General features: G+C 56.6%; 4 protein-coding genes across 10 annotated transcripts; 2 read left to right on the top strand and 2 right to left on the bottom strand.

Annotated features, from left to right (window-relative positions):
* The first annotated feature begins 9331 nt into the window (after positions 1–9331).
* Positions 9332–15546, top strand: SPHK1 (sphingosine kinase 1). 2 transcript variants are annotated; one of them, XM_060645308.3, is made up of 6 exons: positions 9332–9356; positions 13026–13229; positions 13601–13753; positions 13840–13934; positions 14016–14131; positions 14440–15546. In XM_060645308.3, the coding sequence occupies exons 2-6, from the start codon at positions 13220–13222 to the stop codon at positions 15227–15229; spliced, it is 1164 nt and encodes a 387-aa protein (XP_060501291.1). In that variant the 5' UTR covers positions 9332–9356; positions 13026–13219; the 3' UTR covers positions 15230–15546. The 2 variants fall into 2 exon arrangements, with proteins under 2 accessions (XP_060501291.1, XP_060501290.1); XM_060645307.3 differs by lacking the exon at positions 9332–9356 and adding an exon at positions 11258–11412.
* A 925-nt stretch (positions 15547–16471) lies between these two features.
* Positions 16472–74009, bottom strand: UBE2O (ubiquitin conjugating enzyme E2 O). Its single transcript, XM_078438116.2, has 18 exons — positions 73527–74009; positions 30656–30715; positions 30442–30552; positions 28284–28381; positions 27908–27971; positions 27095–27238; positions 26559–26668; positions 26279–26429; positions 25560–26032; positions 25028–25182; positions 24643–24755; positions 24422–24550; positions 23713–23802; positions 21931–22627; positions 21525–21661; positions 19121–19324; positions 18941–18998; positions 16472–18795 (listed from the first exon to the last, which is right to left on the bottom strand). The coding sequence occupies exons 1-18, from the start codon at positions 73947–73949 to the stop codon at positions 18125–18127; spliced, it is 3888 nt and encodes a 1295-aa protein (XP_078294242.1). The 5' UTR covers positions 73950–74009; the 3' UTR covers positions 16472–18124.
* Positions 74010–89144: 15135 nt separating this feature from the next.
* On the top strand, positions 89145–91531 carry AANAT (aralkylamine N-acetyltransferase). The gene is made up of 4 exons (XM_060645304.3): positions 89145–89232; positions 90037–90273; positions 90545–90699; positions 90925–91531. The coding sequence occupies exons 2-4, from the start codon at positions 90111–90113 to the stop codon at positions 91228–91230; spliced, it is 624 nt and encodes a 207-aa protein (XP_060501287.3). The 5' UTR covers positions 89145–89232; positions 90037–90110; the 3' UTR covers positions 91231–91531.
* A 485-nt stretch (positions 91532–92016) lies between these two features.
* RHBDF2 (rhomboid 5 homolog 2) lies at positions 92017–118094 on the bottom strand. Of its 6 annotated transcripts, XM_060645299.3 has the most exons (20): positions 117132–117216; positions 112369–112426; positions 104736–104932; positions 101445–101610; positions 100573–100700; positions 99838–100033; positions 99546–99749; positions 98601–98729; positions 98125–98243; positions 97763–97957; positions 96444–96555; positions 96166–96240; positions 95822–95983; positions 95425–95534; positions 95206–95269; positions 95022–95116; positions 94676–94751; positions 94422–94522; positions 94067–94220; positions 92017–93359 (listed from the first exon to the last, which is right to left on the bottom strand). In XM_060645299.3, exons 4-20 carry the CDS (start codon positions 101586–101588, stop codon positions 92940–92942), a joined length of 2484 nt encoding a protein of 827 aa, XP_060501282.2. In that variant the 5' UTR covers positions 101589–101610; positions 104736–104932; positions 112369–112426; positions 117132–117216; the 3' UTR covers positions 92017–92939. The 6 variants fall into 6 exon arrangements, with proteins under 6 accessions (XP_060501282.2, XP_060501285.2, XP_060501281.2 ...); XM_060645302.3 differs by lacking the exons at positions 112369–112426; positions 117132–117216 and adding an exon at positions 117972–118094; XM_060645298.3 differs by lacking the exon at positions 112369–112426 and having other exon boundaries at positions 117132–117254.
* Positions 118095–123389: the final 5295 nt, after the last annotated feature.

Below are 123389 nucleotides of genomic sequence, written 5' to 3' on the forward strand. Positions count from 1 at the left end.
CTGCCATGTCACATGGAGAGGCCACAGGGAGTTGCTCTGGCTGACAGCCCCAGCTGAACTCTTCGATGACAGCCAGCCACAACTGTCACCACACGAGAGAGCCATCTCAGACGTTTAGCCCAATGACCCGGTAACCACATGAGTCCCCAAGTGAGAACCACCCATCTGAGCCTAGTCAACCCAGGGTGAAGCCAATAAATGATTGCTTCGAGCCACTAAGTTTTTGGGTGATTTATTACTCAGACACAGATAAGCGGAACACTTCCCTAGGGAGTACTTTCAGACACATATGTTCCTTTCTTGGATGAAAAATTAATTCTTTCTAGTAATTGCCCAGGAGCGGTTCGCACAAGTGGGATATCGGGGCTGATGGAAAGATGTAAGTCAAACACCAACACAAGCCCAAGTTCCAGCTTATGTATAGTACCAGCTCATAAGCCAGGTAACCTCTGATGTAAGAGCATTTCATCGACTCCCTTCCCTTCCCCACCCGACGATTTCTTCTTCCTTTCCATTCCTCCATAAATTTCAAACCGCCGTCCCCAGTCATGATAGAAACATAGTCAGGTGCTTGGAAATCTGATTCTGGAAAGAACGGCGTGGCACGGTGGAGGGGGCTGGACACTTCAAGGCTCACATCTGAGGCTTAGCCACCAGGGTGAAGTCTTTAAAGTCTTCATAAAGGGAAGGTAATCTTTCATTTACACACAAGGGAAAACAGAATCCCCTGGTAATTAAATACTAATTAGACATTAAGAAAGTTGTATTACGATTCAACAGGGAAATAAGACTTAACTGAGCTTTTTTTTAAGTTTTTTTTTTTTTTTTAACGTTTACTTATTCTTGGGAGAGAGAGAGAGAGAGACAGAGCACAAGCGGGGGAGGGGCAGAGCAGACACAGAATCCGAAGCAGGTTCCAGGCTCTGAGCTGTCAGCACGGAGCCCGACGCGGTGTTCGAACTCACAACCTGTGAGATCGTGACCCGAGCCGAAGTCGGACATTAACTGAATGAGCCCCCCAGGCGCCACGACTTAACCTAGCTTTTTAAATTCCCCAATGCTCCTTTTTGATCCCACCTAGCCGGATTGACTGTTAATAGCTGCCGAGACCCCTGTCCCCTCTACTTGGAGCCTGGCTGGCGGCCAGCTTTGTCACCCTTCCCACGTTCCCACGCTGGTGTCTGAGGGGATGTAGGGAGATTGTGATAAGATGCGTCATTTCTCCACTACGCCTGGTCCATTTCCAAACATGAAATAGTCACTGGGACCATGACAGTTCACGATGCCCTTCAAGAAGTTTTCTGTGGCATTTACAGAAATCTGTGCGTTCTTTGAGCTTGGCCACCTGCTTGGAAAACACGCTAGAGATCCCCCCACACGCCCACTTTCTTTTTAAGTTTCTTTATTTTGAGAGAGAGCACACGTGTGTGAGCACAAGGAAACTCGAGCAGGGGAGGGGCGCAGAGAGAGAGAGAGAGAGAGAGAGGGAGAGAGAGAGAGAGAGAATCCCAAGCAGGCTCCGCACCATCGGCGTGGAGGCGGGCGCAGGGCTCGAACCCACGGATTCATGAAATCATGACCTGAGCTGAACTCAGAGTCGGACACTCAATCAACCGAGCCATCCAGGCTCCCCAAGATTCGCTAAGTCGGCAGCTTCCAAATTTGTCTGCGCGCTAGATCTCCAGGGCGTTCCAACGTGCTGCCTCCTTTGGGAGCTACAGTGCTAAGTGACCCTGGAATTAGAAGGGGCCATCAGCAGATCCTGTGGCTATTGTCTGTGGCCTCCTCTCTGCTTCCTACTAGGGATATCCTCAGGCCGGGGCTCCTGGGTGGCTCAGTCGGTCGGGACCCCGCCTTTTGGTAATGGCTCAGGTCAGGATCTCACGGTTGGGTTCATGGGATCGAGCCCTATGTCGGGCTCTACGCTGACAGCTCAGAGCCCGTTTCGGATCCTCTGTCCCCCTCTCTCCCTGCCTCTCCTCCGCTCACACTCTGTCTGTCTTTCTCGCTCTCTCAAAGATAAGTAAACATTCAAAAAAAATTTTTTTTAAGAAATGGACATTTTGTGCATCACAAAAGAATGATCCTGAGAGAGGCACTGCCCTTTCCTTCAAGTTCCTTATTTGGAAAAAGAAATTGAGGTGAAACGCACAGGACACAAAATGGACAGCTCAGTGGCATCTCGTGCATTCAGTATTGTGCAAACACCGCCTCTGTCTCGTTCCAAAACATCTTCGTCACCCCCAAAATAAAACCCACGTCCAGTAAGCAACTACTCCCACGCCCCTCTTATCCCAGCCACTAATCTTCTTATCTTGATTGACTTGCTCATTCTGTACACTCCAAACAAATGGAATCACACAACAGGTGGCCTCTTATTTATTATTTCTTTTACTGTTTATTTATTTTTGAGAGAGAGAGACAGACAGAGTGCCAGCGGGGGAGGAACAGAGAGAGAAGGAGACACAGAATCCGAGGCGGGTTCCACACCCCGAGCCGTCAAGCACAGAGCCCGACGCGGGGCTCGAACCCACAGACCGTGAGATCATGACCCGAACTGAAGTCGGACACCCAACCGACTACACAACAGGTGGCCTTTCACACCTAGCTTTTTTCCACAGAACATCCTGGAGACTCGGCCACGTTCGGGCACGTGTCAGCACTTGCTTCCTTTTCGCGGCCAAATAACCACTCCACGATATGGATTTGCTGCTTCTGTCTATTCATGCGTCCACTGACGGACATTTGGGCTGTTTCCGCCTTTGGTTGTTGTGACTAGAGCTGCCGTGAGCATTGCTGCCGAAGTTTTGTGCGGACACGTTTTCGTTTCTCGCGGGTGCACGTAGACCCAGGAGTGCAACTGTTAGGTCACATGTTCAACGTTCCGAGGAACCTCATTTTAAAAGCTATTTCTCTCAAAGGCTGATGGGTAATCCTAGCTTCCTTTCCCACTTTGGTTAGGGCCACGTTTCCACGGTTGACCTGCTAGGCTTTGCTGAGTGCTCTCAACATGGGGGTCTTGGTCTAGAATGGCAGTTTCCAGATGTTTCTCTCAGGGTCTTCAGCATTGCAGAAACGCCCACGACTGGGGGCACCTGGGTGGCTCGGTCTGCTGAGTGTCTGACTCCGGGTGTTGGCTCAGGTCATGAGCTCACAGTTCGGGAGTTCGAGCCCCGAGTTAGGCTCTGTGCTGGCGGTGGGGATCCTGCTTGGGATTCTCTCTCCCCCTCTCTCTCCGCCCCTTCCCTGCTTGCACTCCCTCTGTCTGTCTCAAAATAAATAAGTAAACTTAAAAAAAAGAAAAGAAGAGCCTGGGACTGCAGGGACGTGGCCCTCGGTGTCCTGAGGTTTGCTGTGGCTCCCAGCTCCCGCTCAGCCTTGTCCCGGCCAGTGTGGCTCCCACAACGCTAAGGGCTGCAAATCAGAGTTAAGAGATCCAGCCCCTGAGGATTCAACGGGCTTCTCCCGTTGGGAATATCACTCGTGCCTGCCAGAGCTGAAGGAGGCGGACCCCGTCCCACGCTAATCATATTTTGCAGACATTGGGTGTTTTCCCTCCTCAAGGGCTCAAAGGTGTCCATCTGAGAACCGAGTAGTCACAGACACTTGTCACATGGTGCCTGGAACTCTGCCTAAAACGGTAGGATCTATGTGCTTGCTTGCAAATGCCCAGTTCTGATGCTATGGACTTTCCTAGGCCATCCGAGTCAGGAAGACTCAGATATCGTTTTAACTCTGCCTCGGAGCCAACTGGCCGGCTCTCCCGGGACCCGTCGGCCTGCTGTGCCCTGCCCGGAGGAGGTGGGGTGTGGGACCGCGCCCTTTCGGGCCCCCCGGCACCCCCTGGCACCGAGATGTGGCTCTCTCTCCTGGCCTCTCTGCTGCAATTGCCGAGGGGGATGCGGTGGGGAGAGGTCAGTCCGCAAGCATTTCTTGAGGACTTCCGTGGGGAGGACCACAAGGACTGCAGTTCTAGGAAGGAGACGAGAAGGAAAAAGATGTGTTTTCCAGCCACCTAGTACACAGGAGCACTCTCCAGGCCCATTCCGTTTTTGGCTTAAAAAAATTTTTTTTAATGTTTATTTTTGAGAGAGAGAGAGAGGGAGAGAGAGAAAGAAACAGAGCGTGAGCAGGGGAGGGGCAGAGAGAGAGAGCGCCGCGGAATCTGAAGCAGGCTCCAGGCTCTGAGCCGGCAGCACAGAGTTCTACTTGGGGCTTGAACCCATGAACTGTAAGATCGTGACCTGAGCCGAAGTCCCACGCTTAACTGACTGAGCCACCCAGGTGCCCCCCCCCCCAATTTTTGCTTTTAAAAAACAAATTCAGGGGTGGCTGAGTCTGGGTGGCTCAGTCAGTTGAACGTCAGACTCTTTGATTTCAGCTCGGGCCGTGATCCCAGGGTCGTGGGATTGAACCCTGCGTCGGGCTCAGAGCTGAGCGTGAAGCCTGTTTAAGATTTTCTGTCTCGGGGGGCCTGGGTGGCTCAGTAGGTTGGGCTTCCGACTTCAGCTCAGGTCATGATCTCGCAGTCCGTGAGTTTGAGCCCCGCGTCGGGCTCTGTGCTGACAGCTCAGAGCCTGGAGCCAGCTTCTGATTCTGTCTGTCTCCCTCTCTCTCTGCCCCTCCCCTGCTCACATTCTGTCTCTCTCTCTTGAAAATAAACATTAAAAATTAAAAAAAAAAGACTTTTTCTCTCTCTTTCTCTGTCCCTCTCCCCACATTCCCCTGAGTGTGCACATGTGCGCATTCTCTCTTTAAAACACACACACACACACACACACACACACACACACAAGTTCACTAGTCTGTAAGCTTTGCCAGGTAATCACTTGTTTCCCCATTTCCTTTTTGAAAGTGAGTTTCAGAGAAGGCTGCTAGGATCATCTGACGGTGCCTTGAAGGAGAAATGACATCTTAACTCATTCTCAAGATGCTAGTCACGTGGCCGCGGCCAGGACTTCAGAGAACAAGGACCTGCTTTTGGAAATGGCTCTCCTGTCGGATCAGCACATCACTCCCCTTGATGCCCAAAGGCTTCGGGGAACACGTGTGCAATTAGGTTACAGTGTCCCTTGCCCCCAGCCCCCCTCCCCGGCCCCAGCTGTCCAGCCCATGCTGTATAATCATGGCTTAAATTACCGGGGCTGTGTCTGGAAAGAATCGAAGGGTTTGACCTTCAAGAGGCAAGCCTCCAGGGAAGAGGAATTTCTATTTTCAGGATGTGGATAATGAGCATCAGGGGTAGGCAAGCCCCGCTCCAGGATCCGTGTCTTTGTGCAGCCGGGCAGAGTAGGGCGCCCATGCCCCTCTTTTGCCCCCAAGCTACCACCCCCCACAGATGGCATCTATGGAGGAAGCCTGAGCAGCCGCAGGGTTCGGATGAAGGAGAAGGACGCATGTCCCAGGTGGCCACCAGGGGTCAGTGGGGTGCCGGGAGCGGGCGTTCCCAGAGGCAGGGCAAGCTTCTCTGGGTCCCGGTGACAAGGGACTTCACCTCCCCGGCAGCAGGCAGGCAGGGTCCACGTCAGGTTGGAGGGAAGGCACCGGACCGCTGGTGCCAATGCACCGCCCACCTCGGCCGGGTCCGGCCCACTCTGTTTGCTTTGGGAACGTCCCAAGGATGCATCTTAGCTTTTGAAAGAGGTGAGAGTGGAAAACATTGCACAACATCAAGCCCCCGGAAAATTGTGTACACACCCATCCCCTTGGCTTGGATCCTGCTTGTCCTGCTGTCCTGCTCCCCAACTTCAGAGCGCCAGGCCTCTCTTCCTGACTCCCAGAAGTTTCCCTTTGGGGAACTGCCGCGGGCGGCCTGACGTGGCTTTCCTTCCCTTGGATCAAGGCTCCTACCAGTTGCCCCCGGTCTCCGAACCAGTATAAATGAGCAAGTAGGCACAGTTGGGTGGGGTGGAGGGCCGGCTGCAGCCTCAGGAAGGGACAATCACGGCAAGCATCCAGGATGTGGGGTTGGCCACTGGCAAGCAGGCCAGAGGCTGCTTTGGGCCCAAACCGGAGCTGATGTCAGCCAGAGCCTCTGGAATGTTCCTAGCCACGATTTTCTGTGTGGCAGAGGCACACAGAGGGGCAGAGGCAGCAGGGCTGTTAGATCACATGATAGGGGCCGAGAGGACCACACGCTTCCTTTTGGTACCCGGGGGGCCCATGGCAAACCTTTCTGGCAAAGCCGAGTGGAGAACTCTGCCAGGCTGAAAAGGGATGGGCTGTTCTGCTTCCCGTCCCTTCCTCAGGTGAAAAGTTGGGGTTTTGGAATCCGGGAATTACTATGTGTAGCCAAGATGCCAATTTTTCTCTTGGGTAATTTTCAAAATTGGAAACCGGTATTCTTTGCAGGGAAGTCGACAGAATCACGTGTGGATACCAGCAAAAGTGTTTTCACCCCCACACGATAGACACTTATTTGGGGGAAAACAACCTCCTGGTGTGTGTTCACTTGGGGGTGCTGGGGGCGGGTGTCGGAAAGTTCTTCAGCCAAGACGCAGTTCCCAGTCTTTCCCTAACTCCTCCGTGGTTGGCAGGATAACTGCCCCCCAAATGTCCAGGTCATAATCCCGGACGCGGGCGAACACGTTACCTTATATGGCAAAAGGGCTTTGGAAGAAGCTTAGGAAGCCTTAAATTAAGGCCCTTGAATGGTGAGACTATCCTGGGTTATAGGGGCGGGGCCGATGTAATCGCCGGGTTCCTTTGAGGAAGAAGGAGGTAGGAAGGTCAGAGACGTGACAATAGAAATAAAGGTCAGACGAAGATCTGAAGTCCTGTGCGACTGGCTTCGGAAGGAAGAGAGGGTCTGAGCAGAGCAATGCACATGGCCTCCAGAAGCTGGAACAGGCGAGGCAGGGCAGCCTCGCTGATCCATCTGAAACTTCTGACCTCTGGAGCTGGAAGACAGTAAATCTGGGCAGCAACAGGAACCTAATACGCTGACACGAAACTCAGCTTTGTTCTTCCAAGGGCCGGGGAAACAAACCCATCTTCTTAGGAAGCCAGAGACGCCATAAGTCAAGGTGTAAAGTAAGATCTGAAAGTCGAGGGAACAGTGTGCAAGCCTGGGCGTGCAAGGAAGTGTGGCAGACATCAACAACCCCTCCCAACGGATCGCACCCTGACAACGCCGGGAGAAGGGTGGTTCCGTTTTCCAGACGCCCGCTTTCCTCCAACACGCACGTGGACGCACATTATCTCCCTTTTTCAGGACACCTAGTATTTGTCCATTGAGGAAAAAAATGTTTTTTAAGTTTATTTATCTTGACAGAGACAGAGACCGCGTGGGGGGTGGGGAGGGGCAGAGAGCGAGGGAGGGAGAGAATCCCAGTCTCCAGGCTATCAGCGCAGAGCCCAATGTGGGGCTTGAACTCACGAAACTGTGAGATCATGACCTGAGCCGAAACCAAGAGTCAGATGGTTAACCGACTGAGCCACCCAGGCGCTCCTAGTATCTGTACATTTTTATTTTTATTTATTTTATTTATTATTTTTTTTTACATTTATTTATTTTTTGAGACAGAGCACAAGTGGGGGAGGGGCAGAGAGAGAAGAAGACACAGAATCCAAAGCAGGCTCCAGGCTCTGAGCTGTCAGCACAGAGCCCGATGCAGGGCTTGAACCCACAAACCGTGAGATCATGACCTAAGCCGGTCAGACGCTTAACTGACTGAGCCACCCAGGCGCCCCTATCTGTACATTTTTTAGAAAGTGTTTATTTATCTTTGAGAGAGAGAGTGTGAGCGAGAGAGGGGCAGAGAGAGAGAGGATCTGAAACCGGCTCTGTGCTGACGGCAGAGAGCCCGAGGTGGAGCTTGAAACTCACAAACCCTGAGATCGTGACCTGAGCTGAAGTCTGACACGCAACCTACGGAGCCACCCAGGCGCCCATTGTATTTGTACATTGTTTTGATCGAAAATGTGATACGCTAGGGGCGCCTGGGTGGCGCAGTCGGTTAAGCGTCCGACTTCAGCCAGGTCACGATCTCATGGTCTGTGAGTTTGAGCCCCGCGTCAGGCTCTGGGCTGATGGCTCAGAGCCTGGAGCCTGTTTCCGATTCTGTGTCTCCCTCTCTCTCTGCCCCTCCCCCGTTCATGCTCTGTCTCTCTCTGTCCCAAAAATAAATAAAAAACGTTGAAAAAAAAAATTAAAAGAAAAAAAAAAAAAAAAGAAAATGTGATAGGCTAAAAAAGCGATACGTTAATTCACACTAGAGTTCTAATAACTCATTGGTTTTTCCCGCCCACAGTAATTTGCATTTGAAAAAGAACAAGCCCACAGAACAGAATACAGACCCCAAAGAACAAATCCAGGGGCGCCTGGGTGGCTCAGTGGGTTATGCGTCAGACTTTGACTCAGATCATGATCTCACAGTTTGTGAGTTTGAGCCCCACGTCCGGCTCAATGCTGTCAGAGCACAGCCCACTTTGGATCCTCTGTCCCCCCCCCTCTCTCTCTGCACCCTCCCCCCTCAACATACTGGTCTCAGACTCGGGACCTCTGGGTCGGTGAAACAGTAGATTTCTGGGAATTCACCCAGTTTGTGGTACTTTGTGACAACGACCCCACGAAACTAGAATTGTCTTCAGACGTTGGGCAGACATTCGAAAGGAGTGGAGTGGGCGTGGCCTGCAGGCCTCCACACTGAGGGCGTTCCAGAAGCTAATCACCCTGTCAGGGAGCTAGAATCAGCAGGCCAGCAGGTGAGGGGTGGAAGGCAGACCCCAGAGGAGACAGGTGTCCCCAGCCTTAGCAAGGAAACCCACGAGGACAAGGAGGCTGCCCGAAGGATAGAGCTAAGCTGATCCCAACCACGGCAGAAACAGAAACTCTGAACACTCCCTGCGAGCAGCCAAGAATCCCGTGTGACCAGTCCGCCCTCCCGGATCTCCACAGGCGGCACACCCCACGACCCACAACACCCGGCACGGTCACGAGCATCTAGGAAACTCTCAGAACGGAAAGCCACATCTGGGACTGTCCTAGAACACAAGTCTTAAGGGGAGTTTGTAGAGTTGCACACCTCCCCTTCCCTGCCCTTGCGGCCTCTCAGGCGGAAAGGACTCAAGGTCAAGGGAGGCCTCGAGGCTCTGCAATTCAACTTGGGAGCTGCAATGTCCCAGGGAGGATGGAGGGATGGTGGGGATCCTAGCCTAATAAAAGCAAGTCATGTGCCATCTGGCGGCCTTGGCCCCACGTTTCCTGAGAGCTGGAGCTGGGCCCAGTGAATGCCTGCTTTCTTTCTCTGAAGCAGAAGAGAGGCTCTCAGGAGTGTCTCCCTGGGGAGGCTGCCTGGGGGAGGAAGAGGTGGCTGGGAGAGATGGAAAGGCGGTCTCTCTGACCTGTGAGACAGGTATTGCCTTCAAGCCGAGCTACCCGGTGGCCATCTGGTCAGATCAAGCCTGGTGGGCCTTGCTGGGCACGGGGGCTGGTTGCTAGGACTAGGCTTGGGGGAGGAAGCCTGGAGAGGGCTTCAAGACGTTTTCTTTCTCTGGTTTTCTTTCCCATTGGGGCAGGCCACCTACCGGGTCAATCGATAGGATACTCAAACTTTATCAGCAAGAGGCCTGTCTTCCCGGCCGGGAGGCAGGACTCCTGGATTTACTTCTCCGCTCTGTTGGGAATTGGTTTGACAGCTAGGGCAAGACCCTTCACCTCTCTGGGTTTGGGTGCCCCCGATTGTCAAAGGGCCACAAGCATCTTGTGCTTGCCCAATCCTGTCTCTTGGGCCAGGGCTGCTGATGGGTGAGTTTCTGCATCAGATAAGGTTCTTTAGAGAGAGGCTGGGGAGAGGCGGCCTGGGAGCCGGGAGGTGACTGACAAGAATGAGGGGGGTTACAGCGGGGGCCGTGGAGGTGAGGGGGGCAGGAGAAGAGGCGCCAGGGAGGACAGAGGAGCCATTGTGCAGACTGGAACCCGGGCCAGAGGGCTTTGCCCTTCACCTCCCTCCCACTGGGCCCCCGGAGGCCGGATGAAGAGCCCAAAAGGCTGCCCCGCCTCCCCTCGCCCGCAAGGTTTCTGGTCAACCCCGCCTCCACCCGACTCCCTGCGACTCCGGCGGGGATCCAGCCTGGGGCGCCTGGAGGAAGCGCGGGACCCTGTAGCAGGCGAGCTTTCTCACCATGGACTCATGCACAGCCACATCTTCCCTTCCCTGTGCCTCAGTTTCCCACCAGACTCCAAGGTTTAAAGCAGCGGCTCTTCAGGCCTGATGGGGGAAGGGGGAGGCTGGCCTGGCCTTCTCCGTAGCCACCTCCCTCCAAGGCCGAGATCTCAGGGGGAAAAAAGCGCGTCCCGCTTTTTCGAAAGCGCCTAATCCAGACTTAGACCCTAGCCTGCGCCGGAGGGGAAGAGCGGGGACGGAAGGGCGGGAAGGGGAGGAGGGGAGGAGGGGAGCAGGGGGGAGGAGCGGGTGGGCTGGATCAGGTCCTCAGGCTCCCGCACTGAGCCTCCTCCTCCGCCGCCGCCGCTCGCGTCCCCGCGTCGCGTGACCGCGGCACTGCGGCTGCAGCGCTGCCCTTCCCGTGCCGGTTTCCTGCGGAGTGGGGGTGGCGGGCCCGGAGGTTCAAGACCAGACCGCGGCCGCGGCGCTGCGAGAGGGTGATGGCGCTCCAGCTCCCTCCCCACGTTCTTAGTTTTACGGAGTTTCTCGACCCTCGAGCGCATCGCTGAGTCACTTTCTCGGAACGCGCTCGGGACGCTCGGGACCCAGCCAGGGCCGCCCGGGGGCCGCGCAAGGCGGAAGCGCGCACCGCTGCGACGCGCGCCGAGCCGCGGGTCCCCGGGCCCGCGCCTCCCTCCTAGCCGGCGACCGCGGGCTCCGCCCCCCGCCCCCCCCCCCAGGTGCCGGGAAACCGGGGCCCGCTGCCTGCGTTCCCCGGAAGAGACCCCGCGGAGGCGTGCCCGAGTTGCGACTTTCGGGGGCGTTGAGAAGTGCCAGGTGTGCGTGGGCCGCGTGGCTGCGGGTGCGGGCGCGCGAGCCCGCAGCAGCCTGGGCCCGGACCACCTCCGCCCGCTACAGGCGTTAGGCCTTTCCTAACTTTGGCCTCACCTGGTCAGGGCACCTAGTCGGCTTTGACCCCTTCCTCCTCCGGGTCTCCGCAGATAACCCCCCCGGGGACTCAACTCGAGTTGGTCGCGGACACGTTCAGGTCAGACACTTTCTCCTGATATGTATGTGTATCTCTCACGCACGCACTGACACGCGCTCCCCGCTCTGCCTCCGTCGAAGTGAAGGTTCCCCCGGCGCGCTTGCATCTTCCCACTGAGCCAGGGGAGGCGGCGGGGGACACTCCGCCGCGGTTTGGCTCTCCGATCCCGACGGGGACCCCTAGACCTTGTTCACACCTCACGGCGGGTGAGGGGCGTGGGACTGGATCGCCTGCTGCGGGACAGCTTCTCTCGCCCCGGTGAGCCTCGATGGTTTCCTCTGGGGGAAAAGATCCAAATTTTAAGGTTCTTGACAAGGCCCCCTCCTCCGGACAGCAGCCACCCCACCCCCCCACCCCCATCCCCACCCCGGCGGGTCCCCTGTCCCCTCCCCCCGCCCCCCGACGGCGCGCCTGACTGCCGTGGGCTCGGTGGCTGCGCGACTGGGCTGCCGCGCCGGGAAGCCAAAAATAATCCCCCGGGGGAGAACGGGCGCGGCAGCAGAGACGCCCCGGCACAGAGGAGGGGTACCCGGTGGGGTCTGGGCCTCGAATTCCGGGGGGCTGCGGTGGGGCGCACGAAGGGGGAAGATCCCGGGGTGGGAGGTCGCAGCGCCCAGGGGCAGCCGAGGGTCTGCCCGGAGCCCCACAGGGGCGGCTCGGACTTCGGGCGGCGCGGCGAGTTCGCGCGGGGCCCGCGCTGCGCGTTCACCCTTGCGCGTCCGGGACTCTGAGCTCGCGGCCGCCGCTCGTGGCCGGACCCCGGGCTCTGCGCCTCGCCGACTCCAGCCGGGCCGCGGCGCCGCCTTCTCGCCGGTCGCCCAGTCTGAGCGGCGGACGCGCGCGCGCGCGCGCGCGGCCGGGCCCCGAGATCCGGCCAAGCGTCAGCGCGGGGCCGAGCCGCGGGGGCCGACAGTGCGGGAGGCCGGGGGCGGGCAGGCCCTGGCCGCGCCAGGCGCCGGTTCCACCCCCGGGAGCGCGGGGGAGCGCGGGGTGTGGCCAGGCCGGGCGCAGAGGCACAGCGCCCTCCCAGCGCGGCGGCGCCTGGCGGCGAAGTTGAGCTAAAAGTTTGAGGCCAGAGGCGGCGGGGCCCGCGGAGTCCGCGTTAGTCCGGCGCTCCGGTCGTCGCTCAGACGTGAGGCTGAGCCCGGGACGGGCCGAGTTCCGCCCTCGGCCACTGTAGGGAACGGAGGTGGCTCCTCCCCAGCAAACCGGACCGACTGGGTAGGGCCGCCCGCCCTGCCTTCTCGCCGCTCGTGGCTCCTGGGCGCCCACTCGGCGCTCGGCTGAGGGAGGCGACGGCCGGCCGCGGGGCTCGGGCTCGGCCCTCGCGCAACCCCGGCGCGGCTCCCACGAGCAAGGCGCGCGTCCGGGCAGCGTCGCGGGGCCCCGGGAGGCGCGCGCGGCGACCCCCGCCGCTCTGGAGCTCGCGGTTGTGGCCCCGGCCCGCCGGGGGTGGCTCGGGGCGGCGATCGCTCGCGCCCAACTTCGCGCCCCGCGATGCCCGCTCTCGTTCTGGGATTTTTACGCAACCGGACTCCCCTCCCTCTGGCAGTCCCCGGGGGGTGAGGAGCTGGTGCGACCGACAGAGCCACGGGGCTGTGCCTCATCGTCGGGCCGGAACCCGAGGCCCCCAGGGAGGAGAGTCCCCAGGAAGAGAGACCCTTCGCCTCTGAGAGTGGAGGGGGGGGGGGGGCTCAGTTCTAGGACGGGGGCGCCCTTGGTGGCGCCAGACCTCGGCTCTTTGGACCTCTCGGAGGACTAGGCGATGCCAGAGAGCGCGGCTCCCCGCGCGCGGCCCGAGGATCTAGCTGGGCGCTGCCCATCTCTGGGGGCCGCCCGGGACTCCGCCAGCGCTGTCTCCTCTCCCTCAGATCCCGCAGCCACAGGGGATGACGCCGGTACCTCCGCGGCCCCGACTCCGGGCGGGAAGGGCGAGCCCCTCAGCCCGCACCGCGTCGCCCGCCTGGGCGGCACCGATAAGGAGCTGAAGGCAGGAGCCGCCGCCGCGGGCAGCCCCCCAACGGCGCTGGGGGCGCCCTGGCAGCTGGAGCCGCGGGACGAGGTTATGGATCCAGGTTTGTGGGGTCCCGGGGGGGGGGGGGAGGGGCTGAGGGTGGGTGGCCCTTCCGCCCTTGCCAGGAAGAATGGCCGGAGTCAGCTGGGCAAAAAAAAGAAGGGGCTGGCTGGGGGACAGTCGAAACACTTTTCCCGACGAGGCCAGAAGCTGGCCGGGTGTGAGCCAAGAGCCGGGGTGGCAAGGGCACGGTGCTCCCTCCCGCTCCCGGAGCTCCCCCCTGGAAGGCCGCTGCCTCTGGCGGGGATCTGTTGGATCAGTTACCGGGGGAGTTCATCAGGCCCCACGTTTCCACCCCGAGTACCCCTTTTGTGATCCGCGGCCCCCTAGTGGCCGCTTGGGGACGCGGTCTTTTGGGGTTTGTTTTTACAGCGGGCGGCGGCGGGAGCCTGCTGCCCGAGCGGTGCCGCGTGCTGGTCCTGCTAAACCCGCGCGGAGGCAAGGGCAAGGCGCTGCAGCTCTTCTGGAGCCACGTGCAGCCCCTGCTGGCCCAGGCCGGCATCTCCTTCACGCTGATGCTCACTGGTGAGTGCCTCCCCGAGGGGTGGCAGGGAGCAATCCCGGCCACTGTCCCCCATACATACCCTCGGGGCCACCCCCTCTCTCCACAGAGCGTCGGAACCACGCTCGGGAGCTGGTGCAGGGGTTGGAGCTGGGGCGCTGGGACGCGCTGGTGGTCATGTCTGGAGACGGGCTGATGTTCGAGGTGAGGCCCGCCCCAAGAGACTGGGTGTGGGTGGTGGGGGGCGGGGTGCCCCCCAGGCTGAGGCCACCCGTGCTCCAACAGGTGGTGAACGGGCTCATGGAGCGGCCCGACTGGGAGACTGCCATCCGGAAGCCCCTGTGTAGCCTCCCAGCTGGCTCCGGCAACGCACTGGCAGCTTCTTTGAACCATTATGCCGGGTGAGAGCCCAGGGTCCGAGGGGGCCTCAGTTTCTCCTCCATGCCACCCTCCTGCCAGGTTTTCTTTTCTAAGTCCCCGTATCCCAGGGTAACTTCTGTTCCCTCTTCTCGGGAGCCTCCACGCTGTGTTCCGGGGCCCTCTCTCGGTCACTCCAGCTGGCTGCCTCCACCTGCCCCCTCTGTCATTCCTACCGACTAACTCCCTAGGGACCCGGTGTTGCTTTGCCTGCCTCGAGTCCCCAGGCGGCGGAAGGGGAGGATGCGCGAGGGCTCCGGCCTCACTCCCTCCGACCTCTCGCCCCCCGCAGCTACGAGCAGGTGACTAACGAGGACCTCTTGACCAACTGCACCCTGCTGCTGTGCCGCCGGCTGCTGGAGCCCATGAACCTCCTGTCACTGCAGACCGCCTCGGGCCTGCGCCTCTTCTCCGTGCTTAGCCTGTCTTGGGGCTTCATCGCTGATGTGGATCTGGAGAGCGAGAAGTTTCGGCGCCTCGGGGAGCTCCGCTTCACTCTGGGCACCTTCCTGCGCCTGGCGGCGCTGCGCGTGTACCGGGGCCGACTGGCCTACCTCCCCGCAGGAAGGGGGGTCCCCGGGGTGCCCGCCTCCCCTGCAGTGGGCCGGCAGGACCAGCAGGGCCCCACGGACGCGCACCTCGTACCCCTGGAGGAGCCGGTGCCCGCGCACTGGACGGTGGTGCCGGAGCAGGACTTCGTGCTGGTGCTGGCGTTGCTGCACTCGCACCTGGGCAGCGAGATGTTCGCCGCCCCGATGGGCCGCTCTGCCGCCGGCACCATGCACCTGTTCTACGTGCGGGCGGGTGTGTCTCGGGCCACGCTGCTGCGCCTCTTCCTGGCCATGGAGAAGGGGAGGCACTTGGAGCAGGCCTGTCCCTACTTGGTGTACGCCCCCGTGGTCGCCTTCCGCCTGGAGCCCAAGGATGGGAAGGGTGTGTTTGCCGCCGACGGGGAGTTGTTGGTCAGCGAGGCTGTGCAGGGCCAGGTGCACGCGAACTGCATCTGGATGGTCAGTGGCTGCGCGGAGCCCCCACCCGGCCAGAAGCCTGGGCGGGGATCCCCTCCAGAAAAGCCCTTATGACTCCACGGGCCTTGTCGTGCCTTAGCCTGCTTGGTCTACTCCGAGCTCAGGATCCTCTCCCCTTCCCCCAGGACCGGAGGGCCTGTCCCCAGCTCGTGTGGTGGTGGGGAGGAGGAAGCGGACCCCTGGAGAAGGTGGGAAGGCGGAGGACTTGCTTTGGGAGGCCGGGCTCTGCCTCCCAAAGGCCAGAATGAGGCTCTGGGCCAGGAGCCCAGCCGGTTGCCCCCCCCGCCCCTGTTTATGGGAGCCAGTCCCGTTTTGTCCTGGGAGCCCCACCCCATGAACCAAAACACGAATAAAGCGACCCTCCCAGCCTACTGGTGTTATTCCAGGTGTTGGGGGAGGGAGTGGGGTCTAGAACTTAACGTTCGCGATGCCCAGTGGTGCCTCCTGGATTGGACACGGCAGGATACTGACCCCTGCTAATAGTCATTTTGGTGGTGGGCACGGGACCAGGGCTAGTCCGGGTTTTCCTTTTTTTCTTTTTTTGCGGAGGTTAGGGCCCTGCCCCAATGATCATCCGGCCTTTGGCCTGGGAGAAGCCAGGGAGCTCAGCCAACTGCCTAACCCCGTATGGAAGACAGACACTCAGATCTAGTGTCTTACCCAGGGCCACACAGCCAGTCAGTCTCCGCAAAAAGGGAAAACGTCTCCGATTTCGGGGGCATTAGGGAAATTGGCCACAAAGTCAAAATGGGAGGTAGTTACTCCCTTTGGAAAGGAGTCTTATCCCTCCAGTGAGGGCTCTAGGGCTCCCCCAGCCTCCTCCACCTCCTCTACCCTACCCTACCCCTATCCCACCATGGGCAGGAGTTAAAAGGAAACAGCAGGAGGGGCACATACCAGGCCCCCAAGCTGGTCACCGTTTTGGCGTAAAGCCCAGGCCAGGTGCTCGGATGTCCACTCCCCCAGCATCTGGAAGGAGTTGACCTGGCCGGGCCGGTCAATTACGGGCCCCCGGGACCCCAGCCGCTGCTGGCAGACATTGCCCAACACTGGCCCTTGAAGAATGGGACTCGAGCCCTGCCCACGAACAACAGCACTGACCCGCTGAACTGGATCCCGGGCTCCCGGCCCCCGGACGCCAGCGAGTCCTAGGACTGGACGCGCAGAAGGCGCGGAAGCAGAGCGGGTGGGTGCAAGGTGCCGCTGCCGTGAACCTTCCTGGCAACCGGTCTTGCCTTCCCCTGGGGAGGTGTGCGTGAGGTGCCCCAGAGGGGAAGAAAGGCGACAGAGCCCAGATGAATGGCAGAGGCAGGTTTAATGGTGCCACCTTGTCTTTTTTGTACATTGTAATGAGCCAAACGAAAAAAATGCAAGTAAAAAAAAAGTTTAATCACACAGCACTTTATACAGATATCGTAAGCAGTAGGCATTCACATCTCCACATGAACAACGCACCGGGAAGCACAGCCCCACCACTCTAGATGTTTCTCAAACAAGATACCGACTCAGGGCTCCAAGTGCCGCGGCCCGGCTCCGTCCTTCCCCGCGGCCGCTGCCCGCCGGGTGGTTACGGCACAGCACAGGTGTGGAGCCAGCGGAAGGCGGACAAGACGCATCATGCTTTGGCTTCTTTTTTTTTTTTGTCTTTTTTTTTCTAATAAGAGTTAATATCTTTGCTTTTGAGATTTATTTTCTTTCAACCTTAAATATTACATACATACACCAAAAATTACATAGCTGCAATGTGCTCAACAGCATCCTCTTAACCTGGAGCTTCACATTATCAAAAGCTTAGAAAACTTGTAAACCTCTGGGCCTGTCTCTGCGAGGGAGGAGAACCCCTGTCGGCCACCTCTCTCTCCCCAGATTGAGCCTGCAGAGTTTGTAAGCAACAGGAGGCCTCATCCTCAACCGAGAAAGAAAGAAAGAGAGAGAGAGAGAGAGAGAGAGAGAGAGAGAGCCGGTTCCTTCTATGTCACCTCCCAGGGTTAGCATGTGATGGTGGGAGGGGCAGAGTCTGCGGGAGGGGCCCCGGCACCTGCCCCGGCCTGGTCTGTGCCGCTGCCCTGCCTCCTAGGGCCCCCGGGGCGGGACGGGGCAGGGAGCAGACCGGCTTCGGCCCAAGCGGTGAGGCCGGCATGCCAGCACTGCGGAGCCCCCAGCCACCTGGGACGCAAGAGCAAGGCACCTACAGCTGTCTTCTTTTCCAGCAGCAACCTGGTCCTCATTCCATGTTATGCGCAAGGGCCACCACCACCTCTCCCGGGTGTCACCCTGAACCCGGCCTGGTCCCAACCTCTCTGAGAGAGCAAGTTCAACAGCCTGAGGGTTATCCTGTGAAAGGTCCAGAGCAGAGCCAGGAGTCGGCGACGGCAGCCACAACTCCCCAGCTGGGGGTGGAGGGGGGTGGGGTGGGGGGGCGGAGACAAGGGAGGATCCGGTGGCGGTGGCAGCGGGAGGACCCAGGAACGGGGACGCTGTGGGGCACCGAAGAGGTTGAAAGGGACGAGGGGGGAAACGCTGGAGCAACCCACACTTCATGCAAGGCACACCCACTCGTCCTGCGGCTGAGCTGCACGGCTCGTGGGGCAGAGCGAGCCCCCGAGCCAGGCCCTAGGAAGACCCCACCTCCGCCTTGAGACGGGGACGGCGAGGGAGCAAGTGCCGGGACGCCCTGCCTGGGTGACAAGTGGAAAATCAGCAACAGGTTTCAGATTCTCTTTGCCACAGGGCACCGGCCTGTTGGAAGATTGCTTCGGAAAAGAAACGGCAGCATCTCGTGAAACTTCTTGCACTTCAGCATCAAACTCACCTCGGGGAGAGGGCAGCGAGGGGCTTTCGCGTTGGGGACAGAGGAGAAAACGGGAAGATGGAAGGTTCCGGGGGAGGGAGCGAGCGGGCAGCGGCTGGCCTCTCCCCACGCGACGCTTCTTCCTCGAGGGCCGGCGGCTACTGGTCCCCCGCGCTCTCAGGCATGCCCGCCTCTAGCAGAGCGGCCCGGAACTGCGCCAGGACGCCCCGGATGCTCTTGATGAAACCCTTAGAGAGTGGGAAGAGAGGGAAGCCGATGTCAGGGTAGCCGCTCTTCTCGGGCAAGAAGCTCCGGTAGCTCTTCCTCCGCTTCTTTGGTCTGACACTGGGGGGCACCGGGGCGTCGGGCGCTGCCTCCGCAGTCTGGTCTGTGCGGTCCCTGCTGGCCGAGGCCGGGCCCTGGGCGCCGCCCTCCGAGTCTGAGCCCTGGGAGGCCTCTCCGGGGAACAGCCCTCCGTCCTCAGCTTCCTCTCGGCCGTGGTCCGAGAGCTCGGCCGCGGCGGGTGGCTCCGGGGAGCCGCCGTCCTTGGGGATCCCGTTGGGCAGCGCCTGGGCCCTCTCCGGCAGGGCGCGGGTTTCCAGCCAGGACTCGATGCGGTTCACCAGCCGCCAGCCACCGGTGCTGAAGTGCTGCCGGATCTCCTGCTCGAAGACCTCGGGCGGCCGCCGCACCAACTGGGTCATGGACTGCACCACGCGGATGAGCGCCATCTCGTTGTAGCAGCGACTGTTCTCGTACCCCTCCTGCAGGCCCCGGTCGCTGTCGAAGCCCGCCTCGTTGTAGTACGGTTCGTTCACCAGGATTAGACCTGGGGGTGGGAAGCCCGTCAGGGCCGGCCCGAGAACTCCAGGGCCGGCCAGAGCTACAGGCGGGACGGGGAGGACACGGAGGCCAGCGGCACCGCGCCCTCCAGCGGCTCTCCCCACCGGCGCCCCGCACCCTGCCCGCCGTACCTTGGATGGAGATGAGCACCTGGAGGAGGCTGGATTTGCTCGTCCACCTCTCTGTGCCCTGGAATGCACACGCGCACAGCCTCGTCAGCTCCGGCCCCGACACCCCGCCCTCCCCCCGCACCCCCCCCCCCCCCCCGCCGCCCTCCCCCGTCCCCACCCGGCTCCTGGCACCGTAGTCACCTTTCCGATCCAGGTGCCCAGGAGGCTGACGCACACCTTCCCGTTGTCATACAGGTTGGGGTTCAGGCGGCCACTGCACTGGGAGAGGTAGCAGAAGTGGGGGGGCACGGCTGGGTAGATGTTGGGGAGCTGGATGTCAAACAAGTAGAGGCCGTCCTCGTAGGGGGTGCGAGTGGGGCCCTTGATCAGGGCTGAGAAGAGGTCCTAGAGGGAGGGAGGAAGGGCTGAGGTCGGGGGGTGGGGGGCCTGCAGCGCAGGTGCCCGCGTGGCTCCAGACTCTACCGGCTACGGAGAAGCTAAACGTAAATACCTCTGTGCAGAGCCACGCGGCGTCTTTTAACTCCAGGCGTAAATAGAATTATCCGAAGTTGTGTTTATTTTACCAGGCTTTTTTTTTCCATTAAGTCATTACTTCTATTTTAAAAAATTTTTTTATTAAAAGAAATTTTTTTAATGTTTATTTTTGAGAGAGAGAGAGAGAAAGAGAGAGAGAGAGAGAGAGAGAGAGAGATGGTGCCTGAGCAGGGGCGGGGGCAGAGAGAGAGGGGGAGACACAGAATCCGAAGCAGGCTCCAGGCTCTGAGCTGTCAGCAAAGAACCTGATGCGGGGCTCAAACTCACGAACCGCGAGATCATGACCTGAGCCGAAGTCGGACGCTTAAGCAACTGAGCCACCCAGGTGTCCCTTATTTTTAAAAATTGTTTTAAATGGATGCTTTTCTTTCTGCCTTTTAAAAAGTTTTTTTTATTTATCTATTTTGAGAGAGAGCATGAACGAAGGAGGGGCAGAGGGGGAGGGATGGAGGGATGGAGGAATGGGGATGGGGAGGGGGAGAGGGAGAGACGGGGGGGGGGGGGGGGGAGAGAGAGAGAGAGAGACAGAGAAAGAAAGAGGGAATCCCAAGCAGGCTCTGTGTTGTCAGCGAACAGCCCGACGGGGCTGGCTCGATCTCACCACTGTGAGATCACGCCCCGAGTCAAAACCAAGAGTCAGACACTTGACCGACTGAGTCACCCAGGGGTCCTTCATTACTTTTATTTTTACTCTTTAAAACACCTGCCCTGACCTCCACCCCCATGAAGACCAACAATAATCACAACCAGTTAGAAAATGAAAGGACATCCTAGGGCGGCAAGGCTCTACCTGCTTTTGGGAACCGGAGGGATAGGGGATCTGGAATTCCAGCAGAAACGGTGGCAGAGCGCCAGAGACTCAGGTCACTAAGTCACCGGGCAGACGCCCCACAGATGCTCAAGATCTGTGCGCATGCCGGCGGAGGGGCGGCATCGGCAGCCAGACCCGCGCTCGGAACACGGGGTGACGGAAGGGCGAGGGCGGAGTGCCGACTGGACCGACAGCACCCTCTCCCGCGCTTTCCCACGCGGCCGCCCTGTGGGCCTCAAGAGAAGGCACGACTTCCCCGTCCCTCCGAGTGAGGCTTGGAAAACATGCTAGTCCCTTCTGTCAGCACAGCTGAGACCAGCCGGGAATTTCGCAAGTTTTACTAAAATCCAAGAACCAGCCAAAGTGTCGTTAAGAACCCGGAGCAGCACCGACCCTGTGGAGACCCCAGCCCCGCTCTGTGGTTTCCGGCCTGCGGCAAGAAGGTCTGAACAGTGCCTCTCTTCTGTCCTGGGGCCCCTTTCACCAGGGCTGGGCTGGGGCCCGGGTCAGAGTAGGGTTCAGCGTTGGGTTCAGCGTTTCGCACGAGGCCCAGCACACAGCAGGCGCCTGGTAAGCGTGCTGGATAAATGAGGGGCCAGGCGGACCGGGCCGGCCTGCGCCTGGAACGAGGAGGTGCTCACACGGCCTCTGGTGGCAGGACTCAACCCTGGGCCTGAGCCACGAAGACAGGAGTGGAAAACGCAATGCGGCATGGCCGCGTGACGGGACGCTATTCTGTAGCTAAAAAAGAACGAACTGGATCGACATCCATCAACATGGGGGGTGGGTCTAAAAAACTACCCGATTGAGTGAAACAAGCAACCCGCAGGTGACATGTACGAGGACGGGCTGTTCACGTAAAACAAATCACACGGAGTGTCTACGGGGACACATGAGAAGGTAAAGACATGAAAAGAGGGTCTCCTATAAGGAGACCCACAAAACTCAGTCGTGACTCCCAGGGGCGGGCTGAGGATTGCTCAAAGGCAACTTTCGCCTTTTCCACAACGTTGTAATATTTCAAGAGAACAGGACTCAGGTAAAGCTCTGTGCTTCAAAACTGACTTTTAACAGGAGGGAGAAAGGGAGGAGCCATGCGATCCGGACACACGTGCGGGGGTCCTGCCCCGTGAGGGGTGCGGACGGCCTCCCAGGTGCTGCCGGGTCCCGCGGCCCCCCGGGTACCAAGCACCCACACGAGCACGTCTGCAGCTGCCAGGCCCACGCCGGGCTACTTGCCATTCTGTCCTCGAAGGTCTTGACCATGATGCCGTCAGGCAGCGAGGTAGCCAGCAACGCCATCTCCTTCCGTACCGTGCTGAAGAACTTCTTGGCTTCCGGAGGCTGGAACTCAATTTTCTTAAAAGAGTGATTTGCTACAAGGCAAGAAAGAGCGGTCAATCGCTACCGGCAAGCCCCTGAGAGCTCTATCTGGAAACACAGCTGCCGCCCTTGGGAAGCCCGGCCCCGAGGGAGCGGCCGGCTGCTGGGTGTGCGCCCCGGACGGGGGGATAACCCCACGCGCTTCGCACCCGCCAGCCTGGCATCGGCACCAGTGACCACACCGGGGACGTGGCCTCCTCCCCTCAGGCGGCAGCTGGCCACCCGGCCTCCAGATCCGGCAAGAAAAACAAGGTGAACTCACAGGGTGCGAACTCCAGCACTGAGAAGACCTCGCCCTTAGCGCTGGTGAAGGTGACTCCGGGCTTGCCGCCGCACTGCTGACAGAGCACCGGGGTCTCGCTGGGCCACTCGGCCTTCACGGGTGACTGCCCCTCCGGCTTCTCCTCCTTGCGCTCCGTGTCTGGCATCGCCTCCATCTTCTCCTCCTCTGCGATGGCCACGTTGTCCAGGGTCTTCTTGAGATTTTCCTGCAGTTTCTTGATGTCATCCAGAAACTTCTTCTCCCGAGTCGGTTTCTCCGGCTCCACTGTGGGGGAGGTGGGCGAGCCTGTCAGGAGCTGCTCCACAGTCATGTTCTTGAGGCTCTCCAGGATCTTGATGGCCTCTTTCAGCTCCCGGAAGCTCTTCGGGGGCCCGTCTTTGCCGGCCTTCTCCATCAGCCCAGCCACGGGGGCAGCCATGGCCACGGCCCCCTGAATGGCGGCCGTGGCAGCCTCTTCGCTGATCACTACCCCCTTGTCCTCCTCGGGGGCCGCCGGCTGCTCAGTGGGCGGGATGGGGGGCTCCTCTATCTTGGGGTGCTCGTCCTCCACCAGCCCGTTGTCCGTCTCCCAGCTATCACTGTCGTCCTCCCACTCATCCGAGGACGCCCCGCTGGTGCTGCCTTCCACCGAGTCATAGTCCGACTCCTCAATCTCAGACTCGATGTTGTACAAGTGCTTGGGGGGGGGGGGGGGGGAGGGCGCGAAGACAGGCAATTCAGAGAGGCTCTGCTGGGCGCTCCGGGGCCCTCACTCTGGGGCCCGTCCCGACCCTCAGAGCGGACGGTGACTGGGTGCGTCGAGGCCTCGGCAGGCCCCTTCCACCCGTTCCCCCTCTCCTGTTCTCAACTCTGCAGTTGGGTCTCTCTGCACTAGCTGGTCCCCGGGTCTCTAGAAGGCGCCTCTGCCTGCCCCACACCTACTGCGGGGGGGAGGGGGGGCGGAGCGGAGCTCAAAACCCCAACCAACAGCCAAAGGCTGTTCCAGCCTCCCCTGCCCCTGTGTGCACCCCTTGGCCACCATTTGACCTTGATGGCAAATCCGGCCCCTCCCCTAGAGGATTCAGGTCAGCCACCTCCGTGGGGCTGCACGGGTAGCTGAGAACGTGCAATGGCGGGGGGGAGGTTCAGCAGAGCTGGCCTGTGTCACATCCTGTTCCCGTACCCTGGAATGGCCGCCCGGACGAGGGGGTGAGTGAGTCACTCCCTCCCCTACCCCGTGAAGGTGCCAGGAGAGGGGAGCTGGGGCGTGCAGATCAGCTCACACAAGGGGGGAGGGAAACGGTACTGAGAATAGCTTTGCTGCTCAGAGCCCACCAGCAGGGGCTGGGACTGGGGGCCAGCTCTTCTCCTTTCTCTTGCTGACGTGTGAAGAGTTTTCCTAGGACTGTTGGTGGGAAAGGCTCTATCTCCTATAGGAAGTAACCTGTGTTTCTCAGCACAGTGAGATGGGGACACAGGCAGATCTGGAAAGCTTGTGAAGATCTGCACACACCTGGCAACCTGGGGAACCTTCCAGGTGGGACAAGACTACGGGCCAGCTGTGGGCTGCCCCTCTGTTCTCCGGACTGCCCACACCACAGTTTTACGTGGGATAGCTCCTTCCTCTCAGGCGCTCTCTGAGACCCAAACGCCCCAAAGAAGAGACCCTCACCGGGAAGACCCGAGAGCCTGTCTCCCTGTTCCATGAGCAGCGACAGGAGACGAGCCACGGCTCCCAGCCCAGCTGCCACGGTGACGGTCTGGGCCTCAGCAGGGGCTTACCTGGGGCAGAATGATGGTCTTTGAGTTGTCAGCCCACACCACCTCCACCTTGCTGCTGACGTCCACACGGGCCACCTGGCCAACTGATGGCTGCAGGGCAACGGGACAGGGTCAAGGGAGCATCTCTCTGAAGGGTGAGGGCCAGATCATCTCCAAAAGGGAGCTCCGGCAATGGGTGACAAGGGCGAGGCCCTGAGAAGGGACACGGGTGCCAGCCCGAGGCCGCACACGGTGAGCAGCTCAAGCGTGGGGCCCTCTGGCTCCGGCACCGGCAGCCAGACACCAAGCCCCTGTTAACTCCCTTCCCGCTCAGCATTCCGCCCTCCCTGGGCTTCCTGACCTTCTCGGGACGGGGTTCCTGCCCTTCCTCGGCTCGACCCCACCTGATGTTCCCACCTGCTCGCCAAGGCACGGCTTGGACGCCCCCTCCCCCAGCCTCTCCGGTGCCCCCACGGCACTCAGGACCAGGAGTCGGACTTCCCCGCTAAACAGAACCACTGGGGCTCGGGGAGCAGCTGCGTGCAGTCTGATCCCGACAGGCAGGCAAATCCTTGTGGAGGCGCACGCGAGGGCACGCGGAGCCCGGAGGAGACCTGCAGGTCTGGTCTCCTGGAGCCACCCGGTGGCAACTCCGGGGATCGCAGATGCTGCCTGGGGCGGGGAGCCGGCATGGAGGCCATGAACTGGGGTGGGGGCGGGGCGGGCAGACCTCATCCTCCCTGTGAGGAGCTCCATCCTCAGTATTGCCGATGCGGATGACAATGTCCGTGGTGCGGAACCGGAAGTCAGGGTGGTCAGCAATGTCGTAGACGCTCACGTCCTCCTCTTCTCCAATCAGCTGGAGCACGGGATGGGTTGTCATGAGCCCACGGGCCTTACGGCCAGCCCACCAGAGCCCACCCTGAAGGAAGACGCGGGGGCTGCGCGTACCTCCACGTCATCACCACTGGGCCGCAGCTTGAACCACTTCACCATGCAGGTGCGGCCCACGTGGTCCCCAGACTGCACCACGCCGTAGACGGCGGGGTCTGGACAGGTCTGGACTGGGAAACCGGAGGAGGGAACGTGACTGAGGGCTAAGGAGCCCTGCCGCGCACCCCCCCCCCCCCCCCCCCCCCGCCGCCACTACATCGCAGGGCACAGGGCACAGGACCCGTGGCCTCTGCCAGGCTGGCAGAGGCCAGAGAAGGCTGCCCCAGTCCTTGAAGAAGTTCTTCAAAGGGGGCGTCTCCTCCCTGAGCCCGAGACCTCCGGCCCCTCCCTCCCAAGCGCTGCCCGGGCCCTCGGCTGGGCGGCCTTCTGGGGCCGGCACTACCTCGCTTGTCCACCACAAAGTCTCCGGGGCAGAATTCGTTGTTGTCCAGGTGGTGCACGGGAAAGAGGTCGTTGGAGCGGATGTTGCACTCCACGGAGCCGTCTTGCCACATCACGTCTGCCGAGGTCATGGTGGTCACCACCTCCACCGCCACCCTGCAGGCGCGGTGCATCCGGTCGGCCGGGCCGCACGCAACAGGCAAGGAAAGAAGGAGGAAAGACAGGTCCGTGAATGCTCCCCCGCACGTCCCGTGCCCCGGGACCTCCTCTGAGGCCTCGTTTGGGAGAGCCCGGTGAACGCGGTCCCGGAGGCCAGGCTCGGGGCCCACACGGTGCCTCCACGCCACCTGCCGGCCCCACTCCCAGAGCTCTCCTCTCCACGCAGGCCAAGGCCAGGCACCTACGCGGCCTCAGCTGGGCCCCCCCCCCGAGCCCGCGTGGGGCTCGCAGACTGTGCTCGCGTGTGCGGGAGCCACACGGACAGCCTCGGGCCGGACACTCAGCCAGGAGGGAGAGGGCGCCTCTGGGTTTACCTGTCCCCCGGCTTAAAGTCACGAGTGATTTTATTCTTCTTCCGCTTGTGTTTCCGCTTCAAGTTCTTGATAGACAAGGGGATGCTCTTTTTTCTACTTGTGCCGCTGCCACTCTGGGAGGAGGTGGTGGAGCTGGCAGAGGAGGTCACCGAGCTGGTGTCATCCGTGTCATCGGCGGCCTCGTCGTCCGCGTCCTGCTCTGCCGAGTGCAGCCTGTCGTCGCCACCTTCCTTCAGCAGGAAGGGGGGCAGCTGCTCCCCCGCGTCCTGGGCCTCCTCTGGGCCCTCATCCTGCATCTCCACCGGGCTGGCGGCCCCATCGGGCGTCTCCTCGGGGCTGACGGACCCCGTTTCGCTCTTGGCTTTGGCCGCTCCTTTCTTTCCCGGGTCCTCCATGGAATGGTCTCGGGAGCACTGCGTGTCCGGGGAGCAGGACATGATCCTCACGACCTGCTTCTTCAACAGGCGCTTCACCTATGAGGGCGGAGCAGGAGGCACGGGGGCTGTGGAGCAGCAGGGCGCCCCTGGCCCCACCCTGGGCATGTGGGACACCCAGGCAGCTTGGGGGGAGGGGGGCAGCGATACACATCGAGGTGGCCTGCAAGGTGATCGGGGCTGCCCCCCAAGGCCTAAAGCACAGACCGTCCTTCCCGGCCGTGGAAATAGCTCACGGCCGGCCGGTTCCTCAAACGCCCACCTATCCCAACCCCAAGGACGTACCTTCTTGGCCATAGAGCCCTCCCCCTGGGCGCAGTGTTTTTCTGGACATTCACAGGCAATCTTGGCCGGCTCTACCTTGGCTGGGAAGACATACAGACAGCGCTCCCCAAGCTGCCGCTGAGCATGGTCAAAGCATCCGAGACGCTTCACCCTGGGAGGGAGAGAAGCGAGGGCTGGACCAACGGTGATCTCGGCCCCCCCACGGCTCTCACTTGGGTCCAGAGACACGAGCAGGGCACGCTACCGGGGTCGCTGGAGTGGGCATGCTGGAGCCACTCACCTGCCTAGGTTTTCCTGGGTAATGACAGAGGGCGGGGGGCTGACGCTGTCCGTGCCCCCTGGACAGAAACTCTTGGTAATCCATGTGACTTTTAGCTCTACGACCTGCACCTGGGGATGGCGGGTGGGACAGGGCCTTAGTCGGCAGCTTGACGGCTTTCTCAGTTAAGCAGCTGCCCGGAGCCCACCTGACCTCCGGAGCAGGAAGCCAGACGGATCTTCCCGGCCTATGACCAAGTAGGACACCCCCAGAGCAGGCCCCGCCTGTAACAACTACAGCCTCACCCCACGGATCCCCACCCTGTCAGGGCCCGGCGGGTCCACCACTCACCGCTGTGCCACCTTGCTGGGTCAGGCTGGGGGACACCTGCCTAGCAGTTACCCCAAGACCACGCCCTGGCTTCCCTCTATCCTTAAAGCCCTTTCAGATCAAGAGGGCTAAGGGGCCTCTTGGTCCTCCGAGCAGACAGCAAGGGAGTGGTAAGAGCTCGGCACCAGGGCGCAGAGGCTGAGGCCCCGGCCCCACCCCAGCCTTACCTCTTCCACCACCACACGGAACTTGCTCTTCGTGCTGAGCACGGGCTTGACCCCAGACAGCCACTGGGCGCTAGAGAAGATCTTGGCGGGGCCGATGAGCACCTGGCCCGGGTAGAAGCCATAGGAGTCATCAAAGAAGAGACCCTGCAGGATGTGGGGCCAGAGAGAAAGTCCTTATGAGTGGCACCTGCCCAGGGGACAGTGCTCTCTGCATCTACGCCTGCCTCACCTCACACCTGCATGCTCCCCAGCCCTCTAAGCTAAGACAGACCCTAGGGCTCCGGAGCAGCACGCATCACATCTAAAATGCACATAAATCACCCAGGGAGCTCACTAGAATGTACACCTGACTCATTCCAACAAGCTCTCAGGCCAGGTCAGTGTTGTCGGTCAAGGGTGACACTTCGAGGGCTCTAGAGGGCAGGAGTCCCCACACCGGCCTGATCATGCGCCCTTCCCATACTTACTTATAAACATATACTATCGTTCTAAAATATCCGACTGTAACAACACAGCGTACTACTCTAATACTGAAGAGTGGCTATTTGTTAAAGAAAACATACAGTTAACAAAAGGCAAAGAGAAGTTCTAATACTTTCTGTCCAGGTCTAGACTTCTAGACTTTTGGTACGCACCCACCCCCTTTCTAGGAAACCACTCTGCCTAGAAGCAGCGTCTGCTCAGCCCGGGCCAGCTCGCAGCTCTCTGCTAAGAAGTCCTTCTTCCTGTGCGGCCCCGAGGGCAGAGGAACAAGAGACTCTGTCCCCTCCAAGCCCGCCCCCGGAGAAGCCTGCCTGGGTGGAGCAAACGTACAGAGTCGCTGACGTGGGGACAGACGTCATAGAGCTTGGCGCCATCTTCTGTGTTCATGGAGCACCTGAAACGGCGAACACGGGTTTGGTCTCCACCAGGGCACAATGACGGTCACACCGGCCCAAGTGGTTCCCCCGACACAAACAAGGCCCCGACCCCTGAGTACTGACTACCATTAAAAATTATCGAAAATAAAGCACCAACCCCTAACAGATGCTCTAAATTAGGCCAGGGCGACAGGAGACCAGCCCAGGGGCGGGCCCCCAGAGCCAGCAGCGCGCGTCACCGCAGCCCCACGAGAAGACACCCTCGGCCCTCCCCGGCCCGCGGGTGGCCCCTGCGGAGCGTGGCCCCGTATCACGGGTGAGCCGTGTACCTGGCACCGTTGGACAGCTTCAGGATGATCTGGTTCTTTAAGTCGTAGACCTTCCCCAGCCAGCAGTCATAGGCAATGTAGTCCCCGTACATGAAGGGCTGTGGACCGGGCCGCGGTGTGAGAGGCAGCGGGAGGCACTGGTGTGCAGCCCACCAGCTCCTCTTTGCCGGGAGACGGAGGAGGAGGGATCCGAGGAGCTCGCTGCCTGAGCCGCCCCCCCCCCCCCGAGTTCTACGTTGCACCCCGGCTCCCCCTCCCAGGTCGGAGGAGGGGGTGGCGGGGGGCGGGGGGGGGTCTGCCTGGCGGCAACGAGAGACCTGCGCCGAGGCCACGGAGCCTCCGAGGACACAGGGCTCCGGGGCAGGAGTGGGCTGTGGAGGTGGCAGGTGGAGGGTGGTTACGTGGACAAGTAAGCGATACGTAAGCAAGTGTCTCCCTGCTGGGAAAGGTTCTCACTCACACAGAAAAGGGGAAAGGAAAGAACGAACCTGAGCTGCTCAAACGGAACTAGAAGTATTGAGACAAAATCACATATTTTCATGTGTGCGTAGAAGAGGTGCTGACAAATTCAGACGTGCCTCCGGGTACACACACAGGCATCTCCTGGTGTGGTCCTGAGAGGCCCTGCTGGCGATCCGTATGCCCTACACACAGCCAGATTTCTGTTTAAAATGCCATTCCCCTCTGAAAGGAACCAAGGCTCTTGGGAGAAATGGCTGATTCCAGGGCCGGATCAGAAGAGGTAGAGAGTAAGAAGGTGCTTAAAACAAAACAAAACAAAAACCAAAAACAAGACCCGGGATGGGAAAGTGTCGAAAGGACACAGATATCAGCTTGAAGGGGCGCTTACTGGCCAAATCTGCAATAATTTAAGCAACAAAACACTGGCAGTGATGGACTGCAACCAACCGAACAGAAGGGGACCTCGGAGTCCGTACCGACGTAAAAAGAATTAAACGAACGAGGCTGAAAGTGAAGCTCTTCCGTACAGAATGCCAACTAATAAAAAGGACGAGAAGCCACCGTGCCATCAAATCACCACTCGGCAAGCATTAGAGGGCTAGCCGGCTCAGGTGGGAATTGCTAACGGAGGCTAAGGCTGGCGGATCGGGGTCTCAGCAATTATGGACACAACCCCGGAGCACCTCCCCGCAAAGCTGGCCGGCTCGGGTGGGAAGTGCTAACCGAGGCTGGGGCTGGTGGGCCAGGGTTTCAAAAGTAACAGGTTATTGACGCAACCCTGAGGCATCTCTCCCCAGAGCAGAATCCCTTGCAAAGGTGGTGTAAATGGTGACCTTGCGGAGAGGCTGGGCAGACACCAATACTGCCGGGATCACGACGACCACCCCTACTGTGGCCGCCGGATGTCACGGGCCAGGAAGAGCCCTGGGTGTTGCTGGGGCGGTCCTGACAAGGATGCGGGGTCTGAGTCTGGTCAGGAGGCCGATGACACGGCTCCGCGCTCAGGTCAGCCACTGGAAGGTACCAGGGCGTGGACAACAAAGACTGGGGAGCAGTTCCAGATGAGGAATCAAAGAGCTGACAACCGAATGCAAAGTGTGCTTCTGAATGGAGTCCCGGATCGGAGGGGAAAGGCCGTTGGAACAGCCGGATGGGGTCTCTGGGTCGGACAGATGCGTGCTAGTGCCACCTTCCTGAACGGGGGGCTGAAAGACGGGTTCCGGGTTTGGGGAAGTACGCACCGTAGTGCTTCAGGCCCGTGGGGCGCTGTGTCTGTAGCTTGCTCTCCAGCGTGTCAGAGAAAAGACTAGGGAGACAGAAGGAAATGTGGGGAAGGGAGGAGGAAGGTGATGGGGCAAACGGAGGGAAAGGTTGACCGCCAAGGAGCCCAGTGACACAGGGGGCATGGGAACGTACAGCTTTCCCTAAGTTTGAAATCACTTAAAAAAGAAACTAAGGAAGAAATTTGTTTTTTCAAAACAGTGTTAAAGAAGAAAGGGAGCGAGGGAAGGAAGACCCCACCAGCAATGCGTGCCGGAGGCACAGGGAGGTGTCCCGACCTCACGTCTGCACGGCTTCCTCACAAGGAGCGCCACTCAGGCGAGCCCGCCCCGGGAAGGTGCCCGGAAGGTGCGGTGCGCGTGGGGACAACCGGACAGACAGCAGAGGGCGGTCACCGGCGGGCGGGGCCGCTCACCCAGATGTGCTGCAGGTCCTTGCTGTTGACGGGGTAGATGATGCAGTTGGTGCCGATGAGCTTGACGGCACAGTCGATGCTGACGTCGATCACGGTGCCGCACTGGCTGTCCTGGGGAGGAGAAGGCATCCAGGCCCGAGCAGGCGCACGGCACCGGCCGCCAGGGCAGACCCGGCCCAGACACTCCCCAGGCAACCCCCGCGCCAACACTCACGGTGGATCGCATGTGCCGGACCACGTCCCGGGGCACCACAGAGCGGTCCTCTAGCTTCAGCTGAGAAAGAGAACACGGTGTGACAGAATGGCCTCTGATGTCATCACGGGGTGCGTTCCCCCCCAACTTCTGACTACGCTGTGACACACAGACAGCCAAGCACACAAACCCCAAGTGCCGAGCACGGCTTTGGCCAGCGCCACACACCCTCTAACGGCAGCCGGACTGACAGACAGAACTCCAGGCGCTACCTCCCGGAGCTCCAAAGGCAAACAGTATGGTGACCGAAGGTCGTTTCGATCATACCGAGAAGCGTGCCTAAACGACAGATCACATAAGGCCTCCTTCAAATGACAGGTTCAACAGCCCGTCACACAGCAAGACCGCTTTGCTAGGAGTGACATCCTTTTCCTACTTTCTGCGAGTGCCTGCCTGCGCCCCCACTGAGCGCTGAGTTACAGGGGGTGGAGGAGCGGCGTGACACCGGGCCACGTGGGTCACCCTGACGCCCGCTATCGCCTGACACGACCTCGTAATCTGGGCTATCCTTTCCGACCAGCCGCAGCCTGCTCCTTATCTACTGCTCCGCAGAGCCGAGCACAGCACCGCGGGGGAGCCCTCGCGACGGCCGGCTCTGGAGCCCCGCCAACTGCTCGGCGAGCACCGGACCCATCCCTTCACAGCCAGCCAGGCACAGCCTCCTCTGAGCGGACAGCCAGGGCCCCTCGAGGGCTGACCCCCGCCTCTGCCAGGCACGGGATCCCCCTCCAACGGCCCGGCCGCAAGACGGTGGTCGGGGACGCCCCTCGGGAATGCTTCACTGAGTCACGGTACCGGGCGAGTTTCTGACCGCCCACCTCCTTTGGACGGGCACCTCCGAGACCCCAAACCACAGGGGTGCGAGAGCTATTCTCTCAAACAACACCCAACCTCAGACTCCTCAGGCTCACTCCCCCAGTGCAAGGCCCAGGGCAGGGAAAGGTGAACTCCACGGAAGGAGAACTGAGACACCGGCTCAAGGTCACCGAAATTTTGGCAACGATGGCTGACACAAACCCTGCTATCAGTAGGATGATGTGATTTACAAAAAAGTAAAGGAGGAAGCGACGGGCCCCATTATCGACAAGCGATGGAGATTCTCCTACCTGGGAATATAAGCCCATGATCCAGCTAAGAGTAAGCCCGGGGGTTAAAATCAGGGGTCCCTGAGCCAGACACTTACACGTGCCAGCTCTGAAACCTCAGGAAAGTCACTTATGTTCACACGTGAGAGCAGCCGTCTGGGAGTGGTGGAGGGGATCACAAAGGCAATGAAAGCACAGACGGTCACAGGGCACCGGGCACACAGTAAGTGCTCAGCTAATGCCAGATCTGCTGTCTCCCAGGGCACAGGCTGAAGGCCCTCTGAGGTCAGGCCCTTCTTCCCTCTGCTCAAAGACCCCAGGAGGCTGTGAGGGGCCACAAGGAGCTCTGCTCAGGGTCTGCCGTGATGATGGTGCCACTTTTCTAACTCAAAGAACTTCTTATCCTGTAACCCTCTGTGCCCAGAGCTCTGGTCTGGGTCATGGTATTTTCGGTGCTGTCCCACCCTATCTCAAACCTCTGCTCCCATTTTAGACTTCAAAAGCCACAATTGCAGGTCTTCCCAAGTTGCCATAGAAACCAAAGTTACAGTGCCAGGAAATCCAATGGGAGAGGGGCTGCGCTGTGTGGGACACAGGGGTGCTACCCTTGGTGTGAGCCCTGGCCGTGGGCACAGGCCGCCTTATCTGCCCGGGGATCCCTGAGGAGAGCCAGCCCCAAGTTGAGTCTGCAGATCACGTCCCCACCGAGGGGTCTGTGTCGGGCCCGACAGAGCTTCAGGGAAGGGACGGGCACAGGCCCAGCTCCCGAATCAGTGTAGTCTGTGATGGCACGCCGCCCGGCCTCGCGGCACCCTGGCCCGAGGGACGCTGCTCCTGAGGGTGGGTGGGTGGGACCGAGGCGACCGTTCCGAGGCCAGAGCGGGAACGGCACGTGGGTGAAGGCTGGCGTCACTGCAAGGCCAGAGGCGGGCTTCCTCCACCCTGCCTTCGTGAGCCCGCGCGGAAGGCGGCAGGGCAGCAGTTCACGGTGTTCTTGGGAGAGGGGAGCTGGGGAGCAAACACCGGCCTCCGGGTATGGCTCTGCCGACCTCCCCACCTGGTCCTCAGGCCCTTCTAACCCTCTGTGACAAGGAGTGACATTTCTCCAAAGCCCTGACAACGCGGGGAGGGGAGCGGAGTGGGAACGGCAGGGAGCAGAAAGGGGTGTGGCGGCCACGGGTCTGGCTACACAGCCTTCCCTCGGGAATTCCAGACGGTGAGAGAAGGGCGTCTGGAAGGGCTTAGATCAACCTGCAAGGTTCTCGCTGATCTTTCACAACCTTCCTCCCCAGCTCCCTACGTCCCACCCACACGGGGCACCGCCTGTGTCCACACAAGCCAGTCCTCCCCCTCCTAGGCGCCTCTGCACCGCACAGGTCCTTCCAAACGCTCTCCTTTCCTCGCCCCACTCCCGTCACGTGCTACCTGCATCGCGAAGGCTCTCCACAGCCCCACTCTGGGAGGCACCTCAGTGCTCCCGGGGGCTCGGGAGCTCTGGAGTCCTCTGCCCACGGCACCGCCCAAGTGCGACAAGCAGCTTCCTCGGTGCTTTGTGTGTTGTAACCTGTGAGGTCCTCCAGGGAGCTCCGAAGCACACTACTCCGGCCATTCCCATGTTACAGAGAAGTAAACGGAGACAGAAAGAAAACACAGCTCCACGGAGGTGGACCTTGACTTGAACTCAATCTGGCTCCAGGGGCCATTCTCTTAACCGCACAAAAAGCCCAACCCTCCCTGGAGCCGCAAAAATGAGAAGCGAGTAAAACGCGTTCCTGGAAGGTCCATCACAGTGGAAGACAGCGGATCAGCGCTGTATTCATTCCTGGGCCGGGGATGCAGAGATCGGGCACCCAGACGGCGGGCACTGGAGGCCAGCACTAGAGGGCGCTGTGCCCGCTCTAGGAAAATGCCGGGCTCTGGAGCTGAACCAGCCGCGAGGCAAAACCTACCAGTGATTTTCTGGTAGGTACACCCTGACTGCAGTTGCCGAAAACTCGTTACCGGAGTGGGATCTGAGGTGGGGGATGGACAGGTCTCTAAACTGCTGAACAACCTCTGAGGAGGGGACTATCAACATTTTTTGAGAGTGCAGCTGCCAGAGGCTTCCGAACAGGGGGGAGAAAAAAGATACCACACCAAAATGCTGACCTGTCTCCGAATGAGAAGGGACTGTGGATGGCTTTTAAAGGGAGCGTGCATTACTTCAGACGATTTTGGGACACGACTGTGGGACGTCGTTTGCTCCCCCCGCCTGCTCTGGAAACAGCGACGCTGGCGCTGCCCTGCGGGAGGAGAGCCAGGCCTCACAGAGGAGGTGACTCATCTGAACAATGATGACTGAGCACCGGCCATGGGCCAGGCGCTGGGGAGACAAGTGCCTGCTCTCACAAAGCTTAAGCTCTAGCGCAAGGAGGAGACGCACGCGTGTGAGTGCACACACGGGTCAGGCGGTGCTAAGTTCCATACAGAAAAAAAAAAGGCAACTCAGGGGCAGGGGTGAGAGACCAGGGAGGGGAGGAAGCAAGAGTGAGTGAGTTATTTTATTTACTTTTTAAAGTAGGCTTCGTGCCCAATGCAGAGCCCAACGTGGGGCTTGAAGTCGCGACCCTGAGATCAAGACCTGAGCTGAGATCAACAGTTAGATGCTTAACCAACTGAGCCACCCAGGCACCCCAGTGAGTGAGTTCTTTTCAAGGCTGGTCAGGAAAGGTCACGCCAAGGTGCCATCTGACCGGAGATCTGAGTACAAGAAGGCGGTGAGCTTTCCAAGCAGAGAGAAAGGCTGCCGCAAAGACCCTGTGGGCCTGCGTGTTCTATGACCAGCAAGGAGGGCAGTAAGCAGATGAGGCTGGCGCATTCAGGCCTTGGACAAAGACCCATTCCATCCAGTGCGGGGCTCGGAGCAGAGCGCGTGCATGACAATAACGTTAAAAGGATCCTCTGGCTGCCGGCTGCAAAGAGGGGTAGGGAGACCAGTTAGCCAAGTGGTTCTCAACTGGGGGCGACTTTGCTCCCCAGAGAACATTTGGAGTGTCTGGAGGCATTTTTCATTTCACTGTCACCACTGGGAAAAGGGGTTTCTGGTACACAGTGGGGAGGGATGCTGCTAAACGTCCAAGGAAGCACAGGACAGCCCCCCACCCTATTGTCCCTGATGCCATGACAAAGAATGCGCTGGCCCAAAGCATCAGCTGCATTGAGGCTGAGAAGCCCTGAGGCTGCCCCCAAAATGGTGGCAGGAGGGAGACAAGAGCACTGGGGGAAAGGATCGCCCTCCATACAGTCTCATCAGAAGGCAGAGCTCACTGGGGCGCCTGGGTGACTCAGTCGGTTAAGCGTCCGACTTCGGCTCAGGTCATGATCTCTCGGTCTGTGAGTTCGAGCCCCGCGTCGGGCTCTGTGCTGACAGCCTGGAGCCTGCTTCGGATTCTGTGTCTCCCTCTCTCTCTGCCCCTCCCCTGCTCGTGCTCTGTCTCAAAAATAAGTAAAAACATTAAAAAAAAAATTTTTTTTTTTTTTTTTAAGAAAGAAGGCAGAGCTCATAGTTGGGGAAGCAACACAGATCACAGGGAAAAGGCAACACGGCAGGGAGGCTAGGCACTTCCATCACCTCCATTTGAGCCCCACGGAGCTCTGCTCTGACCAGGAGGACTACTCTCCTCTCCCTGCCCCCCACCCGAGGTGCACACTGCTTCTGAGCTGGGGTCTCGGGGCCCACCACTGACAACACGACAGAAACACGAGCTGGTCCTGCAATCCTTGGTCTAGACCCTCACTCATAACATTGCTCTTTATTGACCTGGAGGAGCCCAAATTCACGATATCAAACTGTTTCAAGAGTAGAAAAAGGCAAACTGAGGCTGATCAACAGGTTGAAAATGCAAGAAGCTGCTTTCAAGCGGACCGAACGTCACATCCGTAGGACTGGGTGGCCGTAAGGGCTGGCCTGCTCAGTGGAGGCCAAGCACTTGCTCTGGGGAAAAAAAGTGGCTTTGTACCTGGTCAGGAGCCCGAGCACAGGGGCCCCCAGTGTGAGAGGGGAAGCGGCAGAAAGTCCCCAACAAAAGGCAAAGGAGGGGCCTTAAAGGTACCTGAGCATCTGTGTCAGGGCTGGAACCCGCCCACCAGCCACCGCCATCTCCTGTCAGACTCTGGTGAGGGCCACAACACAAGCGAAGTGGGTAGATCTCCTTAAGTACCACCCGAGAAAAACCAACCTGGTCTTTGCTGGGGGGGGGCGGGGGGCAGTGATATTCTCACCACCAGACTCTCAACTTACAACCAGAAAGAGCTTCAAACCCAAAAGGTACGGCATCATGCCAAGCACCCACGGGCACCTAATAAAGTCTCAGATCACAAGGACAAGCTGGCTGCCAGCCCCTCACGGTGCCCTGGTGAGCAAGTGGAAAACCGGGGACAGCCGGCAGCGGGCCCAGCTTGGGTTTATATTCAGAGTGAGGTTTTACTACACTCCCCTCGACTGAGCCAGGCCCGAGACCCCGGGGAGACCGCTCAGGGGCCTCACGGTGCTCAGCAAGGAAACCAGAATCTTCTGAGCTACGCTGCTGCTTTGCCCGGTGAGGGGAGGTGGAGGGCAGCGTGGCCCAGCAGACGCACGTAGGAATCAGGCTGTTTACCTAGGCCAGGACTCAAAGAACAGAGTCCTGAAAGGAATATGAGGTCAGACGAGCACTGGAAATTTCTAAAGGCTTATTACTTCCCAAGGGGTAACAACCCCATACAGCCTGAGCCGAGGCTGAGTCCAAGCCGTACTGGAGAAGGATGAAACAGGTCGACAGGGGCTTCCACTTGTGACGAGGACCCCAGGGCCTCCTAAGCAGACCCCCACCCCTTCAGTGTCACACACACTTTTGATGCTGTCCCCGAGCCTGAAGGGCCTAGCCACACTGCCTGTGGGCCGGGTCCACTGCAAGCACCGCGCCGCACTGGGTGGGGGGGTGGGGGGGGAACCCAGCAGTAGAGGGGGCATGCTGGTGAGTGCACACACATGTGCTCCGCCGGCTTCCATTTGGGGAGGTGAGAACAGAGGAAATCATTCACCAGGAACTTTGCTGACACCTAGGATGGAGGCCATTTAATTTCTTTAGAGCTTCCTGTAAGTTCAGGGCTAGAGAGAACATCCAAATGTACAAGGAGTGAACACTGCCTTTAAAGAATTTACGAGCACCTGGCACGGAGATGGGTGGGGAGGGGGATGGTCCAGTGGCCTTAACCCTTTCCCCTCCCCGAGGTAACTGCAACTGGGTGGCCAGAGAAGCTAATTATGCCAGACTGGGAAGTTTGTCCTGCAGCGAGGACTTCTAGAAAAGTTTTGGAAATCCCAGAATGAATGGAATGCTCTCTAGAGCAGTGTTTTCCAAACTGTGGGCTGTGACCCATTAGTCAGGAAATCAATTTAGGGGCACCTGGGCAGCTCAGCTGGTTGAGCGTCCAACTGTTGGTTTGGCTCAGGTCACGATCTCCCAGTTCGTGAGTTCGAGCCCCAAGGTGGGCTCTGAGCTGACAGAGCGGAGCCTGCTTGGGATTTCCTCTCTCTGCCTCTCCCCCTGCTCAAGCTCTCTCTCAAAATAAATAAACTTTGAAATCATGATGTAAAATTTAATATTCTACAGTGGGTCGCTTTCAAGAAGCTTGAGAGCCCCCACCCTGCCTACCTATCTGCCCGGTGCCTGTGCCCGGCTCTACTGGTTCTCTCTGGCTATGGTTTTGGCCAGTTGCATCCAGGAGAGAGAAACAGCTCATCAGAAGCTGGTCTGGAGCCAAAAACAAGCAAACAAACAAAAAACCCCAGATCTGTATGTTCACACGTAGACACTGTGGGAGTGGGGAACCTCGAACTCTGTGACATTACTTACAAACGTCAGTATGGTGGCTTTCAGAACCGGAAAACCGGAAGTGAGAGGAAATGGCACGTGAGCCCGAATTCCCCATTCACACTGGGTCTGGGGATGTGACTGGTCAGGGATTCTAGCATATGCCAGGGTAAGGCCTTTCTCAGAGCAGGTGACCATCATGTGGCCAGCCCCGGACAACCCAGCAATCAGCAAGCTGCCCACCTGAGGACAGAAGGTTTTACCAGCAAAACACAAATGGCCAGAGGGCCTCCCATGCATGGGGAGGAGAGAACAGCTGGAAATGTCTGGGCAGTATGGAAGAAAAGACAAAGGTCAGTGCCCCTAACCAGAAAATCCTATTAATCGTGGAAATTATTCATCGGAAGTTCTGCTAAAGCCAAAGACTGAGGTCAATTAATTCCATAAGTTTTTAGTGTTTTCTATAGATTCAGAATGAGACAAGAATAAAAATCTGTAGGAATATGCACATACGTTTAGATGGGGAGAAAAAATGAAAATACGTGCAAACATTTATAAACAATACATACACATACACTGCTTAGCTGGGTAGGGAGAAGAAAAACTCCTGTTTCTGGATGGTTGGTGGGAGAAGGTGGGAAGGGCCAGGCTGCACAGGAACTAACCATCAGAGATACAGGCAAGGGATGTCCACCACCTCCTCTGCGTCAGATGAAAACTGGCCAGGCCTCTGTGCTCTCAGCCCCCAGGGGCAGCACTGTCCCCAGGGAGCGCCCTCTTTGATCCCACACCCCAGACACTGCAATCTGGGCTGGGCAATGCGGCATGACTGCATCACTGCCTGGAAAGTGCAGCTGCAGCTCGCCAGCTTGCTGGAATGGCCTGGGAGGCACAGCCTGCCCCAGGGGGCAGAGCAAGGGGACCGAGTCCAACTGCCTGCGAAGTGAGGGGGCAGGACTGGGGAGCTGCGCCCGCGGCAGGCCAGCTGGAGCCTGGGCAGCAGGGCTGGGTCTCTATAGATGCCGTGATGTTTGGGGTGCGGTGCGTGCATTCGGTGGCAAGAGGCCGCAGGGACATAGAACAAAACCGCCCATGACTCCTGGATTTGAAGGGAGGGTACAAACAGGAAGCTTTAGGAGGAAACCTCCCTCCTCAAGGAGCATGACTAAAAGGTAGAAAAGGAAACAGTAAACACGACTTCTTCTTCTGTTCTTGGGGCCAGGCTGCTGTCCTAGGGCTGCTGGGCATCCCTGGGGGTAAGCACGCCGCAGGCCAACTGTCCAGGCGCAGAGAGGGCTCATGGCCTCATCGCTGCCTTCCAGACCTCCACCACCTGATGTCAGGTCGGCTCAGGGAACGACAGACCTTTACTGAGCTGGCACAGTGTAGGGAGGAGTGCCACACGCTCTGCCCCTTGCAGACCTCACAGCCTCTACAAGGGGCTCCACCATTACCGGAGTCCGGGGGGCTTGGAGAGGCAGGTGAGCTGCCCAAGACCGCCCTGGCAAGAGCACTCCAGAGCCGGTTTTGCAAACTTGCCCTTCCTCATCTGGCAAGCGTGACCTACGGCGCAGCCCTCGGGCATGGCGCTGGCCAACGAGAACCGTGCTGACGCGGTGTGGCCCCTGACGGCAGCCCCGCCATCTTCCCAGAGCTTACTGAAATGCAGACTCCCAGGTCCCACCCCAGCTCTGCCGCCTGGGAGTCCACATGTTGACAACATCTCTGCTCTCCGGGTGACCCGTGCGCACGGTACGCCGTCTTCACGTAACAGAGGGTCTCGACAGAGAGGGTATCAGGATAGAGGGAGGGACAGCCCTGTCCCAAGTGCACTGCTCAGTCCAAAGCCCCAGGAGGGTATTCTGAGAATAGGCATTCTGAAAACACTACCCCCAAACCTGGCTATTCTAACTAGCACTTTAAAGGCGACAAGGGAGGAGGAGAAATAGCTCAAAGGGACTGTCTCCGGGTCCAGTGGGGTGGGCCAGGCCCACTCTCCAACCGTAAGGGACCCCACGTGGAAGAAACATACCCTCCCTGGACCCACAACCGACCTCTGCTTGTTTCCCAAACACCTGCGGTTACTACCTCCCGGCAGATGAGTACCCTATATCCTGGGGTACTGCGTGCCACTTGGGCACCAGATGGCCCTGCGGCTGGCACACTAGGGGCTGAGCTTACCTCTGGGTCTGATCGTTAAGTCTCAAAAACCCTGAGTGCCCAGCGCTCGCCCATGGCAACTTGCGGTAGGATGACACGGCTCATTGGGCTGGGACTTAAGATACTTGCAGACGAAACGGCAGAGTCGCTGAGACTGGGGTAAGACAGCAATCGTGCTGTCGCATCGAGGTGGCCTGTCTCCCTACCGCACAACCACCAGGCCCGGCAGAGGCTGGTGCTGCACTGGGGACGTCCTCTCACCTCCCCGGGTGTTAGCCGCCTCATCTGGAACAACAGCCCTGGGCCGGGCAAGCTCCGGGCTCTTCCAGCTTGAGCTCATTCCCTGTAACATCGGGGGGAGGGGGGGGGGGCGGGGGGGGGCAGGGGCAGGTTTCTAGCACCTGCCCGCCGCTGTCACCACGGAGGGGCAGTCTGTTTGGAGCGTGCATCCCTACAGACCTCTCAAGTAGGCAGGCTAAACAGAAAGATGTCCCTGGTCTGCCCGGTCTAAGAAAGCCCCACGCCAGGAGCACCTGGGCCCAGCCTGAAGCAGGCGCCGCCTCTGAGGTACTTACAGAGCCGCTGGAGAAAGCGAACACACACACACACGCGCGCGCGCGCGCGCGCGAGGTAACGTCTACAAAGACTGAAACAAGATGCAACAATTAGCGTAAGGGCACATCTGGATCTAGATATCACTAGGAAAAAACCTTTTACAAACTGAAGGGATTTTAGGTACAACAGGGGAGCTATTTCAAGAAAACCCACAAGAGGGGCGCCTGGGTGGCTCGGTCAGTTAATCGTCCAACTTCAGCTCAGGTCATGATCTCACGGTCCGTGAGTTCGAGCCCCGTGTCGGGCTCTGTGCTAACAGCTCAGAGCCTGGACCCTGTTTCAGATTCTGTGTCTCCCTCTCTCTCTGCTCCTCCCCTGTTCATGCTCTGTCTCTCTCTGTCTCAAAAATAAATAAACGTTAAAAAAAAAAAAAAAAAACCCACAAGAAATCTTATAGTACACAAATAACCATGTTCCCGTTCATAGGGTCAAAATTCTCCCCTCCTTTTAATGAGCGTGGACACACTCACCCACAGGAGATCCGAGCAGGAGTGAATCAGAGAGTGTGGGACAGAGCGCGCTCAGCTGGGTCCGAAGCTACAGTAACACTGGCCGACACTGCTACCCAGGCTCCGGGGCGCAGGAGGTGACAGCACTGCCTGGACCGAGGGGGTCCAGCAAGCAGATCATCTCAGCCCTGGGTGAGGGGTGCTCAGGGGGGAGGGGGAGGAGGTACGTCTAGGTGCCTCACAGACCTCCTTCAACCCCCACCGCCGCCTCAGGGGGAAGGTCTTCTCCCCATGTCGGACAGGAAACGTGCAGGGACAGTCACAGAGCTGCCCCATCCCAGGACCAGAACAGCATCTCCACCCCAGGCTGCTCCAGGGCGCCCCTCCGGGGTCAGGGAAGGGTGAAGGGTGACTAGTGAACAGACACCAGCACACGAGACACAGAACCGCAGCCGTCCAGTGATCTTTTCTGTACAATTAGGCACGGAGCTTCTCTCCTTCTCCTGGGCCCTTCTGGGCTCTTCGCGCAAAGGGCCTCTCAGCCAGAATTCATAGTATCACAAACCTGAGGGGAACGCGTTGCCTGAGAGCAAAAGGGCAAAACCGACTTGCACCCGCTTTTAGACACCGGGCCTTACAATCGGCAGCTGCGAGGTGGTGTTTTGGCTGACCACACGCTACCGTGTTGGTCTTTGAAGGGCCACAGGTGGAAGCCGACAAACGGCCCCATAAAAACGGAGCAGAGGAAGTCTAGATATTTAATTTGGCAAGTGCCAAAATCGCAAGAGATTGTGAGGAAAGACGGAGGCAGCCTCAGTAGGGCTCTTGGGAGGAGGACTAGGTTCTAAGGCGGCTACCCATCAGAATCCTCGCGCTCTTTTAAAACGGACGCCTGGGGGCGCCTGGGTGGCTCAGTCGGTTAAGCGTCCGACTTCGGCTCAGGGCATGATCTCACCGTCTGTGAGTTCAAGCCCCGCGTCGGGCTCTGTGCTGACAGCTCGGAGCCTGGAGCCTGCTTCGGATTCTGTGACTCCCTCTCTCTCTGACCCTCCCCGTTCATGCTCTGTCTCTCTCTGTCTCAAAGATAAATAAACGTCAAAAATAAAATAAAATTAAAAAAAAAAAAGAAAAAAAAGTAAATAAAAATATTTCAGGGCGCCTTGGCGGCTCAGTCGGTTAAGCATCCGACTCTTGAAGTTGGCTCTGGTTGCGATCTCACGGTCGTGAGACGAGGCCCCGCATCCAGCTCTGCACCAAACGCGGAACCTGCTCGGGATTCTCTCTCTGCCCCTCTCTTGCAAGCGTGCTCTCTCTCTCCAACGAGATAAACTTTAAGAAATAAAAAATAACTTTTAAAAATATTTTAAAGATATAAACCTGGAGATCAAGGTACAAAAACAAGGTGACTAAAATAACGAACACGGTGAGACCCAACCGATTACCGCCGCTTGCCTCAGTTTTCCCTGATACGCTCGTGGTTCAGCCTCTGACGAGATACACGGGCACCAGGTCGTCAAAGTGATGTGGCCCCAACTGTGACCTCTTTTCAGGTGGTCCAGACCCTGATCTAGGCCAGTTACCAGACCGACGCCAACAACGAAGCCTGAGGCCCTGCGACCGCTTTTAGTGCGAAACCTCTATTGACCAGCTGCTACCGAGGTGGCAGAGAGCAGATTCCGCCGTCCTCAGATACCTGGGGGACACGGTTTCGCCACCTTAAAGACTTCCAGGCAGAAAGGCAGCTCCTGGGCCCGCACTGTGACCACGAGAGCCCGATTTTTAGAGCTGGGTTTCAGGACGGGTGTGAGCCAGTAAATGAAATGTGGCTCTGCTCACGGGTAAGTGCTCCAAATCTGAGACAGAACTACCCTGGTCTGAAGGGTGTGTCACACTGTCTGGCCCAAATCATCCAAGATGGCCACACTGCATCTTTACAGACGCTCCCGCTCCCTTTCTTCACCTTCCCTCCTGGGAGCCCGCAGAAACATGACATCATCTCCGAGATGACATCATCTTCACTCAGCAAAGAGCTGACACCTCATTTCCACAGTGGCTTGTGACATCCAGCCTCACCTCCACCCACAACACCTGCGTCTCCTTCGGGCCACGCTCCCAAACACTGAGAATCAGCTGCTGATCAATAGCCACTCTCTGCAAAATGCATCCTACCTTCCGTGGCAGACTCAGACTGAAAGGGATCCACTCAGCACCGCTATTTTTAAAAATGCAAATATGGTAGGAAAAGGCAGTAAAAATAACACACCAGGGCCCCGATCCAAGGCAGATTCTTTGCCGAGGGGCCAGGATTTCATTGAAGTAGGGGTGGAGTGTGTGGGGCTCGGGGTGGCTGATCTTCCTATGGAGTTTTGTTTTTTATCACACCTGTGTGCACAGAGCTGCGAAGACCGTACAGACTCCCCCTGCCTCCAACCTCTCCCTGGTGAGCCACCCCACGGCAGGTAAGCTGAACCCATCCCAGAGGGGCGGGCAGGCTTCACGGTCCTTCCCGGAATGACTATGCCAAACACTGACGGTTCTCTGCTTCCCTCAATTCTAAAATGACATCCTTCCAAGACAAACCGAGGTGGGTGTTGCAAACATTCCCCCGCCCCCCAGGGAAGCGGGGGCTTGGTAAAGGCACAGCGAGCCAAGGAGGAGACACACAAGACCCCGGGATGGGAAGCAAGCTGGGGTCCTGCATCATTCAGTGATGGTCCTGACGGCCAGATGGTCCCAAACTGCGGACAGCCTTCCAAATTGGCCGGTCCACACTGCCGATGCTATGGCCACAGAGAGCCCAACAGACAGGCGGATCCCGCTGCTGCGAGTCAGGAGACGTGGCCTCGCCACTGCGGCGCCAACACGATGGCCATGGTGGCTTCCTTTCCCCAGCTCCCCACGTCACTAGAATCAGGTCAGGACAGGAGCAGGTACCCTGCCTCTGAGCAAAGATTTCAAACTAAATGAAACACAAATATTTAGCAGCCCGTTTCTGGGCAGAGTTCATCGTAATTGGCATGGCTGGGAAAGCGGGAAGGACTCCCCAACAGCCACCGGAAAAAGAGGTAAGGAGGAAACACCTAATGGTACTGCAGACGGATCTCTAACAGGCCCTCTGGCCCTCTAACAGGGAATGGGAATAATCACGGCTACGACAAGTGCCCCATGGCCGAACCCAAGTGTCGAGAAGGGCCAGAGACTTGCTGGGGTACGGGTTACAGCTTCTATGGAATAAACCTCTCAGCCTTTCTGGGCTGGCCGTCTTCCCTTAATCCCCGGGTCCTGGGAGCCGGCCAACAGGTTGCTGGAGTGGGAGTCTGAAGAAGAACCAGAAGGCGACACCAGACTGGCATCTCAAGAGTCGTCCTACCTCTAGTAGGTTGCACCCAGAACTTCTCAAGGACCACCGATTCTAAGTGGAGGAAGGCGGGGACAGATAAAGACGTCTCAGGGGCTCGGCTATGGTCCTGCGAGGGCCAACCAAGCCACGTGAGGGCAAAGGCAGGCCGTGGCTATGGTTTTGAGCTCTCTGTGTGTAATAAGCCCTGGAAGGCGCCAGGACACGTGTGGCAAACAGTAAGTAATCAAGAACGATTTCCTTCCCGTGCCCCCTGCCCATGCTCTCCCAACCTTTTCCAAGTTTACTTCACTCATCTGCAATCTGAACTGTCCCGACACGGTAGACGACGTACAGAAACTGTCGAATGAAGTACACGGGGAGAGGTATGACGGAGGTGTCTCACATTAACCCACTTTTGTCAGGCTGTAGCTCCAGTCCTGTCTCTCCTCTATCAAGGGCTGGACAGGGACAGAGCCTGCCCTGTAGAGAAGTCTGGGCTCCTGACCGGTTGCTTCCTTTGACATTTATGATACGCCTCTCCCTTGATCGACTACAGACCGACAAACCATCCATCCACTGATGCAACCAACTAAACACCTACAGGATGCCAGATGCTGTGTCTGATGCTCACGAAACATGGGGAAACGAGACAGACTCAGCCGGGGCAGAGCCAAGAAGGGTGCGGAAGACAGGTAGTTCCGTAAGCAATTACGTGCTGACGAGTGCGGGGCTGGGGGAAAGCATGAGCGGCCACACGAACAACCACGGCTTTGGTTTGTCCAGATGGCCACACTCAGGTCTTTGCTCAGATGTCACCTCCTCAGAAAGGCCTTCTTTGACCGCCCCATCTGGACTCCTCCCTCCTCATTCTCTACATACTCCCACTTTTTCTCCACAGCACCTGCCGTCCCCTGCACCCATCACCGTTTGCCCCATTCGACGTGACTGCCCCCCACGAGGGCAGGCACCACTCACCACCGCATCCCCACCACAGTGCCAGGAACCCTCAGGGTGGAGGAGGATGTGAACATTCGGGCCTGAGAGGGAACCCACTGGGGCAGTCTGCAGCATGGCGTCTACGAAGCCATCTGCATACCGGAGGTACTGCCTACTGTTTGGAAACGCCACTACCTTGAGGAGGCTGGGTTTTCCAAACCGCAAGCCCAGAGTCCATTTCCTGTGACGTCTGCCCTGCCTCCTCTTGGTGGAGGGTGGTGCCGAAAGGCACGTTACCTGTGGTCATAAGCCTGGCCTAGTGGCTCAGCTCCCAACCGCCAACACCAGCAGCCCATGGGTCTAGTGTGACAGTTCTGATGGGTGTCCGCACAAAAGGAACCACTTCACAGGTAACCGCGATCTGAACAAGCAGCACTCGTGCCGAACAGGCCAAGAGCCACATGAAAAGAAGCACCGCCTGGAAGGGTGAGGCCGCCTTACCACTCGGTTCTCAGTCCGCCAGCCTTTCAACAGTATTTTAAACCCAGTTTTGATTATTACACCCACAGGGTGTAGAGAATTTGGAGAGGATTCAGAGCGGCGCTAGAAACAGGATCTGCGAGGAAAGAGGGAAACACACTCTAGGACAGAAACGAGAAGCCCGGGATCGCTTCTGTCTTCGAGTCTGGAACTTCCATGAAAACACTCAGCAACTCCAAATGTCTGTGGAGAACTTGGAGTAGGGATGGCCGGGATGGCCGGGCGGCTCGGTCAGTTAAGCGTCATGATCTCACAGTGTGAGTTCGAGCCCCGCATTGGGCTTTGCACTGACAGTGCCGAGCCCGCTTAGGATTCTCTCTCTCTCTCTCTCTCTCTCTCTCTCTCTCTGGCCCTCCTCCACTCGTGTGCTCTGGCTCACACACACACTCTCTCTCAAGATAAACTTAAAACAAACAAACAAACAAACAAACAAATAAAGTAGGGATGCTTGGGCAAAAGGAAGAAACCAGGGTCAGGTAACTCCCCTCCAGAATGGGCTTCTCCAATGTTTTCCTGGGTCAGACCTAAACTGTCCAACAGGGAAGCCACTGGCCACATTCGGCCACTGAGCATCTGAAACATGACCAAGTCAGAGAGGAGACGTGCGGGAGCACAGACAGGGTGGCGACGATGCAGCGTGAAGAATGCAAATCATTACTCTTGTCACCTCTGTTGCATATGCTGAAATGATATCCTGGATCTACACTGGCTTGAATACAACATTAAATTCACCTGCTCCCCTTTGCTTTTTTTTTTATGTGGCCACTAAAAACAACCTGAAATTACCTATGTGACTTAGATGGCCTTTCCACTGAACAGTGTTGGTTTAAACCAGTAAATCCTTAACAACACCAACAACAGAGTACCAGAGGCATAAAACATAAGACAGTGCCCAGTTGTACTGTCTCGATAGTGCTCCCCAGAGGCAACCACTTTCTACTTTCTTAGAGGTTAGAATATTCAGCCACATGTAGAAACCATATGCTTGCGTCACTGATTCCTAATTTGTTAACAGCAGACGTTACCTACTGTTTCTCCCCTCCCCCTGACAACCCGTCCCGCGAGCCCATCTTCCCAACAGCTCTACCGCTGTGACTGGAACAACTCGATCGTGTTGTAACGGAGCAAACGGAGCTTAGAGTGAACCAAGGGGCACTCCGTGAACACGTACAACCCGTGCGTGCGTCAAACACCTATCCATAACTTTTCCCAACCTGCTCGAACAATTCATCAGGTGTTTTCTAGGTTTTGTGTCTGTCGGAGACTGCCGTTCCACCCTGCCTCTCTTACGTGGACTTCCCTTTGCCGCAGGGCAACAAGGGAGCTCTTGTTTCCCAGACCCCAGGAAACTCCCTCGTTTTGGTGAAGCACACCTTCCTTCAGCTTCCGGGGAAAGGGTTCAAGGGAAGCGTACTATTTTTCCAGTCCTTGCACTCCTGAACAGAATCACCCGCTGGGTCACCTGGATGTGGGATGGGGGATGTGGGATTCCCACAGAACGTCGAGGGCTTTGCTCTACTGTCTCCCACCCGTCATAACCGGCACGCTCGCTCTGTTTATATTCACTGTGATCGTGCGGATCTCTTTCTGTTACCTTCAGGGCCTTCTATCTTCCAGGCTTTTTCTTTGCTCTCCTTTTTTCTAGGAGAACGACCTAGTTTTTAATAACTCCGAGTATCTTTCCTCTATTGGTTGGAAAGCTTTCAGGCCTATTTCTATTTGACGGTTACCCTTACTTAACACGCTGGTTTGTCTACTGGACTCAGGCTGAATCACAGCAAGGCCCTCCTACCCTTCCCAAACGGGTCAAAGGCCTTAGAACGTGTTCATTACAATCGTCCCTCGCTCTCATTTCCGCTGTTTGTCGGGATTTTCCCTTTAAGCTCTCCTCAAATTAGTAATGCTCACTGTTTTGTGTTCCCCGTGTCCTGGCACGCCGTTCCTTGTTGTCTGTCTCCTTTCTCCTGGGCTTCGTTTCCTTCTCCCCGGAGAATGGAGAAGGTCTGTCGGTGAATAAATTCAGTGTTTTCGTGCTGCGAAAATGCCTTTATTTTGTTCTCACTACCGAGTGGTAATGAGGTGGTTACTGAAAACGAAGGTAGCAACCTATTTTCCCTAGCACCCTGAAGAGTCTCTTCCATTGTGGTCTGGCTTCCATGTCACTACCCGGACCCCTGCTGACTTACGCGGTGAACCCTGGGAGTAATCGGGATTTTTTTTTTTCCCCCTCAAGCTTTTTCCCTTTGGGAGCTCCCATCAGGCACAGGCTGGGCGCTCCCGGCCATGCCCCTGGTGTTACTTCTCTCCCTTCCATCCTGTCTCGCTCTCGGCGCCGAATCCCTACTCAACTTCTCCGAGATCTGTTCTCCAGTTCACGTAATTCTCCCTGGGGGTGTATCCACCGGCTATGTAGCACTTCCACTGGGTTTTACATTCCATTAGAATTTTCATTCTGGAGGTTTCTGGGGTTCTTTGAAAACAAAGCCCGTTTAAATGTACTGTCCTAGGCTTTCCTTTGATTTCTTCTCTTTCCTTTAGTTCTTTAGCCCTTCAATCCCTTCAGACATTTATATTATAATCTCTCCTATTACCTGGAATTTTAAAACGCTGGAAGTCCTGTTTGTTCTGACAGCTGATTCTTATCGTTTCTGCATGTTTATCAGTAAACTCCTGGCGTGAGCTCATCATTTTGGTGGAGATGTCAGGGTTCTAGGAGGCCAGCCCTGTGGAAGGGTCATTCAATCCAAGTTATGCTTTTCTTCCTCAAGGGGCTCTGAGGGCATCACCAGCCTGGTGCTGGCGTGGGGATTCCTAAAATAGGAGGCTATTATCAATACAGAAATCAAACGTGGATGTTTCAACTGCTTATAAGAGACCTCCCCCAGCATCTCGGAGTGTGGTGCAGTGATAAAACTTCCCAGCCATTTCTCTAGCCCCATAATGGAGATCTTCTCGAATTCCTTTTATTCCTTTTAGCAGGGAAGAGCCCTTTGAAGGGATCTCGATTTCAACTCTATACATGATCATCGAAATCCAAACTTCTATTACTGTGAGGGCCTGTTTTAAGGTCCAATAAACACCCCCTAAAGATGTCACAATTATCAGTAGGCCTTCTCGGCTCTAGTTTTAAATTCCTTCTCGATTTTGGTTTCTTGTGATCCCCTTTCTTTCTTATAAACTTAGTTACATATTTAAAATCTTCATTATATTCTATATGGCATTTTCTTTTTTTTTTTTTTTAATTTTTTTTTTAACGTTTTATTTATTTTTGAGACAGGGAGAGACAGAGCATGAACAGGGGAGGGTCAGAGAGAGGGAGACACAGAATCTGAAACAGGCTCCAGGCTCTGAACTGTCAGCACAGAGCCTGACGCGGGGCTCGAACTCACGGACCGCGAGATCATGACCGGAGCCGAAGTCGGCCGCTCAACCAACTGAGCCGCCCAGGCGCCCCCTCTATATGGCATTTTCTAAGTGATTGAGTAGGAGTGGTTCTACATTAGCTCAATCTACCATGTTAGACTGGAAATTCACTCCACTGCCTGCTGGCTTCCCACAAGATTGAAGGTTGAAAAACCGGAGCTATCTTCATTCCCAATCTTTTGCATGTAACCTCTTTTCTCTCTTTGGAAGCTTCATCACCACTGTTCTGGAATTACACAATGTGCCGGTCAGAACCTTTTCCATTCACCATCCTTGAACTTTGTGATCATCAATTCTGGAAACATTTCTGATTTCTCTGATACATTTGTGTCCTTAATTTTTCTTTTCTTTATAGATCTCCTAGGTGTTTTCACTCTATTTCCTGGGAGTCTTTGTCAACTCTTTTCTATCCCGATACGTTTTTAACACCAAGAACTCTTTATTGTTCTGAGTTTTATACCATTGTTTTATCTCATCAACAAAACATTGGCTCTTATTTCTGAGAAGACGTTCACTATGTGTTTTGAGGGTTTCTTTTTTCACGTTTATTTTGAGTGGGAGACACACACACACACACACACACACACACACACACACACACAGAGCGGGAGAGAGAGAATCCCAAGCTGAAGAAGGGCTTGATCCCACAAACCTTGAGATCATGACCTGAGCCAAAATCAAGAGTCAGATGCTTAACTGCTGAGCCATCCGGTGCCCTTAGGGTTTCTTCTGATTCACCTCTTGGCTCATTCTAGCTTTACCCTTCATGTTGGAAGCTTTTTGAATATGTTCAGTGACCCCTGGATGTCCATTCCTATTTGAGATGCGGCAACAGGAAATCGTGATGGTGATGGAGCAGTTCTGTATCTTGACTGCTGCGACAATTACATGAAACTACACCTGACAGAACGGCACCGAACTGCACATACATTGTGTACCGGTGTTGATTTCCTGGTTCTGATACCGTCCGTAGTCACGTAAGATGTAGCCATAGGGGGAAATTGGATGAAGGGTCCAGGGGACCTCTCTGTACTATTTTGCAACTTCCTGTGAACCTCTAATTATTTCAAGATAAAAAAAAAAAAAAAAAAAAGTCGAGAGATAAAAAGACGATGGAAGCTTTGCAAACACAAGCAGGGCTCTGGGCTGGTGCGGATCACATTAGCTGGGGTAGAATCCGGCTTCTGCTGAGGGACTGTCAAGCCCCACACACTGCAGGTCTGTCTCTGACGCCATTCTTTTTTTTTCCAGAGAGGAACCCTCCAACCCCACGCCTCGTGCCTGGTTTCGGCACTCGGGGAGCAGGCAGGGAACGCAGCGGAGACGTCCCCTTTTGGTGTACCGACTTCCTGGAATCCCTATTTCATCTCCGTGTTATGCCGCCCTCCGTTACACGGGAGCTGTGTCAATCCACGGTCTCCCCGGTTCGATTTCTCCGGAGCACGAACCTCTGCTCTCGCACGCGGGGTCTGCACGGGCGGAGAGGCGAACCTCTCATCTAATCCCTCCGGCTTTGGGCCCAAACCTCGCTTACGCCTTGGGCAACATCAGGGGCGGCCGATCCCTGAGACTTTCCGCAGCGCTTCTCGGTGTCCATAAGCACCCACATTTCAGTTTCCTCTGCCCTGCCCCGCACGGTCTGGGCTCATCTTCCAGAACTTAAAATCTTTTGTTCTCTGTTCTTGCAGGTTTGCACATTCAAAAACTTCATTTACTGGGGCATCCGGCTGGCTCGGTCAGGGAGCACGGGACTCCTGACTTCGGGTCATGAGTTCGAGTCCCACGGTGGGGGTAGAGATGACTTAGAAAAATAAACTTAAAAAATTCATTTACTGCCATTTCAGAAGGGCTTCTGGAGGAAGTGGAAATAAAAGTTCAGTCTACCGTGTTTACCTAAAGGATGCCAACCACAGATCTCTAACCTCAATTCAGCAAAGTACTTACCTACAACCACGGGACAGATTTGAAGATGGAGAGATGGGAAGAAGTTAGTGAAAACAAGAAATCACAAATTCAAAAATCAGAATGCTTTAGTTTCAACATCCACCCACTTAATTTAGAGACCAGTTCATCATTGAGGGGCTCGCCCAGAACTGCTGTTCTAATATGCGAAATGGTGGCGGCGGGGGAGGCACGACTGTGTCAGAAACTCCCCCAGTAACCTGAGGGGGCACCCATCTGTGCGGACAAATGGCTTGCTTTTTTGTTTTTTTAAATGTTTATTTATTTTGAGAGAGAAAGAGAGAGCGAGCACGCAAGCAGGGGAGGGGCAGAGAGAGGGGAAGAGAGAGAATCCCAAGCAGGCTCCGTACCGTCAGCACAGAGCCCGATGCGGCGGCTCGATCTCCCAAGAACCAAGAAAGAGATCACGACCCGAGCCGAAATCAAGAGTTGGACGCTAACCAACTGAGCCACCCCAGTGCCCGTGGCTTTCTTTCAAACGTTGAAGAAATTTTGAATTCTACGGATTGCAGGGATTCAATCACGACAGTCAGACCTGATCCCAGACAAAGCTGGGCTCTGGGTGGAAGAGACTCACTCTCTGTGTCTTGCGACAGGCATGGGGAACCGACACTTCACATGCTCACGAAGTTAAATTAGATTCTTAAATGCTAAACTAAAAACAATCACCGAGAAAGTCACAAAACATAAATAGCAGCCCGTGTGCCCCGCAGCAGACAGCCACTCTGCGTAAGGATGGGGGATCTGGGAAGCAGCGGGAGCCAAGACGCACTCGGCCAGCCCGGGGCCTCGGTTACCAGGCACCGTTTGTCACACGCCCGGCACCCCCCACGCGCCTCGCGCAGCCAAAGCCTCAAACCTGCCAAACGGCCACAGAAACGCCTCGGTTACCAACACACATGCGTGTCTGGCAACAAGCACTTCATCACCTGCTGCGTAAGACGTATCATAACCCGTACTACAGGGGAGCCGGAGGGGGAAGGAGATGGTACCGTCTCTGCCTCTGAAAAACTTCAATTGCGACTGCAGGCCGTGCCTAATTCGTGCGACTGGTAAACATCTGCAAGCTTGCCCCTGTGTCAAGGAAGCCCTATTTAGCAACCCCTTTCTTATTCTCGGGGGACTGTGGAGCCCCAGATGCCAAACAATTAAAACTCAGTTCAAGAAGATTTAGAATTTAGAGCCCTTTCAGTTCATAAGGATCTCAACTCCTCTAAAGTACATTTAAATAGGAAAGGAAGTTAAATCCGAATGCAGCGCAAGACGCCTGGCAGAGACCCCAGTGACACACACACACAGCGCCTACCGCAGGAAGTGGTCCCCCTGCCAGCCTCTAATGGACAGAGAAGACCCAAAGGCAGGGTCTACTAGGCAAGCCGACAAATGACCCACTTAAAAAGCGCGCAAACGATTCACTGGAAGAGACACTTCTCCAAAGAAGGTTTACAAATGGCTACGAAGCGCGTGAAAAGACGCCCTCAAAGCCGTCAGTCACTGGAGATGCACACCGATCGTGACGCAATAACCACTCCACACCCACGGGGGCGGCTATAATCAGATGGCCAATAACAAGCATTGCTGACGATGTGGAGAAACTGGAACCCTCACGTACTACAGTTGCTCAGAAGGACAAACGCCGAGTCACCGCATGACCCAGCAACCCGCTCCTGGGTATGACACCCCAGAGAACTGAAAATACGTGCCCCACAAAAACGTGTACGTAAACGCTCACAGCGGCATTGTTCAAAATTGCCCCCCAGATGGAGTGTCCATCAACCGATGAACGGACAAAGAAAAGTGACATCCCCATACACCGGACCTGGTCACAGAAGGGGAACGAGGTCCTGATGTGTACTACGACATAAAGGAAACTTGGAAACACGCTCAGTGAAAGAAGCCAGACACAAAAGGCTGCACGGTATGTGTTCTCATAGGACATGTCCAGAAGAGGCAATCCCATAAAGACAAAAACCCAAAGAGACAAACAAAGAAAGGGGTTACCGGGGGCTGAGAAGTATGGGTAGTTCAGGGGGACGGCTTGCTTTCAAGGGTGATGGAAATGAAAATATTCTAATTCTATATAGTGAGGGTGGGTGCACAAAGCTCTGAATATACGGAGAGCCATTTGAATTGGAGAACTTAAAAGGGTGAATTTTATGGCATGTAAATTAGATCTCAAAAAAGCTGGGTTTTCCTTTTCTTTCTTTTCTTTTTTAAAGGCAAGCCTAAGGTTAAGCTGCAAGTAGTGACTTTGCCTGCATCTACGATCTCGAGTAGGAAGTTTCTTGAACACGTCTCCTGAGTCACAGTTAAATCCTCTGTATTCTACATTTTATTTAAGTCAAACACAGAACCCATCAACTAGAACCAAATCACCAGAAAACTAAAACCGGCACTAACACCCTCTACTTCTACTCCTAGAAATTAGATGGGTGTCCTTCTGTGAACTTTTCTTTTCTGAAGTCTCAGGGTCTTTGCCCTTTGGTGGCTTCCGTCATCCTTAACCTGAACCAGTGAGCCTCCTGGGGCCTCAGTTCCCTATGAAATAAAGGGGTCAGATCAAATCCTTCCTTCCGGTACCACTGCTGTGGGCCCAGACATACCCTAAAACCCAGTATACGGCCAACGTCATTCATCCCAGGGGCTCAGGGAAAGACCCGCTGGCACTGGACACCCGATAACCGAAAACTCCCTTGTCCTCTGATGTCACCAGCAAAGGAGAGGCAAGCTTGAGGCACAGGGGGCTACAGGAGAGACAGAGAGGACGGAGACGGCATCACCGTACAGGACACAGTCATCGTCCCGCCATGAGCTGGGTCATCTGACAAGTGCCTCGGTGGAGCTGTGTGCGAGAGACGGGGATTCTGAGCGCTGCCTGGGGTTAATGCCTCACCCTGGGGAAAGGAAAAAGGCCCACTTTATGCGACCACGATCTGCATTTGGGTCGTGGAGGGCCCTCTGAGAGTTCGGCCTCCGCAAACGCCAGCCCACGTCTGAGCCACCCTAGCTCCCCTGGCTTTCTCACCGTCCCCCAGTCCAGCCCTCTGTTCGGGGAACACGTGCCCTGAGCCAAAGGCACAACAGGCTGGCCTACCGGTCCTGCAGAGCTCGGGGACACCCCCGGCCACAAGAAGGGCTTGTTTCTTGGCGACAGAAGAGTACAGTCAGAAAAACGCCTAGTCAACTGACCTGAGTTCTAGTCCCCAGATGCTGCCAGCTAGCTGGGGACCCCCACCTAAGTCACCAAAACCTCTCCCCACCAGCTGGGGAGACAGGCACTACAAGATGGAAGTGTATACCCGCATACCACTTTGGGGGATGACTGTTTGGTAACACGAATCCAAAGTCTTAGCAGTGTACTCCTATCCCTTGACTAGTAATTCTGTTTCAGGAATTTATCCTGAGAAACTGGAAGATTTGTTAAAAAAAAAAAAAAAAAAAAAAAAAAGTATCAAGTGTAAGACATTAGTTCCATCACTGAAAACTGAAAACCTGGAAACGTTTTAGCTGGTCAAAAGCAGACAGGAGTTCAAGAAACTTGGGTTCGTCCACCTGATGGAATTATGGGCGGTCATTAAAAAGCATGCTACCGGGGCGCCTGGGTGGCTCAGTCGGTTAAGCATCCGACTTCAGCTCAGGTCACGATCTCGCGGTCCGTGAGTTCGAGCCCTGCGTCGGGCTCTGGGCTGACGGCTCAGAGCCTGGAGCTTGCTTCTGATTCTGTGTCTCCCTCTCTCTCTCTGCCCCTCCCCCGTTCATGCTCTGTCTGTCTCTGTCTCAAAAAAAAAAAAAAAAAAAAAACGTTAAAAAATAAATAAAATAAAAAGCATGCTACCAAATATCTGTTTTGAAACGGGAAGAAAATGTTATGACACAGAAACACCTCCACCTATGAACATCTAACTTCTAAATACCGTAGGCAGGACCAAAGCCACGTTCCCAAAAAAGAGCGGTCGTAGTTGGCCTTTCTAACACACTTAGCCCGTGTGTGTTTCACGAACGTTACACCTGCAGGGAGCGGAGGCAGTGGCACCGCAAGTGCTGTGCAGGGAAGCCGTTTGGCTGCGGAGGTCCCCAGGGCACAGATGACAAATACGATGAAGAGATGAAGGAGAGAACAGGATGAACAATTCAGGAGTGCCCGGGATGCGCTGATTTACAGCAGGAACGACCCTAAGGGCTGAGCAGGTCTCTGTGAGATGCCAGCAGGGCTGCGTCTTCGCCGGGCAGAGAGACGGCCAGGCCGCAAAGGCCTGAGCGCTGCCTGACATCTACTGCTGGTTCGCAGAAGGCTCAGAGTTAAGACCCTGAAGCCAAAGCAAGGTCAAGCGGCAAACAAGTTCTTGTTACTGGTGTTCTCTGTTCTTAAAATGCAATCTAGGGGAACAAAACGTAAGAGACTCTTAAACACAGAGAACAAACTGAGGGCTGCTGGAGGGGGTGAGGGTGGGGAATGGGCTACATGGGCAAGGGGGCATTAAGGAGGACACTTGTTGGGATGAGCACTGGGTGTCATATGTGGGGCATGGATCACTGGATTCTACTCCTGAAATCATTACTGCGCTATATGCTAACTTGGATGTAATGTTTTAAAAAAATAAATGAAGAAAAAAATGCAATCCAAGGGGTGCCTGGGTGGCTCAGTCAGTTGAGCATCTGACTCTTGATTTCAGCTCAGGTCACGATCTCACCACTTGTGAGTTCAAGCCCCACGTCGGGCTCTGTGCTGATAGCTTGGAACCTGCTTAGGATTCTGTCTTCCTCTCTCTCTGCCCCTCCCCTGCTTGTGCGCGCGCGCTCTCTCTCTCTCTCTCTCTCTCTCTCAAATAAAGATAAACTTAAAAAACAAAATAAAATAAAATGCAATACAAGAATGATTCTTTAGGTTTGAGCCCATGAGATCAGTGTTACATCAAAGTGAGAGAAAATGTCAAGTAGCTCCTGAGGAGTTTCCGGGAACACCTGCACAGGTTGTCAAGAAAGGTTGTCAAGAAAGGGTCACCTGCACAGCAACAGAGCTGATAACGTGCCCCCAGGAAAAACCAACAACTATAAACTCCAGACAAAGAGAATAACCCTACCAATTTTTTTTCAGAGTTGGATCATCAGAGACTGAAAGGGCCCTAAGCCTACTTCCCCTACTTCCCTGACTTCCTCACTCTGCATTCACCTGTCCAGCCGCCACCCTCCTCTCTGGGTACTGCCCATAGTTACGGGTCACTTCCAGACTGCCTCATTTTCAAGGGCATCTTGCTTGACCCCTCTTCTCTGGCATCAAAAGCTGTTAACAAAATTCTTCAGAAAAATAACTCTTAAGGCAGAGCATGAACTGAAGATTAGATCAAGAGAAAGATCAATTAGAAGGTTTTTTCCCAACGTTCAGAAGGCAATTACGCAGGGGCGCCTGGGTGGCTCAGTCAGTTGAGCATCTGACTCTTGGTTTTGGCTCAGGTCATGATCTCAGGGTCGGGGGATAGAGCCCTGAGTTGGGCTCCGTGAACATGGAGCTTGCTTCTTGAGATTCCCTCTCTTCCCCGCCACCCCCACCGCCCCCCCCCCCCCGCTCTGACCCTCCCCCACTCACGCTCATTCACGCTCTCTCTCAAAAAAAAAAAAGAGGGGCGCCTGGGTGGCGCAGTCGGTTAAGCGTCCGACTTCAGCCAGGTCACGATCTCACGGTCCGTGAGTTCGAGCCCCGCGTCGGGCTCTGGGCTGATGGCTCGGAGCCTGGAGCCTGTTTCCGATTCTGTGTCTCCCTCTCTCTCTGTCCCTCCCCCGTTCATGCTCTGTCTCTCTCTGTCCCAAAAATAAAATAAACGTTGAAAAAAAAAAAAAAAAAAAATTTAAAAAAAAAAAAAAAAGCAGCAATTATGCAAAATGCAACATAGTATTGTGAACTGGATCCTGAAACAGAAAAAGGACTGTGGTGGAAAACTAATCCAAATAAAAGTGTACAGTCTAGTTTATAATGGAAAACCAATGTTAATTTCTTACTTTTGACAAATATACTGTGTTACATAGGACGTTAACATTAGAGGGAGCTGCTGCAGGATATACTAGGATCCTCATAAATTGTCTATAAATCTAAAAAGTGTTTATTTAAAAAATGCAATTATGGGGCGCCTGGGTGGCGCAGTCGGTTAAGCGTCCGACTTCAGCCAGGTCACGATCTCGCGGTCCGTGAGTTCGAGCCCCGCGTCAGGCTCTGGGCTGATGGCTCGGAGCCTGGAGCCTGTTTCCGATTCTGTGTCTCCCTCTCTCTCTCTGCCCCTCCCCCGTTCATGCTCTGTCTCTCTCTGTCCCAAAAATAAATAAAAAACGTTGAAAAAAATTTAAAAAAAAAAAAAGCAATTATGGAGGCGCCTGGGTGGCCGGTTGAGCGTCTGACTCTCGATTTCGGTTCAGGTCATGCATGATCTCAAGGTTGGTGGGACCGAGCCCTGAGTCGGACGGCGCAGAGCCTGTTCGGGATTCACTCTCTCCCGCTCTCTGCCCCTCCCCCGCTCACGTGCCTGCTCTCTCAAAATAAATAAACATTTTAAAAAATGCAATTATGAGGGCGTGGAATAGGACAACGATAAGAATCAAAGACAGACAGGACTCAATACGCATTTCCAAGGTAGGGGTCTCTTCACACGGATGATTCCAAGCATCTCCGACACTCAGCTTCCGAAACTCAACCTCCCCCGCGCTTCTGTGTCCACGCTGTTACTGGCGGGACTATCACCTGGGCGCGCACTCCAGAGGCCTGAGTCTCTGCCACGCTTCTTCCCCCGCCTCGCTCCTTGTGTGTCAGGAGACCACATGTCTACAGTGAATGGGTCACCGTTTAATGGGGGCAGAGTCTCAGTCTGGGAAGAGGAAACAGTCCTGGAGATGGGTGGCGGTGATGGCTTCATGACACCGAACTGCACACTTAAAAATGGTACATTCGAGGGGCGCCTGGGTGGCTCAGTGGGTTAAGCGTCCGACTTCGGCTCAGGTCATGATCTCTCAGCTTGTGAGTTCGAGCCCCGCGTCGGGCTCTGTGCTGATGAGCCTGGAGCCTGCTTCAGGTTCTACGTCTCTCTCTCTCTCTGTCCCCCCACTCGTGCGTGCTCTCTCTCTCTCACTCTCTTCTCTCTCAAAAATAAACATGAAAAAAAACTTTAAGAAAATGGTACATTTTATTATGTATATTCTACCACAGCAAAAAGCAAACAGGGGTGCCTGGCTGGCTCAGATGGTTGAGTGTCAGACTCTTGGTTTCAGCCCAGGTCATGATCTTGCACCTTCATGGGTTCAAGCCCCATGATGGGCTCTGTGCTGGCACCGTGGAGCCTGCTCAGGATTCTCTCTCTCTCCCTCTCTGCCCATCCCCCACTGTCTTGGTCTCTCTCAAAATAAATGAATAAACTTATAAAAAAAAAAAAGAGGATAGCCCTTAAAAAAAAAAAGAAAAGAAAAGAAAAGAAAAGAAAAGAAAAGAAAAGAAAGAGAAACGTACATAATGGCTCCCCAACTCCCTTCTGATCATCTGAGACCCTGGGCACGTGGACACCCACTGCTCCAGCCCAGTTGTGTTACACAGGCTTTCCCTGCCACTCCCAAATGCCCTTAATGGCTCGTGCCTGCCACCATCTGAGAAATCTGTCCCTGGGGCGCCTGGGTGGCTCAGTCAGATAAGCATCTGACTCTTGATTTCAGCTCAGGTCACAATCTCATGGTTCATAGGTTCAAGCCCTGAGTTAGGCTCCACAGATCCTCCTTGGGATCCTCTCTCTCAGCCCCTCCCTGCTCACTCGTGCTTGCACTCTCTCTCAAAATAAATAAACTTCAAAAAAAGAAAGAAAGAAAGAGCAACCTTCCCCAACCTCCCTCTACCTCTCTATCCCTACTGCTCTAACTCAAAGTGCCCCGGCTGCTCTCCGATTCAATAGTCCTCATTGTACTTGGGAGTCAGGTCCCAAGGTCAAACTGAGCATCATCGAAATTATCCTTAAAAAGCTCCTTAAAGCTATCAGTAAGTCCTCCAACACACCAACTTTCCCTCTGGCACTGGAATAGGTTGCTGCTTTGTTCACTGAATACTGGAGGAAGTTATTGGTTCACACGTAGGGGCCATTTTGTATGAAAGCCGGCACTTTCAAAACTCTGCCGTGTGTGTGTGTGTGTGTGTGTGTGTGTGTGTGTGTGTGTGAGGGAGAGAGAGACAGAGAGACAGACAGAGAGAGAGAAATGCCACGCAAATTAAATGCACAAAAGATAGAACTCGCCAGCACTGCAAAAGCTCCTAACCGGTCCCCAGGCTTCCCAGATCCCACCCCCCTCCCCCGATTCCATCTTAGGAAATGCTGCCACACGATTCACCGCAAACTTTGAAGTGGCTCTTCATCACGTGGAAAAACAGCAACAACACAAAGCCAAACTCCAGAGGCTGTCACCAAAGACCCTTACCCCACAGAAGCCGTGTGCTGCGCAGTCCCGGAGGGGCAGCAGACCTTGTGGCTGTGGGGGCACCTGCCTGGGCTTCACCCAAACTCTTCTTCGCTACACATAAAATAGGAACACCCATGCCACAGGGTTCTCCTGGAGGGGACTAAGGAGCCCCCCCTTCTGAAGTGATCGCAACACACCGAGAGCACAACAGGACACGAGAAACGCTGTCACCACCACCGGCGACCGGAGCCAGCCCGGCTAACCGGGGCTCCCTCTCGCCCGCCTCCTCCTTCCACCCCACCGCCAGCTCAGCAGTCAGTCCTGGGCGCATGCTCCGGGGGTCCTGAGACCCCCTCGGGAGGTCCCAAGTCAAAACCTTTCCGTGGTCCCATTAAGATGGAATCTGCCTTTGGCACTCTCGTCCTCTCCCGAGTCCACGGTGGAACTTGCCAGAGGCCACGCGGCGTAATGATGTCCCTGCTCTGACGGCCAGAACGAGTGCCTGGGTATTCTTAGGGCTTAAGTTTTGCTTTCACTTTGCACGTGTAAATACTGATACAACCCATATGAATAAAAGCTCCTTGGGATCGTCAATAATTTTTAAGTGTCAAGGAGTTCCAAGGGCCCGAGTGAACTATTTCTCCCAAATGTGCAAACTCGTCCCGCGCCTGTCTTTCTTCACGTTGATCTTCCCGCTCAGGATGCGCTTCCCTCCCACCACTGCTGTTCCAAATTCTTCTCACCTTCCAAGGCCTAGCTCAAAAGCTGCCTGCAAGAAAGCTTTTCCTAACGTTCTCCCACCAGTCTCCGCTTCCCCCACTTCCCCTCCCCGCCCCCCCCACCCCCACCCCGCAATGTTGTCTGTGCCTCCAGACGGGACTCAGCAGCCTCTACCTTCCACGTACCCCATTCACCCATTAAACAAGGACCACCGGGCACCGGCTCTGGGCCAGTCTCTGTTCAGGCACGGAGAGCAGGGAACGGTTCGCTTCTGCCCTCTGCCCTTCTGGCTGGGGAGACAGTAAACAAAGAAACGAGGCAATGAAATCTCAAATAACGCTAGATGCTCTGAAGAAAACAAAGCTGAGCAAGGGACGGGAAGGTTTTCTCCCCCACCAGAGCGCCAGCCAACGCGTGAGCCACTGCAGACAGGAGAATGTAAAATGTTTCCTAAGAATTTTTATGCCGATTGCGTATCGATATGGTGTCTTGGTAGAACAGGTCACATAAAATTTATTAAATGTCATGTCACCTGTTTCTGTTTACTTTTTCTTTTCTTTTTTTTTAAGTAGGCTTCACGCCCAGCACGGAGCCCAATGTAGGGCTTAAACTCACAACCCTGAGATCAAGAGCTGAGCTGAAATCAAGAGCTGGATGCTTAACCAACTGAGCCACCCAGGCGCCCCTCTATTTACTCTTTCAAACGTGGCTCCTGTCGAGTTTAAAATTACAGACGTGGCTCACACTGTATTTCCATCAGTCAGGTCTCTTCTAGAGCAGAGATCGGCAAACTATGGCCTCTAGGCCAAATCCAGCCTGCTGCCTGTTTGAAATAAGATTTTACTGGAACACAGCCATGCCCACTCGCTCCCTTATTGTCTCTGGATGTTTTCACGCTACAATGGCAAAGTTGACCAGTCATGAAGGAGACAGTATAGCCCGCTAAGCCTAAAATATTTACTATCTGGCCCTTTACAGAAAGAACGCTGGTCCCTGATCCAGAGTGCAGGGCCTGTGTAGGGGTGTTCTCTGTACTCCCACAGCACCCAGCTGGCAAAAAGGGCCTGTGCTCTGGCAGCATAGACACCCAGGCTCTGCCCCTCGCTAGCTGTGTGGCTTTGGGCGAGTTACAGGCATTCTCTAGGTTTTAGGCTCTCCCTCTCTAACATGGGGACACTGGCCACTTTAGGGAAGATGATGATACGTGTAAAGCATTTGTTACACCGCCTGGCACACGGCAGGAATCCACTGCTACTGGATGGATATATATATATTAAAAAAAAGGAAGTTTCAATCATTTTCCTCTTGGACTGGTTGCATTCTTCTCGTAACAACAATCATATGTGCATCCTAAGAAGAAATGAAATCCAGCAAAACCCTTAGCGGCAACTGTGCATTAATACCGGTCAGTAGGCAATGGGGGGAGGGGGAGGGAGAAGCAGGTGTTTCCAACAGGAACACTAGGCTCTGAAAGCACTGCCTGGTTATTAGAGGTACTTAACGTCTCTTCCCTCCCGCCGCCCCCCTTTCGATAATTTCTGGCATTACCGCTGCTACCAGAAGACTAAGGCAGAGGGGAGACAAAAACCTCAAACCAGTTACACGCATAGAGTTTGAGGGCGGGGTGACGGGGGTCACACCTGAACCTACAGACATCAACAGGGTTTCTGAAGGACCTACACTGTCAGTTCAATTCCGAGGACAGTCCCAACCAGCAGAATCAGCGTCCCAGGGGGCAGGTTAGACGTGCACACTCTCAGGTGCGCCCCGGGCCATTTCAGAAGACTGCATTAGCAAGAGCCCCAGGCAAGGCCACACACATTAGCCTTCCCGAAGTGCTGCTCTGGATTCCATGGATCCACGCTCTCCCCATACTCCCGGCACCCCTGGTGAGCCGTGTTAACAGATGGTGCCTGATTCCTTCAGAGTAACAGGCCGGGCACAGGCACGCCAACTCCAGGCTGCGCTCTCTAGGATGCCCCAGAGCACCGAGGCGGGCAGAGCACAGAGCCCAAGCTGCGCTCCCAGGCAATGCACCGCCGGGGCCCTGTCCTGTTTCCGGCAAAAGCAGGCTCCCACTAAAGACCCAAAACCATCTCCTAAGGTGAGGGCTGCTGGGCTGCTCTCCGTTCATGACCTCACACGTGTGAACGTAGGTCTCGCAAGTGTCTTCTTCGGCTGGGTTGTTACAGCTGCCCCTCACGACAGCCTTGAGACGGGCATCGTCCCCATTTCGTAAGCTGAGAAACTGAGGCTCAGAGACGGTGAAGGCTTCCACCAAAGTCTTGAAGTTACTGTGGGCGCTAGAACTTGGGCGGCTTCTAAGTGTTGAACTGGTGCTTTTTCCAGATCGTTCAGAGCTCGCACGAGGACCTAAAGGAGACCCAGAATGGCACCAACCGGGGAGAGTCTCTACTGGCTTCGTGAGGCACAGCCTCTTAGTTCTCGTCCCAGGCCATGCTCCTAGGGAGCCTGTGGCCAGGAGAGTGTCTCAATTCCTGCTAGGCTTTAATCCCAGACACAGCTGCATTTCGGCCACAGCTGACACCAGCTCTGGCTAGCTTTATCCTAGCCCACTGGGCTCATGCTCTGCCTGGGGAGCTTCGGATGGAAGTTGCTGAAACAGCCAACTACAACACGGGGTATTTTTGATTAATCTGCTCTTCCTGGTGTTAGGATACCCACATGTCTCAGTCTGGAGCAATTATTCATAGTGCTCTCGAAAGCGCCCAGCTTGGACGATAAATTACATGGGCAACCCACCTAGTACCCTAAGGGGACGTGTCAGCTGGCGAGGTGCCCGCATGGCTCCAGCACAGATCATGAAGCGTCTGGAAAAAGGCTAAGAATACTCTTCGTAGGTGAATGGGAAGGATCTGGTCATTAACTCAAACAAACGCCTCCCACGAAACTAGACGTGAGCCATTCAAAATGTAAGCTTTCACAGCATATCAGGAGTCACTGTCTTTGTCTCTCAAGAAGCTTCCAATCCAGGGAGAGAGACCTCGAGTGTGTCACGTTAAGTGCCATGGGGCATCAGTGGAAGAGAACGGCGCAAGTGAACTGGGGAAACAGATTAGATGCAGTCTACTGAAGGGGCAGAAGATTAAGCCCGAAATGCAGGCGAGGAGCCTCGAGTGACAAGCTAAGGCGTGTCAGGAGGCTGGGTCCCGACACAATCCAGCAGTCATTCAGAAGGTCAGCCTGTGGCACTGCGCGCTGGGCTGCAGAGGGCTAGAGGCAGGGAGACCAGGCGAGATCAGTCCAGGCGCGACACGATCAGAGTGAGCTCGTGTTGCAGAAAGGAAATGCAGAGGAGGCAAGAGGCATTTCGAACAAAGATTTGATGACAAATTGGAATGGGAGGCTGACACCAGAGGCACGGGCAATGAAAGAACAGACGAACTGGATTCATGAAAATTTAAAAAAAACATTATAACGCATTAAAAGACAGTATCAACTGAATAAAAAAGGCAACCCACAGAATGGGAAAAAATATTCGCAAGTCCTATATCTATCTGATAAGGGATTAATATCCAGAATATATACAGAACTCCTACGACCCAACAACAAAAAACCGCCAAATAACCCCATTCAAAAACGGGCAAACGATTTGAATAAACGCTTCCTCAAAGATATTTAAGTGACCGAGAAGCATGTGAAAGGATGCCCAACATCACCCATCCGTAGGGAAACGCAAATCAAAACTACAGTGAGACACTGCCTTCCACCCATTACGATGGCCGAAATAAAACAGGGAGGGAGGGGGAGAGAGAGAGAGAGAGAGAGAGAGAGAGAGAGAGAGAGAGAGGAGAGAGCACGCACAAGTGACAAACGCTGGCCAGAGTGTAGAGAAGCCGGGATCCTTGCGCACAGCTGGGGGGAACGTGAGAGGAGGCAGCTGCTGTGGAGCACAGTAGGCCAGTTCTTCAAAAAAGTACGCATAAAACTACCGCATGGCCCAGCAACCCCACCTCTGGGGCTACCCCCAAAAGAAGCCGAAGTGGGATCTCGAAGAGGTATTTGCACGCCTATGTTCGTGAGCGGCGTTACTCGGGACGGCTACAGCAGGAAAGCAACCGAGTGTCCGCCGACAGATGAAGAGCCAGGCTGAAAGCTGTGATACATACAGTGGACTCTCATTCAGCCTTTAGAACGAAGGAAATTCTGCCGTCTGCTACAGCACGGATGAACCTTAGGGACATTATTCTAAGCGAAGTGACAGTTCACAGCGGAAAGTAGAACGAGGGTAGCCAGGGGCTGGCGTGGGGAGAAACGGGGTTATTGTTCGGTGGGCACCAAGTTTCAGTCTTACAGAATGAAAAGAGGTCTGGAGATGGATGACGGGGGTGGCTGCACGTTAGGAATGCATTCAATACCACTGAATCGCACACTTAAATTAGAATGGGCGCCCAAGAAGGTAAATTTCAAATGATCCCAAACGTCTGAATTTTAGAAGGCGCAAGCTTAAGTATTCAGAGCTGTCCGCTGTCACGTCTGCTTCTGACTTATCACATGACTCAGGAGAACATATATTTACATACACAGGTAAAGCACAGAGAACAGAATGTTAACTGCTAACTCACGATCATTGGTAATTAATACTCTTTGGCCTAGTCTTTGGGCTCCTCTGTATATTTGAAGATTTTTCATGATCAAAAGTTGGAACTGGGGGTGGGAAGGGCAGTTACACTTATAAAACTTTACACCCACAAAGTCTGAAGTTCTAGATGACAGGAGCGAGCCGTCAGGTCCACGGCGGGGACCGCGGAGCGGGTGTGGAAGCTGAGTGCGAGAGCCAGCTGCAGCCCCAAGAGTGAACAAAAGTACCGGAGGTAGGAAGGTGGTGACGGGAGTGAGAACGTGGTATGTGGAGAAGTCTCACTGAGATAAGAGGAAAAAGCCAAAGAGAAGGGGCACCCGGGAGGCTCGGTCGGTTAAGCATCCGAGTCTTGATCTCGGCTCAGGTCATGATCTCACAGTTCGGGAGATCGAGGCCCGCGTCGGGCTCCACTGACAGTGTGGAGCCTGCTTGGGTTTCTCTCTCTCCCTCTCTCTTTCTCAAAATAAATAAATAACCCTTAAAACAAAACAAAAACCACAAAGGCTAAAGGGAAAAATTCAGTATGGTTGGGTATATGGAACCCAACGAAAGTAAGTTTCCAGTAAGAGGGCAGGACCGACCACAATCAACAAGGCTGATGGACCAAAAGGACACGGACTAGGGAGAAGTCAGCAAATACAGTGACCAGGAATCCGTCAGTCCTTTGTGACCTTCAGAAGAGCCGTTCACATCCAGTGGTGAGAGGCCAGAGGAAGGCTAAGAGGTCGTGAGGAAATGGAGGCAGATACCTCCTGCAGCATACTGGAGGTAGGGAGAGCAGCTTTCTTCTTTGGCTTGAAGATGATATCATCAACCTTCGGGGCCCTCAAACTCCCTTAAGTAATTGAACAGTCAGAGCAGACAAATAAGGGGATGCTTTCAGCACAGACTCTGTTCCTGATCCTCCTGGAAGCCACACAAGACACAGATGCGTGTGTGTGTCCCTTCCTACCTGCACTTAAGGGGCTAGCAAGAAGTGCCGTGGACATGCCTGTCACAACAGCTTCACCGACCGTCATCACAGCAGCGTCTCCCACAAAAAAAAAGATCAAAATGAAAACAAGACGAAGCACCTCATCAGAGCTGCTGAGTGTCAAAGACCAGCTCTCACTTGCAGGATGTAAATGAAGAACATGTTCTTTTTTAATTTTATTTTAATGTTTATTTCTGAGAGAGACAGAGACACAGTGCGAGCTGGGGAGGGGCAGAGGGAGAGGGGGACACAGAATCCGAAGCAGGCTCCGGGCTCTGAGCTGTCATATCAGCCCAGGGCCCAGCGCGGGACTTGAACTCACCAACTGCAACCTGAGCCGAAGTCAGCAGCTTAACCACTGAGTGTCATCACCCAGGCACCCCAGAACACTCTTTTTAAGACGGCAGAAAATCCCTCCTGCTTGCTGGGGGTTTTCAGTTTATCATTGGATAGAATCAAATATGTTTTCCTTTCTATTTTTTTTTTAAGCAATATACAGTATCTTAAATTCAAAAAAATTTTAAATTATCATAGCTAGAATGAATCCTCACTGGACATAGCTAGGTTAGTTTGATCTTTTTTTTTTTTTTTTTAGATTTTTATTTTTATTTTATTTTTTTAACTAATGGCTACATCCAACTGGGGCTCGAACTTAAAGCTCCAAGATCAAGACTGCATGCTCGGGAGGCCTGGGTTTCTCAGTCGGTTAAGCGTCCGACTTCGGCTCAGGTCATGAGCTTACAGTTCGTGGGTTCAAGCCCCGCATCAGGCTCCGTGCTGACAGCTAGGAGTCTGGAGCCTGCTTCCCTCTCTCCCTCCCCAGTACGTGCTCTGTCTCTCTCTCTCTCTCTCTCAAATAAATATAAACATTAAAAAAAAAAAAAAAAAAAAAAAAGAGTTGCATGAGCCAGCTGGGCACCCCTATGCTATTGATTTAAACCCAAAGTGATCTGATAAGTGTCGTATTCCTTCGACCCAGCTACAAAAAATTGTTTCAGTCTCAAAATAGGCAAATCCCAAGGCCAACCAATCAACCAGATTTAACCCCAAAAGGCCATTTGTTCCAGTACATGCTGCCTAGCTGAATACTTCTGAACAGTGTATTATCTGCCTCAATGTTTAAGTCAAAAACTTGCTTTTCACAATCTTGGATCAGAAGAACACAGTATATCTGCAGGCAAAACTGACCAAAAGATCCATTCAACAAGGTCGGCCCCGGGTTGAAGGCTCAACCTCAGAGTGCAACTCAAGAGCAAAACGAGGGCGAACAACCCCGGAGTAGACAGACTTCAGAGGGCCATCCGTGAACATGACTCAATTTGATTCCGAAGTACAAAAATCCCAGTAAGCGTTTTGCTCTTCCCTGTCTGTGACCACACACGTGTCAGGTGGTTCCTACTAGAGCCCCCTGAGGCCAGCAGAAATGTCAGCAACGGAAGCAATTCGGAATGTGCACCCCGCTCACTAGAGCCGTGAGTGTTGGGGACCCAACAGCCTTGAAAGCACCACCTTCTCAGTGGCACCCGGCCACCGGGCAGGTGGAGTCTCAGAAGGAGCTACAGTTTAAAACACCCAAATCCTAGTAAGTGTAAGCGAGAGCATCTTGTAAATGAAAAAGCACGTTTCCCTCTTTCGATTATCGATGTGAGTCAGCACCCTCCCATCCAGAAGCAGGCTAAGCTCTGGGCAGGGAATCTCCGAAAGCTTCCATCAATCGGAATAGGAGCACAGATCACGTCCTCCTCCCAGTTAAAACTGCAGAATGGCTCTTTAAAAAGACATCACCCTGGGGCGCCTGGGTGGCTTGGTCGGTTAAGCGTCCGACTTCGGCTCAGGTCATGATCTCGCGGCCCGTGAGTTCAAGCCCCGCGTCGGGCTCTGTGCTGACCGCTCAGAGCCTGGAGCCTGTTTCAGATTCTGTGTCTCCCTCTCTCTCTGCCCCTCCCCTGTTCATGCTCTGTCTCTGTCTCAAAAATAAATAAACGTTAAAAAAAATTATTAAAAAAAAAAAAAAAATTAAAAAGACATCACCCTAAATTGAGCTGTGAGGGGACCACCGGGGGCAGCTGACACTGATCATGGGCCCAGCGCTGTTGTGATGCTGATTCATGTTACGCACGATAACCGATAACCGCATCCCTTTTGTAAAGTACTGGCCCCACAGAGGTTCCACTGGATTCCATGAGGCCCCTGGGTAAAACGGTAAAAAAGAGAGCAAGATTTCTCTTGATGGAACAGGAAAACGAAAAGAAAAAAAAAAAAAACAAGAGCAGGGATAACAGTGAAGTGGGAACGGGAAGGGCGCAACATAACCTTTAATGTCCTAAAACAAGAAGAAGGCCGAGAGCACAGTCAGGTTCAGGGCGACTGAAGGAGAAGGAACTCAGCCTCTCTCCAAGGAGCCCTTCTGAACCCGTCTCATGACTCAGCATTCCCAGCGGGAGGGTGACAACAGCAGCAAGAGGGCGGACAGGTCTTTGGGGGCAGGAGGTCAAGCTGGATTTCCTAAGGCTGACCATTTCTAAGGCAACACAGAAACGCCCGTTCCCCGGACTTCTGGTCCAGGAGGTGCAGAGGGGACTAAACCAGCACTGGAATGAATCACACAGAGCTTGCTTTCATTCAACATCTAGGGGCGCTCACAGGTTCTCCAGAAATAAAATATATGTTTTGACAATTATTTCGAGAATGACGGCGGGGCCAGGGAATGAAACATGCAGAACAGGAGCACAGCACAAGGGCCAACCTGGCGCCTCCTCCCATCCTGTCCCCGGAGTGATCTCGCTCTCCCCTGGCCACTGGTACACCTTCCACCCATCCCAACACCCTGCTCCTTCCTCTCTCCTTACCTGGGGTTACCTCCTCTCCACTAAGACTTTCAAGTGTTTAATGACTGGATGATTAATACCAACCACAGGATCTGTGACTCATGTTTAACCAGGGCACTGGATGCGGTAATGATCGATGAATGCTGAACTTCAACATTCTCAGGTGAGAACTACATTTACTTCAATTTGTATTCAGGTTCCTCCACTTATTAGCAGTGTGACATCGGACAAGCTACTTAACCTCTCTGCCCCTCAGTTTCCTCCTCTGAAACGTGCAGATAATAGCAGGACCTAATTCACAGGGTTGTTGGGAGCACGGAGCGATACGCAGAAAGCACCGAGAGTGCCTGGCACATAGTAACACTACATAATGCTTATCCATATTATTTTAAAATACACAAGCAATAATCTAGCATCCTTGTAATTCATTCTTTTGGAAATTTCAAAAGATATCCTCCAGATTCTGGAAAATACGCACACATACATGTTCATTCCATCCCTCTCCTGGAGGTTGGTGGACTTTTGGGCAGGTGTTACTTTAATTTTTTTTTATTCTTTATTTTGGAGACAGTAGGGAGGGACAGAGGGAGGGACGGGGAGAGGGAGAGGGAGAGACAGAGGAGGGAAAGGGGAGAGGGGGGAGAGAGGGGGAAGAGTGGGAGAGGAAGGGGGCGGTGAGGGAGAGGGAGGAGGGGGGGAGAGGGAGGGAAAGAGAGAGAGAAAGAGAGAGAGAGAGAGAGAGAGAGAGAATGAATATATGTTAAGCAGGCTCCACGCTCAGCACAGAGCATGATGTAGGGCTTGATCCCATGAGCCTGGGATCGTGACCCGGGCAGAAATCAAGAGTCAGATGCTCAACGCACCGAGCCACCCAGGCGCCTCAGGCAGGTGTTACTTTAAAGGCGCATAAAGTTCATGAGCATCTATAGAAGAGTCTTAAAAAGAAGTCCAATCTATAACCCACCAGGTCAAGAGCAACAACATGATCAACGAGGAATTCCTACACCACCGAAACAAACCCCTGTGGCGCACACTTTGCCTCCCAAGGTGCCTCCTGGGTGCAGCGCCACTCTGTGATGCATGGAAGTGATCTCCTGAAGGGACGGGGCAGGGGTGGCTGGCTCTGTCCGACGGACATCAGGATGGTGTCTGCTAACAGCCAAGTGGCCACACCACTCAGCTACGCTTCCGGTTCAGGCTCATTTCAGGGGCTAGGAAGACAGATCTTGTATTTTATTGCAGAGAGAAAATGAGGCAGTGACTAGGCCAAGGTCATTCAGAGTAGGTGACAGCCGGGAAGAGCACCCAAGGGTTTTGACTTCCAATCACAGGACACAAACACACACCCTTCTTCTGGTGAAAGCGCCCTTGAGCAAGGCGGCAGGTCAGACAGAGGCACCATCACGGCACCGAGTCCCAGAAGTCAGAAGGGGGGAAACCAAAGGACAAAGAACAAAAGCACGGGGTCGCTGAGCGAGTCTACAAGTGCTGTCATCCCCTCTGAGTCAAGTGCAACGAGATGCACTCAGTCCTGCATCTTGGTTAACCTTCCATAACCCCTTCCTATCACATCACTAAGAACAATGACTTTTAATGGGTCCAGCACCCGGACGAGTGAAGCAAAGCCAGCTTCACATGCCATGATGCTACACCTAAACAGTTTTCCCAGTGGAAATGCTGGCCTGAGTAGAAGCCAAAAATAAACCGAAAAGCCAATTCCTGAGGGATGTGTCATGAGGGATGCTACACACACACACACACACACGGCCTTCGAAAAGCAGCGTGATCACAGAGACCCATTAATTTTGAGACATCAAATCTCAAACCAGGAGAGACTCTGAACGTTGCGGTCACTCAAAGCAAGGGACAGCGCACAAGAGATGGGAAAGCCAAAGCCTAAACAGGAAGCCCCCAAACTTGGACTGACAGACAGCAGTCTGTTCTCTTCTTTACAGGGGCCATTGTGTCCAACCATAACCGCTGGAGACCAGAAAGACCCGCCGGGTCTAGCCAGTGCTCGAGAAGGCAAAGAGACTAGCGGCATTTGGCTTTATTCCAAAAGTTTACTCAAGGATGGTCGCTGATGGGGAAGGGGTCAGTCACAAAGGAGACCCATGGCCAAACGGGGAAGTCTCAAGGAGTACCATGCTGGAGGGGTCAGAAGATTGAGGGAAGAAAGGAGCACAAACGTCGTGTTTAAGTCCTAAAGAAGCTCAACGTTGGCTGCTGGGAGCCTCAGGAACTGGACCATAAATTCTGCAGTTTCCAAGGAAGAGCTACTTATTTGATTTCTGTTGATAATTTTCACTGAAGGGGCCAGGAGGGGGCAGAACTTGTCGGCCAGCCTCTTCATGTCTCATCATGAATTTGTTCCTTTCAAGCTTGCATCAAGAGACTAATATTACCCCTTTACTCATTGCCCAACAAATTAACCCGAAAACGACAGAAATACTCCACAGCCTGCTGAACGCTCCACATTAAAAGGGTACTATTTTAAAAGATGCCAAGAGGTGGCAGCTTTAAAAAGAAATACGTTTCTCCACACCGTCAACCACGTTATTCTATCAGTAAGTGGGTTCTCAGCTCTCATAACCAAATCGGATGGAGTAGGCAGCAGAACCTAAATGTTCAGCCTTGGTCTGAGAGTCTTTCCTTTCCAACCTCTACGGATTTCCAAGGAGAAGTGAGAAGAAGAGAAAAAAACAAAACTCTTCCTAAACCACTTCCGAAAAGTGCAAGGTCCCAGGCCCCACCCTACCGCCCCAGTCCGGGTCATCTGTGCCTAGGGTTCCTGGGACCCTAGAGCTACTTATCGGGTATACAACTCCCCCCCCCCCCCCCAACAAACCTACTCTCAAAGAACCTGGGTCTTGCCATCCACAAATGGATGCTACGTGCCACCATTTCCTAAGGTTCCCGGGCCCCTAAGCTCAGAAGCCACAGACGCTCCGGTGGCAAAGAAAACACCACCACTGGAGCTGCGATGGACTTCAACAAATTCAAAGCAAATCACCAGAGGCCACCTTCAAGACATATCCAAGCCGGTGCCTTACCTTATGGTTATTTTCTGCTTAATTCCTAAATAGGTATTTTAAGTCCAACTCTGTAGATAATTACACATGGTGGCAGGAGGCGGGCAGAACATAACCGTAAACAAAGTTAACCACCAAAGTCAAGATGAACGGGAACCGACAACTGATAAACATGGCCCGGTAGTGAGCTTGGCCGGGCAGCCTGAGTCCCGGGGCAGGAGGCCATGACACGGAGAAACGAGCTGCCTTCCGAAAGTCACAAACCTCTGGAGAAGATGGTCAGGGAAAAACATTTTTTGTTTAAAGGGAAAAAAAAAACAAAAAAAAAAAAAACCCGCAGAAAGACATTAGCAACCATGTGCTAGTAAGACAATGCAGAAACACGGCATAAAGACCGAAAAAAAAATCGTCTTCCCGACGTAACAGCACCGATGGGAATTGGTAACGAGCATTCCGCTATAGAAAGTAGTATTTCCCACATACTTTTGTGTTTGTTTGTTTGTTTTTGCACACGAACTTGTCATTTTCTTTCAGTCGGGGCGGCCACTGCCTGATTGGCATTTCTCCGAGGGGAAGCCAGGGGACCCGCGTGCGTGCGGACTTTGGGGTCTTGGGGAGGCATGCGCACCGGCCAGCAGAAAGACTCTGCTGGTACCAAGGGTCACTTCTGCCCCGGGGAAGTGGTTCGCAGGCTCTTCCTGGGAGAGGGGCCTTTTCCCCTGCCAGAGCTGTTATCGCAGACCCCCTTGGTAGGGTGGCCTTTGTCTCCCAGCGTGTGAGAAACCCAGATGAACTTCTCAAGCGCCCTCCCTTGAAATCACACCTGTCAACAGCACAGGCCTGATTCCTGCTTAGAAACGTTTTCTGGCAGGGGAGGAAGAGGACGAGATGAAGAAGGGGTGAAAGATACAGGGGTGTGTGCCTGGGTGGGAATCGCCGATAGGAGTTCACACTCAGGAAAACAAGACACAGGAAGCCACCAGGCCAACCTGGGTTCAAGGTTTCGGGTTTAAGACGATACACCCCTTCGCTGGTGAAGACTGCGATATTCACCAGCCTCACCCCAATACCGTATGGGAGTCTGAGGTGTGCCTCCAGCCTCAGGTCAGGAGAAACCCTTCGGGCTTCCGAACGGGTGGCTCTTTTCCATCCGTGGTTCTGTAGTATTTTTTTCAAGAAGTCCAACTGCACTTGGGAGTCATCAATTCCAGTCGCAGCTGTCACATCCCCCCCTTCCCGTACTATTAATATCACGGCTCTGATTGTTAATGATTTTACTCACAAAGTTCCCCGCAGCAATTACAATGAGCCAACAAGGTTGGGGTTTTTTGGGGGGGTTTTTTGTTTTTGTTTTTTTTTTTTAAAGAGGGGTTCGGGTTTCTTTACCCATAATAACGCATTCTGTCATCTGGGGAACTTCTCGGGCTTATCCGTCGCCCGAGATTTTCACCTCTACCTTTGTTTTGGACCGCCCACAACCCTTCCCTGCACGGACCCGGCACGGCCTTCCTTTCGGGATGCACAATGCAGTATGTAGCTCCTTGGGGGTCAGCAAAACGCCGCACTGGTGTCATGCCGAGCGTGCCTCAGAGTCTGAGAAGTTCCCCCACGGTAGTGGGTCCACATAATCTTGAGGCCGACACCACAGCACGGCCAGGCGTGGAAGCCCCTTCGCGGGCGGAGGGGGCGGGGGGGGGGGGGTGGAAGCGCGGCGCCCGGTGGCCCGGGGCTGGTGCAATGACTTTGCACCGGAGCGTCCCCTCCGAGGAGGCTTGTCCTCCCACCTCGGCCCACTGCGGTTGCACCACGCCGGCCAGCGCCTCGCGCGCCTCCCCTCCCCGGCCTAGGGCTCCTGCAGCAACTCCCGTCCCCGCGTCGGCCCCGGCCCCCGGCCCCCCGGCCCGCCCGCCGCACCTTGGTCTCCTTCACGTGCTGCTTGACGCCCTCCGGGTACCACTGGACGCGCACGTAGCCGCGGCGCAGCGGGCTGGCCCGGCCCTCCTCGTGGCCCGCGCCCCCCGCCTCGGAGCAGCCCGAGCTCCCGCGGCCCTCCTCCTCGCCCTCCGAGTCCGAGTCCTCTCCGTGGATGAGGCGCACCAGCCCGAAGTGCACCGAGCCGCGGTAACGGCCCGACACCAGGTCGTGAGAGAAGAGCAGCCGCTGCGAGCCGGCTTCGGGGCCGGAGTCCGAGGACGGCCCTGAGGCCGAGTCCGGGACGGGCGCCGGCGCCGGGGCCGGGGCGGGGGCCGCGTCCGGGGTCGGCGCCGCGTCCGGGGCCGCGGCCGGGGCCTGGGCGGGAGCCGGAGCTGCGGGCGCGGGCGCTGCGGGATCCGCCATAACTGCTCTGCGCGAGTCTCGGGCGGCGGCGGCGTCGGCGGCGGCGGCGGCGGCGGCGAACGCGGCACGGGGAGGCGGGGCCAGCCGGCGCGGGGGCGGGGCCACGGCGCGCTGACGTGGCCCTACGTGCCGCCGTCGTCTGGGAATCGAGATGCGGTTGCTAGGAGCTCCTGCCTCGTCGCTAGGGGACGCTGGAGATGCTGCCCGGGGCGGGGGGGGAGGGGGTGGATTTCCCGGAGGGAGGGGCGGGGCCAGAGGGGGGAAAGTAATGGGAGCGGGACTGGGTGGGGACCCCGGAGGAGGAAGTGGAGTGGTCAACGAGGAAAAGGGGAGTGGCCGAGGTGGGGCGGAGAGGATGGTCCCGAGACTGTCAACAACATTTGAGGAGCCTCCTTGGCGTCCCCAGCCCTAGTCCTACGCACTGGGAGGGGTGGGAAAGAGCTAGATACCGTCCCTGTCCTCTAGGCGTTTACAATCTGGTTGGAGAGACAAAACATACACATATTAAATAGCTACAAAAGCAACTCCAAGGTAGCTTGTAAGCAAGGCTATAAAAGATATGTATAGAGTGTATCTAGGGTGAAATTCCACACGAAGCTTGGAAGGTCATGACTCCTCAGGGATGGGTCAAGGGGTTGGTGGAGGAGGTCCAGAGAAAGATCAGAAAGATAATCAAGCGTTAGTAGCCCCTATGGTTTGGCTTTACACCCATCAAGAGGGGCTCAAAGCTCCATGAGGAGCAAGGCAGGAGGTAGGACCGTGAGGCAGTTAGGAGTGGGATGGAGCCATGGATTCCAGTATTTGGCACGGCCACTTACTAATCTTGCACAGGTAGGTAAACTGATAAACTCTTTTTCGCCTTAATTTTCTCATCAGTAAAATGGGGGTGATGGCGGCAGTACGTGTCTCATCGGGCAGTTGGGAGGATTGAAGGAAATAGAATAGTGCCTGACGTACACTTCCGTCAGTAAAGCTCAACCATTACTACAATATTTCACCTCTCCCTTCCTAGACTAAAATTCTAGCCAGGTAGAACTGTTATACTTATGGTTTGCTCCATGTTGCCATTTTAAAATATAAAAAGTAGTGGGACGCCTGGGTGGCTCAGTCAGCTGAGCGTCCGACTCTTGGTTTCAGCTCAGGTCATGATCCCTCAGTGTGTGAGTTAGAGCCCCACGTGGGGCTCTTTGCTGACAGTGCAAAGCCTGCTTGGGATTCTCCTCCCTCTCTCTTCCACTCCCCTATTCTAGTTCTCTCTCTCTCTTTCAAAATAAACTTTAAAAATAAAGAAATCAAATATAAAAAGTAGTTATACTAACGTGTCCTGTAAGTAAGTTCCAGAAGATTTAGATACATCCGGGGGCGCCTGAGTGGCTCAGTCGGTTGAACATCTGACTTCAGCTCAGGTCACGATCTCATGGGTTGTGGGTTCGAGCCCTGCATTGGGCTCTGTGATGTCAGCACCGGGCCCACTTCGGATCCTCTGTACCCCTCTCTCTCTGCCCCTCCCCCACTGGTTCTCTTTCTCTCTATTTAGTTATAAATAAATAAACTTTAAAAAAAAGATTTAGGGGCGCCTGGGTGGCGCAGTCGGTTAAGCGTCCGACTTCAGCCAGGTCACGATCTCGCGGTCCGTGAGTTCGAGCCCCGCGTCAGGCTCTGGGCTGATGGCTCGGAGCCTGGAGCCTGTTTCCGATTCTGTGTCTCCCTCTCTCTCTGCCCCTCCCCCGTTCATGCTCTGTCCCTCTCTGTCCCAAAAATAAATAAAAAACGTTGAAAAAAAATTTAAAAAAAAAAAAAAGATTTAGATACATTCTCGGAGGACAGATTCCAAATGGGTTCTTAGAAGGAAATTAAGAATCCTCAGAATATGGCCCTACCCTTTCCCAGTCAAAATGATTTTTTCCTCATTTTACTGCAAGACCATCAATGACAGATTAGTAAAATGGTTCCATATTACAGTACTTGGGTTCTGTTACAAAGGCAGGATCCCTGTTCCTCGAGCAGTTTTCAGACCGCCAAGGATACAGAACGACACGCGTGGAAAAGCCCTGAGAACATGTGGCAGCCTGAGTACATAATGTGTCCTGAGCCAAGTGCTTCGAGAATATTGATGTAATATTGGGGTTGGGGTCGTTGTCAATGGACCCAAATCTTAGAAGACTTGCATACTAAGATATAGAGGAAAAAAAAAAAATGTGGCCAAATGAGCTGAAGGGGAACTACAATACAATTTAGGGGCACAGCTGGACTCACAAAGCCTGGCCTTTCCATTGCAGACCACAGTGTATGAATGGCCATCTGGAATCCCTGCTGGAAAGACTCCGTTCCCCACCCCCTCCCCCGTAAAGACCTGGCAGGCTTAACAGCAGTGAGTGGCTTCTGTCTCACCTACCATGTCCCTTTAGCCCTTTCCCCTTACCCCCTGATAGCCTAACACTTATTGAGTATCTGTTATTGACCAGGTACCATGCCAGGCACATTCACATACATCGTCTTGTTATCACAACCCTGGATATAGGTGTCCTTAACCCCATTTTATCAAGGAGGAAACAGGACCCGAGGAATTCAGTGCCTAGGGTTACAACGCAGTCACCTGCAGAGCCAAGGTGGAACCCAGGTTTCCTGACTCCCAAGACCAAGGGCTTTTCTAGTTCCTATGTCTATCAAGGGATCAGGGGAGGGAGCAAGCTGGTAGGCTGACAGGGCAGGGCAACGATGAGCTCGATATCTTTGGTGTCAAAAACCCAAGTGACGGGCCACCTGGGTGGCTCAGTCGGTTAAGTGGCCGACTCTTGTTCTCGGCTCAGGTCACGATCTCACGGTTCCCGGGTTCGAGCCCCGCATTGGGCTCTGGGCTGACGGCACAGAGAACCGCTTGGGATGGTCTCTCTCCCTCTCTCTCTGCCCCTCCCCTGCTTGTGCCCTCTCTCATTCACTCTCCCTCAAGGTAAATAAATAAACTTAAAACATTTTTTTTAAAATCCAAGTGAGTTTTGCCCTCTACTCTAGCTTATGCCTGTGTTTGTTTTAATATAAAAAGAATGTCCTTCCTCCCTAATCACTGAGCAAAATTGGCACTCCAGGAAGATGGACCATGTTTATTCTGTGGCTTCTTGTAATAGCGGCTAATAATAGCTACCAGTTACTGAGCTGTAACTTAATACCAGGTACTGTACTAAGTCCTGTACGTAGATTATGCACCTTTACGTAGATTAGCCCTCTGGGAGAGAGGATGTATGAGCCCCCCTTTTGTGAAGCGTCATGCCAACCCTGTGCCGTCCCCCTCCCCCAGGAAGCTGCTAGGTTGTAGGTAAGAGCCTTGATTTCAAACGCTGATCTCTCCCTTGCTAACAAAACCGCTTTGGATCATGTCCTGCGTATGCCTGTAACCCCAGTACCTAGTACCGTGCCTGGCACAGTCTCGGTGCCCAATGATGTACCATATCAGGGGGTGTCAAAGGCCTGAGATTCCTGGTCCTCTGCTTGGTCAGTTTCCCATCCTTGTCCCACACATCCAAGTAGCTGCCCGTGCGTTCTCTCAGCCTTTTTTTGTCGCCCCCAGGTTGAGCTGCATCAGAGTCCTTTTAGAGGAAGGGGCTCAGGACATCCCTCCCAACCTCACTCACACCTGAGATGCTCCAGCCAAGGTCTGAAGCTTGACTCCTTCCTGGTCCCCGAGCCCCCAGCCACAGTCTGCACACCCAAGCTGGCGAGCAGGGTGAGCTGGGATGGGAACACTGGCTTAGTTTTTATTTCCATAATTGTTGAATGAAAAAAAAACACCAAAAAACCCTTCACTCCCCAGTGGAGAAACCCCTCCTCTCATGGCCCTAATACCCAGCCCTTCTTGGGGAAGAGAGAGTCTTCTCAGGAGAATTTTGCTTATTTACAAATATGCCTGCAAGAAACTGAACCAGGCTGGCCACTCCCCTTGCTGAGGGGCTGGCAGGCACAGGAGGCATCAGAGCTGGAGGCAGCCTGAACTGATCTCTGGGAAGCAGGCTCTGTCTTATCCCTATCTTACACGGCCACTGGGCTAAGAAGTGTGCACGGGCCTCAGGGCCTCTCACTGCTCCACGGGGAGCCCCAGCCTGCTTGGCCTTTCCAGGCCTCCCTGTAGGAGTGAATCCAGACGGGCCCAGAGAATCCTTCTATCCTGGAGTACATGTTTGGGGGCTCCAGGGTGCCTGCAGCACTGGGGTCCTCAGCTAGGAAGGTGGAGTGGGAGGGGAGCTACCCTGGGGAGCCCTCCCACACCCCAGACGCCGGCTAGAGAAATGCCCTTGCCTGAGGCTCCAGCTGTGGTTTACTCCCCAGTCATGGGCTTTGGGAATTAAAGGAGTCCTTCTTGCCCTTGGAGCCTTACCGTTTTTTTTGTATCGATGCCCTGGGAGAACCGTGGGATTTGTCCGAGATCACCCGTGCAGGGCCGTCAGGATCAGGACCCAGATGGGTGGGCCCTTGGCCATTCTCACTCCTGACTCTGAGCAATGGTTACAACCCACGGAGCAAAACGCTCTGGGCCGGGGGCAACGGGGAAAGGGCGAAGTGATTCGTGAGAGCCCAGGGTTGGCAGAGTCACCCCGTTTCCCTCCTTCCTGCCGATACAGGGGCCGAGGACAGCAAATCCACCAGACCAGCTTGAAGAACAGTAGGGCGGCTGTCTCTCAGTAATGCCACTCTCCTCACCACCACGTCCCAGATCTCCAGGCCAAGGCCTTCTCCTCAGCACTCGTGGGTACTTCCTGGATGACCAGCCAAATGTCACAAAGTGACATCTTCCCCCAAACCCATTTCTTCTCCCAGACTCCTCACCCAGGTTGATGGCAACATCACCTACTACCTGGGAACCAAACTGGCCGCCTGAGGGTTAACCGTTGATCTTAAGCTCCGCATGCAATCAAAGCCCAGGTCATGGCCCCTCTACCCCCTTTCCACACCCCCCAGCTCCAGAGGGGCTCCCCCGGGGGCCACTTCATGGGGAGGTGGAGTGGTGCCGTGGCACCATGGCTAGGGGTAGGGTCCCAGAATCAGACGGACCCGGGTTTGAAGCCTGCGCTGCCACTGGCTCACCGTGTGGCCTTGGGCAAGCCATTTCACTTCAGTGAGCCTCAGTTTCCTCTTTGTGAAATAGGAATAACAATAGTACGTACTTCTTAGGGCTATTGAGAATCTAACTGACATGGTGAATATATTGCATAGGGCCTGTCCAGTGTTCCAGCCTGATAGATGGTTACCTGCTGGTGTTAGTTCATCCCCATTGCTTGCCCACGCTGTTGCTGTAGCCTCAGTCCCATGCCCCTCCCCCGGCCCGTACTCCGCCCCCATACACCCCTTCACCGTGCTGCCTAAACTATCTGCCACCTTGTCCCCAGGGAGCTGGAAAATGCAGACACGATCATCCGACTTCTCGGCTTAACATCTCTCTGTGGCTCTCCTGGCCCACCAGGCAACCCTTCTAGAATCGATTCCCTCTACCTACCTCTAACCCTGTCTTCCAGCTGTCCGCCCCACACACATGCTCCATGCTCCAGCCTGGGCTGCCTCCTCCAGGACCCCAAGTGTCGGTCCCTGGTGCCTTTTCGCTTGTTCACCATCTGCCTGGAAGTTTTTATGCCTCGACTTCAACTCCTGTTTCTACCTAAAGAACTCCTTTCCATCTCACAAAACCCAGATTGTGCCTTCTTATCTAAGAAGCCCTCGAAGCGCCCATTCCCCTGCCATCCCCCCCCCCCCCCACACTTACCTGGTGACACCTGTGTGATTGCGTTTATTCACCTCTCTTGTGCCCTTCTTCATCTTTGTACGCCAGCATCCAGCACGGGTCTGACGCATAGAAGGTGCTCCTCGGGGCGCCTGGGTGGCTCAGTCGGTTAAGCGGCCGACTCCGGCTCAGGTCATGATCTCACGGTCCGTGAGTTCGAGCCCCGCGTTGGGCTCTGTGCTGACAGTTCGGAGCCTGGAGCCTGTTTCGGATTCTGTGTCTCCCTCTCTCTGACCCTCCCCTGTTCATGCGCTGTCTCTCCCTGTCTCAAAAATAAATAAAATGTTGAAAAAAAAAAAAAAAAGAAGGTCTCCAAAGGTGTTTTTTTTTTTTTTTAAGTTTATTTATTTATTTTGAGATTGAGATTGAGAGAGAAAGCAGGGCAGGGGCAGAAAGACAGACAGAATCCCATCACCCGCACCATCAGCGTGGAGTCTGACAGTGGGGCTCGAACCCACGAACCGCGAGACCATCACCTGAGCCGAAACCCAGAGTCGGACGCTCAACCAACTGAGCCACCCAGGCACCCGGTGCTCCAAAGATTTTTGTTGAGTGATTGAACAGAACAAGCCAACCTCCTCCAACGGCCCTAAATGTGTCATCGGGTCTCTGGGACCTGACCCCTGTTTTTCTTCAAGTGCCCTGCTCTCGTTTCCTATATATGGAGAGGAACATTCACATACACAAACACACAAACACACACATACTCTTGTTCTCTCCTCGGACTTCAGCCTCTAGATCTGTGCTGGCTTTTGCAGTAACCCCTAACCACGTGTAGGTCTGGAACCCTTGAAATGAGGCTAGTCTGAACTGGCATGTGCGGTAAGTGTAAAATATACACTGAATTTTGAAGACTTGGTTGCAAAAAAAAAAAAAAAAAAAAAAAAATCCAAAATATCTCAAAAATTTTATATTGATTACTTGTTGAAATGACAATATTGTATCTGTATTGAGTCAAATAAAATATATTATTAAAATCCAGCTCACCTGTCTCTTGTGGCTGCTTCATGTGGCTAGGACAAAATGAAAGTCATCTATGAGGCTCACATGACCTTTCTGTTGGACAAGCAGGGCTCCAGATGTTCAGGGAGCCGTAAGTCCCTTCTTTCTCCAGGAGATGGCGATCCCTCCCTGCCTTTGACACCTCCGTTCCAGAAAGGTCTGGAAGGTTCCTGAGGAAACTGCCCTGTGTACTATGTCAGATGGTGAACCCCCAATAAGGACGGGGCTCCACTCAGCCCTGCAGTGAAACCAGCCTATCTATGCAAATGAGGCTTCAAAATAAATCCACAGGAAGTCAAGAAGCTAAACGCCATCCTCCTCAACGGAAGAATCAACACCTGTTGATAGACACCTACTCTGGGGGACACACTTCCACTTTCACCCCGGGCTCTGTTTTCCAGGGGTTCATAAAGCCTGTTGGGGAGATGGGCGTCAGCGGATACAGTGGTGTGTAGCCCGAATCCACCTTCAGATCCCAAGAAACGCTTCCCCCGCTGCCAGGCACTGGTCGCTGAGGATCACGGCTGGGGTACCTTTCCAAGGGTTGCCCTCGGCCAGAAGAAGGTGCCTCAGCCATCCGACGACTGTCCTTAAGGAGGAACAAAGCCTGGCCTTTCACCTCCATTCAGGACACCTGGGAAGGGCCCCCCCCCGACTTCGGAGCTTCTCCTGGGATCAGCTGAGGTCTCTGCTAGAACTTCCTCATCAAGGTTAAACTTCTCCCTCTGCCCACTTCTGCTGCCCTTGCTCCCTGAGGACACTCCCAGTAAACATTCTCAGAGTCTTTAAGTCTGTTTCCTGGGCAATCTGACCCGTAATTGGTGCCAAGTGTGGTCCTAGGGAACAGACCCTGAAAGGGATTCTAGAGGGGCTCCTGGGTGGCTCAGTCGGTTCAGCGTCCAACTCTTGGTTTCGGCTCACGTCATGATCTCATGAAATCATGATCTGTGAGTTCGAGCCCCACCTTGGGCTTCTCAGCTGACAGTGTGGAGTAGCTTGGGATTCTCTCTCTCTCCCTCTCTCTCTCTCTCTGCCCCTTCTCCTCTTGCCCTCTCTGTCTCTCTCAAAAGCAAATAAATAGGAGCGCCTGGGTGGCTCAGTCGGTTAAGCGTCTGACTTTGGCTCAGGTCATAATCTCGCAGTTCATGAGTTCGGGCCCCGAGTCAGGCTCTGTGCTGGCAGCTCAGAGCCTGGAGCCTGCTTTGGATTCTGTGTCTCCCTCTCCCCCTGCCCCCCCCCCCCCCACTCATGATCCGTCTCTGAAAAACAAACATTAAATCTTTTAAAAAATAAAGAAATAATAAGCAAATAAATAAAAATTTTAAAAAATGAATGGGATTCTACAGCTGGATCATCCACCTACTAACGAGGAGCTCCATCAGCAGTGGTAGGTGCTGGCCCCTGGCACCCTACAGCCGTGCAGTGGTTAAAACTTTTGTGGGCAACAAACTGGGTTGGGTACCAGCAGAAGGAAATGCGGTTAAAAAAAAAAAAAAGAAAATCTCAGGCATTTGCAAGGCACGGGAGAGTGGTCATTTGTAAGGACTACGGCATCTCATGACTATTGCTGGGGGCAGTCGCACTAGAGACAGTGAAAAGCTACGGGTGATGGGTCACCAGTTCAAAGCTCAGTATATAAGCCAGAGGGCCTCCTGGGTAGAAACGCACCGCCCGAAGTTAGGGAACAGAGAAAAGTAAGGGATCAGGTTCTGGACTTAATCAGGCCAGCAGAACCCCAGAGGAGGTTGAATTCCCAAACTTGGTGAGTCAGCTATGCCAAGGAGGACCCTAATTGGGAAGAAGGGGGGCTCTGAGACACCTGGGGATACCTGGATTGCTGTGCTCGAAAATCTCAAAGCCTTGAGAACATCTCCTTGAGCCTTCTGGACCCTCACAGGTGTGGCCCCCCTCCCGCCTGTGACAGATTTATTGCTTTCTCTTTGCCGGAAGACAAGACTCTTCCTTCTAAGACAAGCGCCAACCCTCCCCCACCCCCGGACCCCAAGGGTCTACTCTATCTCCTCCTCTGTTTGGACCAGATCAATAGCTGGGTCTCAATCACAGCATAACCCGGCTGGTGACGTGCTGGGCCACCTAAGGGAGGAGAAAGGCTGTACCTGGAAGGGCCTGCAGGTGCCAGCCGCTGGTACCGACAGGAGCGGGGAGAACGTGCGACTGGAGTTAAGGACACGGGGCCAAGAGGGGCAGAACATCAAGCTGGATAAGGTGAATGCGTAGTTCTGGGAACGCTTCTCCCCACAACGGGATTTATCACCCTGGCAAGGACCCCGGAATTTGGTGCTAACACACCGCCAGGGCGGCTCTTGGCAGCTTGGAGAGAATGATCCAAGAGCACCCGCCCCCTGGCTGGCAGGGCTGCTCTCAGCTCAGGAAGCTGCCTCAACCAAGGTCAATGCAGGGCAAAGAGGCCTGCCCCCTGCTTCATTCAACCTGGGTGTCTCTGAAGGGCTTCCTGGCTCCCGAGCTCCCACGAGATGGGCCGAGGCCTCTGTGGCAATGACAGCAACATGACGGACCTCTCCCTCCACCCAGGGCTGCTTCCCCTGCTCCCTGACAGGGTCGGCCCCCGAGAGCTCTCCCCAGCGAGACTGCTGCGTGCAATCCTCTATCTCGGTTTCTGTTTCCCGGGGAGCCTGCACGTAACAGACTAAGTTTGAAAAGGTAAACTAGGCAAACTGTGCTCAGCGCGAGGCCTGCAGGGCGGATCTGAAGTCCAGGGAAGGAGTTAAGAGAAACAAGCCGCCCTCAAAACCACCCAAAATCGCAACCAGTGGGGCCTCTGGGTGGCTCAGTCGGTTAAGCGTCCAACTCTTGGTTTCGGCTCAGGTCATGATCTCGTGGTTCGTGCGTTCGAGCCCCACGTCGGGCTCTGCGCGGACGGCACGGAGGCTGCTTGGGACCCTCCGTCTGTCCCTCTCTCTCTGCCTCTCCCCCACTCGCTGTCTCTCTCTCAAAAATAAATAACCTAACAGGGCTGCCTTCCCTGCCCCTTAGGGCCTTTCCGTTGCTTTGCATGGAAAATTGGGGTCTCAGAGACATCATCAGAGTGTCTCTGGGCCCTGTGTCTCAAGGGGCCCACTTCTCAGTCTCCCCCAGGTGGACTCCCCCGGGCATTGTAGTGGGAACCGGGCCATTATCACATTGAGGAGAGGAGGGAGGAGCAGGTGCGGCCCCGTGTGGGAAGTTCCCAGAGGTCCTGGGACCAGGGCGTCACTCACCTGGGCCCAGGTGGATGCTCGCTGCCACACTGTGCCAGGCTCTGTGGGTGGGTCAGAGTCGTTGCAGGTGATGGTGCTGGTGAGGGGAGAGGGGGATGGAGGGATAAGATAGGGGGTGGGGGAAGTCTTGCCAATGGGTCCGTGTGTCTTTAATTTTTATTTATTTTATTTATTTTTTAATTAAAAAAATTTTTTAATGTTTATTTTATTTTTGAAAGAGAGAGAGAGAGCACAAGCAGGGGAGGGGCAGAGAGAGAGAGAGAGAGAGAGGGAGAGAGAGAATCCCAAGCAGGCTCTGCACTATCAGCACAGAGACTAATTCTGGGCTTGAACTCACGAACCATGAGATCATGACCTGAGCCAAAATCAAGAGTCAGACGCTTAACCAACTGAGTCACCAGGCGCCCCGGGTCAGTGTATCTTTAACAGGTGGCCTCTGCCCTGCTGTGACCTCTGCTTTGCCACCATGAGGCCGCTCCCCTGCCTCTGCCCTCACACCTCCCCACCCCTCTCTTCTGAAAGACTTCAAGGCCCCCAGGGGCCTCTGTGTTAAGAGCATCTGAGATCTCTTCTCCATTCTGGCTGCACTTGACGTTGCTGACTGCCCCATGGCTGGGACTCTGGGAAATGTCTTTATCCTTTTCCTTTCTTCCTGCTAATGTCTCCTTCCTCGCAAAGAGTGGACGTTCCTTAGCTTTCCTGAGCCAACACGCAGCCCCTCAGAACACTCTTTGTACCCAGACCTCCGTCGTCTACTCCATCACGAGTATGGCCACACCTGTACCCATCATCCTTGCCGCTTCAGATCGTTAGTGGGATAGGGGCTCGGCTGGGTCAGAGGTGAGGCTGAGACAGGTGAGGAGTTAGGTAACATGACCCTTGTGTGGGGGTGGGGGGGTGGGGGGTGTCTCTATGGGCCCTGAACAGCCTTGCTCCAAACTATCATAGAATGTTCTGGAACCCTAACGCAGGAAGCCAAGCCATCGCCCATGGTTTGCTTGGGACCAAAGAACCGTGTGGGAGAGAACCGGAGCCCAGCCCATAACTGCCATTCACATGTACATAGACCTGTCTGGTGGACTGGGAGACCAGACCGGAGGGAGTGAGGGCGGCACCCCTAAGGGGGAGACATCCAGTGAGAAGGAGTGTGGTTTGGAGGCCAACGGGCAGAGTCAGAACTGGGGAGCAGTGGTTACAGGACCCTTTCAAGGGAGCTGGTGCTTCTCAATGCGAGAAGACTGGCAAAGAGCAAAATTATACCAGGGCGCCTGGGTGGTCCAGTCAGTTAAGCGTCCGACTTCGGCTCAGGTCATGAGCTCCTGGTTCATGGGTTCAAGCCCTGTGTTGGGTTCTGTCCTGACAGCTCAGAGCCTGGCGTCTGCTTCAGATTCTGTGTCTCCTTCTCTCTCTCTGTCCCTCCCCCCATCTCAAAAATAAACATTTAAAAAAAAAAAAAGAGCAAAATTATATCAATAGGGGATCTACAAAGAAGCACCCTGAGCCAGTGGTCCCCACACAGGACACTGGGTCACACTGACTCCATCGGATATGCAGCTCACCTCTGGTTCTGCTGTTGGAGAGCCTGTGATGTCCTCTGTGATGCCTGTCACATAGATGGCCCTCTTCTCTTGCCCCCTGAGCCTGGACAGAGCCTCAGAACATGCAGGGGGGGTGGGCGGTGTTCCAGGGGTCATTCAGGGCAGAGGGCACTGTAAGGTGAGTCTGAGCTTCTGAAGGGAGTCCATTTCTCTTAGGGGGTCCCTACTGGGACCAGTCTCATCTTGGCAGGGCCCTCATGGAGTTCACAGCAGTTCTGGCCTATTGCAGGAGGGTCAGGGGGTGGGGTGGGGTGGGGACTCTTGATCTGTTTTACACACTTGACCTCTGCCCAAGACTCCACTTGCAAAGGGGTGCAAAAGTTTGAACCCCTGCTCTGGGCACATGGCTAGGTAGGCACACTCTCTCCCCACAAGGCAGACAAACAGGATGCCAACCTACAGCTCGGAGAACATGTACCTTTTTTTTTTTTTTTTTTTAAATAAACTCACCACTTGCGGGGCCCGAACTCATGACCCACAGACCCAGAGTCACATGCTCTGCTGAAGGAGCCAGCCGGGCGCCCCTTGGGGAATGTGTACTTTGAACAGTGGTTCTCAGGCCCGGCTGCGCAGAGGAAGCCCCTGGGGGAGGAGCTATGCTCCCGAGGCCCTACCCCAGAACTTAAAATGAGAATCTCTGGGGAGGTGACACAGTGCTTGGAATTTTTTAAAGCTCCCAGATGATTTCAAGGTGCAGCCAGGCACGGGAGCCCTGCTTTGAAGCCGGGGGAGTTGGATCGGTCACAGTAATGGCTAGCGACATCACACCATGATGTACACAAGGACTTCAGCCCTGCCCGAGGCTCGGACACCTTCTTCCCTGTGCCCTGTGCAGGCACGCAATTCTTCCTGGTTCCCTCACTGCCCCTTCCCCGGCCTGTGCTGACCACTCCCTTTCTCAGACCTCACAGACAGAGTAGCCAGATAAAACACAGGATGCCCAATAAAATCAGAATTTTAAAAAAAAATCTATTTTTAACTTTGAACAGAGTTGACCTAAATGTCGCATGAGTTTCAGGTGGAAATCAGAATTTTGGATCAACAATTTTTTAGTGTAGGTGTGTCCCAAATATTGCAGGGGACAGAGTTATACTTAAGAAAATTTGTCGTGGGGATGGGGCGCCTGGGGGGCTCAGCTGGTTAAGTGTCCGACTTTGGCTCAGGTCATGATCTCCCAGTTTGTGAGTTCGTCCCTGTGCGGGGCTCTCTGCTGTCGCACAGAGCCTGCTTTGGATCCTCTGCCTCCCCCCTCTCTGCCCCTCCCCTGCTGGTCCTTTCTCTCTCTCTCTCTCTCTCTCTCTCTCTCTCTCAAAATAAATAAATAAACTTAAAAATAAGTTATTTGTGGGGCACCTGGCTGTCTCAGTCAGTGGAATGCGCGACTCTTAATCTCAGGGTTGTGAGTTCGAGCCCTAGGTTTGGGTGTAGAGATTACCTAAAAGTAACAACTTTAGGCAGCTCTTTCTGCCCACGGGGTCCTGTCCCCATGCTGTGACAAAATCACCTTTTTGCACCGAGAAAAAGTAAAAATAAAAACAAAAATAAAATCCAAAAAAAAAAAAAGTTGTTTACCTGAAATTTGAACCTCACAGGGCTTCCTGCATTTTTATTTGCTAAATCTGGCACCCTTATTCACAAGGTACATCCCTTGAGGCCACTCTGTTGGTCAGATGAATTTGATGACAGCTCCTCGTGGGAAAGGACACCCCAAGGTCCGGAAGCGGTTGGTGTTCCGACAGGCCTCCAGAGATCATCACTCAGCAAGGCTGGGACTAGAGACAAATGCAGTCACTCTTGACCTTTCTCTTAATTTCACTACAGAGGCGTCCTTCTCTGTCTCCGTCACCCCCGTGTGTCCGTCACCCATCTCTTTCCCTCTCATCGCTGATGGCATACTGTCAGGTTCTTCAGTTGATGGGGACAGCTCACCCTCCCTTTCCCTCCCCTGCCCTCTTGGGGAATCGGGTCCCCCAGCTCAGCCATGTTTTGTATAATGTCCTGTCTTCGTCTCTGAGGTTCCATGTGTCTAGAGGTGTTTTCCAGAAAGAATAGGGCCATACAGTGGTCAATCAAAAGAGAGGCAGATTCGATAGCCTGCTCTTCTCTGGTGGCTCTGGGTGGTGGCGATGGGCATGAGGGGGCGCGGTGGAGCCACGGGGTCTAAGAAGGACAGAGAAGACCTTTCCTGAGACCTTGAGGTTGGAGGTAGAGGTGCCCAGCCCTGGTCCTGGACCTGTCTTCCCAACCAGGCCCGAAAGCCAAGCGTGAGGAGGTCTTCTGGGCGGTCCCGAGAGGTCCGTCGTGGGCCCCCAGAAGGGGAAAGACAGGAAGTGCCTGGTAGCAGTTGGGGTGGGGGGCACGTTAAGCTCTGGGGGTTCTGCTGGGCCTCACACAGCAGAGAGGCCCCGGGAGGAAGGGATCCCACAGATAGGAGTGTGGGTGCGGGGGGGCATCTGGGCTGGTCTGGGGACCCCGATGTCAGAGCCACATAGGCAGAGCTCTGGGACCATGGCAAGAGCAGGCCCTCCTTCTGCGGCAGGTAGACAGGGCATCGCCAGGGTGATGGCAGGGGGGCACGAGTCACTAAGGACCTCTTGCTTGTTGAGGCTGGTTTTTGTGACAGGTGATGAGCGAGCGGTGAGCGTGGGGCTTTGACTCTTACTTCTGGACCTGGGTCTTTTCCTCAGAGTGCTCTGGAAAGAGGTAGGCTGGTTATATACATGGAGGGGGTAATTTATGAGGGCAGGACGTAGAGGCGTGTGTCTGGTGATCAGTGGCTTGTCTCCGTCTACCCGGCAAGGTCTGAATACGGCTGCCTCCAGCCCTGCCTGCCTCTCCAGGCTCACTGAGATCGGGGCATTTCCTCCCAAGGCCAACGGCACACCCACTGGCTCCCCTCGCTTTGGGAGACCCTGATCTGAGGACACAGTCTGATTGACGGTCAGTAGGAGTGTGAAGGCGCAGATCCGTCATGTGGAAAATCAACACACACCCTGTAATTGCGTGACACAGGGAGACAGCCTGGGGTTGTCTTTCTGGCCTCCGAGACTTGCTGGGAGGCTCTAAGCAGGTTCTTCAACCTCTCTGAGCCTCTGTTCCCTTCTCTATAAAATGGGGTTAATACTGGGCAGGCCTGTCAGGTGGATTAAAGGACACTCGTACCTGAGGCCCAGCCCACCACAAATGGTAGCACTCCCAGCCTGCAGAAGCTGAAAGGACCCTCGGGGGTGGGCTTGCCCAAGCCTCCAGAGCACAAAGGGTGAATGCCTGTCCCAGCCGGGCAGAGCCAGGGCGGGGATTAGAGCTGGACCCCTGAGGTTTTAGCCCTGTGCTCTCCCCGCCCCTCCCCCCGCCCCTCTCTGGGGCCTTCATCAATCACTGTAATCCCTTGTGCATCCAATATGTCACGCTGATGTCTGACAGGCAGAGACAAGGCACGGAGCCGCACAGCCCTGCTGGCTTTGTCCTGCTGGTGTGACAAGGAGGCGGGGCAGGGATTATAAACCGGTGAGAACATCCCATGTTCCCCAGTGACGCCTGCTGCAACAGGCGAGCCGTGCACCGAGGGGGCGTCCCAGATTCCCCCCCGCCCCCCCGCCCCGGCTCCTGTGCCTGCAGACTACCTCCGGGGTGATCGGCTCTGTGGTGGGAACACTGGGCCCCTGCTGAGGGTGCTGGTAGGTGGGACCCCTGCTCCTGGCTCCCAGCTTTCAGGAACAGGAGCTACCCTGGCTGGGGCTTCTGGATGTAGGGAGAAAAAGTAGCAGGGGGCGGGGGCGGGAGGGGCGGTGCGGCAAGGCACGTATGGAAGCCATGGGCTTTTTAAGGGAAGGATGGCCTCCTCTAAGAATCCCCTGGGTATTTTGGGAGAGACACGGCGCCACAGGGGCACAGCGGCTGAGCCAGGGGCAGGGCGGGAGGGGTCTCGCTGCTCCCCACGCCGGCTCCCTTCTCCCTCAGACTACCCCTGCACTCCTGATGCCTTCCGCATGCGTGCACGGTCCAGTCTGAGGCCATCAGAGTAAATGTGAAGGTTCCCTGAGAACCCGCTTTGGTTAAGGGCCTTTTGCTCCAGGGCCAAGGGCCGAACCCGCCTAGAAAGCTGGAGCCACGGTATCTTTTCACCCAAAGGACCGGAAAGTCTCCTTCTGGGCAGATAAGACCAACTGTGTCAGAAGTGGTCGGTGGCCGCCCCTCCCCAGGCTCCACAGAGCCCTGCCCACCCTTCCCACCGCCTCCTGAGACCTGGGTGTCCCTGGCGGGCAGTGAGGCCAGATCTGGAGGTGTGGAAGGGCTGTTCCGCGGGTACTTCTGTCTGAGACGGAAAGGGGGGGAGAGCACCAATGTTTACGGCCCCCAGGGTCTGCTTTGGGACTCACCTGACCCCAGGTCCGGCCACAAGAGGCAAGACGCGCCGTCACCCTGGCCCGCCCCCATCGGAGAGGAGGACCGTACCCCTGACCCTCGCTCCTCCCGGATAGGTGCCGCAGGACCCTTTCCGGCCACGAAGGCCACTTCTGAAGCTGGGGCACCCGGGGAGGCACCAGCATCTAGGATGTCCACACAGAGCACGTACCCGCTGGAGCCCGAGGCCTCGCAGCTGCAGCCGGAGACCCCAAAGGCCCCAGGCCGCCAGCGGCGTCATACGCTTCCCGCCAGCGAGTTCCGCTGCCTCACCCCGGAGGATGCTGCCAGCGTGTTTGAGATTGAGCGTGAAGGTGAGTGGGCCCCGCACAGGGTCTGGACGCTGATGCATCTGTCCATGGGGAGGAGCCCCTGTCCTTGGTGGCTGGGCCCCCAGAGTATCAGATCGAGTGTGTGTGTGTGTGTGTGTGTGCGCGTGGGGATGGGAAGGGCCCCGAATCCCGCTTTCCTATGGGGGAGGGGTGGGGAGTGGGAAAGCACACCTGGGCTTCTGAGCAGATGCTTGGTGGCCAGTGGCATGTGGCATGGTGACCGCTGAGTCACACGCCGTACCTCCCCTTGCAGCCTTCATCTCTGTCCTGGGCATCTGCCCCTTGTATCTGGAGGAGATCAAGCACTTCCTGACCCTGTGTCCAGAGCTGTCCATGGGCTGGTTCCAGGAGGGCCGCCTTGTGGCTTTCATCATCGGCTCGCTTTGGGACCAGGAGAGACTCACTCAGGTGAGGGCAGGCGCCCCTGGGCTGTGATTTCCTCCTCTGGGCCTCTCCCGGGTCAAAAGGACCCACCTCTTTGGAGGGTACAGCTCCCAGTTTGGGGCCCTCCTTGGGTAGGAATGGAGCCCCGATTGGAGGCACTCGAGAGACGCTTGCTCGGCCAGCGGGGCTAGCTGGGGAGGCAGGTATCGACGGAGATGCCCTGGACTCACATCCCTTGCCCGTTCCCAGGAGTCGATGACGCTGCACCGGCCCGGGGGCCACACCGCCCACCTACGCGCCCTGGCCGTGCACCACACTTTCCGGGGACAAGGCAAGGGCTCCATCCTGATGTGGCGGTTCCTGCACCACCTGGGGAGGCAGCCAGCAGTGCGCCGGGCCGTGCTCATGTGTGAGGATGCGCTGGTGCCCTTCTACCAGACATTCGGCTTCCGCCTCGTGGGCCCATGCGCCATCACCCTGGGCTCGCTCACCTTCAAGGAGCTGCAGCGCTCCATGTGGGACCATGCCTCCCGGCGTAGGAACAGCGGCTCCTGAAGTCACTGCTCCCCGCACCCCCCCCCCAACCTGGGGGCTCCTACCCGGCCCCAATTTCCCGTTCTCTCCCCAACCCAGCTGCCCAGCAAGCTTGGATGATACACTTCCCAGCCTATCCTTGTGAGGCTCTCTGGACCACCCCTCCCCCCCCCCCCCCCCACATTCCAAATTGTGCCAGAGGTGGGGAGTGGTTGATAACCGGGGACAGCAGGAGGTGTCCTGCGACCCACCTCAGCGACTCCTTCATTCTCGGGAATCAATGGGGGCCCTCTGGGCAGGCAGCATCGTTGTCCCCGTGGGTTGGGCCTGGTGCTCCGAAAGCCCTTGCCCTCCCCAGCCTCACGGAGCCCCTTTCTCATCCTCTGCCCCGGAATGAGGGGTAGCTGGGATCAGGAAAGAGCAGAGGCTACCTCCTAGCTCAGCCCCTGTGCTCCCTACCCCTGGCCTCGGACCCCCTGGGTCCTCTCGTCACTTCCCACGTGGCTCCTTGATGGGGGGTCAGGGCTGTGGGTGGGGCCCAGTGAACGGACGAGGGCTGTGCCTTCCCCCCACCGTCTCTGCCAGGGGCAGCCAGACCCTCACCGCCCCTGGGCTCCAGGCATTTAACCCGGCCCTCTCAAGGGACCCCCTGGGACCCCAAACCTGGTTTCTGGCCCAACCAATTCCCCCACAAGTTTTCCGCCATCCCTTTAGGCCGAGGCCCTGCCCCTGAGCTCGTGGCTGGCCCCGCACCCCAAAATAAAGTTCCAGCTTTCACTCTGCTAGAGCCCCTCGGGTCAAAAGCTGTTACTTCTAAAGAGTATCATTTAATACATTTGAGACATCATCCATATAAAGTTAGCGTTACTTTTAAAAATTAGAACCTTAATATAAACCAGTAAAAAATGGGTCTGACCGAGCCTTGGGCAACCCCTGTGGAACCCACCCCAACTCGGGCAGGAGTGAGTAGCCCGATCCCCGCCCCAACTCGGACAGGAGTGAGGCAGAGTGGAGTAGGGCCGGCCTTCTCGAAGCCAGCCCCATGAGGCAGAACACTGACTCCAAGGGAGGGCCAAGAGGGACACAGAGGGGACAGCCTCTGTCTGCTCGGAACAAGCTCTCAGCTTCCCAGCCCAGCTGTGCCTCGTTGCTCTTTTCGGCCCCAGACCGTGGCAAAGCCCTTCCCACAAGTCTGCTCCAGGAGCGTTAAGGGCAGGCTCACCAGGCTACCGATGAACGAGGGGCCTGGGCTCTTAGGGCAGAGAGGGGAGGAGAAACAGGAAGGAGGGCTGGCATGTTGAGGCAGGCGTGGGAACCCTGGCCACGTCCCAGTAAGGGCACGCTCACAGCAATGTGGTGTGTGCGTGTGTGTGTGGCCGGGGGGCACCAGCAGAGGCTGAGGGGGGTGACGGGCGAAGCCTGAGGACCTTGGGAAAGAAAGAAGCCCACCCCTAGGCAGTGGTCCCGCCAGCAGGGGAGCGACGGGCGGGCATGGCCCTGAGCCCCTGAGCTGCAGAGAAGCCCATGCGTGGAGTGTCCCCAGCCTGAGGAAGGGGGCGCCTCGCTGCCCCGGGGGAACCCGCCTTTGTGACCGTCTCGCCTGGTGGAGGGAGGGCCCGGGCCCCTGGCAGTGGGTCTCCGGAGCGCGGGGGAGGGGGCGCTCTGCAGCCCGGCCCGGGCCCTCAGCGCCCCGTGAGCAGCAGCGATGCCCCGCCCGGGGGGGCAGGGGGTCAGTGCAGCACCTGGTCCAGCTCGTACTTCTCGCAGAAGCGGCTGGTGAAGGGGAAGCAGGTGAGGTACTCGATCCAGGGCCAGTGCACGGGGTGGACGTAGAGCCAGATGACCAGAGAGGCGAAGAGGCCGGCGAAGACCAGCAGCGAGACCAGGATGAGGGCCCTCTTGCGGTACTTGTCGCTGGTGCCGAAGGTGATGTAGGGCAGGAAGGCGAAGGCCAGCAGCAGGCCGCTGAGGAAGCCGAAGATGTGGGCGATGTTGTCGATCCAGGGCAGGAGGCCGCAGACGAACAGGAAGAGTACGATGGCCGACAGGTTGAGGAAGGCCTTCCAGGGCCGCTCCAGCAGCTGCCAGCTCTGAAAGAGCTCCACGAAGAGGCAGGCGAGGAGGCCGAACTGCGACCCGGCCGGGCCCACCTGGGGCGGGAGGGGGAGGGGAGAAGGGTCATTTCCAGGCGCCCCAGGGGGAAGCCCGGAGCCCCCGGGGACCCGGGTCAGCCTATGGGTGGGCTCCTCCCAGGCGCGGGGACCCTGAACCTGGGGTGGGGGCGGGGACGGGGTCAGGGAGCAGCCGCAGCAGCTGGGCCACAGCTGGGCTTGCGGCACCCACGTTTTCTGCAAACCCTGAGGGCCTACTACGGGCCCAGTGGGCGGTCAGTGCAATCAACGCGACAGACAAGCCCACTCCAGGCAGCGAACGGCGGGACAGACAGACCCTGAGCGAGCCAACAGCGTTAGACTGAACCGATCAAAAAACTCGCCGTTTCCGTGAGTCTAGAGTGGCTGGGCGTTGGCGATTCCATACAGCTCAACCCACAGTTATGTGACAGGCAGGTAGGCAGGCAGGGTCGCGGTCACAAAGAGAAACGAAGCAGAGGCGAACAAAAGGAGGGACAAGATCTGGGAAAGTCGGAAGGGACGCCTGAGCATGACCCGGGGGCAGTGCTGTTCCCTGCACCCGGGGATTAGGGGATCGGCCACTAAGCCCACAGCTTAGCTGTCCATCTGCTGTTGAACCTGGCGTGGGAGGGCGCCGTGTGTCCCTGTGGCAGAGCCAGTGGGGGGGTGGGGGGGAGAGCAGCAGAGCCGGCCCCGCCCCCTGCCCTGCCCCTCCGAGTGCCTACCTCCGCCCGGTAGGGGAGGAAGAGGGCACTGGCGAGGTTGCCGGTGATGCCGCTGAGGATAAAGATGATGGCGATGCGGTGCCAGCCGGCCAGCTTCTCCAGGTCCCGCAGGATGGTCATTTGGAAGACCACAGACACGAAGCAGTGCACCACGCTGGGGAGGGGGGCGCACCAGGCATCAGCCGTCCCGCCTCGCCTCTGCCTGCGGCTGCCAGCCAGGCACTGCAGGGGCAGCGGGGTCTGGAGGCTCGTGGCGGCTGCGCGCTGGCCCGGGAGCCCTCCTCCGGGGGTCTGGGGGGCGGGCAGACATCACAGGGGCCTGGCGGGGAGGGGCGGGCAGCGAGGGGCCTTTTACCCAGCGTGGAGGAACAGAGACAGCCAGAGCCTGTAGAACTGATCTGGGACCTCGGGGTTGAGGAAGGGCAGCAGCCCACACACCTTGTCCAAGCAGTGCACCTGGGGGCAAGCGCGTGGAGGTCAGTGCCCTCGACCCAGCTGGCCCTGACGTGGGGGGGGCAGAGCCGGGTACCTGCTGCGGGAGGGTACCAGCTCCAGGAGGCTGCGGCGCTCTCCTCCTTACGCTCAGGGCCCCGCCAGGCCCTGCCTCACCTGGGAGCAGAGCGTTGCCTCTTCGTGGAAATAGCCGTGCATGAATTCACAGTATTCCCGGGTGGTGATCTCACAGCTGGGGGGACAAGGAGGCCAGGGGATGCGTCAGGGCCCTGAGGACTCCTGCCCGTTCACCTGCTGCTCAAGGCCTGGCCACAGCAGGCATCGCTGGCGGGAAGGGGGTGCCGCTCTGCGGGGACCACAGCTCTGGGGCAAGCTCCCTTGCCACGGGTGACCCCAGAGTCACCAGGTAGGGAGGACACTGGCCCGGGGTGGCGGGTGGTGCCAGAGGATGAGAGGAAGCTCTGGGCGGGGTGCCCGGGGCAGAGTGCCCGGGCTGGCTCACCTGCCCTTGGTGCCGATGCAGCACGGGCGGCCCTTGATCTGGCAGTCCATGTGCAGGAAGCCCGTGCGGTTACTCTTGGCCTGCTCCGTGCAGATCTGCCGGGACGGACACCGGGTTGGGCCCGGGCAGCGGCAGGCACCCCCTCCCCGCCCTTGCTAGACCATGCTCCACCCCGGACACTCACTGGCCACTTGGTGATGTCGTCGGGCCAGATGTGGGCGCCGCTAGAGGCTGGCTCCTCACAGGTTCTGGAGGCAGGGGTGAGAGGGGGCAAAATGAGGAGCTGTGCCCCGCCCCCCAGCCTGCCACACTCCCCTCCAACATCCCTGCAGGAGCCAGGGGCAGGATACGCAAGGCCGTCTTCTCATGGGTGGCCCAGCGGTGGGCCACCCTGGGACCGTACCTGGGGTCCTGATGGCACACTGCCCCCGATGTCCGCCTCTGGCCCAGATCAGACTTGTCCATGGGGGGGCCCGTGTCATCCTGCCACTTGACAAAAGTGGCCAAAGTCTCCTGGAGGGCGGAGGAGGGTTGGTTACGACTAGGCGAATGTCCCCGTGAGAGTGGGCAAGGGAGCCTCCAGGACAGGGGCTCTTCCCCTCGTCCCCAGGGCTCAGACCCATCTCCCAGACCTCTACCCCCGGCTGACGTTCCCAAGACCTGGCTTCCGCTCCTCTGGGGAGGTCGGCACCCTCCCTGTGCTGGCCCGTGTACAGGGGTGTGTGGGGCCGGGAAGGAGGGAGGGGATGGTCCTCCAGGGGCCCTCCCCAAGGCTAGGGCAAGCGGAGGGCCGGCCCTACCGAGCAGTCTTTCCGCTGGGTCTGGATGCAGCCCGAGTGGTCGTTCTGGACACAGCAGCCCGAGTCCCGCTCAAGGTCTCGCTCCCGAAGCACCAGCTGGTCGATCTGCTGGTCCTTCCGGATGCAGGGCGAGAACTTGGCTCCCAGGTGGATCAAATCGATCTGGGGGAGGGCAGAGAGTAAGCGTGGGCCCCGACCTGGCCACTCTGTTGAGTCTCCCCTGAGGGCCCCCTGACGAGGGGGGGGGGGGGGTCCCCTGGGCAAGCCGACCCCCTGCCCAGCTGGGGGTGACGGGGCCCAGGGCCTTCCTGCTGTGGTGCTGTCCCACCCGCCGGGCCCCTCACCGAGCTGGGGCCGATCCAGAAGTTCTCCTGCTGGATGTACTTCACGCTCTCATACACACCTTTGTTCCTGAGCACCTGGGGCAGGGGCAGAGGGAGGGCGGTCAGGGGGTTCCCCATGCCAGGGTAGGGCTGAGGGGTGAAGCTGTGGTGAGCCCAGAGCACCCTCCTGCACGGGCCAGGTTGTGGCCACAGGAGGGATTCGGTGGCCGACGACGCTTGATGCCTCTCGGGCGGGTGGGACCCCCGGAGCGGAGCACCCCTAACTTAGCCTGGCTCACCAGCTGGGTGGTGACGTGCTGGGCAAAGCCCACGGGTGCAATGCCATACGTGCAGATCACCAGCAGCGTGATGATGATGTGGACGAAGGTCAGCCAGTAGGTGAAGTAGGGCCTGGGGACACAAGCCTGGGGTCAGCGGAGCCGAACCCACATCCCATCCCTCAGCCTGTGGAGCCCGTCCCCCATCAGCTCCCCTTCTATTCCCCTCCAACTCATCCTTCGTCACAGTGACATCACAGCCCCTACAGGGGGCGCCTGGGTGGGTCAGTCGGTTAAGCGTCCAACTTCAGCTCAGGTCACGATCTCACGGTTCGTGAGTTCGAGCCCCGCATCGGGCTCTCTGCTATCAGCACGGGTCCTCTGTATCCCTCTGCCCCTCCCCCACTTGCGCGCGTGCTCTCTCTCTCTCTCTCTCTCTCAAAAACAAATACGCGTTAAAAAAAAATGCACTCCAACATGTCTCTCCCTGCTTAAAACCCTTAGATGGCTTCCTGCCACCTTGGAATTAAGTCCAACATCGCCCCCTCCTGCTGGCTGCAAGGCCTTGCTGTGCCCACCCACATTCTTCTCTTACAGTTCCTGGAACAAACCACAATCCTCGCGGCCCCAGGGCCTTTGCACACGGTGCCTCTTTTGTCAGAAATGCTCTTCACATCTCTCTTTACCCGGCTAACTCCTGCTCACGCCGGCTGCACCCCTCCTCACCAGTTCACTCTCATTCTCCGTCCTCCTTGGGACGCTTGCTATCCTTGTTATTACTTATTTATAATCAGGGTTTAATGTCTGTCAGGTCACTGCCCATCGCACACTGGGAGGACTGCCCTCCTCCAATCCTCTCATTTCCCCCAAGGTCTCTGTGCACATCCTGCCCCACGCTCCCCTCACTCATAGTCCAAGGTTCTGACCGTCCCTCTGGCCCACCGGGCCCTCCCGGTCTCTCCTGTCGGAGCTGTTCTGGGGCCAGTGGGGGATAGCACTCAACGAACGCTTGTCGACTCACTGCTTTCGGGAGCCAGGCTGAGGATCCAGGCCGAGGAAGCAGAGAGGGGGAAGAGGCAGCAAAGCGCCCGGGGACCCCTCCCCGGTGACGCACATGCTCGCAGGGCAACCCCGGGGACTCGTCCCTGCTGTCCTCGCCTGCAGGGGGCGCTCGCCAAATGCCGGCTCAGTGAGTAAGGGGGCTGCTGCAGGCGAGGGTCCTGGGGAAGCCGGAAGCTCCCAGGCCTCCCGGGGTGGCCCTCGGCCCTCCTGCCCTCTGCCTGCACCTGAGAGCGGGGACGCCGCCCACAACGCCCGGAGCCGGCCGCCTCGCGGCTCACCGGTGGCTGTCGAAGCTCTCCAGCTGGCGCTGCACGGTGCTGCTGATGCTGCGGCGGTAGCTGCGGTTCAGCCAGTTGCCCACCACGCCCAGGCCGTAGTGCCGCCTCTTGCGGTCAAAGGCAAAGTGCTTCACCTTGGAGGCGATGCGCCTGCTGCGCCTGGCCCCGGGCGCCGGGGCTCGGCCCGAGTCCTTCCTGGTGGGGGAGGGCTCTCAGCCTGCTGCCCCTTCCCCCCCCCCCCCCCCCCCCCCCCCCCCCGCACATCCCAGAAGGGGGCCCGGGAGGGACCTGCTGTGGGCTGGGGGAGCCCTTCCCCACTGCACCACTTCCCTCCGCTTGGAGGAAGGCTGCCCAGAACTCACAGAGGGACCTGCACCCCATCGGGGGAGACCGGGGAGGCCGAGCGTGGGATCCCCCGGAAGTAGCTGGCAGAGAGCGGGGGAGACTCAAACACATCGTCGGGCATGGAGCTCATTTCTTCCTGGGGTGGGGTGGAGCGGGGGACACAGAGAAAGACAGTGTGAGGAGTCACTGTCCCAAATACTGCTCCCAACAGCTCAATCCAAGGACAGAACAAAGCGGGACAGGCTCTTGGGGAGGGAGGTGCAGGGCTTATGCCTGGGAGCCCTCGCAATGATTTCCCCGTTGGCACCTGCCCCGCCAGGTCCCTGACGGAGAGACAGGGGCCCAGGAGCTCCGCAAGGCAGCATATCCCTCCAACCAGGGGGCCCTTGGGCCTGTCAGGGGCTCCTGGCAGCGCACGATCAAGGCCAGGTCACCAGTCCTAACTCCCAGGCCACCCCGTACCCTATTCCCGAGGCCCACACCCCATGCTTGCCTTACTAAAAAATGAGGAGTCAAATGTGTCTGCCCCATCGACCACGTCCTCCTCCAGGAAGCTGGGGTAGGCAAAGCTGCGTTTGATCACCCGGCACCGCTGTCCCGTGGCATCCAGCACGGAGCGCCCCTGTGACAGGGCAGAGGCACGGGCATCAGGCCCCCCCTCCAAAGGGACTGTCAAGCCCATCCTCCCTGGGCAGAGCGTGGCCGGAGACAGGGCACCATCTTCCATAGCCCTGAACGTAGCGCTCTCTCCGCAGTTGGCCGTTTTCCTCTCCCTGCTGACGTCCTGCCCTCTGGCTTGGGCAGCTAGCTCGCCACCACTCGTCCCGCACCCTTACTCCCCAAAACTCGGGCCATCTCCCCCAGCCCCAGCTCCGCGGCACGGCACACCGTGCCCCTGCCCCCCCTCTCTGACCCCCACGTGCCACGCCCCCTCCTACCTCCGGGCCTCTGCGTGGGCCCTTCCCTCTGCTGAGAAAGCTATTCCTCTTTTGGGGAACTTCTTATTTTTCTGGGCTCAGCTCAAGTGGCTTCCCTGACATGAGCCCCTCTCCTGCACCGACCCCGGCACTTATCACACTGACTAGTGACAACTGCCCCCTCGGGACTGGGGGCTCTCCCAGGGCAGGGACACTGGCTCCTGTCACTCTGCAGCCCCCGTGCCCAGCACATCATAGGGGCCGAGTAAACTCGGGTGAACTGACTGCACATGTCACTTCCGACTTGCCCAGCCCGTGTCGGTGCAGAACCCGGCTTCCCAAACCCTGGAGCGCTGGGGCTGGAAGGCCATGGGCCAGGCCCCGGGCCTCTCTGCCGGGTAACCTCATGCATCCGCTGCCCTTGGCACAGAGGGATGCGCCCAGGTGAGCTCTTGGGGGATGCTCTGGGGGGAACAGAGAGGGAGGGAGGGGCGGCGGGGGCCGGGCAGAGGCATCTTCACCTTGAGGAGGGCGGCGGCAGCCTGAAAGCTCATGTGGGCCACAGACATCCTCTTGCGGCGGGGCAGGTGGGAGTAGCCAGAGCGGACGCTGGTGAAGGATGTGAGGGACAGGACCCCAGGGGTCAGGGGCGGGTGTGGGGCATGGGGCCTGTCCACCTCGTCCGGGTGGCGGAACGCCCGTCCTCGGGCCAGTGGATCCACAATCTGGAAGAGAGGGAGGGAGGGAGCAGGTCGGGCCCCTGGGCTCTGTCCCCTGCCACTGCCGCCGCCCCTCCCTCCCCCCCAAACCCACCTTGGGCATCTTGCAGGGTTTTGGAGACTCGGTGCCCTGGAAGGATGGCACCTCCTGGCTGGGGAGCTCCAGGTCCCGCTGGCACGAGGCCTTGAGGCGGCCGTAGCGGACGCTGCAGTGGTGCAGGCTCCTGCGTTGCCAATGCTGTCGCTTCACCTCCCAGTCGCCGCTGACCCCGAACCACTGGGCCGTGCCCCTGCGGGAGCCGAGAGCGCCGCGGGGGTGGGCACGCCGCGGGGACGAAGACCAACGCGGGCCAGGGCACGTGCAGGGGGGACGCAGGGTGGCAGGGTGCCATGCACTTGGGTGCAGGGGAGGGGACGTGGGAGGTGACAGCATGTGTGGGCAGGGGACGACAGGCGACAAGGCACGTGTGTGTGCAGTGGAGGGGGACAGATCGGCTCCCCCCTTTTGCCCCTGGGTTGGTACCCAATGACCAGCTAAAAGGGGTGGGCAGGCCTCCGGGAGCCACTCTGTGGGCCGGTGCCTCCCCCCCACCCCGCTCCTTGGCCCACGCCCGCAGGCTCCACCCTGTGACTTTCTACAAGGCACACATTGCCCTTGGGCCTCAGTTTCCCCCCCCGGAACACGGTGTTAACGGATTCTCACGTTCCAGCCCTGCAGGGAGGGCCGCTCATCAAGGCCTTCCCGCTCCTTCTAGGAAGGGGACCCAGGGGCCAGGCCCGGAGAAGGTCCGTAGGGCTGCCGGGGACGGGGGGCAGGTAGGGTGCTCACTTTCGAATGCTCTGGGACAGGGAGGCCTGGCGGCGGAAGCCTGGGCGCTTCTCTGAGCTGCCCTCCTGCCATCGTCCCCGTGGCTCCTGGAGGCTGACACTCTTCACGTAGGCTGGGTTCCTGGGCCTCTGTGGGAGGACAGGCTGGGACTTGGTGGAGCCCAGAGCCTGGGCTGGCTCTTTTTTGGCTCTCTACGTGAGAGCACCACGGAGAACAAGCCTCACCCCCAATTTACACGCCCTGAGCTGCTTTCCTTCCAAATGTAAAGTCACCATCTTTTAACTCTTCAGTGACCCCCAGCGTGATTTCCTAGCTCCTGGTTCCCTGTAGGAGGAAGAGCCCCCCGGGGTGAGTGGGTGGCACCAACACAGCACCCCTTTATGCCCCAGGACACTGTTTCAAGCCTGCTCTCAATGAGCCCTTTATGGAGCGCTGGTCCAGCCTGTTGGAAACGTTGCTCATTTCCATTCTCCACGGGAGCCAGGCGCCGCGGGGTCAGGCTGCTGATGCCCAGCGCGGGGGCCCCTTCCCCCAAGTGTGACAGCCCTCGCCCCTGGGCGGGGTGGTGTGGCGGGGCCCAGACAGAAAGGGAAACAGCCAGTCCTGGGTGGAACCGGGAGGCTTTCTCAGGACCACACATCCCACCGGGAGACCCACAGCGATCACCGGGAGACCCGGCACCTGCGCTTGGGGCCCGCTCACTGTGACATCTGGAAAGGCAGGAGGGGGCACAGGCCTAAGTCAGGGGCTACACAGGCAGCTGGGGCTCAGGCAGAAGGGGCCTCCTCCGCCCGAACAGTGCTGTGTGGGCACGGCTGTTGTCTGGGGCAGGGCGGCGAGCCTCCAGGCTGCCCCCTCACCTGTCCCTTTACCTGGGGCAGCATGCTGGCCTGCTCGCCAGGGGCCGCGGTCTCGGGTGGAGGGATGGTGATGGACAGATTGGGCGGCTTCCGGCTCTGCAGGCGGCTGCTGGACGCGGAGGAGACGCTCTCGCCATTCTTGTCAGCGGAGGCCATGGCGGGCAGGGGGGCAGCGTGGCTGGAATAGAAACAGGGAGGGGGGCACGAGTGTGTCGAGAGGTGGCAAGACAGGAGGGGACCGGGGACTGGGCAGGTGGCCCAGGTCAGGCCTAACTAACTCTGGGGTCTAAACCTCGCCCCAAGAGACCGAATCTGACCTGGGTGGGGTATTATTGCAAGAAGGTCTATTTCCGCCCTTCGTCCTTCGTTTGCATTCCAGGCCGGCCGGGGCCTGAGAAATCCCCACCTTTCCACCTCCTCCCACTGCAGGACCACACCCAGAAAGGAGCCTGAGGGCAAAGGACTGAGCTGCCAGGTGACCTTGGCCGCCTCGTCAGCCTGGTCAAAGTAGGCCAGGGGCCAGAGGGCATCTTCTTGGGACCCCGAGCCCTGCCTTTGATCTCGGGGCAGGGCCTGGGGGAGGACCAGGAGAAGGCTCCGGGGCCACCCAGTGCGCTGGCCACAAAGAAGAGGTCCACAGCTGTGCGGGGAGCAGGTGCTTTCTGGGTTTCTAGCAAGGAAGTGGCTGCGCGGCCTGATTGCAGATAGAGAGAAAGCCACCGTGCTGGTTCCTGTCCCCTGGGCTGCCTGGTTCCTTTTTCAAAGGTAACTGAAATTGCCACCTGTCTGGTACTTCTCTCTTTTCATGGAGGAAAAACGCTATATCCTAACCATAAAAGTGACATGTGCTCAGACCCAGAAGACCTATAAAGCAGACAGTGAGCTCATGGCCTGCCTGTCACCCCATCTGCCACCAAACAGCCTCTTTGCAGCTGGAAAAGGACACACATACTTGGGTTCTACACACGCTCCTGCCACAACTTTTCTTCCATAGTGTGTGCGTCTGGTCCCATCAATGCACACAGAGCTACCCTATTTTTCTTGTTTTTAACGTGTATTTATTCTTGAGACACAGAGACAGTGTGAGTGGGGGAGGGGCAGAGAGAGAGGGAGACACAGAATCTGAAGCAGGCTCCAGGCTCTGAGCTGTCAACACAGAGCCTGATGTGGGGCGGAGCTCGAACTCACAAACCGTGAGATCATGACCTGAGCTGAAGTTGGACGCCTAACTGACTGAGCCACCCAGGTGTCCCCTTTTTCTTTTCTTAAAAAATGTTTATCTATTTGAAAGACAGTGGGGGGTGGGGTGGGGCACAGAGACAGGGAGATAGAGAATCCCCGAGCAGGATCAGTGCAGAGCCCGACATGGGGCTTGAACTCACGGTCGTGAGATCACGACCAAGCCGAAATCAAGAGTTGGTCACACTTAACCCACTGAGCCACACCAGCGCCCCTAGATTTCATTGAGTGACTACCAAGATTTCATTGAGTGGAACATACCAAGATTAAACCAATTCCAGACTGATGGCTGCTGAGGGTGTTTTCGGCATTTTGGACTTGTGCCTGGTGCTCACCGACACCCCTGCCTAGACCCAGACCGGGTCCTTGTCCCAGCACTAACCCAAGACAAACTTCCAGAAGTGGAGTTGCTGGGTTGAAGAGTAAGTTCATCTTGAATATCAATGGATCTTGGGAAATGGCCTTGCCAGAAGGAGGTGGCAATTTACTGACTCCGCCCCCATCTGGGGCTTTTCTACTCTCACTTGGGTCACCAGCCCCCACTTCCCCTTTGACTCCACCAGAATCAAGGCCCCCTGCCTGTTCTCTTCTCTCCCTTTCATCCCTCACTCTGCCCTTTTCCTGGCTAAAATCTGCGGCTACTTTCTCTCCCCACTTCCCGAAGCTGCTGGAGCGGGTTTGGTTTCTCCTCCCCTCCTGTAAGGCCAGGGGCGCCACATCCACCTGCTGATACAGCGGGGCTGACCCCGGCTGTGCACGGACGCGGGGAGTCACGCGGGAGCCCTCCGGGTAAGGGCATGTGGGGCCGATGTGTGACAGAGGGTGACAGCAGCCACGTTTGTCCCGAGTCTGTCCGTCCCTCCATCTCCACCTCTCACCCGAAGGACCACAGGCAGCCTCCCGAACACTCCACCCGCCGCCCCTCGAGCCCCCACCCTCATGACCGTCCTCTACGTAACAACAAAAGTCACCTTTTAAAAGCACCAATCACACCACATCACTCTCTGCTCAACAGTGTCCCACGATTTCCCATTCTCCCTTAAAACGGACTCCAAGCTTCTCACTGGGGCCTTTGAGCCCTGAGTGGCTGTGTCTCCTCCTTGCCCCTGACCCGGCCACTCTAGGCCCCCGACTGTCTCGCACCTGCTAAGCTCGGCTAGGGGCGCCGAGGGGTCACGGTCAAAAGCACGCTGCAGGTGGGTGGTTCTGGGCTTGACCTGCACAGAGGCCCGCACTTGACCACAGGTCACCCACGCCCTCACCTTATAATGGGGGAAAGACCTCCCCCCCCAACCAAGAGAGGCGCCCTGGGCATCAGATGACAGAATGCACGACACACGCCCAGGCTGTATGCGCACACAGAAACGTGGGCGGGAATGTTCACGGCAGCATGATCAGCAGGGCCCAAAGGTGGAAACGACCCCAATGCCCATCAACAGACAAACGGACCAACAGAAGGTCCCACATACACACAATGGAATGATTAGTCACAAACAGGAGGGCAGCGCTGACATGGTCCAGCAGGGATGAACTTTAAGGATGTTTATGCTAACCGAAAGAAGCCAGACACAAGGGACGCCTGGGTGGCGCAGTTGGTTAAGTGGTCGACTTGATTTCCGCTGAGGTCGTGATCTCATGGCTCTCATGGCTCTGTGCTGAATTAAATGTGAATTACAGCTCAATGAAGCTGTTAAAAATGTCTCAGGCAGGTGCTCCCCAAACGTCAGGCCTCTGCCTGCGCTGGTCCCTCCATCTCCACGTCAGATCATCACAGGGTGGGACGGGTAGCTCCTTCCTCTCACTCTGGTTCCAGCCGGAGCGCTGCCTCCTCCGAGGAGCCCCCCCTTGACTGCCTGAAGCAGCCCCCTGGCCCTCCCCTCCCTTCAAGTCTCTCCGTCACTCTACCCGGGTTGCCTCCCTCTCTCTCTGCCTTGTTCACTGCTGCGCCTCCACCTCCAGAGGAGTCCCGGCCGCAGACAGCATCAGTTCGTACGTGTCGAAAAGCAAACAAATAAGCAAACAGTTGCTGCCCCTCCCCCCACCCCCTGCTAACCGGGTTCCTACCTTCGGATCTGGGCTGAGCTCACAGCTTCCTGGGTCTTGTCGCAGGGGTCTTTAGAGCATGATCTAGTATGTTCTAGTCCTTCCCTCACTCTCTGCAGATGCTCTGGGGTCAAGTTTCAGCTGTGTGGGCAGGTGCACAGACGCAAAGGCAGCCGGTTCCAGGCCGAGCAGGGCAGCTCCTTAGGCGCGCGCAGTCTCTAAGGAAGGAAGGGCAGACTCAAGCAGGCGCGTTGGGACCAAAGGACCTTTTAATCTTCCTGACCTCAGTCTCTGCATCTGTAAAACGGGGTAATCCCACCGGCCTCGTGGGTGAGGGGTTAAAGGCTATGTTCTTGCCACCTGGAGTAAGAACCCCTCTTGGCGGTGAGCTGGGTGCTCAGACGGCCGGGCAGCCAGGGGGGTCCAGCCTCAGAGGGTTTGCCTAAAAAGCCACCTGCAAGCCCCCACCCCCTCTCTGGGCTAGGAACCCCAAATCAGGGTGGCCTCTACTTTATTTTTCCTGTTTCAACATAACTTCACTACACACGTTTAACTTAAAGTGCTGGCTGTCTTCTGATCAACATTTCCTTTCTTCAAAAAAAATTGTTTTTGGGGGGAGCGCCTGGGTGGCTCAGTCAGTTGAACGTCCGACTTCGGCTCGGGTCGTGATCTCGCGGTTTGTGAGTTCGAGCCCCGGGTCGGGCTCCGTGCTGACAGCTCCGAGCCTGGAGCCTGTTTCGGATTCTGTGTCCCCCACTTTCTCTATGCCCCTCCCCCACTCACACTCTCTCTCAAAAGAGAATAAACATTTATTCGCTTTTGAGAGAGACAGAGCGTGAGCGGGGGAGGGACAGAGAGAGAGAGGGAGATCAGAATCAGGAGCTGGCTCCAGGCCCTGAGCTGTCAGCACGGAGCCCGACCCGGGGCTCGAACTCACAAACCGCGAGATCACGACCCGCGCCGAAGTCGGACGCTCAACTGACTGAACCACCCAGGCTCCCTTCAACATTTCCTCTCGATTAGAGTAAGGCAGGTATTTCAGACAGTGTTCAAATGATTCAGAAGTCATATTCGTTTTTTTTTTTTAGAACATTTTTTAAAATGTTTATTGAGAGAGAGAAAGAAAAAGAGGGAGACAGACCAAGCAGGTGCCACACTCAGCAGACAGCCCAACGTGGGACTTGATCCCATGAACCGTGAGATCACGACCTGAGCTGAAGTCAAGAGTCAGACGCTTAACCGACTGAGCCACCCAGATGCCCCACAAGTTGTGTTCATTCTTTAAACGATTTATCCAGGTCACATCCACACAACATAAGATCAAGCATCTGAAGGTAAAGAACTCTGTGATATTTCGCTCTAGGAGCTCCTGCACAGGGCACACTCGGCAGCAGACCCTCGGGGAGCAGAACCCTGACAGCTACCAGAGGCAGGACAGGTCAAGTATTCCCGTGCAACCAGGCCTGGCTTGGCCCTTCACATGCATTACCCCATTTTGTCCTCAAGACACCTTTCAAAACAGACATCTGCCATCGCTCCCCTTTTGTGGCTGGGAAGGGAGGAGGCTCAGAGGGGTTAAGTAACTTGCCCAAGCTCACACAGCCAGGAAGGGAACAGCTGGGTCTCTTTAAGAAACAGGAGCCACCCCCCCACCCAGCCCAAAGCTAGAGCACACTGGGGGCTGGACGGCCCCCTATCAGGGTGACAGTGGAGTCCAGCCCAGAGGGAAATTATACTCAAAAGCACTTAGACTCTGTTCCTCAGAGGCCCGGGGTTACCAAGAGGGGCCCAAGGGGCTACCGTGAGGCCCACCAGAGGCTGGGGGCAGGTCTGCGCCCTCCCTCTGACTTCATGGGGCAACAAAGGCTTCCAACCATAGGAGGAACTTTGGGGTGGGGGGGGAGTGGGCGCCAGAGGGGGTCCTGAGGAAGAGCTGGGGGCCCGGGATGTTTCTGCTTTGGGTTTGACCAACAGACTCAAGCATCCTTCTTTCTACTGCAAAGTGCTGGGAGACCCGACCCCACACCTCAGGGCAGACTGGCCGTGGACGATGAGGCCGCCCAGAGATCACGGGCAGATGGGCCTCAGCGTTGGGCCAGCCGGCTCCTCAGATCCCACTTCGCGTCTGCTCTGGGCACAGCTCCCAGACAACAGCCTCACCTGGGGCCCCTGCACGGAAAGTTCTCCAATTTAGTCTCCTTTGGGACCAGGGTGCAGTGAGAGGGCACCAGGCAGGCACTGTCCTGGGAAACTGGCACCAAGGAGGGAGGGAGGCAGGCCGTGGAGGAAGGCTGGGAGAATAGGGCTGCCGAGTCCAAGCTTGGGTGAGCTCATCAAGCAGGTAGGATCCTTCTGGAACTCAGGGCTGGTCACACTTGCCTGGAGTAGATACCCAGGGCCCTTCAGAACCTGCCCCGACCCCCACCTGATACACCAGTGTCCCTGCAGATTCCCAAACCCTCACTTTCTTGTCTGAGGCCCTGCACCTCCCCTGGCCGCACTAGGCTCCACCTTGTCTGCCTGGGCGACGCCAGGTGAAATGTCACCTCCTCCAGGAAGTCTGCCCTGTCACCAGACAGAACCAACCACTTTCTCACTTGCCTCTCCTGGCATTCTGCAGAGATCTGCCTGTGCGTAGGCCTGGGCCCTGGGCAGAGGCAGGTCTGGGCAGAGGCAGGTCTGGAATAATCAGGCCCCTGCTAAGGGCTGATGGGATGGGAGGCAGGTGGGGGGGGGGGGGGGGGAACGCATGCATGGCTGCAGACTGTCAGTCCACATGGACCCTGGACCAAAACTACCTCCCCCCATCCTGCACCCAGCCCACTCTGGAAAGCTCCACGAAGTGCCCACTGCCCTGCTGTGGCTCTGTGACCAGATGCTGTCCCAGGATGAGCCCCCACTGGGTCCCCCGTTCCCCCCTCCCCAGCACAGCCCAGACTCCCCAGCCTAGGACCCCCTGTGTTGCAGACCATCTGTGCCACTGTCTTGACAGAAATGAGGGCAGACACAACCTTAGGCGGTAGGACTGGGGAGACTGGACCGGCCCCAGGGCACTTCTGGGGGTCACGGGGAGAAGCGGCCTGGCCCTGGAGAACAGACGCAGGGCTGCGCGCGTGCCTTCCTGGGGCGCAGCATGGTACCCAAGACCGTTTTCACCATCTTCGTGGCCAAGGCCACGTCCTGGCCTGTAAAGAAACGTCACCCTCCCCCCTTTCCTTCACTGCTAAGCCAGGGACTTGGACGAGGTGATGGCCCAGCATCGATGCCCACGAGGCCCACACATTTAGTACAAAACACCACTTTCCCACAGCCCCTCTCCACCATGGAGGGGTGAGCCTGCTCCTGAGACTGACCCCACACTTGTGCAGAAGCACCAGAATCCCAGTTCCTTCCCGAGAGCGGCAGGGGGCAGAGGGTAGGGCCGGTAGTGTGGTGGGGTCATGGAGGAGCCCAGACAGAAAGTGCTGGAGTTTTGGGAGCACCCCGCCCCACACACGTCTCCCACGCCCCAGAAATGCTTGCTCACTGCAGAGGAAATTGTGACATCCTGGGACCGGGCTTCCTCCTGGCCCACAGTCACATCCGCTGCTCCGAGACCCCCTGGGTTGGTGCAGCGGCCAGCCTCCGGGTCGGGGTGGGGGGAGCGTGGAGAGTCTGAGAGCCTGTCCCACCCAGCGAGGCCAATGCCACCTGCCCAAGCTGGATCCTGGCCTTGCTGGGGCCCTCCCCAAGAAGGACCTTCAGCCCCTGCCCAGGGTAGTTGGAAGACTTCGAAGGGGCCTGGGTAGGGAGAGGGGACTGAGGGTGGAGCCCGTCCGTCGTGGGGTGGGGTGGGGCAGATCCAAGAAAAAGTGAAGTGCAGTTCAAATGACCCAGAGGGACCCAGGGGCTGACACTGTCACCCCTGCACCACACCCACGACCCGTGGTGTGACCCAGCTGCCGGCAGCCAGGCGCACATGACAGAAACGGAGACTCAGAAACCACTCAGTGATGCCCACAGAAAACCCGGTTTCCTCACAAAGGGTGGGGCTGGACACTACCAGCCAAGCCCTATCCCGACAGTCGCAGCCGGGCCTCGGCCGGAGAGGTCCCCTGCCCCCGATCTACCAGCGCACGTCCAGACGGGGTGCTGGAGGGGCCCCCAAGCCCCTCCCCACCTGCCTGTCACCGACGCACCCTAGCAGGTGTCTGAATGCTCCCCTGGTCTTGACGGGGTCTCCGGAATCCCCAGCCTCTGAGGACTTCACGACCCAGGACAGGGAGTGAGCCGCAGCAGCTGACATCAGCGTGTAGCCTGCGTGTGGCCAGAACTGGGGACCAAGGGGAGGGAGGGAGGGAGGGGCTCGGGCAAGGGGCGAGCATGCCCTCCAGTAGAGGACAGAGGGAGACCACTACGAGCCACCAGATCAGATCAGGAAGTTCAGGGGACCTCCTCCGGCGGGGGGGGGGGGGGGGGGGGGGCGCAGGTCCCCTGAACCGAGGAAATAAAGAAACCACCACTTGGCCGTGGGTGAGTGGACCACGGGAGGTCCAGAGGGAAGGGAGGCGGCTCGGGGCTTCGGGGAACCTGTCTGTCCCCTGATGAATCACAGGATGACAGGATGACAGGATGACGGCCAGGGGCAAGGAAGTGGCCTCTCTCCCCTGTTTCCCTGTCATAGAAACTGAAACCGGCCTGTCCCTCCGCCACAGCCCTTCTGGGAACCAGGTCGTTTTTAGAAAGCTGCGAAGAGGAAGCTGGCCCTCACCCACTGTGCAACCCCCAGGCAAACCCTGGCTTCTGCTGACCTCGGGAAGTTGCTCTAGCTCGAGGCCCAGGCGCTTATGTAAAGGCGGTCGTTTGTCTAACCCGTCTCCCTATGGGCTTCCTGATGGCCAGTGACTCACCCCCGCGCACCTCCCTGCCCTGCTAAGTGGGGCCGGGAGCAAAGGCCGGGAAAGTGCAGAGGCGACTCTGAGGGCTGGGGATCAGGACTCAGGAAGGCAAAGGACGCGGGGGGACGGGAAGGGAAGGGACCACCACGTCCCCCTTGGAGGCTTTGAACTCCAAGTCACTCCCTGGTCAGAGTTAGAGAAGCCAGCAGGAAGTGTCCGCGGGCCTCTCCGTCCCTTCCGGCCAGCACCCACTTCCCCACTATACTGGCACCTGTGCTCAGCCCAGCCTCACCCTGCCCTGCACAGGGAGAGGCCGCACCCACAGAGGACCCCGGCCCAGAGAGCCCCCATGTCTTCACCCCGACACCTTTAAGGGCTTTGCTCACACTCAGTTCAGAAGGCAAAGAATGGAGAGGAGGGGGCACAGTCAGGGGCTCGAGGACCTGCTGGCTTGTCCCCACTGTCCCCACCAGACCCCAGGTTCTGGATTCCCCTTGACCCAGTTAGAGTGGCTTAGGTAGCAGGGCCAACCACAGACCCAGGAAGCGGGCCCCGGGCTCCAGGCTGAGGCTGTGAGCCTGTGGGAGTCCGGGGTGGGGAGGCCAAGTCTTAGAGCGCCGCAGACCCCGACGCCCCTTTGTAGTACGCATCAGCTTTCTCAGGACCGCGCGCCAGCAGGGCGGGTGGAGATGTGAAGGCCCCGTCCTCTGTGGGGGCCCTGGGCCCAGGAAACTGGCTGAGCTGGATGCAGCAGCCGCTGGCAACATGCAGGGGCAGGCAGGCGGCACTCAATGCCGCCACGTGTCCCCAGCTGGACACAGTGCTGGGCCCTGCCCTCCCAGGTGCCCTCTGGGACTTTCTGGACTCCAGAAGCTGCTCGTAGAAGCACACGAGGGGACAGCAGCTGAGCAGGGATGCACGTGCCCTTCCACACCCCAGGAAAGCAGCAGCTCCCAGAGCCTAGGGGCCAAGTGCAGCTTGGGGACCATAGAAGAAAGGGAGCACAGGGGCCCGTCCTGGGGTGCTCTGCCCAACGGCCCAGCCTCCTCTGGGAAGGTGACATGTTCTGTCCCAGTTCTGTTACTCCCTGAGCATCACAGTGAAGAAGGGAGGAGGCAGGGGGGCTAGGCAGCTGGGTGGCTCAGTTGGCTGAGTGTCGGTTGAGCTCAGGTCGTGCAGTTTGAGCCCCACATCGGGCTCACTGTATTGAAGCTGAGGTCGGCACACGTGGAGCCCACGTCAGGTCCTCTGCCCCTCTCTCTCTGCCCCTGTCCCGCTTGCTCTCGCTCTCTCTCTCAAACATAAACTTTGTCTATCTAAAAAAAATTTTTTTGTAATGTTCATTTTTGAGAGAGAGGGAGACACAGAATTCAAACCAGGCTCCAGGCTCTGAGTTGTCAGCACAGAGCCCGACGTGGGGATCGAACCCACAAACTGTGAGAACCTGAGCCAAAGTTGGACGCTTAACAGACTGAGCCACTCAGGTGTCCCCAAAATAAATAAACTTAAAAAAAAAAAAAAAGAAGAAAAGGAAGTGGCATCGGGGGGCCAGAGGCCCTGACTCTTTCTGGGCCAGATACCGGGGCAGAAGAGGCTCCTAGAAAGGGAGGACACACCACTGGATGCCATGTTGACCCGAGCTTGGTGCGGACTTGAGCTTTGCTCCAAACAGGCAAGAGGATCTGTCTCTCTTAGGATCCTGCCGTGCTGGGAATTGGTTTTTGTTGTGTTTTCAAGTTTATAATTATTATAATTTCATAATCTCTGCATCCAACGTGGGGCTGGAACTCACAACCTTGAGATCAAGAGCCAACCCTTGAACCAACCCAGCCGGGTGCCCCTGGCAGTTGGGTTTTCACTGGCTGAGGCCCAGCCCATGCTCAGTGGTTGGGGGAAGGTTGGGGTCCAACATCGGTTGGGGAGCGGGGCGGGCCTACTTCACCCCTGCTGGAAGCTCCCTGACACCGAGGGGTGACCAGACTGTTTCCAGACAGGACCACACTCAGCACCCAGAGCAGGGCTCTGTCTTGAGTTTGCAAGGGTGGGGTCCACCTACTTTCCACCCACCTCTTTGTGGCCTGGCTCCAGACGGTCCAACTGGGGCACCTGGGAGGCTCCGTCGGTTAAGTGACTCTTGACCTTGGCGTAGGTCGTGATGTCACGATTCATAGGTTCAAGCCCCAGCTCAGAGCCTACTTGGGACTCTGTCTCTCCCTCTGCCCCTTCCCCCCTTTCTCTCTCGTATGCTCTCTCTCAAAAGAAAAAAACACTGTCCAACTGGGGGAGACTGGTGCCCAGCCCTAAATGCTGTGTGCTTCAGGCAAGCCACTTCACATCTCTGACCCCAGTCTGTTTATGCATAGCCTCCCGGGAGTCTGAAATCTAGGTGGCTTTGTCACCATTAGCCAGGGCTCACTTGGGTGGACATTCAGCAGAGGGACAAAGGCTTGCCATAGTTTATGGAGAGGTAAGCACCTTGCCCACGACCACTCAGCCGGAAGTCAGGCCCTGGGCTGTCCTGGGTCCCCCTCACTTCTGGAGGCCCAGGCCGGCCCCACGGCTGGGAGGGAGCATGCCAGGCAAACAGTTTTCAGCTTGTAAACACTCATTAAGGAGCTAATAAACCTGACTTTCCAGAACCCTGCCCTGGAGCTTGCTGCTTCCCTCCAAGGGGCTGGTCCCAGCCCCAGTGGCTGCTAGACCTTCAGGGCCCTTGGACCCGGGCTCATCCAGGCCATTCGGACAGGGGAATGTGGGGATTTGTAAACCCTACTCACCGAAGTCCCTGCGTCACTTTGGGGCAGCATGGATTCTCCTGTCGAGGAATGAGGAGGGCTGCGGGGAGGACAGAGACAGGACTCAAACCCTGGCCTGGCCACCTACTTGCTGGGAGACTCCGAGCAATTTGCCAGAGGAAACTGAGCCTCGGTTTCCTCTGCTGTGAAATGGGGGGATGCCTCCCCCATCCAACAGAGAGGACATGAGATTATGAATGCACAGAGCCTAGGCCGCTATTGCTGGCCAGTGATCGGTAGCTTCTTTTATTCCTGGTTGACCACGGCTCACTTGGGTCCCTACATCTGAGCCAAGAGCCCCAGTGGTGACAGATCTCTATTTGACAGGTGGGGAAACTGAGGCTCAGAGAAGTCAAGTCACCTGTCCAAGGCCCCAGAGTTAGGGGGTAGTGATGCCTCTTGCCACCCTGGCACTGGTGGGGCAAAGCGGCCACAAAATGGGCCTGGGGTGGTGACCGAGTGGTCCGTGGGCTGCGGGCGAGTGTAGGTGTGGGCCTCTGAGACTCAGGAGTCCCTCCCAGCAGCCCCTAGGCAGAAATGACATCACCTGGCACTTAGGTAGTGCTTCTCAGCTTATCACAGGGTTTTCTCAAACATTCTCTCACACTGCCCTTATCTCATCATCACCAGTGAGATCAAGGGCTCAGGCCAGATTTTAGTGCCAAGTCCTGCTCTGGCCCCATCCCACAGCGGGTCCCCCACCTCCTGTCTCAGGCCTTCTGGGGGCCACCCTGGAGGCCTGACCTGGGGAGGGCCATCCGGAGAGGACAAAGATGCTTCCTGCCGTCCGGCAGGGGCGGGACCCCCCCCAAGGATGCTCTTGGCACAGGCTGTGGGGCCGCACGTGGGAGGGAGAGGAGGCAACCAAGGCTCTGAATGGCTTACCCCGTTCCTGGCCCCAAGAGCCCGGCCGGAGGGAGCAGAGCTGAGGGTCACCGCCGCCATGACCTCCTTGCCCCCCCATCACAAAAGTTGGGGGGGGGGGGGGACAGGGAAAAGCCCCGGTTGGGAGAAACCAACAGTTCCTGGTCTGAGACTCCACTCCCACTTGGAAACCCACCCTCCCGTTCCCTCTTCCCTCCGCCTCTCGGAGCTGAGGTTCCCCACCCCGGATCAGCCCCCCTACAGAGTAATTCTAGCACTGTTCCCCAGCATGTTCTTATCGAGTCCTCCCCAGAGCCCACGAGGCAAGGCCCCTGTTGTCCCCACGGGCCTGTGCCAAGGGCCACAGACACGCTCCTAACAGCAGGCGTGATGCCACTATCGTGGCAGCTCCTACCTCAGGCTCCCAGCCCCCCAAGACTTCACGTGCGACACCACTGGAATCCTCCCGGCAACTCGTCCCGAGGCTCTGTTCCCCCACTGTATAGCTGAAGAAACTGAGGCACGGGCTCTAAGTGACCCTCATCCTACCGACCACTATCTCGTAGGCCACTGTGCCCACCAGCTTCTGGGCCTTGCTTCTTGGCTCCCCACGCTGGGAATCCCCCTCCTACCGCCCTCCCACCCTCCTGGCCGGCATCCCTGATTGGCATTGCCCACTTAGCTCCGACCATTTTCCTAGCACCCCGCCCCCACAACATGCCTTCTGGCAGTGTCTGAACGGCAGACAAATGACTTGTGTCTGGGTCCCCGGGTAAGCGCACACAGTGACGGAATGTGGACGCAGTGCTCCTACTTCCCTGAAGACGAGGTGATGAATTCTTATTTACACACCTCCAACTTCCATTAGGGAAGCAACACTAACTTTATGGGCTGTGTGGGAAAAGCCCTTGTTTTCCCCCCAGTGACGGGACAGGTGGGGCCACGTGCCCTGGCCTGTATCCTCGGAGCTGGCTTCGCCCGGTGGCCTTCCCAGCCCAGCCACCACCGGGTGAGTTTGGCCTGCACTCCCAGTGGCCACTGACGTCCCCGCCAGTCCTCCCCCCAGCCTGGCTCAGCTGGATGGGAACCCGGGAGCAAACGGGTGAGCTCACTCCGGAAATCCCCGAGGGTGGCCAGGGTAACACTGCTCCAAAGTGGGTGGTACAGGCCGGAGGGGATGTGCAGAGATGGGGGGGGGGGGGGCGGGGGGAGGCAGCCCAGAGAGCACATCTCCCCAGATGCCGCACCGCGAGGCAGGCGGGAGGCTGGGGCCACCCCGATGCTGCTACCACTCGTCCTGAACCAAAAAGAAGTGGCAGGTGGCTCGCTGAAGTCACCCGGACAGGAGCAGGTACGGGCATGCACAGACACACCCCCTCGGCGTCTTCCTGCTCTTATCTGCCGTCTCATCGGGCACAGTCTGTCGTAGGTTGACGGGAACCCTCTGAAGGGCTCCAGCCACCAGTAAAAACACCACCACCGACGAAGAGCCAGGCTCAGACCCCGGCGGCCTCTACAAGGTATTTGTGCCGCGGTTAATTCGTCCTCTGAGAAGAACAGAAGTGCCCTCCTGGGCAGTGTGGGTCTGTGCGTGTGTGGGATACCACGGAGACCTACAGCTCACAAATGAGCGAAGCAGATAGGAGTCAGCTGGCCGTTTACCAGCAGGTGGCACAAGGTTTTGGGGCTGGGCCTGGGAACCGCAGCCCAGGTTCAATATCAGGCTCTACTGCTTAATTCCTGAGCAGCTTTGCACAAGTCTTGAATGCTGCTTTGTGCCACGAGAGACACTAAAGACAGAGGCCCCTGTTTCGGGGTTTTCGATCAACAAAAAGATGGCAGTGCCATTCCAGCCCTTTTGAAGTTTAAAAGCAAAACAGCCGACAACAACGAAAAACAAAACCCACCAAAAAAACCCCCCAGAAACTGCCACCTGCCCTCTTGCCCTGCCAGAGTTCTGGGTGGGTCCAGGAGGCCAGGGTCCAGAAGTGAACAGAACGTGGACAATGGACACTGTCAGGAAATGGGAAGGGAGGGCAGTGGAGTGGCCCGGGCTCCTGGGCAGGGACCGTGTCTTCATTCCATCCCATCCTTTGAGGACAGCACCCCCCCCCCATCCCCCGAGAACTGAGCCAACATTTCTGAGCCCCATTCAAAGGACTCGTCCCTATGGGGTCCCCCTGGCCTGCCCCCTTGGCTAACATCAGGAGCAGGGGCTGCCTCGCTCTGCCAGCAGGGGGGGCCCACCCTGGGGCCTCTTGTCTAACCCAGGGTTCCCACAAGCCACAGAGGACCTTTTTATTGCCGGAGGGAAGCAGATTGGAGAGCCACAAGGAACTAGAAGCCTGTCAGTCCTTGGATGTTATTTTCCTGGTGTAAATAACCAGAAGAGTTAGGTGTCAGGTCAGAAGGGAAAATTCCAGCAGGTCACATGGCATTAGGCGTCCATGCCTGTCTCAGCAATCCAGCTTTGGGAAAATCTATGAGAACAGAGTTGTGCCCATTCCCTCCCCCCCAACCAGGCGGATATTTGAGCTGGAGGGCTGTCCTGGCTCACCCTGCATGGGAGGCTGCCTTAGGGGTGAAGCACTCCAGGACTGAGCCTTGAGAGGGCCCTGTGCCCAGCCCCTGGGACTCAGCTCCTCCCCCACAGCACCCAGACCTGCTTCCTGTAGGGCCCCCCCTTTGAGCAGGGAAGAGGCAGGCTGATGGCACCAAAGGAAGTCCTATTGCTGGGGGAATAACTGCCCTCACAATTTAAGTTTACTCTGTTCTTCTCCTGACCCCTGGGGAAACTGAGGCAAGCAGGGGCAGTCCAGAAGTAACTTGACCGGCCAGGTGCGGCTCCGGGGTCTTTCAACCTCAGCGCAGCAGTGACATTTTGAGCTGGTTAATTCTCTGTGGTGGGAAGCTGCCCTGTGCACCGTAAGACGTTTTTAGCAGCATCCCTGGCCTGTACCCACCAGATGCCAGTGGGAACACTCCCCTCCTTCTCCTGAGTTGTGACAACCAAAATGTCTCCAGACATGATCAAGTATCTCCTGGCACCAAAAATCAGTCCCCTGCTTGCCCCTCTGCCCTCCCTACGAAGTGGCAGGAACACAGAGGCTGGGCTCATCCTTTTACCAGCAAATGTCACGAACGCGGGGTCCTAAATTATTTGGGAACCAGAAGCCAGTTCACGTGTGGGGTCATCTGGCAAGTCTCCCCCCCCCCCCCCTTTAGCCTTTCACCCAGTTAGGCAGGGGCTGAGACCTCAGCTTCCCCTCTGCCCTGGGATGGGAGAGTATGTCTAGCAGACATAATCCTTTCTAACCCGCACCTAACCCAAGGCCCTTGCAGCAACAGAGGGGACTGCTGGGTCCAATTTCTGAGCTCCGACCTAAACTTGCTGCGAGTCCACTCTCCCGCACCTGTTTCCACCCTGGCGAGGCTGAAAGCGGCCAGGCGGCGGCCCGCTGCTCGTCCAGGAAGAGAAAGGGGAGGGAAGGGTCTGAGTTCCAGGAGCTTCTGAAACGAAGGCGAGACTGCGCGGTCCCGTACCCAGACAGTCCCCTCTCTTCCTCCCGGGGGCTTTACACTTCTGCTCAATCGTCGTGCCCCCTACATCTGGTGACCCGTGGCCAAGGGACCTCTTAGGCGTCTCGCCCCGGCCGAACCCCAGGGACCGGCAGCCCGGGTCCAGCAGCCCCGTCCGAGCCCAGCCCCGGCCTCTAGCCTCGGGCGCGGCCCACGTGGGGCCCGAGCGCTCCGCAGGTCGGGCGCCCTCGCGGGCCCCGCACAGCAGCCCCAGGCCGGGCTCGCGCCGGACCCCGCGGACCCCTCTGACGCCTGCGGCCCGGCCGCCGCGTGCCGAGCTCCGCCCTTCACCCCGCGCTCACCTCCCTGCGGCCCCACGTCCCCGGGACGCAGCTCCGAGCGGCGCCGGCCAGCGGCTGGGCGGTGGCTCCCGGGGGCGGGGCCCCGGCGCTCCGCCTCTTCCCTACCTGCGCGCGGGCGGAGGGGGCGTGGCCTGGCGGTCCGGGGCGGGACCGGGCGGCCCCGGCGACCTGGGGCGGGGCCTGGCGGCCTTGGGGGCGGGGCTCCGGGCGGCGCGGGACTAGGCAGCCCGCCCCGGGGCGCCGGGGGGCGGTGGGGAGGGGCTCACGCCCCTAGCTCTGCGCTCCGATCCCTGGTTTGGGGGCGGGCGTCCACGCCTGGGGAGAGCCCTGTTTTCTACGGGAGCCGGTCTCTTCCAGGCGTCGTCCTCTCCTCCCGGGACAAAGCGCATGATCTAGGTCTGAGCTGCCATCACGTCACCCCTCCCCCCCAAGGAATAGTCACTCCAGTGACGACCACACCCCCATCCCGCTCCTGCCAGCGCTCTCATTCTAAGGCCAAGTGGACCTGCCCCTCGAACCTTTAGCCGCTCACTTTCCCTAAAACGCATTTGGAGCATCTCGATCGCTCCTCGTCCTACTGCAGCTCCCGCCTCCAGCAAGCCTCTGATCTCTGCCCTCCTCTGCATCCTCCCGGGGCGGACGCGCGCTCCTAGGCCGAGTCTTGCTCCACTTCCTCCGCCCCCGTCCGACCCCCACACGAAGCCGCGGGTAGGAGTGTTTGCCGCTGAGCGAAGCACGCGCTGGGTGCCTGCGGGGGAGGGGGTGGGGCGGAGGAGGGGGGAGGGTGTCTCTGGAGGAGTCCCGGGAATCTTCTGTAGGGCCGACCCAGTGAAAACTCACGTTGTCTCTGGCCCGACGACACACGACCTTCCTGATGGGGCAAAACCTTGGTTCACACGGGTGCCTGCAGCCGAAGAGGAAAGCGTTCAGGATCTGGAGATTCGGTGAGGCCAGCCTCGGGGACAGGGTGGCCTCAACCCAGGCCCTAGCCCCTCTGAGCCTGTTCTTAATTTGCAAAGTAGTAAAGCCTGCCTGGCCTTCTCACGTGGTTGGCAGTGGGGCTATAGCAGTGTTAACTAGGTGGTTATTACCGGCGGTGGAGGCTGAGAGCCAGAGAACCTAAGTTCAGATCCCGGCCCTGCCGCTTCCTCTCTATGTGGCCTTGGATAACCTACAACCTCCGGGAGCCTCTGCTTCCTACCCTGTAAATGGGGGTGATAATAGGCCCTGCCTCTTAGAAGCCCCTTTGAAGGCACCTGGCATTGCAGCTGCTATTGTTAGTATTAGCTATTATTGTTACTATTATCACAATGGGACCCCATGTCTCATCAATTTTGAGCCAATTTCTCCTCCCTCTCAGCCCAGAGAAGCTGGCCTTTGATTCCTGATCTCCCTGGGCCCGGCTTCTCCACAGCTCTGCCGCTCCCCTGGGGTGCGGACCTGGCATTGCTCTCTCCCTTTCCCCCAGGCACCCATAGTTGGGGGGGGGGGGAGGGGGGTCCCACCTGCATCACCCTGTGGCCAGGGCCAAAACTCATGAACCTACCCCCTCCTGAAGGCATTGACAGGACTCAGCCAATTCCATCTGCAGGCTGGGTGTGGGCTGGGTGGGTGCTGGGTGTGGTGTGCCCACTAGCCCCCCCCCCCACCCCAGCAGTGGGCCACTCCGTCCTTCTGCCCTCTCGGCCCTTTGGCCTGGGTCTGGCTACCCAGATGGACCCTTCTTCCTCCTCGGCATAAGGAGGACTTGATTGACCTAGCCTCCACACTTCGGCCTAGACAAAACTGTGGCGAGGGGAGCGAGGAAAAACTCCAAGGTCCTGGTGCCCCTTTCTCAGCCCTGGTGGCTCTTATCTCGCCCTTGCACCTTGGGGAGGCCTGGCCTGCCAGGGCGAGCACAGTTTGAAGGGAGACTCTACTTGGGGGAGGGGGAGGGGCCTGGACCTGTGGGGACCAGAATCTTTGCAGCGCAAAGAGGAAAGAGATCAGGGCCTGTGTGCAAAGGGCTGGCGCTCAGTAGGGATGTGGAAACACACAGGGACTATAACAGGAAGGTTAGGGGCGCCTGGGTGGCTCAGTCCGCTGTGTCCAGACTCAGGTCATGGTCTCGCAGTTCATGAGTTCGAGCCTTGCATCAAGCTTGCTGCTGTGAGCATGCCCCCCTCTCTCCTTCCCCCGCTTGTGCTCTCTCTCTCTCAAAAAGACAACAACAGGGGCGCCTGGGTGGCGCAGTCGGTTAAGTGTCCGACTTCAGCCAGGTCACGATCTCGCGGTCCGTGAGTTCGAGCCCCGCGTCGGGCTCTGGGCTGATGGCTCGGAGCCTGGAGCCTGTTTCCGATTCTGTGTCTCCCTCTCTCTCTGCCCCTCCCCCGTTCATGCTCTGTCTCTCTCTGTCCCAAAAATAAATTAAAAAAAAAACGTTGAAAAAAAAAATTAAAAAAAAAAAAAAAGACAACAACAACAAAAACCTTTTTAAAAAACCCAACAGGAAGGGTAAAGGCAGCTGGCCATTTGGGGTCCTTTCCCTTTGACGCAGTTTTGGGGTGATGGTGGAGTTCGAAGCTGATGTCCAAGAAAGAACTCTTGAAGACCTCTTTGGTACAAAAAGGTGGTTTTGTTAAAGCACAGGGACAGGACCCGGGGGCAGGAAGGGCTGCACGGTAAGTGTAGGGGGTGACCGTTTTTATGGAATCGGGGGAGACAAAGTCAAGAGGGAGTTTCCAGAGGCTTTCACATGGAGGCCTAGCTACTGTCAAACTAAGGTTGTTTTTCCCCTCTAACAAAGCAGTAATGTTAAGACAGTCGGGAGTTCCTGGACTTTAGGCTATTGATGGGATTGCCTTTTTCTGGCAGACTGGTGGAGGCTCTCATCAATTTAACCGTTTGTGGGTTTTTTGGTTTGTTTGGTCCTTTCCTGTTTTGGGGTAGCCTGGGGAGTCCAGGGAATATCACACATGTCCTAGGTGGGGAGTCGGTGCTGTTAGCCTGTACTCTGCCCTCAGAGCTCCCTTATCACCCTGATCTAAGGGCTGTACTGTTATCTCCCCTCTTGTTGACGTGGTTTGAAGTGGGGTTCATGAGCAAACCGTCCAGAAAGAATTCTTGGGGCGGGGGCCGCCTGGGTGGCTCAGTCGGTTGGGCGTCCAACTTCCGCTCAGGTCATGATCCCACTGTTCGTGAGTTTGCGCCCCGCGTCGGGCTCTGTGCTGACGGCTCAGAGCCTGGAGACTGTTTCAGATTCTGTGTCTTCCTCTCTCTCTCTCTGCCCTTCCCCTGGTCACACTCTGTCTCTCTCAAAAATAAATAAATGTTAAAAAAGACATTAAAAACTTTTTTTGAAAAAAGGAAGAATTATTGAGACATTTTTGGTGCAAAAAAGGTGATTTTATTAAGGCACGAGAACAGGACTCCTGGGGTTGAGAGAGCTGTACTGGGGTTGTGGGGATCAATTGATTAGATACTTTGGAGTTGGGAGAGGCAAAGATTGGGGAAGATTTACAGGATCCTGGAGGCCTGGCTATTGTCGGGCTAAGGGATTTTCCCCCCCTGCAGCAAGGTATTAACATTAAGACAATTGGGAGTTCCTGGAGAAGAGTTATCCTTTGCCTGCCTCAAGTATTTGTCAATGGGCTGCAGGTTATAGGGAAATTTAATTTCATCTACATTTCTTTTTGCCTTTGTTCTCACATCGTTGTGACAACTCCAGGAGAGGTACCATTATGATTGTGGGGCTCTAACTCACGACCCTGAGATTCAGAGTCACGTGTTCTATGGACTGAGCCAGCCAGCCGCCCCTGGTATAACTTCATTTACCTACGTTTAAAGAGAACATGCATGTGTTTGCTGGTAGGTGCGTTTGTGGAGTGACCTTGCGTGGGAGAGTAGTGGAAGGGAGGGGGACAGAGACCGGCTTTTCATTTTATACCACGTGCGCGTATTACTTTTCATCGCTTACAGAAAATACAGTCTAAGCTTTTTCTAAAATGAGCCTCAAGGCATCGGGAGGGTCTTGATAGGTAGGGATCAGGAAAGGAGTTCCTGGTGGAAAGAACACGAAAAAGGACACAGGAGTGAGGAAACTTCGGTTATAGGAGGGGAATTTCTGGCCCCTGTTTTGGCTGCATCCCAGGACACGCGGGAAGAATGATGGGCAATGGGTGTGGGGAGGCAGGCAGTGTCCGCTGAAGACTCTGATGGGTCAGGATAGGTGTTTTTATTCCATTCGGCAAACAGCGGGGAGTTTTTAAACTGGAAAATTGGCGTCTAATAGTTTACTCTTTGTAAATTACTTTCGTAGCTATGATAGCATTTTTAATCTTGACAGAAATCCCGTAGGGTAGGCAAGACAAGCCTTGTAGATGATGAGGGACCATAAGGTGAGCTGAAGGCCATGCACCAGCTAGGGATACCCCCGCCCCAGGTGGGATATGTGTGATATTCCTCAGGCACTCGGGCTGCCCAGGAACAAAGGAAAGGAAAGAAAATGGTTACCTGATAGAGATCACACTCCTGCAGGACACGAGGCTGTACTAGTTTACAAATGTCTTAGGAAATTACCAGAAAAAGGCAATCTCATCAATAGCCTGCTCTCCAGAAACCTATAGACTCAGTTTCCTGGAGCCCCCACATCGCCCTCCCCTCCATAGTGATGCGGGGAACAAAGGCCAGAAGGAAATGGCAGGTAAAATTCAATTTCCTTTTAACCTGCAGCCCACTGGTAAATACTTGAGGCAAATACAAAGTATAACATTTCTACGGTAACCCCCTACTGTCAGTGCCTTATTGACTTTATCTCCCCCCAACTCCATAGTATATAAATGGTCATCCCTCGCACTTATAAGGCAGCTCATCCTGCCCAAGGGTCCTACCCCCGTGCCTTAATGAAATCACCTTTTTGCACCGAAGACATCTCAAAAATTCTTTCTTGGCCATTGGCTCTGAACCCCCATCTCTCCAAAACCCCATCACTTAACGACATTCAGATCACGAAGATGAGACAGTGTGACCCTCAGAAGAAAAGGGCAAAGTGACCCTGAAGTCATGAGTTAGCAAAGCCAAAAAGGTTCTGATAACATACCTTGGAAGGATGTCTTTGTATTTGTCCAGGGGCGTAAAATATTAGGGGCTCTCTTTGTTAGCTGAGATTAAAGGAAACCTAGAATACATAATGAGGTTCTATTGAATGAAGAGATGCTGATTTTCTTGTCAAGGTTCAGAGAGGTTTAGGGCTGTGCCCAAGGCCACCCAGCTGGTGGAGTATAGAGCTGGGTACTGTCCCCAAGGCCCATGCTCTTTCCAGCCATCGTGGACCGTACCCATAAGTCAGAAGGGTCGTTCTGGCTGTGTTTAGGATACGCAGGTTTGGCAAAGGTAGCAAGGCTCGTGAAGAGGCTACTGCAATGGTCCAGGTCAAAGGTATAGGGAAAGGGGGCCAGGGGACCTGAGTGGAGAAGAGGGATGAGAAAACATCCCCTCTGTCCAGAATTTGGCTAGCCCAGGACCCCAGTGGTCCTCTCCATTTATGCTGGGGGATGTACCCCCACCCCCACCCCCTCTAGGGGGCAAAGTCAAGAAAGAGCTCAGGTGGGGTGTCGTGCCCTGGCAGCTGGTATTGATGGTGCAGAGTCGCCACCTAGTGGTGACCGGGGGTGCTGCGCCAAGGAACCCCACCTGGTCCAGGAAACCCAGGGAAGCCATGATTCATCCGTGCTCCCTTCTACCTGCTTTCTCATCAGAAAACCTGGCAGCCGCACCTAAATTCTACAGGCGTTAAGTCCACAGGCTAAGATGCCAAAGCCTCTATAACTCCTCCCTGCCGTCCTGCTCTCCTTTCAGAACATCCTGCCCAGAAAGGGGCACCAGTGACCCTCTCTCTCTCTGGGTGTTCCTGACCTACAAGACCCCAGGTACCCTAAGAGCTGCCTGCCACCCACGTGAAACGCTGGGGCGTCCAGTGTCCAGAGGCTGATGTGGTTAGACTCCTGGGCCCCAGAGATGCTTTCCAGCTCTGCCTCTTCCTGGTGCCGTCTCCTCCCCCACGGTGACCTTGAAATCTCTACCTCCCTCCCAGCAGCCTGCTCCTTGCACGTGCTGTCTTCAACCCTTTATCAGCCCTCCTCTGGGGCATCCTAATCTCAGCCAAAGCTTGGTCATTCTGACTGGCCTTTGGGAATGGACTTGGAATGTTATTGCAGAATCCACATTACCTCCCACATCCTGGCTGGGCTCACCCTGCAGACCCCAGATCACTGCCGTATC

Source organism: Panthera onca, chromosome E1 (genome assembly GCF_046562875.1).
Source record: "Panthera onca isolate mPanOnc1 chromosome E1, mPanOnc1 haplotype 2, whole genome shotgun sequence".
NCBI classification, from domain to species: domain Eukaryota; kingdom Metazoa; phylum Chordata; class Mammalia; order Carnivora; family Felidae; genus Panthera; species Panthera onca.

What these genes read in the sequence shown, in the direction of transcription:
- SPHK1 (XM_060645308.3), top strand. An exon ending in CTTCACGCTGATGCTCACTG is followed by an intron (nt 13,754 to 13,839) that starts GTGAGTGCCTCC and finishes CTCTCTCCACAG; the next exon opens with AGCGTCGGAACCACGCTCGG. An exon ending in TCTTTGAACCATTATGCCGG is followed by an intron (nt 14,132 to 14,439) that starts GTGAGAGCCCAG and finishes CGCCCCCCGCAG; the next exon opens with CTACGAGCAGGTGACTAACG.
- UBE2O (XM_078438116.2), bottom strand. Translation starts at nt 73,949, where the DNA reads ATGGCGGATCCCGCAGCGCCCGCGCCCGCAGCTCCGGCTCCCGCCCAG. An exon ending in AGACCATCATTCTGCCCCAG is followed by an intron (nt 22,628 to 23,712) that starts GTAAGCCCCTGC and finishes CCCCCCCCCAAG; the next exon opens with CACTTGTACAACATCGAGTC. An exon ending in AGTGCTGGAGTTCGCACCCT is followed by an intron (nt 21,662 to 21,930) that starts GTGAGTTCACCT and finishes CTTGCCTTGTAG; the next exon opens with CAAATCACTCTTTTAAGAAA.
- AANAT (XM_060645304.3), top strand. Translation starts at nt 90,111, where the DNA reads ATGTCCACACAGAGCACGTACCCGCTGGAGCCCGAGGCCTCGCAGCTG. An exon ending in GTTTGAGATTGAGCGTGAAG is followed by an intron (nt 90,274 to 90,544) that starts GTGAGTGGGCCC and finishes CTCCCCTTGCAG; the next exon opens with CCTTCATCTCTGTCCTGGGC. An exon ending in ACCAGGAGAGACTCACTCAG is followed by an intron (nt 90,700 to 90,924) that starts GTGAGGGCAGGC and finishes GCCCGTTCCCAG; the next exon opens with GAGTCGATGACGCTGCACCG.
- RHBDF2 (XM_060645302.3), bottom strand. Translation starts at nt 101,588, where the DNA reads ATGGCCTCCGCTGACAAGAATGGCGAGAGCGTCTCCTCCGCGTCCAGC. An exon ending in GTGTGCCATCAGGACCCCAG is followed by an intron (nt 95,270 to 95,424) that starts GTACGGTCCCAG and finishes CCCTGCCTCCAG; the next exon opens with AACCTGTGAGGAGCCAGCCT. An exon ending in TCTCTGTTCCTCCACGCTGG is followed by an intron (nt 94,221 to 94,421) that starts GTAAAAGGCCCC and finishes CCCCCTCCCCAG; the next exon opens with CGTGGTGCACTGCTTCGTGT.